Here is a 144,179-nt window from a genome sequence, read left to right on the forward strand (position 1 = left end):
AACACCCTGCTTCCTGCCATTGGACAGATATACACAAAGACACACACACACATCAAACTGTCTCGTGCCAGTAAGCACATATACACGGAAACATTACACACACACACACACACACAGACAAACACACACACATGCGCACACACACACACACACACACACACTCACTCAAATCTCCTTGACCACCCTGTCTCCTGTCATCAAACAGATATACATGGAGATATACACACACACAAAACCTTCCACGAAATTTATAGCTGAGGGAGCGGCAGTTACGATGCGATTAGGCAAAATTTAGGAAGTATAGGATGGTGAAGGAACCGGCAGGGGATGGGCACATTAGAAATGTGAAGCTTATTCAAGGAAAAGCTCCTGAGTGTCCTACATAATTATGTACCTGTCAGGCAGGGAGGAAGCTGTAGAGCGTGGGAGCCGTGGTTTACAAAGGAAGTGGAATCTCTGGTCAAGAGGAAGAGGGAGGCTTATGTTAGGATGGGATGTGAAGGCTCAGTTAGGGCACTTGAGGGTTACAAGGTAGCCAGGAAAGACCTAAAGAGAGAGCTCAGAAGAGCCAGGAGGAGACATGAGAAGTTGTTGGCGGATAGGATCAGGGTAAACAATAAGGCTTTCTATAGGTATTTAAGGAATAAAAGAATGACAAGAGTAAGATTAGGGACAATCAAGGATATTAATGGGAAGTTGTTTGAGGAGTCGGAGGAGTTAGAGGAAGCACCAAATGAATATTTTTCGACAGTATTCAATCTAGAAAATGACAATGTTGTCGAGGAGAATACTGAGATACAGGCTACTAGACTAGGTTGGATTGAGGTTCACAAGGAAGAGGTATTAGAAATCCTGCAGAGTTTGAAAATAGATAAGTCCACTGGGCCAGATGGGATTTAGCTTGGGATCCTCTGGGAATCCAGGGAGGAGGTTGCCGAGCCTTTGGCATTGATCTTTCAATCTTCATTGTCTACAGGAATAGTGCCAGAAGACTGGAGGATAGCAAATGTGATTCCCCTGTTCAAGCAGGGGAGTAGAGACAACTCTGGTAATTATAGACCAGTGAGCCTTACTTCAGTTGTTGGTAAAGTGTTGGAAAAGTTTATAAGAGATAGGATTTACAATCATCTAGAAAATAATAATTTGATAATGGATAGTCAGCACGGTCTTGTGAAGGTTATGTCGTGCCTCACAAACCATATTGAGTTCTTTGAGAAGGTGACCAAACAGGTAGATGAGAGTAAACCGGTTGATGTGGTGTATATGGATATCAGCAACGGATTTGATAAGGTTCCCCACAGTCGGCTATTGTTCAAAATTTGGAGGAATGGGATTGTGGGAGATATAGCATTTTGGATCAGTAATTGTCTTGCTGAAAGAAGACAGAGGGTGGTGGTTGATGGGAAATGTTCATCCTGGAGTCCAGTTAGTAGTGATGTGCCGCAAGGGTCGGTGTTAGGTCCACTGCTGTTCATCATTTTTATAAACGACCTGGATGAGTGAGTAGAAGGGTGGGTTAGTAAATTCGCAGACAACACTAAGGTCGGTGGAGTTGTGGATAGTGACGAAAGATGTTGTATGTTACAGAGAGATATAGATAAGATGCAGAGCTGCGCTGAGAGGTGGCAAATGGAGTTTAATGTGGACAAGTGTGAGGTGATGCACTTTGATCAGAGGAACAGGAATTCAAAGTACTGGCCTTATGATAAGATTCTTGGTAGTGTAGATGAGCAAAGAGATCTCGGTGTCAAGGTACACAGATCCTTGAAAGTTGCCACCCAGGTTGACTGTGTTGTTAAGAAGACATTAATATAGGGATCGAGTTCTGGAACCATGAGGTTATGCTACATCTGTACAAAAGTCTGGTGTGGTCGCACTTGGAGAATTGTGTACAGTTCTGGTCACCGCATTATAAGAAGTATGTGAAAGCTTTGGAAAGGGTGCAGAAGAGATTTACTAGGGTCTTGCCTGGTATGGAGACAAGGTCTTCCGAGGAAAGTCTGAGGGACTTGAGGCTGTTTTCGTTGGAGAGAAGAAGTTTGACATGTGACTCAATAGAGACATATAAGATAATCAGAGGGTTAGATAGGGTGGACAGGGAGAGCCTTTTTCCAAGTACGGTGACGTCGAACACGAGGGGCATAGCTTTAAATTGAGACGTGACAGATATAGGACAGATATCAGACGTAGTTTCTTTACTCAGAGAGTAGTAAGGGTATGGAATGCTTTGCCTGCAACAGTAGTTAATTCGCTAACTTTAAGTACATTTAAGTCGTCATTGGACAAGCAGATGGACGTACATGGAATCGTGTAGGTTAGATGAGCTTCAGATTGGTATGACAGGTCAACGCAACATTGAGGGCCGAAGGGCCTGTACTGCGCTGTAATGATCTATGTTCTATGTTCTATGAGCACCCTGCTTACTGACCTTAAACGGATATACGCAATAACGCACATGCATACACAACCCTCCACCACCACCTTGTCTCCTGCCAGTAAGCGCATCGATACAGGAATACAGACACTATACTCTCCACCACCATCTGTCTCCTGCCTTTAAGCAGTTATATACACAAACACATACGCACACACATCCCTCGATCACCACCCCGTTTCCTGCTGATTATCAGATATACACAGAAACACACACACACAACCCTCCACCACCACACTCTCTCCAGCCCTTAAAACAGATATACACACAAACACGCACACATCCCTCTACCATCACCCTGACTCCTGCCCTTAAACAGATATACACAGAAACACACATACATACAGTACGCTCCACCGCCACCCTGTTTCCTGCAATTAAACAGATATACACATAAATACACACACACACAACTTTCGACCACCACCAGTCTGTCTCCTGTCATTAAGCAGATATATACAGAAAAACACACACATAGTTTGAAGATATTAGGAGGAAGGTGTAAAGGAGATGTCAGAAGTAGTTTTTTTTAAATATACAGAGTGCTGTGAATGCATGGAATGCGTGACCAGTGGTTGTGGTAGAAGCAGAGTTATCGAGGACATTTAAGCGACTTCTCGACTTGCACATGGATAGCAGTGAGTTGAGGGGTGTGTAGGTTGTTACTATATTTACATTAGGATTGAATCTCCGCACAACATCGTGGGTGAAAGGGTTTGTTCTGTGCTGTACCTTCTATGTTCTATGTTCTTTGACAAGGGTGAGTCGATCTCTGACTACTTAATGCCAACTGTAAAAGATGTTTAAAGACGTCATTGAGTTGCAAAGGTGTCAGCACTATAAGTATGTTTTGGTCATTGTCGATTTCTTTTCCTTGATGGGTTGAAGCTTACCCCACTTCCAATGTTAGTGCTAAAACTGTTGCAAATATTTTACTCAAGGAGATTATTACCTGCTTTGGTATTGGATTTTGTCTACCTTCTGACAATGCCCCCCACCCCCATTTTATTGGAGATATAAATGAGGAATTATGCTCTCATTTTGGGATCCACCACCAACTGTTTTGTGCTTATTTCCCACAAGCTGCAGGGTTCGTGGAGCATGGTGACCAGAGTCTGAAAAGTAAACTTGCCAAATGGACTTCTGATACAGGTCTTTCCTGGGTTAGGGTGGTGCCGCTGGTATTGTTCCACCTACAATATACTCCTGTGGGGAAACCTCGCTTGACCTTTTCAAGCGCTCACACTCTGTATGATCTGAATGATAAAATGCACTGTATCTGATCCGCAGGACGCACTGCAGAAATTATCCCATCCCAGCAGACTGAGCTGCCTCCATTGATCGAGCTGTCTCTATTGGTAGAGTATCATACAGTTACAGAGAATATCCTGTGATGACATCCTCGAAGGTACTTGCTACAAAAAAGCTGAACACTGTGATCAGCGCTAACACAGAGGCCCAGCGGGCCCATAAACCAGAAATCAATGGATAAAGAGATTTTTCTTTTTCGAAGACTCTGATTCAGACCATCATCTTTAACACTTTTTTTTAAGATTAGATTAGATTACTTACCGTGTGGAAACAGGCCCTTCGGCCCAACAAGCCCACACCGCCCCGCCGAAGCGCAACCCACCCATACACCTCCATCTAACCCTTAACTAACACTGCGGGCAATTTAGCATGGCCAATTCACCTGATCTGCACATCTTTGGACTGTCCCACTAACTTTCTGGGGAGAAAATGGATGTGGGCGAGCGGACAGACTCAGCTGGTTCCAACCTTTACACCCATGGTCTGTGTGATAACAAAAGCCGAAACCTGGAATTGTTTATCTTGCTTCTGAAAAACAGGTGAGTAAATTTTGAAGGTCATAGATATTTCTTCCTGGTGTTCATGAAATGATCTAGAGCAGAGTACGGTTCCCTGAGTATGGTCTGACTTCTGGGTTATGGACTGTGATATTCTGCTCACATGATCTGAACACATACCAAGTAATGACTCAGTCACAAGATCTGCTGAATCGGATTCCGTGAAGAACAGAAGCCGATGTAATGAAAAGAGCCATAAGAATGGGAATGCAGCAACTTATTTTCCAGACTCGAGGAGAGTTCATAGTGCTGTTTCCAGGGGTCAATATCTGTACAAGTAGACTGAAACAGCTTTGGGTGTTATTGTACTACATCTTTTGTATAATGGTGCAAAAGCATGGAACTTTTGTGTAGAGGGGATAACTTCAAAATCCTCAATGAGGCAAAACACACAAATGAGGTAAACAACAAAGTAACCACATAATTTGGTGTTACATCATGGGGGGAACTTCCCTGCTCAAATTTTGCTCAAAATCGCGCTCTGTCTAATTCCTAAGACTGAGAATCGAACAGTGAATGGTCTATGTCAATAAAAACTACTCTGATCTCACAACTTCAGCATTTCATACTCACCCCCTTATGTATGTCTGGCAATAGCAATTGATCCCTCACTGTGTAACTTCAGCACACGGAGAGAACAAATTATCATAAGGACAACAGTCATGTATGGGACTGGGATTTGACCCGATTCTGTTGCAACCAATCGATTCAGCTGTAATTGAAATTGCTTCCACCTTTCCTGTGTCGGCAACAAGATTGCATAGCTTAGTGGTGAGTTTTCATGCATTGAATTAGACCCAGCATCCTTTCTCACGTTGAAATATACAGCGATATAAAGACTTGATGAAAGACACGGGCAGTGTTTAATGGACTTTAAAGATGTTCGGAATGATGCGGCCATGATGCCATGTCATTAGAAACGATGGAAATGAGGTTTACTTGGAGATAAAGCCACTAGAAACGAAAAGAAGTGGTTTAATGGGATGGTGGCATAGATAAGGAATAATGCGGGAGAAATCAGGAAAGACTTAATTGTATCCGAAAAGAGGTTATCCAGCTGATATGAAGTTGTTAAGAGTAAATACGAGGGAAATTTCCTCGTTTAGGTGAGTGGAAACTAGAGGTTAGAACTTCAAACCCATCGGGGCACAATCAAGAAATTTAGAGTAGGCATTTTTTATTCTGACAGTTATTGAATTCGGAGATGAATTTTCGGAAATATAATCATTTTAGGAGCTTATTCAAGAATATTTGAAAAGCGTGTGCAGGCAGACAAGAAGTGAATTAGATAAATTAAATTAGATTACTTGCAGTTTGAAAACAGGTCCTTCGGCCCAACAAGTCCACACTGACCTGCCGAAGCACAATCCACCCAGACCCATTCCGCTACATGCACCCCTGCTCCTAACACTACGGGCAATTTAACACAGCGAATTCACCTAACCGGCACATTTTTGGACTGTGGGAGGATACCGGAGCATCCAGAGGAAACCCACGCAGACACAGGGAGAATTAAACAGTGGCAGTGATTCTGGGCTGCCTGGATGGGGATGAAAAATGGAAACATTATCGAATTGGTTAACATTCATAGGAAAGAAATTGCATAACATCTGCAACTGAAAATGTTAAGGATGAGAAGAGCTGGTGGAGTTGGAAGGTGCAGCAACTCATTCAACATGAAATATTATATACTGTAAATGCACTGAGCTGTTTGGTTTAGCTCTACATTAAATGGAAGTCGGTTAGCTCAGTCCACTGACTAACTGGTTTATGAGAAAAGTGAGATCAACAGCGTGGGATAAATTTTCGCACTTTCTCAAGTTTCCACAAGGATCATCATCTCCCCCACTCACCTGATCTGTAATACTGTGGTGCCTCTAGTGAGCAACATTTGGCCTGTCGATGTAAAACATCATTATCGTTGCCATCTGTTGGCTTGAACATTTGGTCATAATCAACCGAAAGGGGAGTGAGTCTCCGCTTGAAAAATCCTGCGTCAAGACTCAACCTTATTCCAGATGGACCCTTTGTTCCTCCCTACAGCAAAACTACTTGCCCAGATCCTTTACCAAGTTTACTGACAACAGGCAAACTCAACAAAGAGATAAATCTAATACTTTCGATTGATTGAATGAGCTGTGCAGCTTGCAGGAAATTGAATGATATGAAACGATTTATACAGACTTTCCCAGGATGTATTCCAGTGCTGGGTCAGCAATTTGAGGAAAGTTATTAAGCTGAAACTTATCCTCTGTTTCTCTATCAACAGATGGATATTCACTGGGGGAATATTTGCAGATATTCTGTTAATAATTGGCATGTTTAACAAAGGCAAATCTTTTCCCCACGTCAGAAACTGGACTTTTCAAATAAGTGCTACTTTACTCAACATTGTTTTCAACTGCGCTTCAGTCTGATGTTTCAATAATCCCTGGTCAATGTCAGTAACAGCATCTTTAGATAAGCATTGAACATAAAACCTTGGCATGTTATGCACCTTTGAGTATTCGGCTCTGACCAATTGCGCGACTGTTGCCGCAGACAGCGAAACTGTCACGTGACCTACACGTACCTGGAGAAGTTTAACTCAACTGCTCTAGTTCTGCTGTGATGATTAGATTCCCTACAGTATGGAAACAGACCCTTCGGACCCAAAAGTCCACATCAACCCTCCGAAGAGTAACGCAACCAGAACCATTTCCCCTCTGACAAATGCACCAACTCACCTGACCTGCACAATCTTTGGACTGTGGGAGGAAACTGGAACACCCGGAGAAAACCCATGCAGACACGGGGAGAATGTGCAAACTCGACACAAACAGTCCACCGAGGCTGGAATTGAAATTTGGACCCTGTTGAGGCTGCAGTACTAACCACTGAACCACAACACTGTGGGAGCTTTGGTGGTGATGTGCTGCCCACTGGTACCTCAGTCACTCACCCTGCTTCATTTCCCTGAACCGTCGTGTTCTGAAATTAAACCTAAGGCAGACAAGGTGAAACTGACATGAATCTGTGATTATTGAAGCATCAGGTTCACGAAAAGGATACAAAAGGGACACAAAAAATGTGAAAAATAGACTACATCGAAAAATGGGTTTCCACTGGTTCCTGCGTTGTTTACAAACAATGTTACATTACCGCTGTCGCAGGGCTTTTCATTCGATCAGCTTCAATCGGCACAGAATTCGAATCAACGAAACATCACCAACTTCCTTCTGAAAGTTCATACAGGTAACATGAACCATATTGCATTCATTTAAATCTTCACCATTCCTACATCCAAGAACACGTTGCACAGTTTGCATGAACATTGAAGATGTTAGAATGTTATGCAATAACAAAAATTCAATTACAGTTTAAATCATAAAGTAGGTAGAATGCACAGAAAGACTCAGCATGTCAGAAATTCATGTGACCAGAACTGCAGCCTAGCAGAGTGGAAATCTGTCCCTGAATCCCAATATCCACACGTTTGCTTGCTCCATGTACCCAGTTGGAAACCTGTGTGGAGGAGCATGCAGTCTGACAGAGCGCCTGAGAGAATCCTTCACTGTCTGATCGAAAGCAACAATAGCAGCTGTCTGTTCTGGCTATGAGAGCGGTGGGGTAAAGGGGAGCACCTTGATATTCCGTAGTGTCGATTCACATTGCCCCCATCATGTTAATTTTGAAAACCCTCTGTAAGAAACAGCACAGAAAGAGAGGAACAGTAGGAGGCTTGTCCAAACACGTGTCCTACTATCCGTTTGATATCATCATGGCTGACCAAACACGTCAATGTCTTTACCCAGCTCATCCACAACAACCTGTCACACAACGGGATAAAGACATTTAAGCAATCGACAATTTCTGTGCAACTTTGAGAGGGAAATGTGTTTACAGACAGTGGGTTTCTGAACGAAGTTTGCAGGTTTTGCGGGTGAGCATCTGATTTCGGTCCGATCATGACTCCGTAAAAACTCACAACCAAGAAGGCAAGGAATTTCCTCTAGTCAGTAGCAGGGACGAGAACTCCAGACGACAGGAATTGGCGATGAATCAGCACAACAATCAATGATTCAGCTGAAAACTGAACTAACCTCCAATTCTGGTGAGGTTCAACCCACAAACTTTGAATAGCAAAGGTACCAAATTTGTAGCAATCTGACACGCTTTTTATTGGGCCACAGAGCTGCAGTCGCCACAATTTTACTGCACCCAAAGTTGTGGTTGTTGGAGAAAATGTCAACAATCACCAGGAGATGCGGGGAATTTTTCAAGGAGTAAACCTTTTATTTGCAAACAAAAACAGTGACATTCAGAAAACAAATGCTTGAATCGCCCCGAACCTCAGGGTCCATGGCATAGAATCATACAGTCATTGATATATGCAGCATGGAAACAGAACCTGCTGTCTAACTTGTCCATGCCGAGCAGATATCCCAACCCAATCTAGTCCCACCTACCAGCAACTGGCCCATATTCCTCCAAACCCTTCCTATTCACATGCCTCTTAAATGTTGCAATTGTACCAGCCTCCACCACATCATCATTCCATTCACGTACCACCCACTGTGTGAAAAAGTTGTCCCTTGGGTCTCTTTTTTAATCATTCCCCTCTCAAACTAAAACTATGCCCTCTCGTCCAGAACTCCCCGATCCAGGGAAAAGACTTTTTTCTATTTATAATGTCCATGCTCCTCATAATTTTGTAAACCGCAATAAGGTCACCCCCTCAGCCTTCGATGCTCAAGGGATAACAGCCCCAGCCTGTTCAGCCTCTTCCTATACCTCAAAGTCCAACCCTGGAAACATTCTTGTAAATCTTTCTGAACCCTTCCAAGTTTCATAACATCTTTCCAATAGGAAGGAGACCAGAATTGCTTGCAATATTCCAACAGTGGTCTAACCAATGTCCTGTACAGCCGCAACATGACCTCCCAACTCCTGTACTCAACACACTGACCAAAAAAGGAAAGCATACCAAACGTTCTTCACTATCTTATCTACCTACTACGAACCTGCACTCCAAGGTCTCTTTGTTCAGCAACACACCCTCGGACCTTACCATTATGTGTATCAGTGCCGCTTTCCCAAAGTGCAGCACCTAGCATGTATGTGATTTTAGATTAGATTACTTATAGTGTGGAAACAGGCCCTTCGGCCCAACAAGCCCACACCGCCCCACCGAAGCAGAACCCACCCATACTCCCTACATTTACCCCTTACCTAGCACTACTGACAATTTAGCATGGCCAATTCACCTGGCCTGCACATCTTTGGACTGTGGGAGGAAACCAGAGCACCCGGAGGAAACCCACATGGACATGGGGAGAACGTGCAAACTCCACACAGTCAGTCGCCTGAGGTGGGAATTGAACCCAGAACTCTGGCGCTGTGAGGCAGCAGTGCTGACCACTGTGCCACCATGCCACGCACTATTTTAATTCCATCACTTCTTACCCTTTCTTTAATCATGTTTTTTAGCTTATCAAAATGCCCAACTGTGTTAGTCAGAATTACCTCACTCCAGCTATACAATAAACCAATAATGTTAGTTCCCATTATCGTTCTACTTCTGCCACTATGGTTTTTCATAATTCTACTTAATATTATTCGACGGTCACTATTACGTATTCTACAGCCACCTGTGCTACAATGAACTTCCATCCCAGACTAACCTGTCATGATTAGATACTTATCTACTCTATCTATCACAATGTTTCCCTGTTCCAAGCTGACTCTACGAACTACTGATTAGATATTTAATGTCATATTTTTCCGTCTACAAGCGTATCAAGCAGGCTGACTTAACTATCAATTAATTATTTAAAGTCATGTCCTTAGTATGTATTGCCAGGACTTGTCCCAAACTGCCATGATGATATTGAGTAGGCGAGGCTGACTTTACTGATTGTTATTATCTCAGCCTGCCATTGTAACCTGTCAGCCCAGTCTGACTCTGCTTATTGGTGTAAGAACATCCCACTATTCTTATTCCATCCTGTCACACTGGCTCCATCCTGCCCCAGTAACCTTTTGACGAGTGTAACTTTCCGCAGACCCCTTGTAATAGATCGCCAGTAGTTTTCGTGCCTTTACCCTTCCCATGCTTTCATGCTCTGTATTTTCTGTACAGTGTTCGGTTCTTTCATCAGACATCTGTTTAGCTTTACCCCACTTTCCAGTACCTGATCCTTATCCATGTATGCTCTAGCTTCTCAAGTTTTCAGCTAAATACTCCTGAAATGTTTTGCTGACTCATACCTTTACGAACGTTCAAACAGTGAATTCCAAATAAACAACACTCTAAGAGTGTAAACGCTCTTCCGAAATCTCGTCTGAGCACCCTCTCCCTTGTGTTTAACGGAGATCCCTGGTTGTTAACTCTTCCCATAAGAAGTTTGTTCCTATCACACATACCGATCCCCTTAATGTGCACCTTAATCACTTCCTCACTCAGCCTTCTTCGCTCCCAGAAAAAGAGCCTGAGCAGAGCTCGTCTGTCTTCGGCAAGGCGATAATGTCGTGCTGGAAAGGTAAAGCAGGTCAGGCAGCATCCGAGGAGCGGGAGAATCGACGTTTCTGGCATAAGTCTTTCAACAGGACTGAGTGTTGTGGGTGTGGGCTGGGAGATAAATGGGAGGGGGTTGGAGTTGGGTGCAAGGTAGCTGGGAAAGCGAATGGTGGTTCGAGGCAGGGGAAGAGGTGATATGTCAGAGGGGGAGAGAGGTGTGGGTCCGGAGGGCGGTGCTGAGTTTGATGCTTCAGACTGTAATAATGTGTAGCGAGGGGTAATGTGGAAGCCATTGAAATCCACATTTGTCCCATGTGGTTGCAGGGTCTTAAGGCAGAATATGAGGCGTTTATCTTCCAGGCGTCAGGTGGTAACGATTTGGTGGTGGCTTATGCCCAAAATGTCGATTGTCCTGTTCTGCAATTCACATGACAGGATAGATGTGAATAACAAAGGCTAAAAACAGGACAAAGACTTACAGATACAAAGTTAATGGAATTAGACACAGTGCATACAGAAACCATTTGGCCAGTTGAGTCTGCACTGTGCCATGGAAGAGATTCACACTCCCCCACTCTATATTTCTAAATCCGCAATTATGATCCACCTATAAAAATGGAAATTGTTCCAAAAGCTCAGCGAGTCAGGGAGCTCAGTGGAGAGAAGTTACAGTTAACATTGCGAATTAAAAACAGTTCCGAGGAAGGGTCTGTTGACCTGAAACGGTCATTCTGTTTTCCTCCAGCTGCAATTCTGACTTTTGACTCTGATTTACACTTACAGTCCATTTAGATTTCCTTTGCCATTGACCTGAATTGCACACCTTTGCATTGTGGGAAGGAATCAGAGCAGCCAGAGGAAACTTACACGAGAGAGAGAGCATGAGAGTGCGAATTCCACACAGTCAGTCAAACAATTCTGGAATCGATGCGGGTTTCTGGCGTGGAAATGTGCAATTCTACCCACTGATCCCTCCCAATATGCAAGCATTCATCCTGGAAGCGAATTGAACCGGATCTCACGCAGCGACATGCAGTGGTACTATTCAGAAATTTTATGCGAAAAGAAGCCTATTTGGTATTACTGGATATTAACATTCGCTTAACTATCCGAACACTTCATAAAATCACTTGGCCTATAGCCTCGTCTGTCTTGGCATCTTAGAATTCACATCTGAATACTTCTGAAAGTTATGAGGATTTCTGCATCTCCAACCTTTGTATGCACTGTGTTCCATATTTCAACCAATTGCTGTTTCAAAGCATTTGTCTGCGCATTCACTCAAATCTTTCCTCTTGTATACTTAAGTCTATGCCACCTTCCCTTCCCCCCGTGATCGATCTCACCATCAAAGAGAAACGTTGATTTCAGTCTACACCATCCACATTCCTGATTATTTTGTACATCTCAATCATGTCTCCTCTCTACTTCCTCTGCTTTAAGAAAAACATCTCCAGACTATCCAATTTCTCTTTATAATTGAAACTCTTCTGCCCAGACAATATCCTGGTAAATCGCTCCTGCATCATTTCCAGTGCTATCATATCCGTGGTATCATGCGAATTGCAGAATTGCACACAATAGACTAGATAGAGCCAAATGAGCAAGTGAAATAAATGATGTAGAAGTCCATAGAAAGAGGTACTTCCAAATAAATTTTCTTTTCCTCACTGCTACCCTGTGTCCTTTTGCTGAGCCTGATGTTCCAATAATCTATGGTCCTTGTTGTAAAAGCTGCGACATTAGAAATGATCTCACAAACACGGTATTGAAATGGATTGATTGGTTTGAAAGTGGGGACATGGTTCTTATATGATGGTACAGAGGCACATGAAATGCCAAAGCTGGGAGTGTTCCTGGTCAAACGCGGGGAGGAAGGGCATATTTGTCTCCGTTTATTAGATTATTAAGATACAACAGCAGCATTAACCCGCACTGCAGATTGGCTCAGCTGAAGCGTGCTGGAGTCTTAAGCAAGAGTTCGATTAATTGAAAGCATTCTCTGAAATTTTCCTTAACAATGCGCTGTTTTGTTACTTTGACAGTAAGAGCTGTTTTTGATCACATCGTCTCCAAATCAGCCTTTTGCTCCTAGTAAACATTCCAATCCAGCATACATCACTTTCATTCCGACACAGCCGCATATCATATTCGAATTCCCTCTGTGATAGTGAATTTACAGGCCAAGAACAGACCCTTTGGACGTCGAAGCCTGAGCTGATCCACTGTCGAAACCTATCACTAAATTCCAAATCAATTCCTTCTGCACCCCATCTACTCATGCATCTGTCCAGATGCACCTGAAATGGATCTACCATGTTTTCCTCTTCTACCTCTGCTGGCAACACTACCCAAGTACCTACCACCCTCTTAAACTTTTCACCTCTCATCTTGAACGTGTGACATCCCATTATTGAATCCCTCACCTTGGGAAAAAGCTTCTCTCTCTCTACCCTGGCTATACCCTTCATGATTTTGTAAATGTCAATCAGGTCCCCCTCAATCTCGTTTTCGTTAATGAAAACAAACATTATCTATTCAACCTCTGTTCAGAACTAACACCTTCCATCCCAGGCAATATCCTCAGAAACTTTCTCTGCACTCTTTCATAAACGTGCACATCGTTTTGGTAATTTGGTGACCAGAACAGTACACAGCATTCTAAATGCGGTTGAAACAAAATCTTGTCCAATTTTAGCAAGCCAGCTCTTATACTAAATGCCCCGTCCAGTGAAGGCAAGCACTCCATGTGCCTTCTTATCCACTCAATCCACCTGTGCAGCTACATTCAGGGTACAAAGTATCTGAACTCCCAATCGCTCTGCTCTTCCGTTTACAGTATATTTGGCCTGAGAATTAGACTTCCCAAAATGCATCACCTCAGATTTGCTTGGATTCAACTCCATCTGCCAATTATCCGCTCAACTCTCCTGTCTATCTATATTCTCCTTCATTCTTTGACACTCCCCTATGATATCTGCTACTCCACCAACCTTCGTTTCATGTGCAAATGTAATGGCGATATTTGGGCCAGCAACCCTTGGAGAATGGAGCATGGCAGCTGGTAGTAATTAGATTTGATGAATAAAATCTGGAATATAAACCCGCTCAGAGGAACAGTGACAAAAAGGTTTACTTTGTTGACAACCCATTCATTCATTTCCCTTCAAAAGTGAAATCTGCCGTCCTGAACGAGACCTGCCAATATATGACTCCAACCACACAATAGTATGGTTCATCCATAAATTCCCTCTGCCTCAGGTCAAGGAGAGTTAAGGGTGAAAAACAAGTGCTGTTCAGATTATGATGGTCACACTCCGTGGGAGAATAAGGAAGGATAAAAAAGATACATGGATGACGGGGATAATTGGGAGTCATCTCAGCTTGGACTAAAATTCAACTGCTTATCTAAACTAAACAGACACAAGGTTACCCACGCCGCAATGAAGTCAGGTCCATGTGGGCAGGGTCTTCAGGAAGGAATTCAATTACCCGCTGAAGTGTAAACTCACTTGCTCAGTCACAACTTGGACAGGTTATTCATCACTCCCACATGTGAGAAGGAATCAGTCAGGTGATCAACCTGCAGAGTCACCATCAGGTTTACAAATGACAGCAAGGGCGCGATTCTGATGTTATTTCAGGTATTTATCCCATCCAAAAATGAACCATGTTTGGATGCCTGTTTCCAGTGGAGTACCACTGTTTCCTGATGTAGATCGATAATTCAAACTTAGTTGTAGGAGTCATGGTTTAGAAGTTTACAGAAGATACAACAATTGGTTGTATAGTTGACTATGATGAATAATTTCAGGGACCGCAGGGATGTAACAATCAGGTAGAAAGGAAAAATGGCGAATGTAACTGAATCCAGACCAATAAGTGGGAATGAATTTGGGGAGTTGAAACAATAACAGTGGGGATTCTGAGTGGTGTACCGGAACAAAGAGATCTTGGAGTGGACATTCACAGATCTCTGAAGATTGTTGGACAGGGAGATCAATTGATTGAGAAGGTTTTTGGATATTTTCTATTGTTGACCACAGGCTGAGGATGATATTCGATCTTTAGCAAGCGCCAGTTTAGGAAACAACCAAAGGAATGAGCACAAGTCTGGTCAATGCAATAGTCAATTTTTTAAAAATTGTATGATAAAAGGTGGAGGGCTGAAGTATAACTCTTTGACCATCAAGGCCGCTTCATCACTCAATGAATTTACCACTGACTCCTCTCCAAGTCATGCTGATATGTTCCTTGGAGGGTAATTTGCAAACGGTGACATTTCAGTGCATCTTCAACCTTGTATTATAGTCGGTAAAGTTTTTGAACATTGAAGCTTCTGTCAACAAAACCTGGATGACATACTGCAGTGAATCTTCGAGGTGGTGCACTATGCTGCAATTGTGCCTTAGCAATTAAGGGAATAAATATTCAGGTATTGAAGAATGTGCAGTTAAGTGACTGCATTGTCGTGGATGGTGTCCAGTTCCTTCAGTGGTATAGAAGCAGCAGCCACCAAGGGAAATGAGAGAGTTCTGTTAAAAATCTAATTTGTGCGTTGCGGACAACGTAGGCTTCACGGAGATGAGAATTGAGTTAATAATCAAACAAAATCCACCGACGGACATGTTATTGTTGTCAACTTCTTCATATGGGCGGTCAGGTTCCATTTCTCCTAAATACTCCCTCCCAGGACGATTACACGGAGGAATTAAGTTACAATGAAGCCATTGAATTTCAATCGAATATGATTAGATTCTCATTTGTCAGAGTTATCATTGCTGCATTTGGTCCTTTTGTGGATCAATCCGATTTCAATCGCTTTCTGATTTCAAGTTCCAATTCCCATCTGCTCCTGAACTTTCAACCCGTTTCCTCACCGAAATTTCTCCACCTGTCATATAACTTCGTAAGGACGCTGTAAGAGCCAGCAGAGATTTACAAAATGTTGCTAACTCTGTATAAAATGGAGCTTCGTGGAATGATTGGTTAGGCTGGGATTATTCTCCTTGAAACAAAGGCGGTGGAGGAGAGCTCTATAATCACATAATAACAATTATAAACGTTCAATATTCACTGGATCTTGACAGGATAGTTGTAGGCAGGTGGCTTGCCCTATGGTGTGAGGAGAGCACCAATCGAAATGAACACAGAATTAGGTATTGCCTATTTATTTCAGAAATGATGAATAATTTCTTTGCTCAGGGGCCAGAAAGTCTGTGGCATTTTTGTGGCACCCACTGTTGAGGTTGAGTTGTTGGGTATTTTCAAACTGTGCCAGATAGTTAATCAGAAAGATGATGGAACTTTGTCGAGGTAAGTGAGCAGAATCGAGTTGAAGATTATCAGATCAACCATGAGTTTATTGAATGTTGGGGCAGACTCGATGGGCTGAGTGGCATACTTCCACTTTGTTTAACATTTGGACTAATGCCTTATTTTATTCATAAGCTCAGAATTGTGAGGGGATGAGCTGAAGTGATAGGAAATATTTATGAAACAGATCAGACAGATCAGGAACAAGGCTCATAAACTCAGGAAGAAGAAATGTGCTGAGGCCGGGGTGCAACAAATGACACTCGGACAGCACAGGTGGCTGTGTCCAGAAGCTGTGATTGCTGAAGAAAGTTGGTGGACCTTATACAGTTGGCAACTCAGTGATCACGCTGGATGATGGATCGTTGTATGATTCACACACAGCAGAAAGTTGTGGAAGAATGAAAGGTTCATTCCATTGGAGAAGCTTTCTGCAGTTCCGATTCCGAGTGACTGTTTGAAATACTGATCAAAACATTGTGTGAAGTGTTAGGTTAAAATACTCATGAACAACCCCACTGGATGAACTTGTGCTCCCAATCTCTTGTTATCTGTTTCTCTTTCTTTCGATGTAACTTCACAGAAAGACAAGATGGAATGTGGGGCAGAAAGAAAAATGCGTTCTTTCTTATTACAACAATTTAATGCACAATTGAATAGAATGACTGCTCTCGCTCTTCATTTCGACTTTAATGTGGTACCGATTGCTCGTCAATCTCCCGTGCAGCGAAGGGCAAGAACAAGATTCTTGACCCAGTGTGACGTGCAAAGGAAAACTGCTGGAGCGGTTTGTGAAGTTAGCAACCAGAGTGTGACTCGAATCCGTGAATGTGGAGCACAACAGTATAATAACCCACCACCATACTCGCTCGGTCTCCTCAGCACATTTTGTAAAGCAGTGACATGTGACCTCATCAGGTTACATGCAGTGAACGTCATGGATGAGAAATTTCCAGAGCGGAATCGAATCCACACCATTCTGTTTCTGCTTTCACTAGAATTATAATGACAGCAAATTCCAATAAATAGCCATGCTGGTCAGAATGAATAGCTGTCATTGATACATTCTGAGTCTGAACTGTGTCAGAATCAAACAGAGAACAAGACTTTTACGTCATATTCTCACCTTCATTTGACTCATAATTTCTTCAGTGACTTCCTCTCTCACGTGAAGAAGCAGCCATGGAGAGGTAAATAAAGGCGATGTTGTGGTTCAATGGCCTTTCTGATATGGCGAACCTGAATTGGATTAAATCGCAAGAAACGCTGTTTGCTCGTTTCATTTTTATTTTGCTGCAACCTGACAATGTTCATTGTAATATCGGAAGTGAATTAGATTTATCTCATTGGAACGATTAATGTTGTATTCAAATTTGCTCCGACTTTATTTCAGCTTAAGGAGAATACTTCTTAGAAAAGCAAAGGGTTAAAGTGCAGTTTTGTTGCTCGTTACTTTGGCAGATTTCACCGAGTATTAAATGGACCAAACATCATGGTGTTTGTCCTCACATCTTGAACGCATGTGATTAAAGCACAAAGTCGATCTCCAAGCAACTGGTCACTTCCTATTCATTATGCAATATCTTCCCAACGCAATAAAAAAAATCCGCTCAGTTCCATTTACAATGCTTAAAGTGGAATATTATGCCAAATCTATCTAAACTTAGAGTTTTGGAATCGAATCTTATTCAGCTGCACATCTTCACGAAATGTCTTTACATTTAAAGTCAACCAACTTAGACATTGTTTCCCGCAACTTCCGACCGACTACACCCCCAGCTCTGCATCTTTACCGAGCCACACGCTGTCTCTCTTCTTGTGAAATTTATTCCTTGTATGTCACCAAATGTGCCATTTCAAATATTTTGAAAAACAGATTCTCCGAGTGACAGCGATTCTGTTCTCATCATTTCTTTGTCCTTCAAAGGTTTTATTCAAAGTATTTGAATGCCTGACATCTAGAAGTTTAATTACTTGTAAGAGGGAATTTTCCACCCATTTACTCTGTCCAAGCATTTCATAACTGGAAAAAAACCCACTAAGTCTTCCTTGGTTCAGCGATAATTGTTCTCAATTTTGCAAGAAGACAAGTGAATAAAATCTCATCCTCAGTCCACCCCGTCAGCATCTTCTCTAATGGCTTTACACCCCAGTAAACACCAACAGTATCCTCTCCGATAGAATCACAGAATCCTACAGTGCAGAAAGGGCATTTCACTCAATCGAGCTGGTGTCGACTCTCTGAAGGTCATCTCACCCAGACCAAGCTCCCCTCCCTATTCCCGTATATTTCACCTGAGGAAGAGGGAGCCCTCCCCCTTATGATTTCAAATAAACCTGTTGGACTATTAGCTGTCGGCCAGTGACGTCTGAACCTGTCCCCACGTTACCCATGGCTAATTCACCTAACTTACTTAATTCACTTCCTGGACAGGAGACGACAATTGAACTTTGTCAATCAACCTAACCGTCCCACTGAACAGCAGTGCAAATTACTGAGACAACGTTCCATCATAGTGAACAACTGCTGTATCTTTTTAAAATGGCTTTATACCCTGGTAACAGCCTCATCAAAACAAAAGAACCCAAATTCAATGTATCGAAATGCTACCCTGTCCTTTACAATCTAATTCGTGCTGCGGGAAATGTTTCTGCACTCATATTTGAATGCGTTTATGTTGTTTCTTACTCAGCTTCCTGCTTCTAGTAAATAATTCAATCCAGAACAAGTCTGTCAAGTGCTTTTCATTCCAACACAGTCACAAGGTGTAGTTTGCAGAAGTCACGTGTTTGGCCGTTCACTTACACTCTGCCTCCCTGAGAGCTGTAGTCCTCCCCACCTTTATTCAGGCAGCACTGTCCTTCGTGTGATATGCCCCATCGAGAATGGAAGGACAGGTATCCATACCCGCCCTTGGGAATGGAGTGACAATTTTAAAACGTTTACACTGTCCCCAGCGAAAAATTGAGCCCTGTGACAGGCGGGGACACTAACCATTATACTACAGAGGACAAGAGTGTCAAAGGAGGCCCTTCAACCAAATGTGGCCACACTTGTCAAAAACAACTGCCTAATGAACTGAATCCCATTTTAGAAAGTTTACCTCACAGCCTTATATGTCTTGGCATCAAAAGTTCACATCTGAATATTTATTCAGGTTGTAAGGGTTTCTGCCACTCTGAAAAATGCAGACAGTGTATTCCAAATTCCAACCTTCCACTGGCTGATAAAGCTTTTTCGCACATCTTCTCAAAGTTTTCTGTCTTTCTCCTTAAGTCTCTGGCCCTGACTGATCGATCCCTCTATCAGTGGGAAACTCGTTCAGTGAACCCTGTCCATACCCTAACCAAATCATGTCTCCTCTACATCTCCTTTACACTGCGACAAACACTCCACTCTGTCCTGTCTTTCTTCACAACTGAAACTCTTCAGTCCAAACAATATCCCGGGAAATATCTCCTGCAATTCTCTCAGTGTGATCACATCCCTGCTATAATATGACTTGCAAAACTGCACACAACACTCTTGCTTGAGCCTAATGAGCATTTGTTTCAAAATTTCAGTATTAGTATGAGGGCGATTCTGGCTAAGCAGAATGTATTACCCATTCCGAATTGCCCAGAGGACAGTTGAGACTCAACCATATTGCTATGAGTCTGAAGTCACATGCAGACCAGACCAAGTAAGGATAGCAAATTCAATCCCGAAATGACATCAGTGAAACAGATTTTGTTTTCAACAATTGTCAATGGATCTATAGTAGTCATTAGATTCTTCCTTGCAGATATTTTTTGAATCCAAATTTGACGATCATGACATGGTGGGATTCAAGCCCGAGTACCCAGACTATTACCTCGGTCTCTGGATTATCAGTCCTATGAAATTATCACAAGACCAACGCAGAAAGCAATAAAAGCTAATCTTTTCCATTGAAATGTCTTTTCACCAAAACTGCCCTGGGTATCTTCCATGAGCCTGACGCTACAATTGTATCTGGCCTATGTCAGTAAAAGCTGCTACATGGGGATTGATTTCACAACCACGGTATCCAAATGGATCGATTTGTTTGGAGGTCCCGATGGTGGTATTGGGGCACGTTCACCCAACAACAGTAACCACAGCAGCAGCACAGACAGAACAGTATGAATGTAAAGAGAGTGATAGATTGGGCATTGCCTCAGAGAAATGAGGGGACGGACGGAAAGGAGGTTTAATGATCGTGGGAAGGACCGGAATCTCTGACAACGGGTGCGTTTGAATTCTGATATATGAAACGCAGAGATGCGAGAGAGCGAAACTTGAAGGTAAAACAATTAATTTATTAACGTGTGTCACAAAAAGGACAACGGAGAGAACACTTAGTGCCGTGATTTGGTTTCAAATCGAGGTTGCTGTGGTCACAATGCAAAATACCGACAACCACGATCACAGTAACCACAGAACAGGATGCTTGCAAGCAGCAATATGTATACTAGCAGAGGAAATGTTCGGAAGAACAGCAAATGTACAATATCAGTCCTCAGCGAACAGTGACAGACATGTGGGAACTGAAAATGGCCTGAATCTTTCAGTTGGATGTCCTCAGAGGCTGTGGAGATCCCTTTAATGAGAATGTTGAAAACTGAGATTGATAGATTTTGACAAAACATCAAAGACTCAGGGGACAGTACAGGATATTGTTGAAATGTATGCTTCAATAGCATTTTAGCATAACATCGGCGACTTCACCAGCTTCCTAAAGTTGTAATCAGTGTTGCAGATAATCTCACACAATCCCAGTTCCCAGCCTCGGAATCAGAGAAACTGCAGCACAGCCGCCCAGATCCAAACGGAAGTGGGATGGGAATGAGTGCGCGGAGTTACTCTCTCGCTCCAGTGATGCAATAGGTGAGCGTGCAGTCCTTTTATGATGGTATAGAGATGGAAGAAATTCCTAGATTGAGAATGCTCCTGATCAAGGGAATGGTTTTTCCCCGTTTATATTCTCATAGGGATCTACAGTGCATCTTGCTAAGACAGCTGAGTGGCAGAACTGGAGCGTGTTGAGCCCTTAACTTTGCAGTGGTGGGTTTAAAAGATGATTTTGCTATTTGGATCTGTGTTTCCGACACTGGCGGTGGCAGCTGCATTTTCTTGCATCAGCTCAGTATCAGTTTCTTCCACACAGTCAAGACTTCAAACTGGAGAAGGTGGTGTTGGGGTGATATCTTAAACTAGTCATCCTTGGGGGTTGGGACACGGAAATGGGTGATGTTTAAGTTCGACGAATAAAACCTGGAATGCAAGCCTGACGACAGGAACAGAGATCATGACTTTAATTTCCTGCAATCCCATTCATTCATGTTCCTTATGTAGGACATCTACAATCTTCACCCAGTCCTGCCTACGAGAGACTCCAGGACCAGAAAAAAACATGAGCTGACCCTTAATTCAGAAATCCCCGTCATGTGGGGAAGCAGGCTAGTCGGCCCTTCCAGTCCACATGGTCCATCCGAAGCGCATCCCACCAGACCCCACGGCTATTCCCTGTTCCATAAGCCTGCATTTCCCATTGTTGATCCCTGTAACTGGCACATCTTTGGTCAGAGGGAGAAATAAAAACACAAACACACAGAGAATGTGCAGACTGCCCACAGACAGACACCCGAGGCTGGGATCACAGCCGGGTTTGTAGTATAGCCAGACAGCAACGAACGAGGGGCGAAGAATAAATGTTGTCCAGACCAGTCATACTCACACCCTGTGGGTGAATGAGAAATAATGAAAACACATTCACAACATGGAAAACGGAATTTGTACCTGTGTGGACACAATTTGAAAGGATCACAACCACAGAAATCCATCACTTCCTCAGCAAGTTAATTGCGCATGTAAAACACCTTCTCTCGAAAAATGCCTCACATGTCTTTTTTTTAAAATCTCTCTCCATCTTGAACATATGCCCTCTCGTCTTGAAATTCCCCTCCTGGGAAAAGGCCGCTATCGTCAACTCTAACTTCCCTCTCATAAACTTCTGTCAGGTCGCCGCTCAAACCCCGAACCTGGAGTGAAAACAGTCGCAACGAGGAGAACGTGAGAACTGCAGATAAGAGATCAGAATCGAGATTGTTGTGCTGGGAAAGCACAGCAGGTCAGGCAGCATTTGAGGAGCTTGAGAATCGATGTTTCGGGCAAGAGCCTGATGAGTGACACTTGCGCGAAAAGTTGATTCTCCTGCTCCTCAGATGCTGCCTTACCTGTTGTGGTTTTCCAGCACCCCGATATCAAATCTTAAAATAGTCTCAGCCTATCCAGCTTTTCATTAGAACTCAAACATTCCATACACGGCAATATGCGTGTATACCTTTTCTGAACCTGCACCAGCTGAATAATATCATTCCTACAACTGGGCTACCAGAACTGGACATAATATTCCAGAAGAGGCCTCATCAATGTCCTGAAAAACTTAAACCACGTCCCAACTAGTGTATACAAAAGACTAAGCAATGAAGGGAAGTAAGTTAAATGTCTTTGAACCATCCTGTCTGTATGTGATGCAAACTACATGGAATTATGTACCTGCATTCCTAGCTTCCGTGTTCTCCAACACGACGTAAAGCCCTACTCTTTTTGCTGTACCAAAATGGAATACCTTCCACTTATCCAGATTGAACTCCATGTCACATTTTTTTTCAGTCCAACGACTCATTGGATGAAGATCCTTTTGAATCTTAGATAATCTTCCTCATTGTCGACAATACTGATGTCGCCTGCAAACCGACGCAGCATGCCTGCAGTGAGTTCCACTGTTTTCTCATATAGATCAATGATTCATATTTACTTGTACTGGCCGTTATTTAGCAGTGTGCAGATCATGCAACAGTTAATCATGCAGTTAACCATGAGGAAGAAAGTCGCAGACTGCAGGAAGATATCAAACAATTGGAAATAAAAATGGTGAAAGCAATTTATTCCAGGGAAGTGGGTGAAAGTGAAGTAAAATCAAACTTCAAACCAGCCGCCCTCGCTCCAGTTGTGGCACTCAGTTATCTCAGCAAGATGCACTGTCGATTGCTATGTTATTATAAAAGGAAACAAATTTTGCCTTTTGCCCCGCCTTTGACCAGGAGCACTCCCAACCTCTGAATTGCTTGCGCCTCTCAACCGTCATAGAAATGCCATGCATTCACCGGTTGTGTTACTTGAGCCATTGAGTATCTATGCGACCTCATTCCCATCCCGATTTCAAATTGGATCTTCGTGACTGCGCCACTCAGCTCCTCTTATTCTAGGGCTGGGAATTGGGACTCTGTGGCAGCAGTGGTTACTGACTTCTGTGGGAAGCTGGTGAAAGAGCCGATGTTAAACTGCATTGCTATTGCAGCATACATTCCAACAAAAGCTACACTGTCTCCGGAGTCTTTGATGTTTTAGAGAAATCAATTTATCTCAGCCTTCAGCATATTAATGATGGAATCACCACAGCCACTTGGGGCACTGAAGTTAAACGGTCAGCTCATTCTGAGTTCCCGCATATCTGCCACTGTTCGCTAAGCATTGATATTGTGCATTTGGTGCTCTGCCTAACATTTCCTATGCTACTGTACTTATTACTACTACGTTGCGTGCTCATCTGTGGGGTGCAATGATCGTATAGTGGTTAGTATTCTGCGTTGTGGCAGCAGCAACCTGAGTTCGAATCCGAGTCACAGCAGAAATTGCTCTATTTGTTCCAGTCTTTTGTGAAACACAAAGGAATCAGTTACTTTAACATGGTAATTCTCTCCAAAGTGATGACTGTTTTCCTTCAAGTTCTGCTCGCTCACATTTCTGTGCATCTGAATTCAAATCCACCCGTTCTCAGAGGTTTCTTCCCTCCTACGATCACGAACCAAACTTTCCATCCCAAACCCTCATTTCATTAATTTAGGGATGCCAGTGTTGGACTATGGAGTACAAAGTTAAAAATCACCCAATACCAGGTTAAGATCTTACAGGTTTAATTGAAGCACTAGTTTTCGGAGCGCTGCTCTTTCATCATGTGTTTGTGGAGTCATTTCCTATTTCATTAAGGCACTGCAGATTCTAACACTGACTCTCACGTTGATACTGATCAGTCTGTGTGGCTGCAGTCACTGTTGCTGGGTGAACGTGCCACAACCCACCACCGGGACCTACAGACCATTTAATCCATTTGGTTACCACTGTTGTGAGATCAATACTCATGTAGCAGCTTTTACTGATATGGACCAGATATTATTGTGGGGTGGGGTGGGGTGTGTTCGGGGTGCGGTCAAGCTCAGGAAAATGGCACAGGACAGTATTGGGGAAAAGCGACTTCACTGGATAAGATCAGTTTCACTGCTTTTCGACAATGGCCGAGCGCTATTACCACTGGCCACTGTACTGTTTATTCAGACACCACGGACTCGGGTTTGACTCTGACCATGCTAGGTGGTAGAATTTGGATTCAGTAAATATCTGGAAACACGAATCTAATAACTCCTGTAAATCTATAGCCAACTGTTGAAAAAAACAAAACCGTCTGACGTCATTTAAGGAATGAAACAGCCATTCTTACCTGTTCGGGCCTCCATGTGACTCCAGACTTACTACAATATGGTTGAATCTCAACTACCCGCTGTGCAATTAGGGAAAGTAATAAATACTGCCGAGCCAGCGACGCCCTCATACTGTAACAGAATCGTTAAAAAAAATGTTCATTCGGTTCCAGCTAGCTTACTGTGTGCAGTCCTGCAACTCACAGAAGAGCATGGATGTGATCACACTGGGAATAATGCAGGAGTGATTTACTGGGATATTGTCTGGGCTGAAGAGTTTCAGTTCTGAGGAGAGATTGGACAAACTGGGGTTGTTTGTCGCCGAGCAGAGGAGATTGGAGAAGACATGACTGAGATGTACAAAATAATGAGGGATATGGATAGGATAGACTGAAAGAAGCGTTTCTTATTGATGGAGGGATCGAACACTGGGGCCAAGAGATTTCGGGAAAAGGCAGAAAAGTTTGAATAGATTTTCGGAAAGGGTCAGAGAGGCGGAAATCCTTCTAACCTGAAAAAAAAGAGATGTGAATTTGTGATGGTAAAACATATAAGACTATGTGCTAAATCATGAAAAACTTGATTCAGGTCGTTAAGCAGTTGTGTTGGACAAGTGTGGCCATAACAGGCTGAAGGGTCTCCTTCGATGTTGTTGTCCTCCACAGTATCGTCGTTAGTGTCCCCGCCTGTCATTGTGCTCAATTCTCCGCTGGGGGCATCGTAAAGGTTTGAAACCTGTCGCTCTGTTCACCAATGAAGGTTATTAATGCTTGGCCTTCCATTCTCGATGGGACATGTCACAGGAAGGACAGTGCTGTCTGAATCAGCTGGGGAAGGACTGCAGCTCCTGGGGAGAGAGAGTGTCAGTGAAAGTGCAAACACGTAACTTCAGCCAACTGCACATTGTGTTTGTGTTGCAATGAAAACCATTACATAGAGTTGTTCCTGACTGATGTGTTTAATTAAAGCAGGAATCTGAGGAAGCAAACAGAGTAAACTCATTCATACCTGAGTGCAGAAACATTTCCAGCAGAACTACTGAGGTTATACAGCGTAGAACCGCGTTTGGATGCATTGAATTCGGGTTGGTGGGCGCAGCTTGCTTTCACTGGGCGGAGTTACCAGTGTGTAAAGCCATTACACATGATACAGATAGTGTTCAATGAGATGGTACGTTTGCTCAGTGGTTCTCACTGCTGTTAAGTCTGTAGGTTAGGTGGATTGGCCATGTTAAACTGCGCTGATGTGTACATGGAGTGAATTCAGTAAGTTAAGTTATGTAGCCATGGTTAACGCAGTGATAAGGTCAGCAGTCACACGATGTCAGATTTTATTCCAGCAGTTTATTTGAAATCACAAGCCAGAAACCTGCGGGGATAGAGACGAGAGCTAGGTCTGGTTGAGATGCTGTTCAGAGTGCCCCTACAGACTCGATTGGCTTAATTGTACTTTCTGCATTGGAGGGAATCTGTGATTCTATCAGAGAGGACACTGCCAGCGTTTACTGGGCCGCTAAGACATTAGAGACGATGCTGATGGCGTTTAGTGGGGATGGAGTTTTATATATTTGTGTTTTGGAAAATTTGAAACTAAAGCAAGGAAAACCGAATGGAAGTTTTCCAGAGTATTTGAGGTTTGGAGAGAGTAAATAGGTGGTAAATTCACTCTTTCAAGTTCATAAATTTCTGCAAGTCAAGATTTCAAAACCATCGATGTAGGACAAATAAATGATGGGAGCAGAATTTCTGTCACTCAGACAATCCGTTTCCAAAATATTTGGAAAGGCACATTTAGAGACACAGAAGCAGTGAGTTTCACCAGGAGAGAGACAGCCTGTGGCCAGGTAAAAGTGTAAAGGAGGGTGTAGGGGGTAGAAGGTGCGAGGAAACAATGTCTAATTTGGACGACTTCAGATGCAAAGAAATATCGGAAACGAATGCTGCTAAGTAAGATTCACTAAAAAACCTCAGAGTTTTGAAAGATTTCTATTAATATTCCACATGAAGCATTATAAATGGAACTGAGCAGATTTGGTATATTGTCAAGGAAAGCTATTCCATAATGAATAGGAAGTGACCCGTCTCTTAGAGATCGATTTCCTGCTTTAATCCCATGCCTTAAAGATGGGAGGACGATCGCCATGATGTTGGATTCATTTGATATGCACTGAAATCTGCCAAAGTAACTGAGCATCAAAACTGCCATCTTGTTTTGTAGTTCAACCTTCTGTTTTTCTCATGAGTATTTTCTTTAAGCTGAAATAAATTCGGAGCAAAATTGAATGCAACATTTAACGTTCCAATCATATAAATCCAATTCACTTCCGATCATTGGAATGAACAGAGTGAAGTTGCAGCAAAATTAATAAAATGAAACGAACAAAACTGCATTTCCGGGAATTTTACCCAGTTCAGGTTCAGCGATATGAGAAAGACCATCGAACTAAAACATCACCTTCACTTCTCTCTCCGTATATACTTCTTCACGTGAGAGAGAAACTGCCTGAAGAAATTATGCGTCAAGACGAAATGTGCGTGTGAATGTGACGGGAATTTCATGTTTTCTGGTTCATTCTGAGACAGTTCCGACTCGGAATAAATCAAGGACAAGGTATTCCTTCCAAGGACGACGTCATTTCCTTGGATTTTGCTTGGATCCAGACGCTGTTTCCTAGATAGCAAGATATTAGAAAGCCAAGTGACGTTGTTTACTGAGACATAAAATTATCAGAAAAGATACAACCGGTTTCATCGGGATGATAGAAAGAATGAAGGAGTTTATTCACGAGATTCGGAAATGCTGGAGCAAAAACACGCAAATTTGATTAAAACAAATGAGATTTTCACATAACGCGAGGTTTGAATGAGTAAATTGGGGAAAGTCCCTCTTTCGAGTGAATCAAGAACTTTCATCAGAGCTTCAAAACCATTAGTGAATGATTAAGAAAAGTTTGGATGAGAGTTTCTTCCACTCAATAGAGTTATTTCAATCGTGAACGGCTTTACAGAAATAAAACGTATAAGCTGACTTCAGAGTGTTTTAAAAGATACACGAACAAACGTACAAGGAGAGAATTTACCATTGAGTGAAAGTCAGTTTGGTTGCGTAACAATTTCGAATTTGTTGACTTCAGATACAAAGACATTTGATGAACACGTACAACTGAATAAGACTGAGTATAACAAGTTCATGGATTGGTAAGCTGTGGCGTATTATTCAAGATGAATCTCTGTAAATGGAGCTCATGTCCTAAAATAACTGCAGACGGAAGTTATATCCTAATGAGTAGGAATTGAATCGTCACTTGGCGAGGCAACACCTACTTTAAAGATTTGACCACATTCACATGATGTTATGTATATTTCGTACATTCTTAACTCCACCCAAGAAATCCGCCAAGAAGACTGGGTCCTTTTGTATTATTAACCCTCTGTACTTCTCTGCAGCACGCCACTTAAGATAAAATATGCTCAGACCAAAATTCAGTTCGATACAATATTCAAACGGTCCTATGTGATTTCTTTTTTTTATTATTGCAATAACCTATGTGAGTTTGCAACAAACTCTATAACATGAAACCAGTTCAACATCTATTTTCCCAGAATTTAAAGCAGTGCACATGGGAAACGTTATCCATCTGCTGAAAAATCACCTTTGGCTCTTTCTCCACCTACGTTTCTTCAAGTTTAGATACTTGCAGTATGTTTGTAGATCAAGTAGTCATTATCCAGAAAATGTCGTTTCTCAAGCCACAAACACGGGTATTTTCCCATAAACTTGGCTTTGCTCAATATCACCTTCTGTCTGTATCCCTCAACACGACGACAAATTGAAGCTGCTCCATGTGAGACTCAAACTTAAAACTTCGGCACAGCACAGCCAACTATACTGGAACAGAGATACCGTGCACTGGTCACCTTCAGCACAGGAGCAACACATTAATGCTTACCTCCACATTCCTGGTTTTACTTTAACGTTTGGGAATCTGACTTTCTCTGATTCTGTGGCTAGTAACGGGGATTATATGATCATCTTCACCAGTGGTTCTGTCCCCGCGTGAGGACAGTGGTGAGGTACTCATTGTAAAGATGGGTAGATTGATGAAATGTACAATTTCATATTTTGCCTTCAATAAACCATGAGCTTTTTATTTTGTTTTGCATCTGTAGAAATTTTAAAATCCTCATCTTAACAGACTCAATGACAGATCTCCATTGTGTCTCTGGCATCAAATTCCAAAGTGTAACCCCCCCCCCCCCCCACCCCGAATTCTTCCACCGCAGTCCGCTGTTTGGGAAGTGTTCCTGTTGTGGGATATGCACTTCCCCGTGTGTCACCTGCTGCTCCCAGTATGCGCTCTGGCACTGCACTCATTTTCCTTCTGACACTTGCTCACTGTGTTGCTGTGATCATACAGTGACTTGGTGTCGCACAGCCCAGGAAAATGATACAGATCAAGGTTTTTGCATTGTTGAGTTCAATTGTCAGTTTAGCCTTATTTTGGATTTTGAAATTGTCTGTTCTGTACAAAAGTGCGTGTCAAAAACATCTGAGTGGAAGTTAGGTGTTCCGAATAATGACATTGAGCACTATGCACTCTCCTCCAGTCTGGAAAACAATTCCTCACAGGCAATTTAATAGACAATACACAGCAGGTGCAGGAGTAGGCCATTCTGCCATTCGAGCCAGCACCACCATTCATTATGATCATGGCTGAACATCCTCAATCTGTATCCTGTTCCTGCCTTAGTCCCATAACCCTTGATTCCACTATCCTTAAGAGCTCTATCCAACGCTTTATTGAAAGAAAACCTCCTGCTGTCTCGGGTTCTTCATTCCGTTGACTTCATATCTTCACAGAATTCAACAGACCTTGTTACATATTCATTTCCTCATTTTTGTTCAGATCACTGTGTGCAGAGTTTGACAATGGGAGTGCACTTGCCTCAAAACCCAGAGATCAGACCATAGTCTTGGAACTGTACTGTGTTATTTATCATTTCACCAACACCAGGGAGAAATATCTGCTGCTCTGCATAATTTACGCAATTCAATTATTCATAAGTTCATCAGCAACCTAGTGTCAGTGACGAGATGACCGCGAGGTTAAGGCAATGGACTGCTCGTCCATTGTGCTCTGCACACGTGGGTTCAAATCCCGCTGTCATTGACTGTTCTCCAAAGACCACAGCTATTGAATTGAAATCGGGACTCCAATGGTCAGTTTATATGTATCAATGCTATTACAAAATCTCAAAGCATAGTTTGAGCCTGTTGACTAAACTGCATTGAAATCTAGGTTGCATTGGGATAATGAAAAAGAGCGTGATTGTATTTTTCATGTCAAGTTGCTGTGAACGTTTTTTTGTATGAAAGACATCCAGGAAAATCAAATAACGAGAGCTGCGAAGTGAATGTTTATGCAAAGGGATTCTTAATGAATGTTTTGTCAGATGAAATCTGGAGGAGGTTGAGTCGAAGTAATTCATCCTGGTGAGAAGACCACAGCGAGACAACACAAAATAATGGAGATACTTCAAAAGGGGCAGGGCGTGGGTGTAGGGGCATTGAGAACTGGCTGTAAATGCACAGTGGAGAATTGCCGCTGTGGGTGCCGTGCATGGGCACGGAGAGACTTACACATTGGTCTCGCCCTCGCCTCTTGCTCTCGCCATTGATGAATGCTGATCATAAGGCACAGATAAACACAAGATGTGGGAAGCAAGCTCCCTCTCGTTATGCACACACTGGATGCATCACATTGAACTATGAACAACTGGAGAAATCAGCATGTTAACTGTGGATCAATAACCGCAGATTCATGCAACATAAACATGAAAAATGATTTAAAATGTAGGGTGTTGTTTTGCTCGCTGAGCTGTAGCTTTGATATCCAGACGTTTCTTTACTTGGCTAGGTAACATCATCATCAGTGGCGACCTCCAAGTGAAGCGAAGCTGTTGTCTCCTGCTTTCTATTTATATTTTTGTCCTCGATTGGGTTCCTGGGGTTTGTGGTGATGTTATTTCCTGTTCGTTTTCTGAGGGGTTGATAGATGGCATCTCGATCTAAGTGTTTGTTTATGGCATTGTTGTTGGAGTGCCAGGCCTCTAGGGATTCTCTGGCGTGTCTTTGCTTAGCCTGTTCCAGGATAGATGTGTTGTCCCAGTCGAAATAGTGATATTTTTAATCCGTATGTAGGACTACGAAGGAGTCTTGTCTTTTTGTGGCTAGCTGGTGTTCGTGTATCCTGGTGGCTAACTTTCTTCCTGTTTGTCTTACGTAGTGTTCGTGGCAGTGCTTGCATGGAACTTTGTAGATGACGTTGGTTTTGTCCACGGGTTGAAGTGTGTCTTTTAAGTTTGTTAGTTTTTGTTTGAGAGTGTTGGTGGGTTTGTGTACTACTAGGATTCCGAGGGGTCTTAGTAGTCTGGCTGTCATTTCTGAAACTTCTTTGATGTATGGTATGGTGGTTAGGGTTTCTGACTGTGTTTGGTCTGCTTGTCGTGATTTGTTCTTGAGGAATCTGCGGACTGTATTTTTTGAGTATCTATTCTTCTCGAATACGTTGAATAAGTGGTTCTCCTCTGTTTTTCGAAGTTCGTCTGTGCTGCAGTGTGTGGTGGCTCATTGGAATAGTGTTCTGATACAGCTTCGTTTGTATGTGTTGGGATGGTTGCTGGTGGAGTTAAGTATTTGATCAGTGTTTGTCGGTTTTCTGTATACGCAGGTTTGTAGTTCTCCGTTGTCCTTTCTTTCTACTGTGACGTCCAAGAATGCGAGGTTGTTTCTGGTTTCTTCCTCCTTGGTGAACTTCTTGCCTGTGAGGGTGTTGTTGATGATGTTAAATGTCGTTACTATTTTGTTTTGTGATGACAAAGGTGTCATCTACATAGCGGACCCAGATTTTTGGTTTGATTGTTGGTAGGGCTGTTTGTTCTAGTCTTTGCATTACCGCCTCTGCTATGAATCCTGATACCGGAGATCTCATGGGTGTGCCATTGGTTTGTTTGTAGATATATTGTTGAAAATGAAGTCGGTGGTGAGGTACAGGTCCACGAGCTTCATTATGTTTTCGTTGGTAATGTGATTGATGGTTGTTGTTGCGTCTGTGATGGTCTCTTCTAAAAGTGTGGTAAGTGTTTCCTTTGCCAGGTTGATGTTGATGGAGGTGAACAGTGCTGTTATGTCGAATGAGATCATTGCTTCTTCTTCCTCTATTTTGGTTTTTTTGATGATTTTTAGGAATTCCTGGGTGGAGTGGATGGAGTGCTGTGACTCTTCTATGCGGCATTTCAGTCTTGCGTGTAGTTCTTTGGCCCGTCTGTAAGTTAGTGTTCCGGGTAAAGAGACTATGGGTCTGAGGGGGGGCTCCTCGTTTATGGATTTTTGGTAGTCCGTTTCGACGTGGCAACACATTGATCCTGGGACAATCTAAGCAAAGACATGCCAGAGAATTCCCAGAGGCCTGGCACTCCAACCACAACGCCATAAACAAACACATAGATCTAAATGCCATCAACCTCGCAGAAAAAGAACAGGAAATGACATCACCACAAACCCCAGGAACCCCATCCAGGAGAAAGATATAAATAGAAAGCAAGAGACAACAGCTTCGCTTTACTTGGAGGTCGCCACTGATGATGTTACGGAGCCAGATAATGAAACGTCTGGATATCAAACCTACAGCTCAGTGAACAAACCTAAACCTTAAACCTTAACCTGAGCTACAAACCTTCATAAACCTTGCGATTTAAAGTGTCTTTATACGCATATCATTAATAGACTTTTCGTTATAATACCCATCTGGTTGAAAGAAGAAGACACCACATTTCAAGATGGATGACAACGTTACCAATTTTGTTTTGACATTGAGATCTATTTGATCATTTTACACAGTGAACAAGTTCATTTTAAATAATGCAAACCACATTCTCTCACCTGGAATAAAAGTGTGATTTCAATATAAACATTGTCCTTGCTAAGTCGCAGTTACTCAACATGAAAAATAGGATGTAATTTTTATTAAGCTTACATCAATTAGCACCATTATCTTACTTCGGCTTGACTGCAGTATGCACATGCTAACTATGGTTTAAGAAAGAATGACTTTTGGAAATAATGATTCGGTGGTGACTAAAAATAATATTAGGTTCTCATGATGCAGATATTCCACCAATGGCTCCAGTGGTAGAAATGTTCAGTGGGCAGTATTTCTATGATGGTATAGAAGTATGTGAGCTGCCAGGGATGGGAGCTCCCACTTCATCTGGAGCAGCGTCTTTTGACGTGGACCAGGGAGCATTGTGACATCAGGCTGGGAGTTCGAACCACACCTGGAGCAGCTTCTGTTGACATGGAGCAGCAGGGAGCATTGGCACATCCGAATGCAAGATCCATCCTCATTTGGAGCAGCTTCAGTTAGCATGGAGCAGGGAGCTTTGCGAGATCCATCTGGGAGCTCCACTCTCACCTGGATCAGCTTTTAATGACATGTAGCGTCAGGGAGCATTGGGACATCAGAGTGATAGATCCAACCTCAACTGGACTTCTATTGACATGGAGGAGGGAACATTGGGACATCAGACTGGGAGCTCCAACCTCACAAGGACCAGCGTTTAAGGACATGTAGCAGCTGGGAGCATTGGGACATCAGAGTGGGAGATCCAAATTCAAGTAGAGCCGCTTCTATTGACATGGAGCAGCAAGGAGCATTGGAACGTCAGGTTGGGAGCTCCAACATCACCTGGCAAAGCTTGTATTTACATGGAAGAGGAGGGAGGATTGGGACATTAGGCTGGGGGAAAAGATATTCAACTATTTTAATCTGAAGTAAAATATGTTTCAACACCTCAGATGTTAATTGATTTACGAAGAATCTTTCCCGGGAAAATAATTAACTCTTTAGATAGTAAAGACAAGTCCTGAAAATATTCAACTCAGGAAAACGCATTGGTACAGAGAGAAATGGGAGTGATGTTTCATGTCTTTGACTTTTCTTTTCTGGCCGACTCTGCACTGGATTACATTACCGGAAGGACATTTTCATTCATTTCCTGCAAATACGGACAGGTCATTAACGTAATCTGAATCTGAAAATTAATGGGAATATGCGATGTTATGATTAGGCTGGAGTTTACCTCAAATTATGGTGAAAACGCAGCAAAGTCAGTTGCAATTTCCAAGATCAGCAGTGACCTCATTGATTGGCTGATCAGATTGTGAATGGTCGTTTTTTGAGGACAATTTGAAGTGAATCAATGATGGTGATTATCTTTGCTCTTTGTTCACCTTGTGACTGTTACTGTTATTGCTCGTGTCCTTGTTAACACCACAGCTCTGTAGCGTGTAAAATCTCAGCTGTGCATCTGGCCAGTGGTACAACCATTCGTATAGCTGGCTACGGATCAGGCGGTTGTCAGTTCGACTTTTACTTTGCGCAAGCGCACTGTGGAGATTCATCACACATCCAACCTAATCATTTTTGTTATGCTGAGGTGGGTAATATTTGAAATTTTCATCTTCATGAGCGAAAATTCTTTCACTGTCTTCGATCAGTTAAACATTGCCAAATACTATCAGAGTAAAAATCACACAGCACCAGATGGTATCGAACAGAGTTATTTGGAAGCACCAGTGTTCCATGCACTGCTTCGTCATCAGGTGTTTGTCAACTGTTGGAATCTAAAATTTCTTTGTGTGATTATTAAATGTATCCACCCCAGTCCAACACCAACACCTCCAAGTCATGGGTACCGTCGACACCACGAACGGTCGGTTAAAGTCCAGATGATTTTCCAAAAGATCGCGCATATTGACACACGCACCAAGTTTCTGCAGAAAAACACCCACTTGATGAAGGAGCGGCTCTCCGAAAGCTCGTGCTTCCAAATAAACCTGCTGGACTCTGCCCTGATATTGTTTAATTTTTAACTTTGTCTATTCAACTCAAACACTGGCACTTCCATATCATAGACAACATCAGCCATGTCCCACCGTTGTCAGAGAAGGCAATCCTGGAATAGCCCAATACATTGCACATAGGTACGTTTCATTTTCAGAAACCACCGCAGTCAATCGCTGCAGCTCCTATGTATCAAAAGGCAGAAAAGAAATAGCTGAGACTCAGTTTTGACAATATTTTGAAACTCTTTGGGAAGTGGAATCAGAGGAGAATGGAGGATTAACTGTCCGACTGTGCACAGAGAGGGAAGGCACTTTTCCCTTCTTTGATGAGCTGGGGTATTGACTGATCTAAGGCATGAAACAGATTCCTGGTAGAGCTGCTCTCGCTGCATCAGGAACAAGAGGTCCTGATTTCCTGAACGGTAATGAAACCCAGGCCACTCAGTTAAAGCGCTGAATACTAACCACTAGATCACCAGGGGTGATGGCAGAAGCAGTTGCACCGTTTCTTCATAACACAGTTTTTGGAATTATATCACTGCAGATATGTTTCCCCTCAAAAGCGATTGAATTATCGAGTGTTTACAGCACAGAAATGGGCCCCTTCACCTCATTTCCCAGCACTTGGTCTGTAACCTTGTGAACTCTGACGTTTCACCTGAATGCTAATTTCTCTGGAACGTTTTAATCTCGTAAAACACAATAAATGGGATTAAAGTTTGAGATGGCAACTGAACCCCATTTTTACCCATAGACTGAAGCACGCAGACACATTTCCCCAAGTGTGACGCAGGCCTCGGGAGAAAACAAGGAGAATGTAAGATTTCACCGACTTGTCTGATGTTGTCCCATTTCAGAGTTCAACACCAATGTCTGGTTACAGCAAAGAAAGGAAGCATTCAGCCCCGCCAATCCCAGTGTTCCTTGCCCATTGTTTCCCCATCACTCTGTAGTTTATACTGCCTCACCTCGTTCTTGCTGCCAAACTTGATCACTGCTCACTCCCGCTATTTCCTGTCCTGCTGAACGGTTTGCCTCAAGGTCTTGGAATGAAAAACAGGAATGGCCTATTTGAAGCACTTTTCTAGTTTACAAGGACAGTGTCATCGCCACTGAGCAAGCACATTGCCAGCTCAGAGAGAAGGTCTCATCCTTTAGAAACTGAAATGCAAAGATGATTGGATAGCCTCAGTATTGTAAACCAACCAACAAGACCGGAATAGGGCCGAGGGGATCACGCAGAGAAGGATGGGAGAATAGAATGGCGAATCTCATGATGTCCAGGGTGATGTTAACAGAAATCTTCCCTGGTAGTATAGTGATGAGGATTCAGTGATTTCACTGTCATGGCTTGTTAAAGGTTAACCTTTACAGGAATCAATATGAAATGCTGCCTGATATTTCGAAGCAGAATGATGTTGTGCAGCAGACAGAATCGTTTCACTGCATGACAAAATAGGAGAGCTCAGAAGAGCCAGGAGGAGACATGAGAGCCATGAGGAGACATTAGAAGTTGTTGGCGGATTGGATCTGGGTTAACCCTAAGGCTTTCCATAGGTATGTCAGGAATAAAAGCATGACGAGAGTTAAATGAGGGCCAATCAAGAAAAATGGTGGGAAGTTGTATGTGGAGTCAGAGAAGACATGGGTAACACTAAATAAATATTTTTCGACAGTGTTCACGATATAAAATGAAACTATTGGCTAGGAAGATACAGAGATACTTGCATCTAGATTCGAAGATATTGAGGTTCACAAGGAAGAGGTATTAGAAATACTGCAGAGTGTGAAAATAGACAGGTCCTCTGGGCCAGATGGGATCTATCCTAGGATCTTGTGGGAAGCAAGGAAGGGGATTGCCGAGCCTGTGCCATTGATCTAGATACCATCATTGTCTACAGGAATAGTGCCTGAGTACTGGATGATTGCAAATGTGGTTCCCTTGTTCAAGAAGGGTAGTAGAGACAACCCTGGTATATACAGACCAGTAAGTCTCACTTCACTTGTTGGTAAAGCTTTGGAAAAGGTTATCAGAGATAGGATTTATAATCATCTAGAAAATAATAATCTGATCAGGGACAGTCAGCACGGTTTTGTAAAGGGTAGGCCGTGCTTAACGAATCTTATGAGTTTTTTGACAAAGTGACCAAACAGGTGGATGAGAGTAAATAGGTTGATTTGCTGTATATGGAATACAGCAAGGTGTTCGATAAGGTTCCCCCAGTAGGCTATTATACAAAATGCGGAGGAATGGGATTGTGGGAGACATAGCAGTTTGAATCAGTAATTGTCTCGCTGAAAGAAAACAGAGTGTTGTAGTTGATGCAATATGTTCATCTTGGTGTCCAGTCACTAGCGGCTTTCCGCAAGGGTCGATGTTGGGTCCACTGCTATTCGTCATTTTTATAAATGATCTGGATGAGGGCTTAGAAGGGTGGGTTAGTAAATTTGCGGACAACACTATGGTCGATAGAGTTGTGGATCGTGACGAAAGATGTAGTAGGTTGCAAATAGACATAGATAGGATGCAGAGCTGGGCTGAGAGGTGGCAAATGGAGTTTAATGTGGACAAGTGTGAGGTGATACACTTTGGACGGAGTAATCAGAATGCAAAGTACTGGGCTAATGGTAAGATTCTTGGGAGTGCAGATGAGCAGAGAGATCTCGGTGTCAATGTACACAGATCCCTGAAAGTTGCCACCCAGATTGACAGGGTTGTTAAGAAGGAAAACAGTGTTTTGGCCTTTATTAATAGAGGGATTGAGTTCTGGAATCAGAAGGTTATACTGCAGCTGTACAAAGATCTGGTACGGCCACATTTGAAGTATTGTGAACAGTTCTGGTCACCGCATTATAAGAAGAATGTTGACGCTTTGGAAAGGGTGCAGAGGGGATTTTCTAGCATGTTGCCTGGTATGGAAGGAATGCATTACGAGGAAAGACTGAGGGCCTTGAGGCTGTCCTCGTTGGAGAGAGGTGACTTAATGGAGACATACAAGATAATCAGAGGTTTAGATAGGGTGGACAGGGAGAGTCTTTTTCCAAGTATGGGGACGGCAAGCACGAGGACCACAACTTTAAAGTGAGGGGAGATAGGTATAAGACAGATGTCAGAGGTAGTTTCTTTACTCAGAGAGTAGTTAGGGCATGGAATGCTTTGCCTGCAACCGTGGTAGATTCGCCAAGATTAAGTGCATTTAAGTCGTCATGGGAGAGGCATATGGACGTACATGGAATAGTGTAGATGGGATGGGCTTCAGATTAGAATGACAGGGCGGCGCAACATCGAGGGCCGAAGGGCCTGTACTGCGCTGTAATGGTCTATGTTCTATATGCTACAGTTCCCCATCAGCAATGTCATCGGCAATTGCCTGACATTCAATCAGTTTCAAACAAGAACGGAGGGGGCGTCAGGAAAACGGAAGGGGAATAGTGGTTTGTGAGAGTTAACTACATGCCCCGTGGAGCCAGGTTCAACGTAGATACTGAATATCGGTTTTCCTGTTTACCTTGGTATACTGATCACTACGGAGCAATTACCCAATATTGTCTGCCCTTTGTGTGTGGTTTTTTTGGACATTTCACCTCGGTTCAGTGCTCTGGGGGCCCACACTTTTTTAAAATTTGGCACGTTTTACTCAGGTCGGTTTTGCAGCTTCATATTAAGGCCAACAATTTTAGGAACAGACAGACATCATTCAGACCATCAAGTCTACTCCTCTATTAAATGGTTTCATATCTGATCTGATAACCTTGAACTGCACTTTCTTGCCTTTCCCCATAACGCTTGATGTCTTTTCTGTTTGAAGATCTGCCGATCTCAGCCTCATTACACCTAATGACACTTCCTCAACAGCCTTCTGCTAAAAGAAAGTCCACTGATGCAGAACTGTCTGAGAGAATAAATGCTTCTTCATCTCTATATCAATTGTGAGATCCGCATTCTAATACAAAGTTAAAAATCGCACAACACCAGGTCACAGTCCAACAGGTTTAATGGAAGCAATATCGTTTGGAGAGCTGCTCCTTCATCAGGTGGCTGTGGAGTACACAGTGGTAAGGTACAGAATTTATAGCGAAAGGTTACAGTGTAATGTCACTGAAATTATACATTGGAAAAATACCTTGATTGCTTGTTAAGTTTTCCATCTGTTAGAATGACTATGTTTGGTTCATTTCTTTCTTATGTAAATCGAAAAACTTTCTTTTAACAGTTACATTCTCAGGTGGACTTTACCAATTAGTGTCAGCACAGATAATATGTTGAAGGTGTTAGTCCCTGTGTGCTGCGTCCATGCCATAATGTTTAGACTGACGCTAATCTAAAAAAAAACAAACGCTGCAGGCAAGAATGCCTTAAGACATGGTACATTGGTGAAGCTGAACGGAGGCTACAACAAGGGAATGGGCGCTACGCATTAATCAACAGACAGGTGTGCCCCTTCTCAGTTGGAGAGCACTTCAGTGATCCAGGACATTCGACCTCGGATCTTCGGGTGACAATCCTCCAAGGCGGTCTTCGGAACAGGCAGCAGCTAAAAGTGCCCCCACAAAGACAGATAGCTAAATTCGGTACCCATGGTCATTGGGTTCATGTCACAGGACAGGTGATCCCATTGCCCTATCTACAAACAGTGACCCTCCTACACACACACGCACACACACACGCACACACACGTCTGCGGGGTGAATTTGTACTTGCAGATTTACATTGTACTTTGCTCAAAAACTGCATGGATCCATGTATGTCTCTGGGAACTCATTTTTATTATCTAGAATCAGTCTAAACATTATGGAACAGACAGCAGCACGGGGGTGGAGGTGGGGGGGGGGGGCGCAGACACCAGTTGTTAAACTTCACCTGAGAATTAAACATTAAACTAAAAAGGTTTTGCACTTTTCATGTGAAAGAAGTGAAGCTAACATTGCCATTGTAACAGATTGGAGACTTAGCAAACAATCAAGCCATTTTTCAATGTACAATTTCAGTTACATCACACTGTAAACATATGCTATAAATTCTGTGTCTTACAACTGTGTACTCCACAATCACCTGATGAATGAGCAGTGGTCCAAAAACTAGTACTTCCAATTAAACCTGTTGGACTATAACCTGGTGTTGTGTGATTTTCAAATTTGCATACCCCAGTCCAACTGATTTCAGCGCTTCTTCGCATTTGATTTCATCTCCGATATGCAATTCTCACTGACTCTGATAGAACTGCTAATTTTGCTGTTTTGTGATGTCAGGAAATCATGTTCAATTTAAGATTTCCATAAGGAACAACAAATTTTTTTCCCTGACTGGAAATCAACATTGGGAAATAGCAGTGAGACAGCTGAATTTCAGCACGTTCGCACCAAGGATGACATATACAATGCTTGGAACTTTTCTTGATGACTTTGTTTTTGCCTATTTTGTTCAGTTGAAAAATGACAGTTATTGAGTTTTTAAAAGCATGGCGAATGGTCCTTCAGCCTATTGCATCATCATCAGTTATCAAACATCTGGCTTGTAAACACAGTTTCCAGCACGTGACTCATCGACTGGTGTGTTCGAAAATTTCAAGTCTTAGTTAAATTGTTATTCAATTTCTTAAGGGCTTGAGTGGAACAAAAAGCATCTCTGTGAACTAACTTTTCAAAAAGACAAACTCTTTCTCGGGGCCATTTGTCAGTTTTCCTCAAGATGCTGCGGAAAATGTTTCTGTACTCACATCTGAATTGGTTTACCCTGTTTCTTCCTCAGCTTCCTTCTTCGATCTATTAAATGGTTCAGATTCCAGTACAGACACAAGGTGCAGGTTGCGGAAGTCACGTGCTTGTACTTTTATTGACACTCTGTCTCGCCGGGAGCTGCAGACCTTCCCCACACTGATTCAGACAGCACTGTCCTTCCTGTGACATTGCCCATGGAGAATGGAAGGACAGGCATTAATAACCCGCACTTGGAAACCGAGCGACAGTTTTAAAACATTTCCAGTGCCCCAGCCAGGAATTGAGCTCCTAACTCCCGCATAACATACGGCGACACGAACCACTATACCAGCAAGGACAACAGTTTCAAAGGAGACACTTCAGCATTTTGTGGTTGCATTTGTCAAAAGCAACTGCTTAATGACCCGAATGGTTTAGCCCATAGCCTTACCTTCTCGAAGATGCCTTGGCAGAACATATTCTCATCTGCATTTTCCTTCAGGTTATAAGGGTTGCTGCCTCTCTTACACTTACAGACTGTGTGTTCCAAATTCCAACACCCGCCGGCCTAAACCGCTTTTCTCCACATCTACTTTAATCTTTCTGTCTCTCTCCTTAAATTTCTGCCCCCCTGTGATCGTTCTTTCCATCGATGGGAAGCGCTTCTTTCAGTCTACCTTATCTATACCCCTCACAAACTCCTCTGGTCGGTGACAAACAGCCCAAGTTGGTCCTGTCTCCCTTCATGACTGAAACTCTTCAGCCTCGACACTATCCGAGTGAATCTCTCCTAGAACTTTCCCAGTGCGATCTCATCCCTGGACAATTCTAGCACTGAGCCGAATGAACATATTTCCATTCTGTAATAGCATCGGGGGTGGCTCTGCAGCATTTATTGCCTTCCGGTTTGGAGTCACGTGGACGCCACACCAGATAAGGACAGTAGTGTCAGTGAAACAGATGGGTTTTTCAGACAACGTATTCTTAATTCTAGGCATTTATTGCATTCACATACTATCATCGTCGTGGTGTGGTGGGAATCCAACCCGTGTCCACAGAACATTACCTGGCTTTGCTGTGTTAACAAACCAGCGATAATCCCACTAGGCTATCGCAGAAAGCCCTCCTGGGGGATCTTTTCCAATAGAGTCTCTTTTCCCCAATTATTCCTTATGCCCTTTTATTGAACCTCACGCTCCAATAATCTCTGGTCCATGTCAGTAAAAGCTGCTAAAAGAGAATTGATCTCACAGCCACGATATCCAAACGGATAGAATGATTTGAAGGTGCCAATGAAGAGATTGGGGCAACAGTGAGTGCAACGGCACAGACTGGATGGTACCAACGTGAAAATGTATGTTAGATTGTGCAATGCCTCAGTCAAATGGGATGAGAGACTTAAAAGGGTGCGAGGGAGAGACATCTTCGAGAACTTTTGGGTTTAAATCCTGGTATTTGAAACGCAGAACAACAAAATTCGATGGAAAAGAAATCATCACCTCGCAGAATATTATCTTGTAAAAAACGATTAATTTCTTACCATGTTTCACCAAAAGTAAAGCTTTGAGAGAACTGACCGCTATGGTGTGGATTAGAGCCGAGGTCGCTGCAATCACAACGCAGAATGCGAACTACTAAACGTATGGTGCAGTGGAAGGTTGCAGCAGTCCACAGACCACGCTTGCAAACTGCAACCAATATGGTAGCAGAGGAAATGTCAGGAAGAATGTACAATATCAGGACTTAGCGACAGGCATGTGGGAACGTAAAATGAACCGAATCTTTAACTTTCGCATCCCCAGAGACTGTGGAGGTTCCATGAATGAGAGTACAGGAGAATGGGATTAATGAAACTCTCCAAACTTTTGGGAGAGTGCAGAATATTGTTGAAACGTATGCTTCAATAGCATTATATTTGAACATTGGCTACTTCATCACTTTGCCCACACAAGGCAGGACCAACTGCTACAGGCAATCACACATAATCCCAGTTCCAGATCCGGAATCCGAGAAACTGTGTGAAGCAGCCAAGAAGATCCAATTGGAAACTGGGATGGAATGACAGGAGAGAGACGCATGTATTTCCGAGGTTGGTCCTGGTCAAAAGCGGGGTGGAAGGGAATACTTGCCCCCATTTATAATATTATGATCATAAACAGTACATGTTGCTGAGACAGCCGATTGGCGCATCCAAAGCATGTGGAGACTTTAACTTTGGGGTGGCAATGTACGAAATTTCATTTTCCTGTTTGGATCAGTGGTTTTGACATTGGCATCGGCTTTTGTTCGCATCAACTCAGAATCAGCTTCTTGTTCCCAATAAATACTGCAACCTGGAGAAGGTGGTGTTGTGGTTATATAATAAACGAGTCATCCTTGGGGACTCACACACGGAACTGGTAATGTTAAAGTTCGACGAATAAAACCTGGAATGGAAGCCTGACCTCAGGAACAGACACATGCCTTTGTTATCCTTCAATCCCATTCATGCATGTCACTTATACAGGGGATGCTACCATCTTTACCCAATCCTACCTACTTGTGTCTCCAGGACCTGAACGAAATAGCTGACCCTTCATCCGAGAATGACGACCCTGTGGGAAAGCAGGCCATTCGGCCCTTCCAGTCGACACCATCTCTCTGAAGAACATCCTAGCAGACCCACATTCCATAACTGTTCCGTTCCTCTTCATTTCCCATGGCTGACCCCAGTAACCTTCACACCTTCAGTCTGTGGGAGGAAACTCACACAAGCAAAGAGTGAATGTGCAAACTGCACACGGTCACACGAGACTGGGATCGAATCCATGTCTCTCGAGCAGCGAGGCAGCAGCGAATCAGGATGAACAACAAATGCTGTCCTGACCAGCGACATCCCCACCCTGTGGATATATCAAGCAGAATAAAAAACACATTCACAACATGGACAACGGGACTTGCGTCTGCGTGGACATGATTTCAACCAATCGTTCATCCTGGGTAGATACAAGGACACCGATATCACAGAGAAACCAACGCAATGCGGGATTCAATTACCTGCTGAAGTGGAAACTCATCGACTCAGTCAAACTGGAGACAGACAGTTCAACAGTCCCGTGTATGGGAAGGGCTCAATGAGCAGAAGAACCTCCAGAGTAACCAGCAAGATTACATATCCCAAAAGGAGATCAACTAAACTGTCAACCCTGCTGTTAATCCCAACCAACTGCCAGTTTCATAGTGTCAAAGTCATAGGCTCACGCAGCATGAAAACAGGCCTTTCACTCCTACCAGCTCATACTGAACATAATGCCAAACTAAACGAGTCGCATCTGACGGCTCCTGTAATTGCTGAGGGTTAGTAATGCCCTTGTGATATTATTACTGCATTGTTAATATGAATGTCCAGATATAATTCTGTGGACACTGGTTCAAACCCTGGCATGGCAGATGCTGGAATTTTATTTAAATAAATACCTAGAGTCTAATGATGATGTTGAATCAGTAGATCTGATTCACTAATGCCTGAAAGGGAAGGAAACTGCCTTACCTATCTGGTGTCTGGCTGGTGTGTGACTCCAGATCCATAATATCGTGGTTGATTCTGAACTTCCTTCTGGGCAATAAGTAGTGTACTAGGCATGTATGAATAGCTTTTTTTAATCCCACTGAAACTTTCCAATTCATTTATCGATCCAAATATCCTGTAAATATTGTAAATGTACTTTCATTCATCACTGCCTCAGAAAGTGAATTGCACACATAAACCATCCTCTGTTAAAAAAAAGCCTCTCATCTCTTATTTTAAATCCCTCTTATCACTTTAAACATTTACCCTCTCGTCTTGAAGTCCCCCCTCCTTGGAGAAAAGACAGTTACAGTTAACTCGAGCCGAACTCTCAATAATTTATAAATTTCCATCAGGTCGCCTTTCAAACTCCAGTGCTCGAGTGAAAGTAGTCTCAGCCTATCCAACCTTTCGTTATAACACAAACCTTCCCCACTCGCCATACGCTGGTATTCCTGTTCTAAACCTACTCCAGCTGAATAATTTCCTTGCTATTACTGGGCGGCAAGAACTGGACACAGTATTCCAGAAGACGCAACACCCAATGTCCGATTCAACTTCAACAGAACGTACCAACTCCTACGCTCAAAGGACTGAGCAACGAAGGCAAGATGACATTTTTTTTAACCATTCTGTCTATATATGAAGTAAACTAAAATTAATTATGTACTTGCATTCCTGGCCTCCGTGTTCCATAACACGATGCGACGCCCGATCATTAATTGTATAAGCCCTACTCTTATTTGATGTAGCAAAACGCAATATCTTCCATTTATTCAGATTGAACTTCATGTGACATTTTTCAGCCCAAAGACGCAATGGATTAAGATCCTTCTGGAATCTTAGATCACCTTCTTCACAGTCTCCTATTCTGCTGTCCTCTGCAAGCTTATGAACCATGGCTTCGATGAGTTCTATTGTTTTCTCATATAGGTCAACGATTTTTAATTATTTGTTGTGGCCATCATTTAGCAGTTTGAAAATCAGGTAACAATTAGTCATGTCGTTAACCACGAGGAAGAAAGCCATAGACTGCAGGGAGATTGGAAACAATTGGCAAGAAAATGTGCTGAAAGGAATTCAATCCAGTGAAGTGAGTGATAATGAATTTGAGGACGCACAATGAGAACAGTGTGAATACTGAGAGGTTTAAAGTAATAAAAGAGAAATTGGAGTAGACATTCACGAATGTTTGAAGGTGATTGGACAAGGGATCAAGTGGTCTCGAGGGGTTGGAGATACTTTCTGTTCTTGACCGCAGTTGGGAATATAAGAGCAGGGAAATGATGCTGAAACTTTAGCAACAGCCTATTCAAGATCAATGGACAGGGGAATCAGAATAACGGAAGTGCGTACTGCAGGTGCAGGAAATCAGAATCAAGATTAGAGTGGTGCTGAAGAAGCACAGCAGGTCAGGCAGCATCCGAGTTGCAGAAAAAAATAACCTTTCGGGCAAACGCCCTTCATCAGGAATAAAGCTGGGAGCCTCGAGGGTGGAGAGATAAACGGGAGGACTGGGTCTGGGAAAAATTTAGCTGAGAGTGCAAGAGGTGGATAGAGATGGGGTTAAAGGTGATAGATCGGAGAAGAGGGTGGAGCGGATAGGTCGAAAGGAAGATAGACAAGTGGGACAGGTCAGTAGGATGGTGCCAAGATAGAAATTTGGAACTCGGATAAGGTGGCCGTGGGGAGATGAGGAATCTGGTGAAGACCACGTTGATGCCCTGGGGTTGAGGGTCCCGAGGTGGAAGATCTGGCGTCTGGTGGTGAGGGAATGGTGTGGAGGAGACCCAGGAACTGCATGTCCTTGGGAGAGTCGGGGGACGTGGTAATTGATGTTTTTGGTCATGGGGCGTTGGAGTTGAATGTTGCGGGTTCCCTGGAAATGTTCTCTGAAGCGCTCTCCGAGAATGTGTCTGTTGGCCCCAATGTAGAGGAGACCGCATCGCGAGTAACAGATGCAATAAATGACATGTGTGGAAGTGCACACGGACATTTGATGGATATGGAAGGCTCATTGGAGCCTTGGAAGGATGTAAGAGGGAAGATGTGGGTGCATGTTTTGCAATTCCTGTGGTGGCAGGGGAAGGTGCCGTGAGGGGAGGGTGGGTCATTGGAGGGCCTGGACTTGACTAGGTAGTCGTGGAGGAAAGAGTCTTTGTCAAAAGTGGATAGGGGTGGGGAGGGAAATATAAATTTCCCTGTCACTGCAGGAAGTGCAAAACCTGCACCCACATCTACCTCCTCACCTCTGTCCAAGGCTCAAATGGAGGCTTCCACATCCATCAAAGTTTCTCCTGCACTTTCACACATGCCATTTCTTGTATACATTCCGCCCGATGCGGTCTCCTCTAAGTTGGAGAGAGGAGATGTGTTCTCACACAAGACTTCAGAGAATATCTCCAGGATACCCACAAGAAATAACCCCAGTGCCCCATGGCCAAACATTTCAACTCCTCCTCCCACTCTCCCGAGGACATGAAGGTCCTGGGCCTCCTGTATCGCCACTGCCTCACGACCCGATGCCTGGAGGAAGAAAGCCTCATCATCTGCCTCGGGACCGTTCAACCCCATGGCATCAATTTGGACTTCACTCGTTGCCTCATTTCCCCTCCCCCTACCTTACCCCAGTTCCCACCTTCCAGCTCAACACTGTCCGCCTGACTTGTCCCACCTGTGCATCTTCATTCCCACCTATCCAGTCCACCTTCTTCTCTGCCATATCATGTTCACCCCCCACCTGCATTCACCTACAGCACTCTCCGCTACCTTCTCCCCAGCCCCACCCCCTTCCCATTTATCTATCCATCCCATGTGATCCCAGTCTCATTCCTGATGAATAGCTTTTGCCTGAAACGTCCATTTTTCCTGCTCCTCAGATGCCGCCGGACCTGCTGTGCTTCTCCAACACCACTCTAATCTGAAGGGGAGTCAGTTGATTGAGAGGGTTTTCGGATATTTTCTATTGTTGACCACAGGCTGTGGATGATAGCAGAACTTTAGTAACCACCAGTTTAGGGAACAGCTAAAGGACTGAGCACAAGTCTGGTCACCGCATAAATCAACATTTTTCTTAAAATTGTAAGATAAAAGATGGAAGGCTGAAGTATGCAACTTTGCCCATCAAGACCGTTTCACCAATGAGTTTCTCACTGATTCCTTTCCAAGTCAGGTTGCTATGGGCCTTGGAGGGTAACTTGAAAATGTTGGCGTTTCGTTGCATCTTCCAACCTTGTCCTTATAGTCAGTATCGCTGTTGAGCTTTGAAGGTTGTCAAAAATGCCCGAATGACTTATTCCAGTGCATCTTATAGTTGGTGCACTCTGCTGTAATTGCGCCTTAGCGGTGAAAGAAATGAATATTGCAGGTGTTGGAGAGGATACACTCAAGTGACTGCATTGTCGTGGACTGTGTCCAGTTCCTTAAGTGTTATTGAAGTTATATCCATCTAGGCAAATGGAGAGAGTTATATTCCATGTCTCATTTGTGGCTTGCAAACGATGTAGGATTCACAGAACAATGAGTTGAGTTTATAACCAAAAAATGTCTCAAGAACATGTTATTGTTGTCAAAGTGTTTATGTAGCCAGTTTCTATAAGTTTTTTCCCCCGAAATAACAGCTCTGTGGACACTTACACGGGGTAATTTGTTTACAGTAAAGTTATTGAATGTTAATGAGATAAGATTAGATTCGCATTTGTCAGCGTGATCATTACTCTATTTCGTCCTTGTGTGGACCAATCTGATTCCAGTCGCTGTTTGATTTCAAGATCCAATTCCCGTCTGTGCTTGAAATTTCAACCGTTTCTTCGCATAAATGTCTCCACCTGCCTTAATAATATGTAAGGACGCTGCAGGGGACAGCAGAGATTAATGAACATGTTGTCAACACTGGAGAAAATGTAGCTTCGTGGAATGATTGGTTAGGCTGGGATTATTCTCCTTGAAACAAAGGAGAGGGAGGGGAGCTCTATAATCACATAATAACATTTATAAACGTTCAATATTCATGGGATCTTGATAGGGTAGTTATGGGCAGGTGGTTCACCCTTTGGTATGAGGAGAGCATCAGGGGACATGAACTCAGAATTAGATATTGCCTATTTAATTCAGAAATGAGGAGTAATTTCTTTGCTCAGGGGCCACTGGATCGGTGGAACTCCTTGCCGAAATTGTTGTTAAGGCTGCGTTGTTGGTATTTTTAAACTGTGCCAGACAGATATTTAACCAGAAAGATGATGAAGCTTTGTCGAGACAATGCTGGAGAATGGAGTTGAGGATTATCAGATCAGCCATGAGTTCGTTGAATGGTGGAGCAGACTCGATGGGCTGAATGGCCGGTTTCCAATCCTACATCATTTGGTCTAACGTCTTATTTTATTGATACCTTTAGAATTCTGAGGGGATGGAATGAAGTAATAGAAAAGGTTTCTCAAACTGATCAGACAGATCAGGAACAAAGCTCATAAGTTCATGAACAGGAAATGTGCTGTGGCCTGGATACAACAAATGGCACTGGGCACACCGCAGATGGGTATGTGCAGATGTTGTGATTGCTAAAGAAAATTGGTGGATCTAATATTGTTGCCAACTTGGTGATCACGCTGGATGATGGATCGCGGTATGATTCACACAGCAAAAGGTTGTGAAAGAATGAAAGATTCGTTTCATTGGAAAGGTTTTCTGCGGTTCCAATTCAATTGACTGTTAAAAATACTGATCAGAACTTTGTGTGGAGTGTTACATTAAAATTCACTATCCCACTGGATAAACTATTGCACCCGATCTCTCCTTATTTGTTACCCTTTCATTCGATGTAAATTCATAGAAAGTCAAGATGGAATGAAAGGAGAAAAGAAGCGTTTGCACTCCTTTTCATTATCCCAATGTAATTTACAACAGAATCAAATTGCTTTACTTCGACTTTGATGAGGTATCGATTTATTACAAATCTCCGGTGCAATGAAGGGCAAGAGCAAGATTCTCCACGTTAAATGTTGCATTCAATTTTGCTCCGAATTTATTTCAGCTTAAAGAAAATACTCATGAGAAAAAACAGAAGGTTGTACTACAAAACAAGATGGCAGTTTTGATGCTCAGTAACTTTGGCAGATTTCAATGGGTATCAAATGAATCCAACATCATGGCGATCGTCCTCCCATCTTTAAGGCATGGGATTAAAGCAGGAACTCGATCTCCAAGAGACCGTTCACTTCCTATTCATTATGGAATAGCTGTGTCTTGACAATAGACAAAATCTGCTCAGTTCCATTTATAATGCTTCATGTGGAATATTAATAGAAATCTTTCAAAACTATGAGTTTTCTTTTTGCTGAATCTTACTCAGCTGCAGACGTTTCCGATATTTCTTTGCATCTGAAGTCGTCCAAATTAGATATTGTTTCCTCGCACCATCTACCCCCGACACCGTCCTTTACACTTTTACCTGGCCACAGGCTGTCTCTCTCCTGGTGAAACTCGCTGCTTCTGTGTCTCTAAATGTGCCTTTCCAAATATTTTGGAAACGGATTGTCTGAATGACAAAAAATCTGCTCCCATTATTTCTTTGTCCTACATCTATGGTTTTGAAATCTTGACTTTCAGAAATTTATGAACTTGAAAGAGTGAATTTGCCACATATTTACTCTCTCCAAACCTCAAATACTCTGGAAAACTTCCATTCTGTTTTTCTTGGTTTAGTTTCGAATTTTCCAAAACACAAATAAATAAAACTCCATCCCCACTAAATGCCGTCAGCATCGTCTCCAATGTCTTAGCAGCCCAGTAAACGCTGACAGTGTCCTCTCTGATAGAATCTCCGATTCCCTCCAATGCAGAAAGTACAGTTCAGACAATCGAGTCTGTAGGGAGACTCTGAACAGCATCTCAACCAGACCTAGCTCTCGTCTCTATCCCCGCAGGCCTCTGGCTTGTGATTTCAACTAAACCTGCTGGAATAAAACCTGGCATCGTGTGACTGCTGACCTTATTACCGCGTTACCCATGGCTAATTCACTTAACTTACTGAATTCACTCCCTGGACACATCAGCGCAATTTAACATGGCAAATTCACCTGACCTATAGAGTTAAGAGCAGTGCGAACCACTGAACAAATGTACCATCACATTGAACACTATCTGTATCATTTACACACTGGCAACTCCGCCCAGTGAAAGCAAGCTGCGCCCACCAACCCGAATTCAATGCATCCAAAAGCGGTTCTCCGCTGTACAACCTCAGTAGTTCTGCTGGAAATGTCTCTGCGCTCAGATCTGAATGAGTTTATTCTGTTTTCTTCCTCAGATTCCTGCTTTAAATAAACATATCAGTCAGGAACGACTCTATATAATGGTTTTCATTGCAAAACAAACACAATGTGCTGAAGTTACGTGTTTGCACTTTCACTGACACTGTCTCACCGGGAGCTGCAGTCCTTCCCCACTCTGATTCAGACAGCACAGTCCTTCCTGTGACATGTCCCATCGAGAATGGAAGGCCAGCCATTAATAACCTTCACTGGGGAACAGAGCGACAGGTTTAAAACATTTACGATGCCCCCAGCGGGGGATTGAACCCTGTGACAGGCGGGACACTAACCACGATACTGTGGAGGACAACAACATCGAAGGAGACCGTTCAGCCTGTTGTGGCCGCACTTGTCAAACACAACTGCTTAACGACCTGAATCAAGTTCCATCGTTTAGCCTATAATCTTACATGTTTTGGCATCGCAAATTAACATCTCAATTTTTTTTAAGGTGAGAATGATTTCCGCCTCTCTGACCCTTTCCGCAAATCTACTCTAACCTTTCTGCCTTTTCCCGAAATCTCTTGGCCCCAGTGTTCCATCCCTCCATCAATAACAAAGGCTTCTTTCAGTCTATCCCATCCATATCCCTCAGCATTTAGTACATCTCAGTCATGTCTTCTCCAATCTCCTCCGCTCGGCGACAAACAACCCCAGTCTGTCCAATCTCTCCTCACAACTGAAACTTTTCAGCCCAGACAATATCCCAGTGAATCTCTACTGCAACGTTCCCAGTGCGATCACATCCATGCAGTACTCTGAATTGCAGAACTGCACACAGTAATCTAGCTAGGGCCGAATGAACTATTTTTTCCTGTTCTGTTACAGTATGAGGGCGTCGCTGTCTCGGCAGTATTGATTGCTATCCCTAATTGCACAGCGGGCAGTTGAGACTCAACCATATTGTAGTGAGTGTGGAGTGACATGGAGGCCCGAGCAGGTAAGAATGACAGTTTCATTCCTTAAATGGCGTCAGATGGATTTGTTTTTTCTCAACAATTGAACATGGATATATAGGAGTTATAAGATTCGTAATTCCGGATATTTATTGAATCCCAATTCTACCACCGAGCATGGTCGGAGTCAAACCCAGGTCCCAGGTGTCTGAATTAATAGTTCAGTGTTCAGTGGTAATAGCGCTTGGCCATTGCAGAAAAGCAGTGAAACTGATCTTATCCAATTAAGTCGCTTTTCCCCGATACTGTTTTGTGCCAATTTTCTGAGCTTGACCCCCCGCAATAATATCTGGTCCACATCAGTAAAAGCTGCTACATGAGCATTGAACTCACAACAGTGGTAACCAAATGGATCAAATGGTCTGCAGGTCCCGATGGTGGGGTTGGAGCACGTTCACCCAGCAACAGTGACTGCAGCCATACAGACTGATCGGTATCAACGTGAGAGTCTGTATTAGATTCTGCAGTGCCTTAATGAAATAGGAAATGACTCCTCAAACACATGATGAAAGAGCTGCGCTCCGAAAGCTAGTGCTTCCATTAAACCTGTAAGACCATAACCTGGTTTTGGGTCATTTTTAACTTTGTACTCCACAGTCCAACACCAGCATCTCCAAATTAATGAAATGGGTATGGGATGGAAAGTTCGGTTCGTGATCGTAGGAGGGAAGAAATCTCTGAGAACGGGTGGACTTGAATTCTGACATATGAAACACAGAGATGTGAGCGAGCAGAGCTTGAAGGAAAAAAAACAATCACCTTGGAGAAAATCAAAACTTTAAAACAACTGATTCCTTTGTGTTTCACAAAAGACTGGGACACACAGAGCTGTTACTGCCGTGACTCGGATTCGAACCGAGGTTGCTGCGGCCACAACGCAGAATACTAACCACTATACGATCACGGCAACCCACAGACGAACACACAGAGCTCACGCAATAAGTACAATATCATAAGAAATGTTAGGCAGAGCACCAAATCCACAATATCAGTGCTTAGCGAACAGTGGCAGATATGTGGGAACTCAGAATGGGCTGACCGTTTAATATCGGTTCACCCAGTGGCTGTGGTGATTCCATCATTAATGTGTTGAAGGCTGAGATAAATAGATTTCTCCAAAACATCAAAGACTCCGGGGACATCAATGTGGACTTCAACAGTTTCCTCATTTCCCCTTCCCCCACCTCACCCCATTTCCAAACTTCCAGCTCAGCACTGTCCCCATGACTTGTCCTGACTTGTCCTACCTGCCTATCATCTATTCCACCTATCCATTCCACCCTTCCCCCCGACCTATCACCTTCATCCCCTCCCCCACTTAACTATTGTACTCTATGCTACTTTCTCCCCACCCCCTCCCTCCTCTCACTGATCTCTCCACCCTTCAGGCTCTCTGCCTGAATTCTTGATGACGAGCTTTTGCCCGAAACGTCGATTTTACTGCTCCTCGGATGCTGCCTGAACTGCTGTGCTCTTCCAGCACCACTAATCCAGAATCTAATTTCCAGCATCTGCAGTCATTGTTTTTACCAAGCTTTTGTTGAAATGTATGCTTCAATAGCAATGCAGTTTAACATCGGTGACTTCTCGAGTTTCCCCACACAAGGCAGTAACCACTGCTGCCACATTGTCCCAGTTCCCTGCCCCAGAATCAGAGGAACTGAGTGGCGCAGTCGCGAATAACCAACTTGAAATCAAGATGGGAATGAGGTCGCAGAGATACTCGATGGCTCAAGAGAGGCAACCGGAGAATGCAAGGTATTTCTATGATGGTTTAGAGGCGCAAGCAATTCCAAGATTGGGAGTGCTCCTGGTCAAAAGCGGGGCAGAAGGGAAAATCTGTTCCCGTTTATAATAACAGCGATCTACAGTGCATCTTGCTGAGACAGCTGAGTGCCACAACTGGAGCGTGAGCAGCTGGTTTGAAGTTTAAATTTGCTTCATTATCACCCACTTCCGTGGAATGAATTGCTTTCACCATTTTTATTTCCAATTGTTTTATATCTCCCTGTAGTCTGCAGCTTTCTTTCTCATGGTTAATTGCATGACTAACTGTTCTATGATCTGCACACTGCTAAATCACGGCAACTACAAGTAAATATGAAACATTGATCTATATGAGAAAACAGTGGAACTCACTGCAGACATGCTTCATAGGTTTGCAGGTGACACCAGAATTGTAGACAGTGAGGAAGATGATCTAAATTTCAAAAGGATCTTAATCCAATGAGTCGTTGGACTGAAAAATGTAACATGGAGTTCAATCTGGATAAATGGAAGGTATTGCATTTTGGTACAACAAAAAGAGTATGGCTTTGCGGATGTTGGAGAACAGGGAAGCTCGGAGTGCAGGTACATAATTCCTTGTAATTTGCATTACCAACAGACAAGATGGTTCAAAGGCATTTAACATACGTCCCTTCATTGCTCAGTCCTTTGTGTATAGTAGTTGGGACGTTATGTTGAAGTTTTGCAGGACATTGTTGAGGCGTCTTCTGGAATTTTATGTCCAGTTCTGGTCGCCCAGTTGTGGGAATGATATTATTCAGCTTGAATAGGTCCACAAAAGGTGTGCACGCTTGTTGCTAGTGGACGTTTTGAGTTATAATGAAAGGCTTGATAGGCTGAGACTATTTTCAGATTCGAGATTGGGGTGCTGGAAAACCACATCAGGTAAGGCAGCATCCGAGGAGCGGGAGAATATTTTTTTTTCGCGCAAGTGTCGTTCATCAGGCTCTTTCCCGAAACGTCGATTCTCCTGCTCCTCAAATGCTGCCTGATCTGCTGTGCTTTCCCAGCACAACACTCTCGACTCTGATCTCTCATCTGCAGTTCTCACTTTCTCCTAGTTGAGACTGTTTTCACTCTCGGTTAGGGGTTTGAACGGCGACCTGACAGAAGTTTATGAATTATTGAGAGACAAGTTTAGAGTTAATGATAGCTGCCTTTTCCCAGGAGGGGGATTTCAAGACGAGAGGGCATATGTTTAAGATGAAAAGAGATTTTAAAAAAAAAGACGTGCGGCATTTTTATAGGGAAGGTGTTTAACGTGTGTAATTAACTTGCTGAGGAAGTAATGGATGAGCGTACGTTTGCAACATTTAATGGGCAATTGATTCCAAACATGAATGGGAAAGTGGGATTTTTAAAATAAATGTATTCATGCCGAGTACGTCAGTTATTTCCCAGAGGACACTTAAGAGTCAACCACGGTATTATCCATCTGGAGTCTCCTGTGAGACAGAGCAGATGAATATGGCAGTTTGCTTCCCGAACTGGCATGAGTGAATCAGATGGGATTTTCCACACAACTGATTCAGGTCATCAAGAGACTCTTCAATTCCAGGTGCGTATTGAATTCAAACTCCACCATCTGTCATGCCAGGACTTGAATTCTTTGTGCCCAAAATATTACCTGTTTTTTTGGATTAACAACACAGTAATAAAACTACAAGGGCATTATAACCACTTAACGGGTACAGGAGGAGGCAGATGTGACAAGGTTAGTTTGGCAGTATGTACAGCATGGATTGTTTGGACTGACGGGCCTGTTTTCATGCTGTATGACTCTATGATTGACGCTATGGAGCAAATAGCTGTTTGGGATTAACAGCAGCATTGATAGCATAGATTAGATTACTTACAGTGTGGAAACAGGCCCTTCGGCCCAACAAGTCCACACACTGCCCCGCCGAAGCGTAACCCACCAATACCCCTACATCTACATCTACCCCTTACCTAACACTACGGGCAATTTAGCATGGCCAATTCACCTGATCTGCACATCTTTGGACTGTGGGAGGAAACCGGAGCACCCGGAGGAAACCCACGCAGACACGGGGAGAACGTGCAAACTCCACACAGTCAGTCGCCTGAGGCGGGAATTGAACCCGGGTCTCCGGCGCTGTGAGGCAGCAGTGCTAACCACTGTGCCACCGTGCCGCCCATAATCGAACAACTGATAGGATATGTAGTCCTGCTGGCGTCTCGGAGTTTGTTTTGCTCAGTGATCCCTTCCCACACATGGGAGTGGTGAACGGTCTCTCCCCAGTGTTACTGATTAAATGAGTTTCCATTTCTGTGGTTAATTGAATCTCTTCCAGAAGTTCCCACATTGCCCTGCTTTTTCTGTGGTATCATCGTCTTTTTTTTTCTACCCAGGGTGAACGATCCTTTCAAATTGTGTCCACACAGATACAAATCCCGTTTTCCATGTTGTTAAGGTGTTTTCATTGTTTCTCATTAACCCACAGGGTGTGAGTATCACTGGTCAGGACAACATTTATTCTTCGCCCCTCGTTCGTTGCTGTCTGGCTGCACCACAAACCCGGGTGCGATCCCAGCCTCGGGTGTCTGTCTGTGGGCAGTCTGCACATTCTCTGTGTGTTTGTGTTTTTATTTCTCCCTCTGACTTAAGATGTGCCAGTTACAGGGATCAACAATGGAAAATGCAGGCTTATGGGACAGGGAGTACCGTGGGGTCTGGTGTGATGCGCTTCGGATGAATGTGTGGACTGGAAGGGCCGACAAGTCTGCTTCCCTCACAGTGGGGATTCTTGGATTAAGGGTCAGCTAATGTTTTTTTTTCTGGTCCTGGAGTCTCTCGTAGGCAGGACTGGGTGAAGATGGTAGAATCCCCTGCATAAGGGACATGGATGAATGAGATTGCAGCAAATTAAAGTCATGATCTCTGTTCCTGAGGTCAGGCTTGCATTTCAGGTTTTATTCGTCGAACTTAAACATCACCCTTTCCGTGTTCCAACCCCCAAGGATGACGAGTTTAAAATATTACCCCAACACCACCTTCTCCAGGTTGAAATCTTGACTGTGTGGAAGAAACTGATACTGAGCTAATGCAAGCAAATGTAGCTGCCACCACCAGTGTTGGAAACACAGATCCAAATAGAAAAATCATCTTTTAAACCCACCACTGCAAAGTTCAGGGCTGAACACGCTCCACTTGTGCCACTCAGCTGTCTTAGCAAGATGCACTGGAAATCGCTATGAGACTATAAACGGGAACAACCGTTCCCTTGAGCAGGAGCACACTCAACCAAGGAATTTCTTGCGCCTCTATACCATCGTAGAAGTACAGCACGCTCACCTATTGCATCACTGGAACCAGAGAGTAACTCCGCGCACACATTCCCATCCCCATTTCCGGTTGGATCTGGGCGGCTGTGCCGATGTTAAGCTAAAATGCTATTGAAGCAAACATTTCAACAATACCCTGTATGGCCCCTCGAGTCTTGGATGTTTTGTCGAAATCGATCAATCTCAGTTTTCAACATTCTCATTCAAGGGATCTCCACAGCCTCTGAGGACATCCAGCTGATAGATTCAGCTCATTCTCAGTTCCCACATGTCTGTCACTGTTCGCTGAGTACTGATATTGTACATTTGCTGTTCTTCCGAACATTTCCTCTGCTAGTGTACTTATTTCTGCTTGCAAGCATCCTGTTCTGTGGTTACTGTGATCGTGGTTGTCGGTATCTTGCATTGTGACCACAGCAACCTCGATTTGAAACCAAATCACGGCACTAAGTGTTCTCTCCGTTGTCCTTTTTGTGACACACGTTAATAAATTAATTGTTTTACCTTCAAGTTCCGCTCTCTCGCATCTCTGCGTTTCATATATCAGAATTCAAACGCACCCGTTGTCAGAGATTCCGGTCCTTCCCACGATCATTAAACCTCCTGACCGTCCCTCCCCCCATTTCTCTGAGGCAATGCACAATCTATCACTCTCTTTCACATTCATACTGTTCTCTCTGTGCTGCTGCTGTGGTTACTGTTGTTGGGTGAACGTGCCCCAATCCCACCATCGGGAGCTTCAAACAAGTCGATCCATTTGGATACCGGGGTTGTGAAGTCAATCTCCATGTAGCAGCTTTTACTGACATAGGCCAGATACAATTGTAGCGTCAGGCTCATGGAAAATACCCAGGGCAGTTTTGGTGAAAAGACATTTCATTGGAAAAGATCAGCTTTTATGGCTTTCTGCGTTGGTCTTGTGATAATTTCATAGGACTGATAATCCAGAGACCGAGGTAATAGTCTGGGTACTCGGGCTTGAATCCCACCATGTCATGATCGTCAAATTTGGATTCAAAAAATATCTGCAAGGAAGAATCTAATGACTACTATAGATCCATTGACAATTGTTGAAAACAAAATCTGTTTCACTGATGTCATTTCGGGATTGAATTTGCTATCCTTACTTGGTCTGGGCTGCATGTGACTTCAGACTCATAACAATATGGTTGAGTCTCAACTGTCCTCTGGGCAATTCGGAATGGGTAATACATTCTGCTTAGCCAGAATCGCCCTCACACTAATCCAGAAATTTTGAAACAAATGCTCATTAAGCTCAAGCAGGAGTGTTGTGTGCAGTTTTGCAAGTCACATTATAGCAGGGATGTGATCACACTGAGAAAATTGCAGGAGATATTTCCCGGGATATTGTTTGGGCTGAAGAGTTTCAGTTGTGAAGAAAGACAGGACAGAGTGGAGTGTTTGTCGCAGTGTAAAGGAGATGTAGACAAGACATGATTGAGTTAGGGTATGGACAGGGTTGACTGAACGAGTTTCCCATTGATGGAGGGATCGATTAGCAGGGGCCAGAGACTTAAGGAGAAAGACAGAAAGCTTTGAGAAGATGTGCGGAAAAGCTTTATCAGCCAGTGGGTGGTTGGAATTTGGAATACACTGTCTGCATATTTCAGAGCGGCAGAAACCCTTATAACCTGAATAAATATTCAGATATGAACTTTTGAAGCCAAGACATTTAAGGCAGTGGGGTAAGCATTGTGAAATGGGATTCAGTTAATTAGGCAGTTGTTTTTGACAAGTGTGGCCACATTTGAAGGGCCTCCTTTGACACTCTTGTCCTCAGTAGTATAATGGTTAGCTGCCCCGCCTCTCACAGGGCTCAATTTTCTGCTGGGGACAGTGTAAACGTTTTAAAACTGTCGCTCCATTCCCAAGTGCGGGTATTGATACTTGTCGTTCCATTCTCGATGGGGCATGTTACAGGAAGGACAGTGCTGCCTGAATTAGTGTGAGAAAGGGCTGCAAGTCTCAGGGAGGCAGAGTGTCAGTGAACAGCCAAACACGTGACTTCTGCAAACTTCACCTTGTGACTGCGTTGGAATGAAGAACGTTTGACAGACTTGTTCCGGATTGAAGTGTTTACTAGAAGCAGGAAGCCGAGGAAGAAACAACATAAACGCATTCAAATATGAGTGCAGAAACATTTCCCGCAGCACGAATGAAATTGTAAAGGACAGATTAGCGTTTCAATACATTGAATTTGGGTTCATTTGTTTTGATGAGGCTGTAACCAGGGTATAAAGCCATTAAAAATGATACAGCATTTGCTCAGTATGATGGAACATTGTCTCAGTAATTCGCACTGCTATTCAGTGTGACGGTTAGGTTGATTGGCAAAGTTAAATTGACCTCTCGTGTCCAGGACTGAATTAAGTAAGTTAGGTGAATTAGCCACGGGGAAGGTGGGGATAAGGTCAGAAGTCACAGGACGTCAGGTTATACTCCAACAGGTTTATTTGAAATCATAAGGGGGAGGGATTCCCCTTCTTCAGGTGAAATATCAGGAAATAGCGAGGGGAGCTGGATCTGGGTGAGATGCTCTTCAGAGAGTCGACACTGGCTCGATTGACTGAAATGCTCTTTCTGCACTGTCGTATTCCATGATTCTATGAATTGATAATGACGCTATTTACTAGGGTTAGCCATTAGAGAAGATGCTGATGGAGCTGTACTGAGGATGAGATTTTATTCACTTGTCTTCTTGAAAAATTGAGAACCATTATCCCTGAACCAAGGAAGACTTAATTGGATTTATTCAGCTTATGAAATGTTTGGACAGAGTAAATAGGTGGAAAATTCCCTCTTTCAAGTCAGTAAACATCGAGATGTCAGGCATTCAAAGCCTTTAATAAAAACCTTTGAAGGACAAAGAAATGATGAGAAATGAATCGCTGTCACTCCGAGAATCTGTTTTTCAAAATATTTGGAAAGGCACATTTGGTGACATACAAGGAATAAATTTCACAAGGAGAGAGACAGCGTGTGGCTAGGTGAAGGTGTAGGGTTGGGGTGTAGTCGGTCAGAAGTTGCAGGGAAACAATGTCTAAGTTGGTTGTCTTTAAATGTAAAGAAATTTCTTTCATGTGTGCAACTGAATAAGATTCGGTTCCAAAACTCTGCATTTTGAAAGATTTGGCATAATATTCCACCTAAAGCATTGTAAATGGAACTGAGTGGAATTTTATTTATTGTGAACGGAACATAATGCATAGGAAGTGACCAGTTGCTTGGAGATCGACTTCCTGCTTTCATCACATGCGTTAAGGATGTGAGAACAAACACCATGATGTTTGATCCATTTAATACTCAGTGAAATCTGCCAAAGCAACGAGCAACAAAACTGGTGGGTTTTCTTTTGCGCTTTAACCCTTTGTTTTTCTAAGCAGTATTTTCCTTAAGCTGAAATAAAGTCAGAGCAAATTTGAATACAACATTAATCGTTCCAATGAGATATATCTAATTAACTTCTGATAATTACAACGAACATTGTGAGAATTCAGCAAAATTAAAATGAAATGAACAAATCAGCATTTCTTGCGATTTAATCCAATTCATGTTCAGCCATATGAGAAAGGCCATTGAGCGACAACATCGCCTTTATTTCACTCACCATGGCTGCTTCTTCACCTGAGAGAGAAAGTGACTGAAGTAATTATGAGTCAAATGTAAGTGTAAATATGACGGAAAATTCTTGTCCTGTTTCATTCTGACACAGTTCTGACTCAATGTATTAATGACAGCTATTCATTCTGATCAGCATGGCTATTTATTGGAATTTGCTGTTATTATAATTCTCGTGAAAGCAGTAACACAATGGTGTGGATTCGACTCCGCTCTGGAACTTTCTCATCCATGACTTTCAGCACATGTAACCTGATGAGGTCACATGTCACCCCACGACAAAATGTGCAGAGGAGACTGTGAGATTACGGTGCTGGGTTATTATACCGCTGTACTCCACATTCATGGGTTCGAGTCACACTCTGGTTGCTAACTTTACGCACCGCGGTTTTCCTTTGCACCTCCCACGTCTGGTATACACTGGATCGAGAATCTTGTTCTTGCCCTTCACTGCAAAGGAGATTCACAAATAATCGACACCACATGAATGTCGAAATGAAGAGTAAGAGCAGTCATTCTATTCAATTGTAGATGAAATTGGTGTAATGAGAAGGAAAGCATTTTTCTTTCCGCCCGACATTCCATCGTGTCTTTCTATGATTATACATCGAAACAAAGAGAAAAAAATAACAAGAGATCGGGAGCACAAGTTTATCCAGTGGGGTTGTTCATGAGTATTTTAACCTGATACTTCACACAAAAATCTGATCAGTATTTCAAACAGTCACTCGGAATTGGAACCGCAGAAAATTTCTCCAATGAAACGAACCTTTCATTCTTTCACAAATTTCTGCTGTGTGTGAATCATACAACGATCCATCATCCAGCGTGATCACTGACGTTGCCAACTATATAAGATCGAGCAACTTCCTTCAGCAATCACAGCTTCTGTACACAGCCACCTGTGCTGTGCCCAGTATCATTTGTTGCCCCCAGGTCGCAGCACATTTTTTCTTCCTGAGTTTATGAGCTTTGTTCCTGATCTGTCTGATCTGTTTAATAAACCTTTTCTGTCACTTCATCCCATCCCCTCACACTTCTGAACTTATGAATAAAATAAGGCGTTAGACGAAAAGTTAAACCAAATGGAAGTATGCTATTCAGCCCAAGGAGTCTGCCCCACCATTCAACGAACTCATGGATGATCTGATTTGGAGATGCCAGTGTTGGACTGGGGTGTTCAAAGTTAAAAATCACACAACACCAGGTTATAGTCCAACAGGTTTAATTGGAAGCACTAGCTTTCGGAGCGATGCTCCTTCATCAGGTGATAGTCACCTGACTATCACCTGATGAAGGAGCGTCGCTCGGAAAGCTCGTGTGCTTCCAATTAAACCTGTTGGACTATAACCTGGTGTTGTGTGATTTTTAACATAGTTGCTCTGCTAGTCTTGAATCCCTTTCTGCTCACTTAGCTCGACAAAGTTTCATCATCTTTCTGATTAACTATCTGGCACAGTTTGAAAATACCCAACCACACAGTCTCAACAGCGGTTATTGGAAATTGCCACAGATTCTTTGACCCCTGAACAAAGGAATTACTCCTCAGTTCTGAATTGAATGGGCAATATCTAATTCTGAGATTATGACCTCTGGTGCTCTCCTCAGAGCACAGAGCAAGCCACCTGCCCGTATCTACCCTGTCAAGGTCCCATTTATAATTGTTATTATGTGATTATAAAGTTCCCCTCCTCGTCCTTTGTTTGAAGGAGAATAATCCCAGCCTCACCAATCATTTCACGAAGTTCTACTGTATACAGAGTTAGCAACATGTTAGTAAGTCTGTGCTGTACCTTACATATTATTAAGACAGGTGGAGAAATTTCGGCGAGGAAACGGGTTGATATTTCAGGCGCCGACGGGAATTGGAACTTGAAATCAGAAAGTGATTAGAATTGGATTGACCCACAGGACCAAATACAGCGAAGATAACTCTGACAAATGAGAATCTAATCATATTTGATTGACATTCAATGGCTTCAATGTAACTGAATTCCTCCGTGTAATCGTCCTGGAAGCTAGTATTTAGGAGAAATGGAACCTGACCGCCCATATAAAGAAGTTGAAGACAAAAACCTGTCCGTGGGTCGACTTTGTTTGATTATTAACTCAACTCTTGTCTCCGTGAAGCCTACATCGTCTGCAACACACAAATTAGATGTTGAACAGAACTCTCTCCATTTGCCGAGGGGCGTGTAGCTTCAATACCACTGAAGGAACTGGGCACCCTCCACGACAATGCAGTCACTGAACTGTATATTGTTCAACACCTGAATATTTCATCCATTAACTGCTAAGGCACAATTGTAGCAGAGTGCACCACATAGAAGATTCACTGGAGTAAGTCATCTAGGCTTTATTGACAGAACCTTCAAAGCTCAAATGTTGTACTGACTATAAGGACAAGGTTGAAGATGCACTGAACCTTCACCATTTGCAAATTACCCTCTAAGGTACATACCAGCATGACCTGGAGAGGAATGAGTGGTAAATTCATTGAGTGGTGCAGTAGTTTGATGGGCAAAGATTGATACTTCAGCCCTCTATCTTTCATCTTTCAATGTTTAAAAATGTAGATTATTGCATGGACCAGACTTGTGCTCGTTCCTTTAGTTGTTTCCTAAACTGGCAGTTGCTAAAGATCGAATATCATCCACAGTCTGTGGTCAACAGCAGAAAATATCCAAAAAACATCCCTAACAACTTATCTCCCTGTCTAACATTCTTCAGGGATCTGTGAATGTCCACTCCAAGATCTCGTTGTTCCTGTACACCACTCAGAATCCTCACTGTTATTGTTACAACTCCCCAAATTCACTACCACTCATTGGTCTGGATTCAATTCCATTCACTATTTTTCCTTTCCACCTGATGGATACATCCCTGCGGCCCCTGACATTACCCATCATAGTCAACTGCACGACTATGTATCATCAGTAAACGTCTAAATCATTACTCCCAAAAAACAGTTTGAATGATTGATCTACATCAGGAAACAGTGGTACTTCACTGGGAACAAGCATCCAAACATGGTTCCTTGCTGCATGGGATGAACAACTGCCATGTTCCAATCTCCAAGGGTTGCTAGCCCAGTATCTCACCACTACATTTGCAGATGACACAAAGATTGGTGGAGTAGCCAGAAAACAGAGGGGACTGTCAAAGAATGAAGGGGAATATAGATAAACAGAAGAGTTGAGCGGAGAAGTGGTAAATGGCGTTCCATCCAAGCAAATGTGAGGTGATGATTTTGGGAAGTCAAATTCCAGAGCCAGGTATACGATAAACGGAAGAGCCTTGGGTAAACTTGATGATAAGAAAGATCTGGGAGTTCAGTTCCTTTGTACCCTGAAGGTGACTACACAGGTGGATAGAGTGGTCAAGAAGGCATATGGCATGCTTGCCTTCACCGGATAGGGCATTGAGTATAAGAGGAGGCAAGTCCTGCTAAAATTGTACAAGAGTTTGGTTCGGCCGCGTTTAGAATACTCTGTACCGTTCTGGTCGCCAAATTACCAAAATTATTTGGACGTTTAGGAGAGAATGCGGAGAAGGTTTACGCAGATGTCGCCAGGTATGGAGGATGCAAGCTCTGAAGAGAGGTTGAGTAGGTTACTTCTGTTTCATTAGAAAAAACGAGATTGAGGGGACCTGATTGAGGTCTACAATATCATGAAGGGTGAGAGAGATAAGCACAGACAGAATGGATAGAGATAAGCTTTTTCCCAAGATGAAGGATTCAATAATGAGGGGTCAAGCATTCAATGAGAGAGTTGAAACGTTTAAGGGAGATAGACATGGAAATTATTTTACACAGAGGGTGGTAGGTGCTGGAATGCATTGCCAGCAGAGGTAGTAGAGGCAGACATGGTAGATTCATTTCAGGTGCGCCTGGACAGATGCACAAGTAAGTGAGGAGCAGAGGGATATGGATGCTTAGAAATTGGACGACATGTTTAGATAGTTTATTTGGATTGGCTCAGGCTTGGCCGTCCAAAGGGCCTATTGCTGGGCTGCACATTTTCTGTATTCTTTGTTATTCTTTGTTCACTACACGACCAACTGTGCGTTACAGGTGAAGTATTGTTACTTCTGCAATCATAATTACTTATGCAAGGTAAATGAATTCACAGCAGTGCACAATTGTTTCAATCAAGAGCTGAGTCCACAAGAATGATACCTATGTGAAGGAAATATATAATTGTTTTCATATTAGCTAAAATGTGCAAACAAGAATGAAAGGTGCCTGCAAACAATGGTGGATGGTACAGACAAATAGTTAAGGTGCTGTGAGGATATAGGTTAAGCCAGACATGCTTGTACAAGCAGTAGTTACAAGCATTTGTTTCCCATTTCTGCAAAAACAGAAAACAAACCCCAATTAAAAAGTCGTAAGATTCAATATGTTTGGGGAAAGGGAGGAAATGTCATAAGTGGGTGAAATAGATCGCAGAGAATGAGGATATACCTAACAGTTGACCACAGCCAGGATGTGGTGAAAAGGCCAAGTAAAACCTGTACTTTGTTATGCACAACGCCGGATAAGGCAAGAGAGAAGCAATAGTAATGGGCACCGGGTTTGGAGTAGTGACTCCTATGTACTTGCTAAACTCTGCGTGTCTATTTCAGGCACCACGATTGCAAGCATATAATAAACATACTGATTGCTTCAGATCTTGTCTCGCACTGAGATTATTGAAGTTTCTCACAACTGGGGGATTGTCCGGGATATTCTTCCATCCCCGGGAGGAGTGGCTGGCCCTGGACACTGGGAAGATGCCCACCATTCACAATTGAGGAGCAGTTTCTGGTCCCGGTTTTGTCCGCTCCCTTGGGCGACTGGTACGAATCCCACAAGAGAGATATCTGAATCAGACAGTGAAAGGAGGTCGATAAAAAACTTGAGAAAAAAAGGGCCAGGCAACTCTGTGCACAGACAACGTCAGAAAACTGACTTTTAAGTATTGCCTTGGTGGCCGGGAAAAGGGGTATTTAATTGCTGAGGGACTGGTGAGGGCCCCGAGAAATGGGGGGTAGACAGAGTAAGTCGAACTGTCACGGAGTAAAGGAAGAAAACGTCCCTGGTAACATTCCTCCTGAAAGTCCGTTGGGGAGGATGTTGCGGGAATGGACAAGTAAGACTTGTACAAGGGAAAAAGATAAAAAGAAAATGATTAAATATTTTTGTTTAGTATGGACCAAAGAACCAATTCTTCATCCGGCTGTCTTCTGGCCAAAGTATATTCGGATGACGATTGTGTATTTCAGAATTTAGATTTGCATGCGAATAAAAAACAAACTTTTAGTCAAGAGGAGGCGGACTATGTGTCCTGTTGGAAGGGCAGTTTGGGAATGATGGTAGTAAAGACAAAGGATTCCCCCTCTGCCCCACCCAGTCCCTGGGATCCATTTGCCTGCTTGCACTCTCCCCCTCCCCGCCCCCCCACGTACCATAAAATCAGATGAGGTGAAAATGGGGGAGGAGGAGAGACAGACCGACAGGGACAGGTAATGGATGACCCTCAAGAGGAGGACGAAGGGGCGGTGGACGGGGATGTTGTTTTTCCCGACCCTCAATCCTCAGCAAAAGAAAGGGAAGATAAAGTAGATGTAAAGAAGGCCTCTGGAGTATCTGAACCAAAGCCTAAGGGGGAAAAACAAAAGCAAAAAAAAGGGGAAGAACGGGAGGTACCAATAGGGTACAAAGAGGTTGGGTTTGTAAGTGCCCCCTTCACCAGTGGGGAGGTCAGAACGTTTAAAAAGGAGATGAAGGTCCTGGTTGAGTATCCGGTCAGGTTGCCTGAAAAAATTGATCAATTCTTGGGGCCCTGTCTGTATACGTGGACTGAGTTAATGTCTATTTTGAATATACTATTTACTGGGGAAGAAAGGGGACTTTGCCAGGAGCAGCCATTAAAATATGGGACAGGGAACTTCCCATTGGGGATGGGGATACTGGACAGGAAGAGACGGAGTTTCCCCTCAGAGACACCCAGTGGGAAAATAAAAACCCAGAGCATAGGGAAGAAACGAGGGAATTGAAAGACCTGATGCTAAAAGGTATAAGAGTGTCAGTTCCGAAGTCACAGAATTTGAATAAAGCCTTTGAAGTTACAGAGGAGAAAGATGAGACTCCCTTAGCTTTCTTACAAAGATTAAGAGACTCAATGCAGAAATACTCTGGAATGAATCCTGAGGACCCAGTGGGTCTTTTCAAAGTACATTTTGTGACAAAGGTATGGCCAGACACAGAGAAAGACACTGAAGATAGAAGGGAGGAGCGAAACACCATTAGATGAATTGTTAAGAGAGGCACAGAAAGTGTAGATTGGATAAATTACATTTTCTATAATCAACAGAAATTTATAAATTATACAAGTGATGCAGTTGAAGGAATATCAGAACAGCTTGATGTGACAAGTAGGATGGCATGGGAAAACAGAATGGCCCTTGGTATGATTTTAGCAGAAAAACTCTGTGTGTGTGTGATGTCATGAGGAAGCTGTTGCAACTTTATTCCTAATAACACTACACCTGCTGGTTAAATTACTCGGGCATTAAGGGGATTGACTGCCTTAGCAGAGTAACTGGCTGAGAGTTCAGGAGTAGACACATCTCTCACGGGATGGATTGAATCATGGTTTGGAAAATGGAAGGGGGTGGTGGTTTCCATCCTTACTTCCCTGATAGCAATAGTCGGGGTATTGGTAGCCATTGGCTGTTGTATCATGCCCTGTATACGAGGACTTACCCAAAGACTGATTGAGACAGCTTTAATAAAACAAATGCCCCGAAAAGGCAATCAGGCAGAGGAACTTTGTCGATTAAATAATGAGGGATGAGTGAGACCAAGATGGATGAAATCTCCGGAATGATGCTTGTGAATTTTGGGGGCAATGCTTAAAAGAAAAGTGCAGAAGATAACAAATGGTAATTAAAGAAAAAGGGGGAAATTGTAGGATCTAGGTAAAGCAGTGTTACTTCTGCAATCATAATTATTTATGCAAGGTAAATGCACTCACACCAGTGTATAATTGTTTCAACCAAGAGCTGAATCAACAAGAATGAAAATTATGTGGAGGAAATATATAATTGTTTTAGTATTAGCTAAAATGTGCATACAAGAATGAAACGTGCCTGCAAACAATGGTAGATATTACAGACAACGAGATAAGGTGCTGGTGGGATGTAGGTTAAGCCAAATATGCTTGTACAAGCAGTAGTTATAAGCATCTGTTGCCCACTTTTGCAAAAACACAAAAGCAAACCCCAATTAAATGGTCATAAGGATCAATATGGTTGGGAAAAGGGAGGAAATGTCACAAGTGATGGATTTAGATAGAGGTGATGGAGGATATACTTAACAGTGGGCCGCAGCAGGATCCGGTGAAATGGCGAAATAAAACTTGTACATTGTTATGCACAAGGCCGGATAAGGCAAGCGAGAAACAATAGTAATGGGCACCCGATTTGGAGTAGTGAATCCTATACAAGATATGTATTTGCTAAACACTGTGTGCCTTATTCCAGGCACCACGCTTGCAAGCGTCCAATAAACATACTGATTGCTTCAGATCTGGTCTTGGACTGAAATTATTGAAGTGAGTGAGCTGTGTTTCTCACACTCTGTAATTTAACTTTACTGTGCTTTCTATTCACTCAAGTTCTCATATTAAATGCTCCTCGTTTTCTTCTTAACTTTGAGACAAATCTCAAAATTCCAGGCACAATAAAAGCGATATGAATTATAAATTATTATCTGGGCAAGAGAACCAATAAACAGCTATATTGACCTCTTGAACATCCGAGATATTTGAATGAAAAAGCAATGCCTTTCAAAAAAATCTTTGGATGTCTGTATCCTTTTTCAATTCATTAATCCTGCAAATAGCTTATAATTGTCAATTGATCTCTCTTAATGAGTATCTAATCAATGTCATTGCAAACCACCGAAAAAATTGAAACTTTTATTTGTTAAAATGAAAAGATTCATTCTCAATTCGTTATTAAAACAATAAGTGAACCATATTTTACCTGTCCACTAAGGTCAAGTGACCTATCGCCCATAATTGAACATTCTAAATATTCCTACAGCTGGAGAAATCGGAGCTAAAAAGGCCAAACTAAATCAAACATTAGACAAAATAATCAGGTCTAGAAAACTGTGGAAAGCCCAGTCAAAGAGGTCACAAAGGTTCGAGAGATCCAATCACAACCAGCCCGAGAGTTGTGCTTTGGAGAGTTTGAAGCAGACTTCCTGGCACCTTGACTTGCATCCAATGTCTGAGCGTTATACACCTCGCTTGAAAATTATGACAAGTGAAGGGTGTTTTGTACGAAACCCATTGAATGCTTAGAATCCAGAATTTTGGTAAAATGTTGTGAAACATTTCCCTGATCATGGGAATCAGCTCAACATTATTGAAGTCAAAGTACTCCTAATGGTCTTCAAGACCACCTAATTACTGTTCGGTGAAAAACACTTTGTACGTGTCTAATTGTTCTCAGGTTTAATTATCACAGCAAACATCACAGTCTCACCAGATCCAAAGATATGTAAGAGAAACCTTATTATAATTTAAACACTAGATCTTTTCCAGACCCATGATGACACCTTATTTCTTCTGACTGAGGATACTACGAGTAACATTTATCGAGATGAAGCTAGTCCTGAATATAGGATTTTTTTTCTGATAGATTTCCAATCCAAAACTTATGATAACAATGTAATTGTGGCTCATTCATTGTCAACAGATTCCCATTAAACGTATTTATCTGTTTATTCAGAGACACTATTGAAACAAATACGTTGATAAATGCTGTTGACTGTATGTTTCTGTGAAAATAAACCTTCCTTATTGACTTATTTTCTTTATAATTCTGACTCAAATGTCTAAATATTGATGATATGAAAAATTGCATGAATTAAATACAATGCAGAATTTGTTCTTGTTATATATTGTATTTCTCCAGAAGAAAAGTAGAGAAACCAAGTATAGAAATCTTGAAGATCTGAGAATTTTGAATGACAAACCATTTCTGATCAACATCCACTGAATGTCTAATGTCTTTCCATATCATCATGCCAGAATTTGCAGTCTCAGCTGACAGATTAAGAAATATCTAGTCAACATCAAAGCAAATCCATTTAGCAATATTGAATCATTTACTTTGCCAAAGTTCTAAAATTAATTATCAATTCATTGTCATTCCAAAAATCACACAGCAATTCAGTTTAGGTTTTGTAACAAACATCGTCAAATTCACATTTTAATTTATTCCAGTATTTCTTAGTGTTAATATTTAAAAAAAGGATAGTAGTTCCCTTATTCCAGGATAACACAAACACAACCTAATTAATGATTCCCTATCCAACACTCAAAGATAATATCTGGTCCCTTCTCATTTGAATGTTCACAGAAATTATTGGATTAATATTCGTCCTTACATATTGAGACGTCTGATTATTTTACACTCCAACAAATGCTGTTCATTTTTACACATGACGGGCAGCTATATGAGATTTCTAATCATTTTTAAGTTTGCTATGAAATGTTTCTAAGATTAATTGTTGCTTATATCTAATATTTAAGAATTGATCAATTCCAGTATATCCAGCTTTAAGTGTGAAATTAAGGCTCAGTAACGTAAACGTATTGCATTGTACAGAAACCAATGATAGCGAATGGTGATTTTTATTTCAATACTTGAATCTTAGTTAATTTGCTGTCCTGGGCATGGCTTGCCCCAACCTGGAATAGAATGGTCCATATTGGCTCATACAAAATGCCTGACAATCAAAAACAGGCAGCCTACCTTAGAACTAAAATACAAGGTGTCAGGGGATGATAAACTAGACTAACATTCTGTTCCAGCCTTAAATTAAAAGAAAGCACACTACCAATTGACCTACTCCAACGCCAGGACAACAGCATTCCAGACATTTCTTAATAAGGGCATGCCGACATGCAGACAAATGACCAATCCTGATCTTCATAAATGAAAGGATTATTGTCGCAGGAAATGAATACACAGCAGCTGCAGGGTGCAGCCCAGTTACCTCACTAAGCAGCTATCATGACAACAGAAGAGTTCATTTGTCAGATATAGTTATTATTTTACAGTTACTCAGAATATTAAACAAAGGTTCTAATTACAGATTCTTGAGTATAATAGGGGAAATTTGCAACATAAGTTTGATACATGTAACCAATGCCTACTAAAAACATTATAGAAAAGCATTTAGACTGAGATTTGAAGTTAGCTAGTTTTAGGAATTAACTTCACGGTATGATGTTGACTGCCCATTAATTATAAAGTCCTGACAGAAAGAGTAGCTGTATAATTTTGCACAATATAACGAACTTTATAACATAAGTCATATTACTAATCTTATGGCAAGTAAGCTAAAATTAACTGTCTTTTCTATTTGTTTGTACATATATAATTAAGACAGTGAACAATATGAGGAGTAATTGGCTTTCATAAAATAAAATATGATGAATAGCAGAATTCAAAATGTCCCAACTGATAAGGTATCCTGAGAGGCGCGAGGGAGTTCAGGAATAACTTTGGAATCTAAGTTAATAAGATGCATAGAAAGATCCCAATAGGAATCTGGGGATGTCCATTAGAATGCCCATCTGCGATTATGTATTTCAATTGGGTGGCTGGATGAGGAGAGAAGGGCTGTAACCACATTGCATGTGGCCTTTGTGATGCAGAAAGTGCATAAAAATGCTGCTTTTTTACTGTGCATGTTACAGTGTGTTATGGATCTCCCTTCCGAGATTGGCCTCGGGGGATGATCCCTTCATTAACTAGTTGCTGCATGAGTAAACATCTTCCACATGCCTGAGCTCAGCCTGCCTCCTGAGTCCTCATTCTCTGTCAGGGAAAGCACTTCTACACTATGATGACATTTCAATTCAATACAAACTTTTATTGTGTGTGAAATGATTACATTCAGAGTGATTTAATTTTCATGATAAAATTGCTTTACATTTACTTTGTTTGGTGTACAAGAAAACGTTTTGATTATATCCATTTGTTCTTTTGTTCAACCAACACTAAGTTTTAAATTATTGTAAAGACTACAATGGGGGAAACGGGAACGAGTCTTCAGCTCAAATGTCATATGAAATGACTGTTTCCTTTTTTCAAACAATGTGCCCTCCAAAATGATTTTTATTTTCATTATAAGAAAAAATTGCTTGGACAATTGTTGACAATTTTCCTTTTCCTCCCATATTAGGTGTCAGTGAACAATAATCACAAAATTATGAGAATTCCTTTCTGTATCAAATGTCAGTGACTCTATATTTTGTTCACAATAATAGTCACTTTTATGGCCTAATTCTTTTCCTCCTAATTCTGAAATAAATATCGAAGCATTTATTGTGGTAAAAATTACATCAACAAAATTGGCATGACTCTTCAAGAAAACCATTGGAAGCATATAAATCTTGCATTGCCTGCATTTTTAAATAAAATCATTTTTTTTCAATTGTTGCTGAATGATTTTTTTACATCATACAGCTAAGTGTTATGCTTTAATTTTCAGTTTCTTAATCTTAATGAATATCCAATCAACATCAAATCAAAGTGTTTTCAAAATATTAAGTCAATTTATCTGTCAGGATTCTAAAATCAATTTATCAATTACAATAATTGCACAGAAATTTAACATAGACTTTGTAAAAATGCAGTTTTTTAAAAAATTTCATTCATTATTTTTTATTAATACCAATATGTTCAGGCCCATACACATACCAAACGACCAATAATATCCCTTGCAAAATTCTTTGTAAATGTCTGATTTTTGCTCAGGTGAAATATAACAATTATCTCAGCTTTTGAAATTCAGAGAGCTCCAATTGCTTTTCCCTGCAATATTACTCTTCATTTCTACATATTACTCAGTCTAATATCAAGATGGGATATCTCATTATTCTCAAATTCACGAATATGATTTTTAAAATCCGTTTGTTGCTAATATATCTTATATCTAATAATTGTGCAATCCAGTAAGGGCTACAAATGTGGAATTATGCTTCAGTACAATAAATACTGCAAGGTCATTACAAAGTACAATCTCTCAATCATTGTGAAAATTGTATTTATTTTAAACTTGCAAACATTTTTTAAATGATTTGATTATAATTTATTTCGATGCTGACACTTACTGTATATACAATCACAATATCAGTAGATTATTTGGAGGTATCATCGTCCATTCCAATAATCACAGTATCTGCTATATTCTTTCTTCTGGTCACTCATAGCAAAATGTATCTAATTCCACTCAATCAATATGCCTCAGAAAATATTTGAGAATGTTGTGGTCATAAAGCTGAAATATACAAAGTCACGATAGTCATTAATTTTCTCTTGTTCTGTAGATCTTAGTTAAAACAACACAGAATTTTATGTTCCAGTGCTATAAATATGAGAAAAGATCACTTACATATCAGTAAAGTAAACAAATGTCACTTGCTATTATTTATCAATTAATAATTATTGGTCAGTTTATGAATTGTGTGAGATTTAATTTTAGTTTTCCAGTCATCTATTTACATTGAATGTGATATTGAAATGGTGAGAAAATATCAGGGTTTGTTCATTTGAAAGTTCAATTTGCATATCTCTCACTTATCCCGTTGATTGCATGATGGTTTAAGAACGTTTCACTCAGCAATCCTCGAAAAAATCAAAAACTGTCTGATTTTAAATCAGATCATTTGCACCCAATTATCACTTTGTTCTTAATTCATACAAATACCTCAATTTTATCGAACCCAATGTTAACACTATACAATACACACAAAGCAACACAAAGACTTCCATCGCCATCTGATTATTTTTCAGTAGAATAACCTGAGTAAGTACCTTATTGCTCCTGAAACCAATGACAACAGTAAACATTTGTTTACTATTCCATGCAACAAGTGCAATTGATATCTTCTATTTCAGTTCAGTAGTTAAAGATGATTTATGTTGCTTAAAACAATGCTTCTACTTTATTACGGATATTGACTGTAATACAATCATGCAAACAACAAACGTTTGTCATTCTAAAAATCTTTAAGTTTACTTATTTTAAATTTGTTTGCAAGAGATATTTCAAATTACAACCATTGTTGTTGCATAATTCAGCAATCCTAAATTTGAATTTGGGAAAGTCTTCATTTTTGCAAAACGGAAGTAGTTTTCAGTTTATATAACACATTAAATAACAGTTTTTTTTTCCAAATCACGCGCTCTGCAAAATGATTATTGGTTTCATTTAATTGTAAGAAAATAACTGTTTTGAACATGTCGATTCTTTTTGTCTTTTCTATACCAACACTATTCATCACTGTACAATAATGAACAATTATGATAATTCCTTTATGTACCAAATGTCATTGACTGCATCATTTGTTCACTTTCATGCTCACTTTCATTATCTATTAACTTGCTTCCAAATTCTAACACAAATGTCTGAACTCTGATCATAACATTAATCATCTAAATTAAAATAATATGTCTGTATGATGAAACCATTTGATAGAAATTCATATTTCTTGTGTTACCTTCATTTTTTAGCAATGAAAGAAAAAAAGTTTCCATAATCATTGAATGGCTCATTTTTTCTTCAATTCATAAAGCTAGTTACTATATTTAATTCCACAATTTACCAATTTTAATAAATATCCTATCAACATAACAGCAAAGTGTTTTTGATATAATGAATCATTTTAATTGCTCATATAACAACATTATCAAGTCATTGTCATAATAATAATTGCACAATTGTTTGAGAAAATCTTTTGAACAAGTAAAGTGAGATTCACATTTTAATTTGACCAATTGTTTCTAAGTACCAACACTGCAATATGAAACTTTATTTTCAGGTCAAGTTTCCCACAATGGATCCAATGACTTCTCATCCAACATTAATTGTGAATGCCTAATGTTTGCTTATTTGAATGATCTCCGTAACCACAGACTTTAAATTCACAAACCTGCAATTACTTTTCATTGCAATAATTCCAGTTTGTTTGCACATATTCCTCAGTCACATAGCAAAACGAGATTTCTCATTGTTTCTAAATTCATTTGTCGAATTTTATAATTCAGTTGTTGCTCAAACCTAAACATTATTCAATCCAGTACATGCTATGAATGTGGAATTATGGTTCTTTACATGAATAACTATTGTAAGGTGCAATCTCTCAATCATTGTTAATATTAATTCTTATTTTACCTGCGGAAACATAGCTGAATTCATTTAAATATATTTCACTTTGATGCGAACATTTACTATATTTCTAACCATAATAAGATTTAAGTATTTTTCATGACACAATATCATGTAAAATTCCTGCGTTTTGTTAAGTCAAATGAAAAAGAATTAACATTTCTATTTGGTTTCATTAGCAATGACAATGCATTTTGCATTTTTCGAAGTTGAGCATTTTTGCAAAGAAGGGATATTGCCTTCAGCTGAATAATAACATTGAATGACTAATTCACAGAATCTGCTGTTTATTCTCTTCGAGTTCCCAAGCAACCAAATTAATTAATTCTGCTGGTTCTAAATTCCTGGAAAGTATTTGATATTGTTCCAAATTCTTTGATTGATTTTATTGATTTTTTTAATTGGAAAAAGCTAATTCAAACATTTCAGGCACATCAATTTCTATTCTGCAGTGTTACAAAGATGAAAAGCAAGTAAATTTAATCATCAGTGAAATAAACAAATGTCAATTTCCATTATTCTAAGTTAGCTAATTCCCAAATTTTTAATTAAACAATGCAATTCACGTAAATATTGTTGTGCCCGTTGATCACATTAATTTTCTCATTATTGTACATTAATGCTTTGTCAGGGGTTTTTATTTTTTGTTTTCCATTCACCTATTCATATTGAATGCAAGATTGATATGCTTTGGCAACATCAGAGAGTGTTCATTTGAAATTTGACTTTGCACGTCTCTCACTTAACTCACTTCTTGCATGGGGTTGGGCATTGAGAACAGAGGATCAGTGGTTAGTACGCCTGTCTTACAGTGTTATGCACTTGGGTTTGATTCCATCCTCGGCCACATGTTTGCGTGGAGTTTGCATGTTCTGGTTTTCTCCCACAATCCAAAGATATGCAGGTTAGGTACATTGGCCATGCTAAGCTGCACATTCTGTTCAGGGATGTGTAGGTTAGGTACATTAGTCAGGGGTAAATGTCCAGTAATCTGAGAGCAGAATGGTGCTGAGTGGATTATTCTTTGGAACGTCAGTGTAGACTTGTTGGGCCAAATGGCCTGTTTCCACACAGTAGGGATTCCATATAATTAGAATTGTGTTTTGCTAAACAAAACTGACAATTTTTTGAAATGTTGCATTTAAAACTTATCTTTAACTGTCACTTGTCAATCTTGTAAAATATCTCACTGTTACTGAAATCAATGTTCAAACAAAACACTGCACATAAAGCCACACAAAGATCTTCACGACCATCTAATTACTGTTCAGTGGAATAATCACAGTAAAATTTTATTGTTACTGAGATCAATCCCCACTATCACAGTAAGGATCTGGTTATCATTCCCTTCAATAAATGTAGTAGTTGTCCTCTGGTATTTCAGTTCAGTCGTTATACACCATACTGGTTGTTCAAAGCATGGTTATTCTTTATTATGAATGGCCAAGGGTTCTAACGGCAAGAGATGTTGTTCGACCTGATTTGTTGCATGTTCTCAAACAAGTTTTCACGATAAATATTGTAAAAAAATTTGCATTTATTTGGTCTTGTTCAACTGCTGATGCTAACATTTTCAGTTCATGTTCATTAAGCATATTTGGAGAAAGTGAGGAAAGCTGTGGTGTTGGAAAAGTGCAGGCACATTCAAAGAGCAGGATTATTCAGTGTATCGAAAAGATTCCTGATGAAGGACTTATGCCCAAAACGTCGATTCTGCTTCTCCTTGAATGCTGCCTGACCTGCTGTGCTTTACCGGCACAATGCTCGTGCCATTAGAAATATTTGACTGAATATTCAGAGACAATACTAAAAGTTACCTCTGTCAATTTAATTTACTGTGCTTTCTATTCACTGAAGTTTTCATGTTAATTGCACCTCTTTTTCTTCTTAAATCTGATACAAATTTTAAAATACAGAACACATTAAAATTCACATGAATTATAAATTTACATTCTCGACAACAAAACCAATGGAAGGCGTGAAAGAATGCTTGAACAGCCTACACATTTGAATGAAAAAGCAATTCCTTCTAAAAAATGTTTCCACGTCTGTATCTTTTTCTCAATTCAATAATCCTGCAAGTAGTTTATAATTGTCAGTTGATCTTTCTGAATGAGTACCTAATCAATGTCAATGTAACAGCTGAAACATTAACAACAGATGGATAACTGGATGTTAAAGACCTTATTTGAAGCCAACAAATGTTTGGTCTTTACTAGAATTCCACCAGAAAACATTCTTGAATCATAATAAAAGAAGTGAGATATGTGAGAGATGTGCAAACCTTATTTTTAAATGAACAAACTCCAATATTTTCAAAGCATTTCAATCTTACGGTCAAAATGAACAGGTGAATGGGAAAATAAAAACAAGTTTCTGACAATTCATAAACTGAACAACAGTTACAAATTCACTTTCATCAAAGGACAGAGTAATATTTAGATGAATCACAACATTTAGTTACAAAGTAGATAATCAGCTGACTGACAAGTAATAGGTGGTAGCATTCGTTAGTTTACTGAAGAAGATATCAACTTTATTTCAAATTTATAGCACAAGAGAATAATGTTTAAAGTGTTTCAATTGTTTGGACTTGCCCCTTTGCAACAAAAAAAGATCAATCTCATTACTTAGACATCGTAATCTTTAATTCTGCAGCATTTTCAAATACTCTCCAGGAACTTATAAGCAACAGAATTAGATACAGGTATCCCCACTATCCGAAAGTCGAGCGTTATTATGAAACCTTACATAAACTGAAAAGGGGTAAATCGAAGAAGCATTAATTTATATGGGAAACACCTCCCCTTTTTTCGTAAAAGTGAAAATCCTCTTCAGATTTATTTCAGTTAGAGAAAACAGGGACAGATGTAAGTCTTTTGTAAAAGCAAAGTGGCTAAAACGAATTTTCCAACACATATTTCTTGGTAACCTGACTCAAATAAGTATCAGATTTTGTGATTATTGATATAATAGATAAAAGCAGATCTAATGTTGGATTGAAAAGCAGTTCAATCTGTGCTTAGGTACTCTCTAATCTCCATTCAGATAGCTCTTGATATATTTGTGTTGAAGGTGTGATTTGAAACCTTCCCTCGGGTCTAGTAATAGAGACACTGCCACAGCTCCACAGGCTCCTTTCATAATGTTCCCACTCAGGACGGTCAGAACTGCAATATTATGTTTAATGTGGTTACACAAATGAAAACTAATCAGCTGTTTATTGTAGTAATTCGATTGGGAATTAATTCGTTGGTTTCTGTGTGTAATGGACTGGAAATTAAACAATATTTTACAATAACAATAGAATAAATGAATGATAGTCTTAAATAAAGAGGAATCTCATGGCAATTCTTTGAAAGACAAATTGACAAAACTGCATGATCATTGTACTTTAATTTTAAATATACATCAGTCATTCAATGTGAATATTCAGCTGACGACAAGTTCCCTTCCTTTCAACAATGTACAACTTCCACAATTTCAAAATGAACAGTCATTGATAAAGGAAGGAACAAGGAGATGTTAATTCTATTTTCTTCACATAAACGTGTGATTAATTTAAGTAAGTTTCATATATGTAAAAAGGAAACTCTTATTGTTGTCCTAAATGCAATAAATGTTAGCATGAAGTGAAATATAATCAAATGAATTCAACTGTGTTTTCTCAGTTAAAATACCGTTCAATATTCAAAGTAGTCGAGTGATTGTACACTGCAATATCTTTACAGTAATTCAGTGCTGAGACATAATTCCACATTTATACGCATCATAGTGAAGCAAACTTGTGCCAGGAGTCTGAGCAGGTTGGTGAGGTCTTTAATGAGTACTTTGCTTCTGTATTCACGAGTGAGTGGGACCTTTTTCCTTGTGAGGACAACATGAAACAGGCTGATATGGTCGAACAGGTTGATGTAAAGACAGAGAATGTGCTGAAAACATTTAAAAATAATGGGGATAGATACGTCCCCTGGGCCATAGTTTGTTATGAGAAGGGAGGCAAGTGATTGCTGTGTTTTGGCAATGATCTTTGCATCCTCACTGTCCACTGGAGTCATAACAGATGATTGGAGGGTGGGAAACGTTATTCCCTTATTCAAGAAAGGAAATTGAGATAATCCTGGGAATGATTGATGAGTCAGTCTTACATCAGTTGTGGGCAAATATATGGAGAGAATTCAGAGAGACAGGATTATGATTCTTTGGAAAAGCTTAGATTGATTAGAGATAGTCAGCATGGCTTTGTGAGTGGCAGGTTATGCCTCACAAGGCTCATTGAATTATTTGATGTTGTGGCAAACACATTGGTGAGGACAGAGTAGTGGGTGTGGTGTATAAGGATTTTAGCAAGGTGTTTGATAAGGTACCCCATGGTAGGCTCATTTAGAAAGTAATGAGGCATGGGATATAGGGAAACCTGCCTGGTTAGATAATAAATTGGCTGACCCATAGAAGACAGGGTGAGATTGCATAGATAGTTTTCAGCTTGGAGCACGGTGACCAATGGTGTTCTGAAGGAATTAGTTCTGGGATCTCTCCTCTTCGTGATTTTTACAAATGACTTGGATGAGGAAGTGGAAGGGTGTGTTCGGAAGTTTGCCAATGACACGAGGGTTGCTGGAGTTGTGGATAGTGTGGAAGGCTTTTGTACGTTGCTGGAGGACATTGACTATGCAGAACTGGGCTGAGAAGTGGCAGATGGAGTTCAACCTGGGAAAATGTGAAGTTATTCATTTTCGAATTTCAAATTTGAATGCAAATTTTCAGATTATTTGCAGGATTTTTGACAATGTGGAGGAACAGAGGGATCGTGGGGTGCACGTCCATACATCCCTCATAGCTGACATCCAAGGTGATAGGGTTATTATGACGGTGCATAGGGTGTTGGCTTTCATTAGTGGCGAGATTGAGTTTAATAGCCACGAGGTTATGCTGCAGCTCCGTGGATCCCTGATGAGACTACACTTGGAATATTGTGTTCTGTTCTGATCACCTCATAAGACATAGGATGCGGAAGCTTTAGAGAAGGTGCAGATGATATTTATCAAGATGTTGCCTGGACTGGAAGGCATGTCTCATGAATAAAGATTGACAGAGCTGGGGCTTTGGTCATTGCAATGAAAGAGGATGATAGTTTACTTGATAGCTTTGTGTAAGATGATGAGAGGCATAGATAGAGTGGATAATGAAAGACGTTTCCCCACAAAGTGGCATAATTTTAAGATGAATGGGGGAAGTTGTGGGGAGATGTCAGAGATAGTTTCTTTATAGATAGTGGTGAGTGTGTGGAATGCACTGCCAGTGGTGGTAGTACGTTCAGATTCATCAGGGACATCTAAGCGACTCTTGGATAGGCACATGGATGATAGTAAATGAAGGGCATGTTGGTTAGTTTGATCTTAGAGTATGATAAAAGGTCTGAACTACATCGTGGCCAAAGGGCTGTGCTGTACTGTTCTATAGTCTATGGATTGAAATGAACAATTATTATATATTAGCAACATAGAGATTTTCAAAATTCTACTGGCATACTTAAGAATAATGATAAATTTCATCTTGCTATTTGACTGTGCTATCTGCAAAAAATGAACAGGAATTGTTGCAGGGAAAAGTAAATAGGATTTTCTAAATTTATAAGGCTGGGATTACACAGATCATTCAAATGAGCAAAAGTCATATTTTGAACAGTGCGCATTGCATCAGAAATAATGGATTCTTTTGTAGGTGTGTTGATTGGAAATAAAATGGAGTTTTATATTACTATATAGGTACTATGGAAGATTGGATTAAATTCAAATATAAACATCACTGTAGTTGTTAGCAAAACTAAACTAAAGCATACTATAATTATTGTCGTACAAATGCCTTAACAATTACTGTTAGAATCCTGAAAAAAGGATATATTGTACCAATTTTCAAACAATCAATAAATTAAATTGTAAACCTCAGTATACTTGTTACCCAGACCAATTATTCTGCAATTGTTGTAATTGTAATGACGTTATAACTAATGCTAAAACCTAAACAGATAAATTGTTTCAATACTTTGTCAGCATGTTGCTCTGAAATTGATTGGATATTTATTAAGATCGGTAAACTGAGGGACAAAATATAATAGCTCACTTGATAGAATTGAAGGAAAAAATGAGACAGTGTTTATTGAACACAATGGATTTTGTTTAAAAATGCAGTTGATGCAAGAATAATATATTTTCCTCGATTGGTTTTCTAATAGAGACATGTTTTTTAAAAAAAAAATTGTCATGATTGTCAGAGTCTGCAAAGGGGAGAGTGAGAGAGAATGAAATTCTAAAAAAACAAAAAGGAAAGGAATTGGCGAGCAGAGGATCTCCAACTGTACTGTCTCACCCTGCCAACATCTTCTTGGGTGAGCTGGAACGCAGACAAGTCAAGCAACAAGCCGACACAGTCATACGCACAGAATCATAGCTTACAATGTCCTAGACACCATCGTCACCATCCCTGTATGTCCTGTCCCACCGGCAGGACATGGATGTCACTGAAATACTGGAACATGCAGGGTAATGGACTAAGATGTGCAGAATGTGATCAATGTGATTTATTTGACATTTCTCCAGAAATTTAAACTCCAGTCCAAATTGAAAAGTTACTAGCGTCATCAGACTTGAACTACAAATGCCAGAAAAAAAATTATCAGAAAATGACAGCACACTTGGCCAATCCTGGGTAAGTGTTGGCTGAAATACAACTCCCCAGGCGTTACAGCTTTTTTACTCATCATTGAGAGCAAAGATTTCAGACTGAACTCTGCCCTCTATGCTTTTATAATCTGTTTTTTAACATATTCCTTTGGCAGCTGCACACCTTATTTCCTTGTTTCTTTCCCAGCTCTAACTCCATTCTCCATGGCCTTGAGGGACGACCATTTCTGCTGTTGAACCTCTCCTGCCTTCCCCCGTGTGACAGACTGTCTTTGTGTCCTTGTCTCACCCCCACCTTGCTCACAACCTCTTACATTTCTGATGGTTCCGAGACCTCTGTAACTTTCACTGCGCCCCCTGGGTCAGTGGCGTGAGTTTTGAATTCTCTTCCTCCTAAGAAAATCAGAACTTTTTCCGGTTGCAGTGTCCCCCAGATTTTATTTTGAAAAGCAGAGCATTTGTGTCAGAGTCTAGTATTTGTGAGCCATCTTCCACAATTCTCAGCATTTGTATGTAATTTGTGACCTTCCCACAGATGTGTAACGTCACTGGATTGGCCATGCTAACATGGTCGCAGTGTGCAATTTAGGTGGGTTGGGCTAGCCATGGTTAATGTGGGGTTATGCGGGTAGGGTGGGTGAGCAGGTCATTGCAGACTCGATGGGCAGAATAAACTCTTTCTGCACCCACGGGATTCTGTGATTCTAACTAGTTTTGATTGTTGTTCATTCAACTCAGATACATATGATTCCTTTATGATTCTGTGGGTGCTCACTCACTCATTTCCTTCAGTTTTACATCAATTTCACACTGTATGTGAGGGTGGGAATGGATTTGTAAATATAAATACTCCAATCAAAACCCCTCACAGGTCAGGAACTGTTTCTGCTACTTTCATCACTCACAAGGAAGAGGAAAATAAAGGTTCAGTCACAAATCTCACAGGAACATAGCGATTATAATCACCAGGAAAGGCTGAACAGGTCGAAACGCTTTTCACAAGAAAAGAGGAGCCTCAGAGACAGCCTGGTACAAACAGAAAGCATTGTGTCTGTGTTTTCAGAGTTTTGAGGTTGAAATCTTTGGGTTGGAAGCATGTTTCATTGCCCCAGATCATCAAAGGTGATATCTAAATGTGCATCTTCCTTTCTATCTGTCTGAGTTAACAATCAGTTGGACAGGTCAATGTCTGAGTGTCTTACCAAATCCCTGATTGAAACTGTCTCCGCCCACAAACTCAGCTGCCTCACCACTCACTAGGCCATGGAGAAACTCTGCCGTTACAATGAGAACTGTCTTTGCTGTCACCGCTCCTCATGCTTCCGCTTAATCCCCACTTCCCTTCATTAAATCCCAGCTACCTCTAGTCCACCCATGTGGACATGTTGAAGAGCATGACAGGAGATTGGATTGAAACCAAGAGTTCAATAGCCTGATAGAAATAGGAAGAAGGAAATAAAAGGTGATTGTGGATCCTAGGGGATACAGACTCCAGGATTAGTCTTTGTGGGCATTCCTGCAGTAATACACGACAGTATTCCATGATGAGAGTTAAACCCGGGTGGCAGGAGAGGGAGCCACTGGGCATTAGTAAGTTTATTTCAAACACAGGAGGTTTGTTCAGTCAGTAACAATGTGTTCGACATGGAGGTGAATTGAGCAGTGATGGGAAATGTTACCACAAGCTGACAATGGAAAACTTTCCTTGGAACAGGAGGAGGCCATTCAGCCCCTCGACTTTGCTCTGCCATTCATGATGATCATAGCTGATGTGTGACATAACGTACAATTTTCAAAACCCTCTAATTTCATCAATAAACTCCTCTGCAACAGACAAGATGAGAATTGGAAAACTAAACATCTGCACATGCTGGGAAAAACTGAAAAAAATAAAAGAAATTGCTGGAAAAATTCAGCAGATCTGGCAGCATTTGTGGAGAGTGAACCTTTCAGGACCAGTGACAAGTCAGGTGACCAGCCGCAGCTGACCATTCTGCCTGTTCTGGAACACTCTCTGGAACAAGTTCTGGTGTGAGATTGTCAATGATAACTGAGAGAAATAGGAGGACGGGCTCAATCAGAATAAGGAATTCACTTCACCCGAACAGTGGGACACTCACCGACACAGTCACACTGCAGAGAGGCATTTCACCTGCCCCACGTATGAGAAGGGATTTACTCGACCTCACAATCTACTGAGGCAGATCTCATTCAGATGCTCAGTGAAGAGAAGGGATTCAGTTATTCATCCCACCCCCTGAGACTCCAGCGTGTTCACACTGGGTAGGAGCTGTTCACCCCTCTGTGTGACAAGAGATTTGCTGCGTCTTCAACACGATTGAGAGCCCAGTGAGTGCTCACAGGGAAGTGGTCATCCCCCTGCTCCATGTGGACTGCAGGACTCTGATTCTGATGTTACTGTCCATCAGAGTCAGGAGTGGACCTTGTACATGATGACACTGTTGGAGTATTGATGTTGTTGTTAACCACATTAACTGGGCTGGAGGTGACTGAACTTACATTGCCACTTTCTGAACCTCAGGATGTCTCTCTGGGCAGTAAGTCCCCACAAACAGCAATGTGACAATGAGCAGGGATCATCTGTTTTGATTTAAATTGTGATTGTAGCACAGCTGCTTCACAGCATCAGGTACAAAGTTGGAGTCCAGCCTTGTCCAACGGCCTGTGTGGAGTTCCCACATTCTCTCCATGATAGTGTGGGTCCCCTCCAGGTGTTCTGGTTTCCTCCCACAGTCCAAAGATGTGCAGGTTAGGTGGATCAGTCGTGCTAAATTGTCCACAGGATCCAGAATTGTACAGACTAGGTGGATCAGCCATGGGAAATGCAGTGTTACAGTGATGGAGTGCTCTGGGCGTGATGTTCTTCGGATGGTCGGTGGGGTTTGATGGGCCAATGCTCTCCTCCCACACTGTAGGGATTTTATTCTATGATTGAGGATAAAGGCTACACAGCAGGGTGTCCTTGGAGAAGGAGCATGTGGTGTGCATCAATGCTCTCGATGCCTTTAGATAGAAGTGGGCACCGCAGGGGATATAGTGCTTTATCTCCATCGCTGCCCCCTCCCCACAACTCTACTTTGATTTAGTCCCTTCTCATTCTGACACTTGTAATGGTTTGCTTGGCCCGAAATGGGCTTTGTTTGGAAATATTCAATTGGTTACACAAATGGTTGACTGCTGGTGATTATATGTCTAGATTAGAGTGGTGTTGGAAAAGCACAGCAGGTCAGGCAAGATCTGAGGAGCCGGAAAATCAACATTTCAGCAAAAGGCCTTTTCCAGCATCCCTCTAATCTAGGCTCTTGTTTCCAGCATCTGCAGTCCTCACATTTGCACTGCTGGTGATTATATGTTAACCAAAAGCAAAATGGCGTACTGATGATTTTGATGGTGGGTAGATTGCTGTGCTCACATTTCTGGGTCGGAGAAATGGGGAAAAAGAATGCTTCACAGCTAACAGAACGAGAACTGAAAAGCAGTTAAATCAAACCAAAGGTTCAGACAGGGAGGGAATATTTCCCTGGAGTTTGAGTAGCTGGAAAGTGATTGTGTCCAGGAATAGACAGGATTTTGTTTTACAAGGGTTGAAAGTTTTAAAACTGTTATATTCAGACAGTTTACGTTATTTTCTTTAATTTTATTTGCTGTGCAAAATAACTTTTACAACATTTTAAAACCAAAATTTACAAACCTTTTGTGAAAGATAAATGTTAAATAAAATCCATCAAACCATCCCTCACTGAAAACTGTTGTGGAAGTGCAATCTCCTGGAGAATCCCTGCGAACTCCTTCCTGCCCAGGCTCCATGACTATATACAGACCTGGGGGAATAGCAGCAGGAGGAGACCATTCAGCCTTTCAATCCTGCTCCACCATTCAATGGGAAACAGCTGACCATCCAGCTCAGTCTCCTGCTGTGTTCCAATCCCTTTTCATGACTTTACCTTGAAGAACTATATCTAAGTCCTCCTTTGGCTTCACTGCCTTTTGTTCCAGTGATGTTGCTGTGTTACTGTGTGGGTGTAGGCAGGGGTAATGTGATGGTGCTACCTCCTGGAGGATGCACTCAGCGTCCCTCATCATCCTGCAGGAACATCAACTGGGGTTCAGCAACTAGAGATAGAAACCATTTCCAGGATATGGGCATCACTGGCTCAGCCAGCATTTATTCCCCATCTCTAGTTACCCTTGAGAAGATGGTAGGGAGCTGCTGTCTTGTACAATTCACAGTCCATTTGGTGCAGAGAGATCGAAAATGCTGCGATGAGAGTGTTGCAGGATTTTGGCTGAGTGATTCTCTGTCTTTGCTTCTTCAAATGCTGGTTAACTTAATCATGATCTGCACATGACTTTGAGATTTCAGTCTGCAAATCTTCACCATCTAGCACCCTGTATAAAGGAATATGTACATGTTAGAAATTCAGAGCAGACAATTCTACTTACTCTTTTTCCCTTTCTTCCCTCAAAGCTGTAACCCTCCAGCCCACTTACTCTCTCCCACCATTCTGACTCTGCTATCCCCTAATGTACACCCTCCCCATTCCCATGGAGTTACTGATAAACAGATCCATGCCACCACTTCCCGTCCCTGGTTAGACTCTGCACCCTTTCTGGGTTCACTTCCTTTCCCTTCAGTTGCTGCAAGTGAATAATGTAACAGCAGAATGAAACAAAAGGAAAGAAAGGGAGGTGGCAGATCCTGGACAGAAGAGGAACCTTCAATCTGGGAGAATGGATCAGATCCTTCTTCGTTCCCCATTAGTTGATTCCGACCATAACAATGAATTGGGGATGGAGAGTGGTCCTCCATGGATGTAGTGATACTTTGACCCCCTCCCCCAACAGATCAATACTATGAGTAAATACGTTCCTCCTCCAGCCAATCACAGTGTGAAAAACTTTCCGCAAAGCATATTTACCCAAAGCACATGCTCCAAAACCCGCACACATTTTGTACATGTACAGTGCCGTGTTTCCCCACACACGTGTGGTCCCTGCCTCAGGAATTGTGGGAGTTGTAGTCCCCATGACGCCATTGGAGCCCTGTCTCTGGAAAGTCAACGAAAAGTGTAGACTGGAGGGTGTTGTGTATCTGATCCCCATTCAGACACACATAACATTTGGATTGTCACTGGGTTTTATTGAAACATCTGCTTCCACAACCTGATTTTCTGATGTAAGGAATATAGATTCAGCCAACTGGGGTGTGGCGAGAATAATAGGAGCAGGAGATTTTAAGCAGAGGTGACTCAATGGTTAGCATTGCTGACTCACAGCGTCAGAGACCTGGATTTGGTTACAGCCTTAGGCAACTGTGTGGAGTTTACACGTGCTCCCTGCGTCACTGCGGGTTTCCTCTGGGTGCTCGAGTTTCACCCCACAGTCCAAAGATGTGCAGGTTAAGTGGATTGGCTATGCGAAATTCCCAGTGCCCATACCTGTGCAGGTTAAGCCATTAACCATGGGAAATACAGGGAATGGGTGAATGTGAATGGGATGCTCATGATAGGGTTGGCGTGGACTCCATGGACGATTACCCTATTTCTGCACGGTAGGGCTCCTATTCCATTCTCATATAGAAGAATGTACCTATCTCAATGTGCTGTGTATCTGTGGAATTCCCTATTCAAAATGCGGTAGATGCTAGGACAATGAGCAAATTTACTGAAGAAATACAGATGTTGAATTTGCAATGAATTGAAGGGTAAGAGAGAGCAGGCAGGAAAATCCAGCTGAGACCGAGGTGAGCTCAATCAGCATGGTATTAAATGGTGGAGCTGCATTGCCTCTCCTGTGCCCAGTGCTTATCTTCTTGCGGTAATAACGGAAAAGCTGAATCCAAAACTCACCACCTTCACCAAAGGAGATTTTTGGAAAAAGCAGGATAGTCAGGTGGATTAGCGTTTCAAACTTCGAAAGTAAGGAAGCATGTGGGAGAAAATGATTTTTCAATTTTAAACTGAGGTGAGTTAGACCGGTTATAGTCCAACTTATTTAATTGGATCATGATGAAGGAGCAACGCTCCGAAATCCAGTGTGCTTCCAATTAAACCTGAGGGACTATAACCTGGTGTTGTGAGATTTTTAACTTTGTACACCCCAGTCCAACACCGGCATCTCCAGATCATGTAAACTGAGGGGAGACAGTGATTTATGGTTTTAGACTGTTCAGTACATTCACACCGTCCAGAATACTCTGTTTTGAACATCTATCCTGTACTTTATTACAAAGCCAAGGTCTCTGACAATGAAAACCAAAACATCCAGGTAACATGGCCTCACCTCGTAATCTGATAAAAGACTTGTGATAAATCTGGTTGAATTTAGAATACAGTTGGAAAGCGGGAAGATTAAATCCAATCCCAAGATCCTGTGTTTAAACAAAGGAGACTACAATAGGATGAGGCAGGAGTTGGCTAATGTAGACTGGAAGCAAAGACTTTAGGGTGGGACAGTTGACAGACAGTGGAGGAATATCAAATAATCTTTCAAACTGCTCAGCAAAATTATATATCAGTGAAAAGGGAGGACTGTAGGAAATGGAATAATCTGCCGTGGGTGGATAAGGAAATAAGGGAGTCTATCAAACTGAAATAGAAAGCATTCAAATTGGCAAAGACCAAGAAGAAACTAGGAGATTAGAAAAACTTTAAAGATCAACAGAAAGCTGGATGGGATTGGGGGAGAAAAGTGATGAGTAGCTATCCCCAGGGCTGGAATAGCAGTTTACACTGTTAGAGGGGAACCTATTATTTGGGGAACATATGGCCTCTGTAATTGTTGAAGCACTTAACTGTTACCATAGAGATAATCCTGATCAAGTGCAAAATCTCAGCACACTCCAAAAGCTTGTACTTCCAAATAAACCTGTTGGACTATAACTTGGTGATGTGTGGCTTTTAACTTTGCCCACCCCACTCCAACACCAGTTCTTCCACATCAGAATCCTGATAGACAGCCCCACGGAAACTGAAGTGCCTGTCAGATACCTGACTGAGCCACAGGGCCGTGAGGGAGGGGTATGTGGTTTAACCACAAAGTGCTGAGCTGAACTCGACTTTTTTAACTGCCATTGCCATGGAGATAATATTGAGAGACAGCGTCCATTCAAAACACAAACCACAAAGGTATAAGAATGGGAGCGGCACATCGGACAGGCGGGGAGTTACCTGATGCTGCCTGGAGGTGTTCTGCATGTACACTATCCAGGTAACTGCCATGTCTCATCAATAAAGACTCAAAGAAGACCTCTCAGAGTTCTGTGCCCAGTTATTCCTATCCAGCAGGGTTCAGGAATATGAGTACACAGCAGTCAGTCTTCACAGTGGAGGATACGAAGAACATGCCAGTAATTGATAAGGAGACTGAGGAAGGTGAAGACCAAGGAACAACCATTATCACGAAAGTGTTAGAGCTGGGCAAGCTAATGGAGCTAAAGGTAGACATGTCTCTTTGCCAGGATGGAATACATCCCAGGGTACTACCAGAGGTGGCGGGAGAAATAGAAAATATATTTGGAGTCAGAGTCCTACAGCAGAGACAGGGCCTTTGGCCCAATCTGGCCCATGCCGGCCAATATGTCCATCCACGCGAACCCATTTCCCTGCACTTGGCCCATCTGCATCTGACCCTTTGCTATCCATGTATTTGTCCAAATGTCTTTTACATGTTGTTAATGTACCCACCTCAACCACTTCCACTGGCAGCTCAGTCCATATACATACCACCTTCTATGTAAAACAGTTGCCCCTCAGGTTCCCTTTCATAATTTCTCCTCTCACCTTAAACTGATGCCCTCTACTCCTTGATTTCCTGGGAAAAAGACTGAGTGCATTCACCTTACCCAAGCCTGTCACAATATTATACACTGCCAGAAATAGATCTCCCCTCTGTTTCCTCTGCTCTAAACAAAAAAGAATCCTCGCTTGTCCAACCTCTCCCTCTAACTCAGACCCCTGAGCCCATTTCTTCTGCACCTTATCCAGTTGAATAACCGAAATCTTCACTGCATTCATCACATTTCCAGTGTCTCCCCACGGCGCTGGAACAGACGTGACATCGCCAACGGATTACAAGCCATGATCGAAAATTAACCCCATTACAACAATCCCGTTTTCATTGTATTTTCCATGGTGCAGGTATCCTTCTGTCTTTCTGGTTGCATGGTTAATTAAAAACTTGTCCTCATACAAAACAAATCTGTAACTTCATTATTCCTGGGAAATGTGACATGTATTTTCAGACTTTTAAAAACAAATGAAAGCTCTCTCCACATTCACCACGCTGACATGGACTTGGCTGTGTCTCAGTAATTTTTCCAGTCACATTGACACTTGAAATATTCGCCCACGGACAGAATACACACCTTTCTTTCCACATGAAAAGGCCAATGATATTCAGATCGGCACGGATTAAGTAACTGTCAAAACTGAACATGAAGTTCAATCTGAATTTCTCATTCACAAATCTGCCCTTTCAGTACCCTACAACAGAGAAAACAAGTCACCACCATTAACACAGGATGGAAATTCATAAGACAATTATAGTATTAAATTGTAGTTTCTTTGTTCCCCCAAAGCTTTAATTCTCAGTCTCACAATTTCTCCCTTCTGTGAACTGAAATCCAAACCAATCTCCTCACCCCTTTCCTCCACACCCAGTTCTAATGCTCTCTCCTCTCGTTGAATTCAGCTTCTTAGCTCCTGCCTGCAGACTAAGGACCAAAACAAAGGTGTGGCACGATGGCACTGCTGCCCCACAGCGTCCGTGTGGAATTTGCATGTTCTCTCCGTGTCTGCGTGGGTTTTCTCCGGGTGCGCCGGTTTTCTCCCACAATCCAAAGATGCATTGGTCAGGTGAATCGGCTAGGCTAAATTGCCCATAGTGTTATGTGCATTAGTCAGAGGGAAATGGGTCTGGGTGGGCTACACTTCCGAGGGTCGGTGTGGACTGGCTGGGCCGAAGGGCATGTTTCCACACTGCAGGAAGTCTAATCTAATCAAATCAATGAATCTGACTCGGAGTCTCCTGGGTGTTGGTGAATCCTCCCCCCACCTCCCAAGGTTTCCTAGTCAGACCAACATTGATTTTTTTTTTCCAATCTGGAACCTCTTATTTATTTCCTCCACACCAACCCTCTGATAAGAACCATCCTGCACACACTGGACAAATCACATCTGGTTGAACTAAAATGAACCAAATTAGAACTTTAATTGCAGGCCTACCTTTGTTCCTTTCCATAACATTCCTGAATCTTCACCTGAGTTCTGATAACTTTCTGCAAAATGCTCCCCCCACCGATACGCCGACCACTTGTCACGATACCAGGGCAGGGACCAGTCCCCTGGGTCCTGTTCTCAGAGGGAGGAAGGGAGGGAGCAGCCAATGACAGAATAATCCCACACATCCACAGCCTCCCTCCCTGGCACTGACCCATACTGCACATACGCCAACAATTGGCCAGCACTGCGCCCGTGCACAGGTCTCCCCTCCTACAGAGCATGCTCCAGATCACACAGGTGCCTGGGTGATTGACAGCAGCTGTGCCCAATAGAGTGGAGGGGGAGGGGCTGCAGGACTGGAACAATGGGATTGTAAACAATGAATGAATGTGGAGGACACTGGGGGATGGACAGGTCAGTGAGGGACAGGAGCAGTGCAGCAGCAGGAGGGGATCCTGGACAAACTGAGCAATGGGAGAGTCTGACAGGAGAGAAACTACAGGAAGGGTCTGTTTGGAGACTCAGGCAGGGACAGCTGGGAGACAGTATGGCCTGGTGGCTTGGGCATGATTTCCAATCAGCCTCTTCAAAGCCGCTGTTACCAAACTCTGAACCCGATTCTCTTGGTCCAGAGGTAAGGACACTACCGCCATTTCTTGGTGGGCTAGTGGAAAGAAGGGAAGATTTTCTCAATCTCACTCACATGGAAACTCCATGAGCTCCTCCCACTTACTGTCTACGGTGGGAATGGAGGAGACAGAGCAACTGGAAGGGGGTTAGGGATATAGGGACTGCCTTTCAAAAGGAACTCATCTGTGTTGGTGTTATTAACAAGACTCAGTACACAGTCACCAACACAAAGTTGGTGTATGTGAAATTTATCCAGAATATTAACACCCATAACTGGGTGACGCAGACCCCAATGTACAGAGTTAAGTCCGGGATATTAATAACGGCTTTGTGTGTGAGAAATCACGTCTCATGAACTTGATTCAATTTTTTTGAAGTAATAACAAAGAGGATTGATGACGGCAAAGCGGTAGAAATAATCTACATGGACTTCAGTAAGGCATTCAACAAGGTTCCCCATGGGAGACTGGTTAGCAAGGTTAGATCTCATGGAATACAGAGACAACTAGCCATTTGGATACAAAACTTGTTCAAAGGGAGAAGACAGAGGGTGGTGGTGGAAGGTTGCTTTTCAGATTGGAGACCTGTGACCAGTGGGATGTCACAATGTATCGGTGCTGGATCCTGAAATGTTCATAATTTATATAAATGATTTGGATGTGAATATAGGAAGTAATGTTCGTAAGATGACCCCAAAATTGGAGGTGTAGTGGACAGTGAACAGGATTACCTCAGATTATAATGGGATCTTGATCAGATGGTTGAATGTGCTGAGGACTGGCAGATGGAGTTTAATTTAGATAAATGTGAGGTGCTGCATTTTGGAAAAGCAAATATTAGCAGGGTGAATACACTTAATGATAAGGTCCTCGGGATTGCTGCTGAGAAAGAGACTTTGGAGTACAGGTTCATAGCTCCTTGAAATGCAGAATCACAGGTAGATAGGATAGTTAAGAAGGTGTTTAGTATATTTTCCTTTATTGGTCAGAGCACTGAGTATAGGAGGTGGGAAGTCATATTGCGGCTGTACAGGGCCTTGGTTAGGTCATGCTTGGAATATTGCATGCAATTCTGATCTCTTTCCTATCAAAACAATATTGTGAAACTTGAAAGGGGTCAGCAAAGTATTACAAGCATGTTGCTAGGGTTGGAGGATTTGAACCAAAGGGAGCGGATGAATACACTGTTTTCCCTGGAGCGTCAGATGCTGATGGGTGACCTTATAGAGGTTTATCAAATCAGTAGGGGCATGGATAGGGAAAATACACAAGATCTTTTCCCTGCGGTGGGGAGGAGGCATGATGGGGGATGGGAGACAGAGGGGAGACACCGAGAGGGGGAGGGTGACCGTTATTTTGTAGATTACAACACAACCCTGTTCCTGTTCTCTCCCTATCCCCTTCAATCCCTCTGAAGGGCTCAGAACAAGTGTACAGTCCCTGGAAAGTAGAGCTTCAGGGTGATCAAGTGCTGAAGGTCAGCTACCTGACCTGCTGTGCTTTTCCAGCGCCACACTTTAACACAAGCTGGAAGAACAACACCTCATTTTCTACTTGGACATCCTGAACACCTCTATCAAATTCAATAATTTTAGGCCCTGAACTCTCCAATGTCCTAGCGCCCTAGCCTCTTAACCCACACACCAGTCCTTGTTATCATAGAGCATGCCATTACACACTACCTATGGTTCGCCACTAACAGTCCTCATAAACAGCTATTCACCCTCCCCCAGCCAGTTCGTTATCCACTCCGTTGTCCAACTGCTCCCATCTCTTTCTTTGGACTCTATCCCCACCTATCATGTACTCCTTAACCCCTACCTTCTGCATAAAAAGTGACATTTCTTTTCAGTCACATCGGCTCTGAGGAAGGCTCAGCGAATCCAAAATGTTAATTCTGATTTCTCTTCTCAGATGCTGCCAGACCTGCTGAGCTTTTCCAGTACCTTTTGGTTATTGTGAGATTTACAGCATCCGCAGCTCTTTTGGTTCTAATTTACCAGGAATTTCTAATTCAGGTCTAGCCACCTAAAACCGTGTGTTTATCAACACTCCCAGTCCATACAAACTCAATTTCTCTCCCAATCTCTGCTGTCTCTCTCATTCCCTTCACACTCACGGAGTACACCCGCACCATAGTGACAGTGCACCTGCACAGTTTATGGTCACATGTTGGCCCACTGGACCCACCCCTCATTCACTCCCATTGTCTGGAGGATCACATCAACTCTCCTATTGGTCTGAAGCTGCCATCAATCTCACCGGCCCCATTGTGACACGAGTTGTGCGCTCCTCCCAGGAGTATTGGAGGCTGAAGGGTGACCTTATAGAGGTTTATCAAATCATGAGGGGCATGGATAGGATAAATAGACAAGGTCCTTGCCCTGGGGTGGGGGAGTCCAGAACTAGCGGGCATAGGTTCAATGTGCGAGGGGAAATATATAAAAGGGATCAGAGGGTCAACTTTTTTCACAGCAGGTGGTGTGTGTATGGAATCTTCTGTCAGGGGAAGTGGTGGAAGTTGGTAAAACTAGACCATTTGGCATCTGGATGGGTGTATGTATTGGAAGGGTGTAGTGGGATGTGTGCCAAGTGTTGGCAAATGGGACGAGATTAAGTTCGGATATCTGGTCAGCATGGACTAGTTTGACCAAAAGGGCTGTTTTCATGCTGTATATCTCTATGGCTCTGCACTGGCATGAGCTTCAACATTCAGTGAAAGGGGGCAGTATCACAGAGTAGAGGGACTGGGGGCTATTCAGCCCATTGGGGCTGTACTCTCTCTCTCTGGAGATGGTGCCAGTCTGTCCCAACTCACCTCCCATTTGCCTGTAAGAAATCTGCTCCTAGTTGAAATCACTGCTTAACTTTCTGAGTTCCAAGGAGAATTATCCGACCTTCTGCTAACTCTCCACATAGAGAAACGTATCTTATTTTAATGTTTCAGTGTTATCGAGATGTACAGCACAGAAACCAACTGTTTGGTCCAACTTGTCCATGCCGATCAGATATTCTAAATTAATCTCGTCCCATTTGACAACACTTGGCCCATAACCTTCTAAACCTTTCCTAATCACTTACCCAATCTTTTAAATGTTGCCTTTTAAATGTTGCAATTGTTCCAGCCACCACACTTTCTCTGGCAGCTCATTCCATACACATAGCACGTTCAGCTTGAAAACAATGCCCCTCAGATCCCTTATAAATTGTTTTCCTCACTCCTTAAGCCTGTGCCCCATAGATTTGGACACACCTAACCTGTGAATAAGATCCTGGTTGATCACCCTATCCATGTCCCTCACAATTGTATCAACCACTGAGGTCATCTGTCAGCATCCGATGCTCCAGGGAAAACAGCCCCAGCCTATTCAGCCCATCCCTATATAGCTGAAACCCTCAACCCTAGTAACATCTTTGCACATCTTTTCTGAACCCTTTCAAGTTTCACAATATCATTCCGATAGCGGGGAAACCAGGACTGAAAGCAAAATTAAAGAAGTGGCTGAATCAATGTGCTGAACAGCCACAAAACGCCGTCACAACTCGTGTACTCAATCCACTAACCAGTAAAGACAAGGATACTAAACGCCTTCTTCACTACCCTGCCTATCTATGACTCCACTTTCAGGAACTATGAACCTGCACTCCAAGATCTTTGTTCAGCAACGCTCCTCAGGACCTTTCCATTAAGTGTATTAGTCCTGCCCTGATTTGATTTTCCAAAATGGAGCATCTCACATTTTTCTGAATTAAACTCCATCTGCCACTCCAAAGCCCATTTGTTTGAAGTCCCATTGTAATCTGAGGTAACCTTCTTCCCTGTTCACTGCACCTCCAATTTTGGTATCTATGTAAAGTCACTGACCATGCCTCCTATATTCACATAGAAAACATTTACATAAATGAAGAAAAGCAGTGGACCCAGAAACGATCCTTACAGCATATTGCTCATAGAACATAGAACATTAAAACACAGTACAGGCTCTTCGGCCCTCAATGTCGCGCCGACCTGTCATACCAATCTGAAGCCCATTTAACCAACACTATTCCATGTACGTCCATTTGCTTGTCCAATAACGACTTAAATGTACTTAAAGTTGGTGAATCTACTACCGTTGCAGGCAAAGCATTCCATACACGGACTACTCTCTGAGTAAAGAAATTACCTCTGACATCTGTCCTATATCTATCACCCCTCAATTTAAAGCTATATCTCCTCGTGCTCGCCGTCACCATTCTTGGAAAAAGGCTCTCCCTGTCCACCCTATCTAACCATCTGATTATCTTGTATGTCTCTATTAAGTAACGTATCAACCTTCTTCTCTAACGAAAACAGCCTCAAGTCCCTCAGCCTTTCCTTGTAAGACCTTCCCACCATACCAGGCAACATCCTAGTAAATCTCCTCTGCACCCTTTCAAAGCTTCCACATCCTCCTTATAATGTGGGGAACAGAACTGTACACAATACCGTGCAGCCTCACTAGAGTTTTGTACAGCTGTAGCATAACATCATGGTTCCGGATTTCGATCCCCCTGTTAATAACAGCTAAAACCCTGTATGCCTTCTAAACAACCCCGTCAACCTGGTGGCAACTTTCAAGGAAATGTGTACCTGGACACTGAGATCTCTCTGCTCATCTACACTACCAAGAATCATACCATTAGCCCAGTACTTTGCATTCCAGTTACTCTGACCAAAGTGAATCACCTCACACTTGTCCGCATTAAACTCCATTTGCCACCTCTCAGCCCAGTTCTGCAGCTTATCTAAGTCTCTCTGTAACGTACAACATCCTTCGTCACTATCCACAACTCCACCAACCTTCGTGTTGTCTGCAAATTTACTAATCCATCCTTCTACGCCCTCATCCAGGTAGTTTATGAAAATGACGAACAACAGTGGACCCAACGCCGACCCTTGCGGTACACTACTGGCAACTGGACTCCAGGATGAACGTTTCCCATCAATCACCACTGTCTGCTTTCAGCGAGCCAATTACTGATCCAAACTGCTTTATCTCCCACCATCCCATCCTTCCGCATTTTGTACAATAGTCTACTGTGGGGAACCTTATCGAACGCGTTGCTGAAATCCATATACACCACATCAACCGGTTTACTCTCACCTATCTGTTTGGTCACCTTCTCAAAGAACTCAATAAGGTTTGTGAGGCACGACCTACCCTTCACAAAACCGTGCTGACTATCCCTAATCAAATTATTCTTTTCTGGATCATATCTCTTATAACCTTTTCCAACACTTTACCAACAACTGATGTAAGGCTCACTAGTCTATAATTACCAGGGTTGTCTCTACTCCCCTTCTTGAACAGGGGAACCACATGTGCTATCCTCCAGTCTTCTGGCACTATTCCTGTAGACAATGATGATTTAAAGATCAATGCCAAGGCTCGGCAATCTCTACCTTGGCTTCCCAGAGGATCCTGGGATAAGTTCACTGGGCCAAATGGGTTTTATCTATTTTCACACTCTGCAAGATTTCTAATACCTCTTCCTCATGAGCCTTAATCCCACCTAGTCTAGTAGCCTGTATCTCAGTAATCTCAACAACATTGTCATTTTCTAAAGGGAATACTGTTGAAAAATATTCATTTAGTGCTTCCCCTATCTCCTCTGACTCTACACACAACTCCCCACTACTATCCTTGATTGGCCCTAATCTTATTCGTCATTCTTTAAATACCTATAGAAAGCCTTAGGGTTTACCCTGTTTCTATCCGCCAACAATTTCTCATGTGTCCTCCTGGCACTTCTGAGCTCTTTCTTTAGGACTTTGCTGGCTATTTTGTAACCCTCAAGCGCCCTAACAGACGCTTCACATCTCATCCTAACATAAGCCGCCTTCTTCCTTTTGAAGAGAAATTCCATTTCCTTTGTAAACCACAGCTCCTGCACTCTACAGCTTCCGCCCTGCCTGACAGGTATATACTTATCTCGGACAAATAGGACCTTTTTCTTGATCTTTGAGGGTCCCTATTCTCTGCCTGGTTACTCGTTTATCCTTAGTGTATTTCTGGAATCTCTGGATTCTCTGGGAACCTATTTCCCAAAGCTCTCTCATGTCCCGTTTTTGCTCTCCTGGTTTCCCTCGAGGAGACTCCGACTGCCCCTATACTCCTCCAGGAATTTACACAAACCCAGCTGTCTGCACCTGCCGTATCGCTCCTTCATTTTCTTGACGAGACTCTCAATTTCTCTCGACAGGCAGCATTCCCTACACTACCTATTAAGGCCTTAACAGGAACATACTGTCTGTGTACTCTCGTTGTTGCAGGCCTATGGACGCAATGGCAGATGAGGACAAAGAAGCAATCATTCTCAGTAAAGAGGTGGTGTTGGGAAAGATAACAGCCGAAAGGTAGATGGGTCTCCTAGCCGTGATGGAGTGCATCCCAGGGGACGTTAACAGATGGCAGTGGGTAAATAGCAAATGCACTCGTGATAATTCACTAAAATTTGCTGGACTCTGGGACAGATCTGACAGATTGGCAAGCTACAAAATGATGCGAATATTTTAAAATGGACCTGTTAGCATAACTTCTTTGGTGGGGAAAATGCCCGATCTCTTAAGGAAGAAATAGTGAGCTATGTGGATAGAAATTATCTCATTGAGCAGACACAGCATCGATTCATGAAAGGTAGACTTCACTAAGATGAGTGGTAGAGCAATGTGTGCCGAGGCCACTGTAAGTCTGCACAGGGATACAGATAGGCTATGTGAGTGGGTAAGGATCTGGCAGATGAAGGACAAGATTGGGAAACGTGAAGTCATCCATTTTGGTCAGACTAACAGCAAACTGATGATGAAATGGTGAAAACTTGCAGCATGCTGCTGTGCAGAGGGAGCTGGGTGTCCTTATGCACGAATCACAGCAAGTTGGTTTTCAGGTACAGCAGGTAATTAAGACAGTGAAGGGAATATTGTCCTTCATTGCTAGAGGGATGGTTATGCTGCAGCTGTACAGGGTGCTGGGGAGGCTACACCTGGAGTACTGTGTACAGGTTTGGTCCCCTTACATTAGCAAAGATGTACTGACACAGGAGGGAGTGTAGAGGAGGGTCACTAGTTTCAGTCAGGATTTCAGAGGGTTGGCGTATGCAGAGAGATTGAGGAAACTGGTAGTATGCTCATTGGAATTTCGAAATATGGGAGGTTGGATGGGAAAAAAAATAAAATTATGAACGGAGTAGATAAGATAGAAGCAGGGAGGTGATTTCCGCTAGGGGTCGCTTAAACTAGGGAGCAGAGCATCAAAATAAGGGGGTATCAGATTTAGGACTGAGTTCAGGATGGACTTCTTCAGCTAAATCTGTGAATCTGTGGAATTTGCTGCTGAGTGCAGCAGTTTAGGTTATCGACTTGACTATCGTTAGGTCAAAAGGTAGATTTGTGAACAGGAAAGGAATTAAGGGTTATGGTGAGAGAACAGGAAAGTGGAGCAGAGGCCATGAAAAGATCAGCCCTGATCTTATTAAATGGAAGAGCAGGCTTGAGGGGCCATGTAGCCTACTCCTGCTCCTCTTTATGTTCTTATGTTCCCACTTTCCAGCCTGGGAATAGCAAAGGAATACCTTGTACTGTCTTGTACTGTCAAAATTCGCCTTTGTCCAATTTAGAACACCATTTAGATCTGGTCTATTATTTTCTGTAACTATTTTAAAACTAGTAGAATTATCAAAGAACCCTGACAGCGTGGAAGTAGGCCATTCAGCTCATCACAACCACACGGACCCTCAGAGACTCCTACCTTACCACTGCATTCCCCATGGCTAATCCACCTAGCGTGCACATCCCTGAACAATATGGGCAATTCAGCCTGGAATATCCACACAACCTGCATATCTTTAGATAATGGGAGGAAACCAGAGCAAATAGACGAAACCCACGCAGATAGTAACAACAAGGTGATGATCCCTTTCTTATTTCCCAGTTCCACCAAAATAACTTCACTGGACGTACTCCCAGGAATATCCTCCCTCAGCACAACTGTAATGCTACCTCTAAACAAAAAGGCCACTCCGCCTCCTCTCATGTCCCCCTTTCTATCCTTCCTCTTGCATCGATACCCTGGAACATTACACTGCCAGTCCTACCCATCTCTGAGCAACGTTTCTGTAATACTCATGATATCCCAGTGCCACATTCAAAACCATACCCTGAGCCCATCTGCCTTCCCTGTCAGGCCTCTTGCATTGAAGTAAATGCAGTGTAACTTGTCAGTTCCACCTGGTTCTGTGCCTTGCCCTTGCCTGTCTTGACTGTCTGACTTCTGAACTGTACCAGCCTCAGACTTACCTCTTTTCTCACTATCTCTTTGGGTTTACCCTCACTGGATTAATGCCACCTGAGTAGCACGAGCAAATCTCCCTGCCTGGATATTAGACACTTTCTAATTCAGGTACAATCCATCCTTCTTATGCAGGTCAACTCTACTCCAGAGGAGCTTACGATGATCAAAAGATGTGAATCCTTCTGCCCTACACCAGCTCCATAGCCAATCATTCATCTCCTCCATCCTGCTATTCCTACTCTCACTAGCATGTAGCACCAGAAGTAATGCAGATATTATGGTCGAGGACCTACTTTTTTATATTCCAGGCTAATTTGCTATATTCTCTCATCAGGACTTCATCTCTTCCCCTTCCTATGTCATTGGTACCAATGTACAATGACCTCTCACTGGTCATTCTTCCCTTTGAGAATATTCTGCTACCTGTCCTAAACATCCTTGATCCTGGCACCAGGGAGGTACCACCCCATTCTGATGTCTGTCAGCTACAGAAAGGGCAGTCTGTGCCCAACTACAGAGTCCCTTATCATCCTTGAGCGTTTGGAATCTGATATACCTCTCATTATAGTCGAGCCAGTCTCAGTAGCAGTAACTTGGCTGTCAGTGCAAAATTCCCCTGAGAGTCTATGACCACCTACATTATCCATAATAGTATACTTGTTTCAGATGGGGATAGCCACAGGAGACTCCTTCTCTACCTACCTCCCTCTCCTACCTTTCCGAGAGGTAACCCATCTACCTGACTGTATCGGCAGTTTTTCGGCCTGAAACTGCCACCTATCACACATCCTGACTTTTGTAAATTCTTCATTACCATTAAGCACCGCTCCATCTGATCCATGTGATCCAAGAGGATTTGCATCACTTCCTGTAGGCTATCCTCAGGATCATTCAAACTCCCCCTACTCTCCTCCAGGAAGTGCACATCACTGTACGAATGGCCATCTCTGCACCTTAATCTGTAGACCCAGAAAAAGGCAGAGTCTTACAGCTTTACAAAAGACTACTCTCGAATACATTAGTACCTGTATTTTACATTTAAAACATTCAACCAAAAGATCATAACAGAGGCACTTAAACTAGTAAACACTCACCCTACTGAATGTTGCAGATTTGAAAAAGTAAAACAGAGTAAGATTTACCTTTGAAGAGACTGAAACCCACTGAGCTGATCCCCGGCTGTGAGTCACAGACATACAGCATGGAAACAGACCCTTCAGTCAAACTCGTCCATACCGACCAGTTTTCCGAACCTAATCTCGTCCCATTTGCCAGCACTTGGTCAATATCCCTCTAAACCCTTCCTATTCATATACTCATCCAGATGCCGAATAAATGTTGCAATTGTACCAGCCTTCACAACTCCCTCTGGCAGCTCATTCCATAAACACAACACCGTCGCATGAAAAAGTTGCCCCTTAGGTCCCTTTTATATCTTTTCCCTCACGCTAAATCTATACCCTCCAGTTCTAGACTCCCCCACTCCAGTGAAAATCCCTTGTCTATCTATCTGATCCATGCTCATGATTTTATAAACCTCTGAGATCACTCCTCAGCCTCTGACGCTCCAGGGAAAACAGCCCCAGCCTGTACAGCCTATCCCTATATCTCAAATTCTCCAACCCTAGCAACATCCTTATAAATCTTTTGTGAACCTTTCAAGTTACACAACATCTTTGTGATAGGTGGAGAACAGAATTGCGCACAATATTGCAAGAGTGGCCAAACCAATGTCCTGAACAGCCGCAACATGACCTCCCAACTCTCTTAGTCAATACTCTGACTAATCAACGAAATCATACCAAACACCTTCACTATCCTATCTACTTGCGCCTTTACTTTCAAGGAGCTATGAACCTGCACAACAAGGTCTCTTTGTTCAGCAACACTCCCCAGGACCTGACCATGATGTGTATCAGTCCTACTAAGCTTTGCTTTTCCAAAATGCAGCACCTCGCACTGATCTGAATTGAACTCCATCTGCCACTCCTCAGCCCATTTGCCTATTTGATCAAAATCCCATTGAAATCTGAGGTAACCTTCTTCACTGTCCTCTACACCTCCAAGTTTGGTGCCATCTACAAACTTACTATCTATACCTCCCGTGTTCACATCTAATTCATTTATATAAATGATGAGAAGTAGTGGACCCAGCACGATCCTTGTGGCACTCCACTAGTCACAGGCCTCCAGTCTGAAAAATAATCATCCATCACCACCACCCTCTGTCTTCTGCCTTTGAGCCAGTTCTATATCCAAATGGCTACTTCCGTGAGATCTAACCTTGATAACCAGTCTCCCATGGGGAACCTTGTCGAACACCTTACTGAAGTCCATATAGATCGCATCTACTACTCTTCTCTCATCAATCCTCTTTGTTACTTCTTAAAAACCAGATCGAGTATGTGACACATGATTTCCCATGCAGAAAGTTATGCTGACTATCCCTAATCAGTCTGTGCTTTTCCAAATACACGCAAATCCTGTCGCTCAGGGCTCCCTCCAACACCTAGTCTAGCACAGCATCTGTAGTTCCTGGGCTTGTCCAAACTGCCTTCGTTAAATAGTAGCGCCGTATTAACCAACCCGCAGTCTTCTGGCACCTCAGCTGTGACTATCAATAATACAAAAATCTCAGCAAGAGGCCCAGAAATCACTTCCCTCGCTTCCCACAGAATTTTAGGGTACAACTGATCAAAGCCTGGGGATTGATCCATCCTTTATGCGTTTCCAGACATCCCGTACTCTGTAGTATGGACATTTTTCAAGATGTCACCATTTATTTCCCCACATTCTACATCTCCCGTGTCCTTCTCCACAGTAAATACTGATGCAAAATATTGCATCTTGATAAAACAAACGAGGGCAGGACTTACACTAATTAAAAGTAAGGCTTTGAGTAGTGATATGGAACAAAGAGACTGAGAGGTACAGGTCTTCTTAGTCTGTGTCACATGTAGACAGGGTGGTTAAGAAGGTGGTTAGCACACTTATCTCCATTGCTCAGACCTCTGAGTACCAGAGTTGGGAATTTAGGTTGAGGCTGTACAGGATGCTGGGGAGGCCTCTTCTAGAATACTGTGTCCAGTTCTGGTTGTGCTGTGATAGGAAGGATATTATTAAATTGGAGCGGATTCGGAAGAGACTAACCGGGATGTTGCCATGAATGGAGGGATTGTGTCACAAGGAGAAGCTGGATAGGCTGGGATGCTTTTTCACTACAGCGTAGGAGGTTGAGGGATGACCTTAAAGGATTATAAAACCATGAAGCGTGTAGATAAGGGGGAGGGGGGGATTCAAGACCTGGGTGCATACAATTTGAAAATAGAGGAGAAAGGTTTAAAAAATAAATTGGTGATTTATTTTTACCTTTACATGTGTGAAGTGAACTCCCAGAAAAAGAGGCAGCTGTGAATACAATTACAATGTTTAAAAGACATTTAGACAAGTCCATAAATAGGAAATATTTGGATGAATGTGGACCAAGCGGAGGCAGGTGCGATTAGATTAGTTGGGAATTATGGTCAACACGGACTGGTTTAACCACAGGGTCTGTCTCTGTTCTGTATCATTTTAGGACTCAAACTCTCGCTATCTCTGAATTCCTCCATGCTCACAACTCCCCAGATCACTGTCACCTCATCCAGACTAAACTCTTCCTTATCTCTAGAAATCCTCTCTCGCCTCAGAACCATCACTATCTGTGGTATCACAAGCATCTCTGTAACATCCTCCAATTGCCTCCCATCTCATCACCCACCCTCACGATCTCTAATCTTGACAACCCCCACAAATCTGTCCTTCTCCACAGTAAACACTGATGCCCCTTGTTTAGTATCCCCCCCAACAACTCCATCTCCTGTGTCTTCACACAGAGGCTGCCTTGCTGATCTTTGAGGTGGCCTATTCTCTCTCTAGTGACCCATTTGCTCTTAATGTATTTGTAAAAACCCTTTCCCTATTCGCCAAAGCGGTCTCCTGTCCCCTTTTTGCCTTCCTGATTTTCCCCTCTTTCCCCTCTGTCCTTAAACTGATGCCCTCTAGTCTGTGATTGCCAAACCCTGGGAAAAAAGACTGAGTACATTCATTCGGTCCATGCCTGTCATGATCTTATACACTTCTGTCAGATCCCCCTCAACCTCATACAGGCTAAAGTAAAATATCCCAGCTTGTCCAAACTCTCCCTATAACTCAGACTATTGAGACAGTAACATCCTTGTATATGTCTTCAGCCGTCTTTCCAATTTAATAACACACTTCCTATAGCAAATTGAAAGGAAAACTGAACATTACGCTACCAGTATGGCCTCACCAGCATCCTATTAACTGTAACGTAATTCCCTGATTTCGATACTCAGTGATATGCACTGCTGAAGGCCAGTGTGTCAAAAGCTTTCGTCATTGTCCTGTCTACCTGTGAATCAACTTTCAGAGAACCATGCACCTGTAACATCTCTGTAACATTCTTGCCTCTATACTCGAAGGATGTTTGTGATTTTTGGATTGGAATAAATGCAAAATATTACATCTTGGTAAAACAAACGAAGGCTGGACTTAGACTGATTAAAAGTTGGGCCTCGGATAGTGATATGGAACAAAGAGACCGAGGGGTTTAGATCTTTGAACTATGTGTCACATGCAGACAGGGTGGTTCAGAAGGGGTTTAGCACATTTGCCTTCATTGCTCAGATCTTTGAATATAGGCGTTGGGACATTATGTTGAGGTTGTACAGGATGTTGGGGAGGCCTCTTCTGGAATACTGTGCCCAGTTCTGCTTGTGCTGTTATAGGAAGGATATTATTAAATCGGAGCAGGTTCAGAAGAGATTTACCAGGATGGTGATGGGAACGGAGGGATTGAATTATAAGCAGAGTCTGGATAGGTTGGGTCCTTTTTCACTGGAGCACAGGAGGCTGAGGGGTGAACTTATTAGAGGTTTATAAAATCCTGAAGAGTTTTGGTAATGTGAACAGCAGGTGCCCTTTCCAGGAGGGGTTGCGATTCAAGATTGGGGACATCCTTTTCTCAAATTAAAAAGTAAGGCTTTAAAAAGAAGTTCCGATGTTATTTTTTGTTTTTGCACAAGAGTGGTTCACATGTGGAATAAACTTGCAGAGGACGTGGTAGATGTGAATGCAATTACAATTTCAGGGTGGCACAGTGGCTCAACGGTTAGCACTGCTACCTCTCAACACCAGGGACACAGGCTCAATTCCTGTATTGGGTGACTATCCATGTGGAGTTTGCATATTCTTCCCCATGACAGTGTGGGTTCCTCCAGGTGCTGCCGTTTCCTCCCACAATCCACAGATGTACAGGGGAGGTGACCTGACCGTGCTCAATTGCCCATAGTGTTCAGGAATGATTGGGTTGAGTGAATTAGTCGGGGTAAATGTAGAGCAAAAGGGTAGGGGAATGGGATTCTAATAGGAAAAAAACATTTGGACCCGTATATCAACAGGGAATGCTAGGATGGACTTGGACCAAGTGGAGGCAGGTGCGATTAGTTCAGTTCGAATTTATGGTCGACACGGATTGGTTGGACCACATGTTCTGTGTCGATGCTGTGTAACTTTATGACTCATTACCTCTGTAAATTCCTCTATGTTTGGAACTCTCCCTATCAGTGCCATCTCATCCAGCCTTACAAACATTCCTCATCTCTATAATTCCACTCCAGCCTCAAAATTCAAAAACCTCTATCACAAATATCTCTATCTCTGTAACATCCTCCATCCTCACAATCCTTTCCAACTTGCATCTCCTCCAGCTTCATTATCCTCCCCCTGTCTAATCCCCTCCAGTCTCTCAAAGCTCTGCTATATGTGCCTTTCTTTATTTCCAGCTTTCAGGATGCCCAATGTTTATTTCTCACTTGATGATTGCCCTTTACAATTCCTGCGCTGAGCTTCTGAATTTCCTCTTAAATCTCTGCGTCTCACTTTCCTCCCAAGAAAATCGACCAATCATGTGTCATCTATTCTCGTATCACCGTTTCTGATCTGATGTCCAATGGAGCCTGTCATATTCCTATAATAAACATCTCAGCGGTCTACAGAACAGAAAAACGCTCTGGTGGTCCATCGAATCTGAGAGAAAGAAAACTACGACTGAAAACTACCACCATACTATTATCCTCCTCTATTTTCCAGTACATGTGGAAAAGTGTCATCTATCATGGCATAGCAAGTGCACACTAAATACATCTCAAATGATTTCGGGATTTGTGTCTCCCACCCTCACAGACAGTGAGGTTTAGTGCAAGTGTTGCTCGATGATGACATCACCCACAGGAACACAGAGCAGCTGGGTCTGTGCAAACCAGAGGTCGCCCACACATTGGGAAGGATGGCAGGGTCCCTGAGAGGGGGCACAGGAGAGTTACCAGGATGGTTCAAGGAATGGGGGATTTTAGTTGCAGGGACATGGGTGTTGTTAATACATATCAAGAATATCCATCTACAATAGATGGACTCTTGTTCTCAACCTCTCCCCTTGCCTGGGCTGTGGTAACCTTCAGGTTAAACCACCACCAGACATCTCTCCCTAATGAGAGAGCAGCCCTATGGTCTGGTAGGACAATGCTGACTTTACCTTTTACACAGTGATGCCACTGTGCATCGGAGGTGGAGAGAGGGAATGCTGAAGGTGGTGGATGGGACACCACTCAGGCACAGTGCTTTGTCCTGGAGGATGTTCGCTTTCTTTAATACTGTTGAGGGCTGCACTGATGAAGGCAAGTGGAGAATGTTCCAACATGATCCTGATGTGTACCTTATAGAGAGCAAACAGACACTGGGGAATCAGGGGTTTGGGGAAACTGAGGTGTTCTCGTTGTAGCAAAGGAAATTGAGGGGAGCTGAGAGACAAGTGCTTACAAAACATATACAACAGGATGTTAAACCTTGCACTCATCAACTCATCATAAAAGGATTACTGGACACATATTTAAGATTTTGGGGAGATCTATTGACAGGACGGTTTGATTCAAAGGAGAATTTTTATGCAGAAAATGGAATTGAGCTGGAACAAAATACTCACACACAGTGCAAATATCCAGGTCCTGAGGTCCTGATGAATGGAGTAATTCAATCAGAGTTTGGCATTACAGTTACTGAGATTGCCATCTGAATATCCACCTGTAGTATCCTGTAATACAAATTTATAAAATCTGTCACTGTCAGTTCAGGTTAGAAACTCACACCATCCCCTCCTCCTGGTCCAGGATGACTGTACATATTACCCCTTGTGGAGGTCAGTAGTCAGTTCAGGGGGAAATCTGTGTGGGTTTCTATGATTTTCCAACTTGGGACTTCATGTGACTGAACAGGGCAGATCTTTGACACATGGGACAGAATGTTCCAAGAGTCAGTGAGATTTGGAGAGCAGGATTTCCTTCCTTTTCTTTCCTTCCGTTCTGCCGCTGTGCCTCATCAATAAGACATGGGGGGGGGGGGGTGAAAGGCTCATGCAGCTCGATGGGCAAGTTGTCTCCATTCTGACCAAAGGGCAGCAAGATCCTCCCAGTCATTCCAAAGAGTCTCTCTGAAGACAGCAACTCAGCATGCTTCCCACTGCCTGGTGCTCCCTGGAAAGGTTTAGAAGAATGAGGGGGGAGTCTCCTAGAAAATGTAGAACAGTAAAATTCCAAAAGGATTATAAACAGTTTACAGAGATGGATTCGGAGAAGTGGACAAGTTGGTAAATGGAGCATAACTTGGGATAATGTGAAGTTGTTCATTTTGGAGGAGGTAATAAAAGAACAGAGGACTATTTAAATGGTGGAAACTGTAGAAAGCTGCAACACAAAAGGGACCCAGGGGGTAACTGTGCAGGAAACACAGAAAGCTAGCACACAGTTACAACAGGTCATCAGGAAGGGGAATGGAATATTATTCCTGATTTCAGGGGATTTGCAGTATAAGAGTTTGGAGTATATACCTGAGAGCCACTTTATATATGCGAGTGAGACCACATATGGAGTAATGAGAGAAATTTTGGTCCCTTTATTTAAGGAAATACATCACTTCATCGGAAGCATTCAGAGAAGATTTACTGGGATGATCCCTGGTTTGCAGGGACTATCTTTTAAGAAAAGGCTGAAGAAGTTGGGACTGGACTCATTGGATTTGGGGGAGAATGAGAGGCGATCTTATTGAAACATAGGCTTATTAAGGGGTATGTCAGGGTAAATACTGAGAGGATGTGTCCCATCATGAGGGAACCTAGAACCAGATTCTGGGTCAGTTGCAGAATTAAGGGTTCTGTTTTAGATTTGTCAACTTTAATGCAACACAGACATGGGTAAGGGGTTTCAGTAGCAATGGAGCTGGGGTGAGGTGGAGAAAAGCAACATTTTAGAGATTGGAGTTCCAGGTGTTTGCAATTGTGTAGATGTCTGATCAGAAGGTTACCTTGGGGTCAGAACATGAGAGCAATATTGTTAAGTTCTGCCTCAGGCATTTCCCAGTGAGAGGGAGGGGCTGAGCAGTAAGGGAAGGGAATTTGTAATAGCAACTGAAGGCAATGGGTTTAACCATTGCAGTGTTTCAGTGGAGGAAATTGCAGCCAATCGAGTGGTAAGCAGTTTGATGAATGAGTAACAGAGGAGCAATGGAGAGGGATGATAGGGAGAGAGAGCTGGGCATCGTCAGTGTACATGGGAAACCGATACGATGTCACCTCCTGGCAGTATGTAGGTGAGATACAGGAGGGGACAAAGATAGATCCTGGATGGACACCACATATGAGGAATTCAGAAAGGAAAGGGAGTATGGAGATGGAGCAGGATTTTCCAACAACCTTGAGGTCAAGTATTAGTTCTTAGCAGAATTGGAGAGAAGGACATAACCAGAAAAGACAGACAGGACAACGAACAATATTTGTGAATTGGGGAGGGGGAGTGATGAGGAGGGGCCCGACTCCAAAACTGCTATTTCTACATCAGTGACATCACCCAACTCCACCCTAGTCTCAGCTCATTTACTGAAATACTCGTCCATCCTTGTGTTATCTCCAGACTACGTTATCCAAACACAGTCCTGGCCAGCCTCCCACATTCAACTTACATATAATCTCAAGAGTATCGAAAACCCTCCTGCCCGAGTGCTCACTTGTACCAAAACTTGTTGATTCATCAAAAGGCTCCTTCCAAGCAACAATTTAAAATTCTCACCCTTGATGTAATTCCTGGCTGTGAACATCCCTGTCTCCCTGAACCACACAACCTGAGAGACCTCGACAACTCATTTTCTTTCAGACTCCCAAAGATGCATTTATGTATTGCTTCACCAGTCTGGCTGTTTCGACACGGTCAAGGGAACAAAGTCTGGAATTCGCACCCTGACCCTCTCAGACTTGCTTTCCTCCTTTAATCTATTCCTGAAAACCTGCTTATTTGGCAATACTTTTGATCACCTGACCTAATATCCCCATCTGTGGCCTTATGTCAGAAATTCTCAATTTCTGTGAAATTATAAAAATGATAAAAATACAAACCGTTGTTGATTTGCACACACATTGTCAACTCTTCACTGTCACTGAGTGAATAATCTGTAACATCTCTTACCCAAGTCACCACACCAACTGCAGCTGTACAAGGAAGTCAAACATCACCCTCTCCACAGGCAATGGGGCTTTGGCATTAATCACTGGTGTCTGTGGAGAGAGAAACACATAGTTGATATTTCAGGGAGTGCTAAATGCATTACAGGAAGTGAGAATGTTGCAGAATTTGATGGTCAGAAATGGAAGGAAAATGCACTCTTTTGTTGAAAAAAAGATTTATTCACTGGCAAAGATACTGTGGAAAATTTAGTCCGTTGAGAGAGCAGCACATTGTCAGGGGTTGGGCAGCAGAGGAAAATTAACTTACAAAAGGTCTGTGAAAGTAACAGTAAAACACTAAACAAGCCAAACAGCCTGTGCCCAAAGACTTTAACTCCCCTTCCCGCTCCACCAAAGATATGCAGGTCCTGGGCCACCTCCACCGCCAAATCCCAGGCATCTGATGCCTGGATGAAGAACGCCTCATCATCTGTGTTCAGATCCTCCAATCACATGGGATCAATGTGGAATTCACCAGTTTCCTCATTTCCACTCCACCCACCTTATCCCAGATCCAGCCTTCCAACTCGGCACTGCCCTTTTGACCTGTCCTACGTTTCCAACTTCCTTCCCACCAATCGGCTGCTGCCTGACCTGCTGTGCTTTTCTAGCATCACACTCTTTGACATTGAAAACATCCTGACTCTGACACTGTGTAAATCCTGCCCTATCACTCCCTGCCAAGGAAGGCTGTGCATGCGTCCCCCTACAGCTTGCCCCTCTCAAAGTTGGCAGCCACACACATGTCCCGTGGATCACTGCCCCCAATAAAGATGGCGGCGATCACTCACACCTTTCACCATTTGAAGCATTTTCCCGTTTGCCACAAACACAGGCCTGGGATTTTCAAATTTGTGTTTTCCGATGTGCACTAAGTTCTGTAAAACGTCTCAGCCCGTTCCATTAAAATTTCCTTCTCTTCCTGATCAATATGTCTTTCCTGAACCATGCCCTGCACCTTCACACATTTCCAATGCCTTGATCACAACATCACAGTGCTGCCAGTGAAGCTTATCACGTGGTATCACTTTATTCCTGATGAAGGGCTTTTGCCCGAAACGTCGATTTTGCTGCTCCTTGGATGCTGCCTGAACTGCTGTGCTCTTCCAGCACCACTAATCGAGAGGCTTATCACGTGGTTGAGTGTAGCCACGCCCCTCATTCACTCAGACCAACCGGCACTACCTTGTCTTTCAGCCCCGTCCCCATCCTTTTATTGGTCCTGCACTGAGATCAATCACCAGAGGCCCTTTGTGGGCTGGAGCATGCTCAGTGCTTCCTGCTTTTGCTGCTGTTTATCAGGTATAAGAGAGAGAGTGTTCATTCCTGTTTCTCCTAATGTCAGACATTAACAACAACGACCTGCATTGTATGGAGCCTTTCACACTGACAAATCTCCTAAAGTGCTTCACGAATGCTGGAAATGTTGATTAAAGAGAACAACTTTAAGATACATCTTTGAGGAGTATAGAGGGGGTTGGGAAGGATATTTAAGAGATTTTTAGATCAGACAAACCGTCTAAAGAGCAACCCAACCAGACCAATTCCCCTACATCTAACACGACGGGCAATTTAGCATGGCCAATTCACCAACCTGTACATTTTTGGACTGTGGGAGGAAACCGGAGCACCCGGAGGAAACCCACGCAGACACTGGGAGAATGTGCAAACTCGACACAGACAGTTGCCTGAGGTGGGAATAGAACCCGGGTATCTGGCGCTGTGAGGCAGCAGTGCTAACCACAATGCCACCGTGCCGCCCATCTGCAACTCTGTCCTCTGCAGCTCCAATCATGGAGTGATGTCTGTGGAGAACAGCTTACGACGGAGACAGTTAGTGGCTAACCGTAGTTTAGCAACCCCATGTCCTAGCCCCCCTACCCCACACACCAGTCCTTGTTCTCACAGCCTGTCATTACACACTACCTATGGTTAGCCACTAACAGCTAGTAGCCCTCCCCCAGCTAGATCGTTATCCACTCCTTTATCCAACCCTTCTTCTCGCTCTATTCCCACCTATCCTTTAATCCTTACATCCTCCCCTAAACCCTTCCCTCTGCATATAAACCAACATTTTTTTCTCTCAGTATCAGTTCTGAGGAAGGGACACCGGATCTGAAATGTTAACTCTGATTTCTCATCACAGATACTGCCAGACCTGCTGAGCTTTTCCAGAACCTCCTGGTTGTTGTTTCTGATTTACATCTTCCACAGTTCTTTTGGTTTTAATTTCCCGGGAGTTTGTAATTCAGGTCCAACAGCCTCTGTCCCAGTCTCTGCTGTCTCTCCCAACCCCACCCAGTGACACGGCACCTGCACAGCTCATGGACCTGTGTCATCTTGCTGGCCACACCCCTCATTCACTCCCATTGGCTGCAGGACCACACAGACTCTCCTCCCATTGGTCTGGAGCTGCCGTCAATCAGCCGGGCCCCATTGTGATGAGAGTGGAGGGCTAATCCCTCTCTCTGCCCTGGGATGAGCTTCATCATTCACAGTGAATGGGGCAGTACCACAGAGCACAGGGCCTGGGGGCTATTCAGCCCATTGGGGCTGTACTCTCTCCCTCTGGAGATGCTGCAAATCTGTCCCAAATCCCCTCCTATTTGCCCACAGCCCCCCAAATCTTTCCTTAAAAATTAAAATTCCAAGTCTCTTTCAGAATACCTGCTGAATCTGTGTCATTCAGACTGTTCCAGATGCTTAGAACTTACTGAGTACAATAATGTTCACATTTTCACTTTGTATTATTTGACAATTACTTGAAAGTAGTTACTAAAAGTTATGACAGTGTTAACAATTCCTCTCTCTCCTCAAATTCAAGACCTTGGAACCAAATCTGCACCAGGTCAAAATCACTGCTTCACCTTCTCAGCTCCAAGGACAATTATCTGTGCTTCAGCTTGCTCTCCACAAAAGAGGAATGCATCTTAGTTTATTAATGTCATAGACATATACAGCACAGAAACAGAACTTCGGTCCAATTCATCCATGCCAACTAGGAATCCTAAACTACTGGAGTCCCATTTGCCAGCTATTGGCCTGTATCCATCAAAACCCTTCCTGTTCACGTACCCAATCGGATGCCTTTTAAATGTTGTGATTTTATCAGCCTCCACTACTTCATCTGGCAGCTCATTCCATACACACACCACACTCAGCTTGCAAACGTTGCCCTTAGATTCCTTTTAATCGTTGCCCTCTCAACCATGTGCTCCAGTTTTGGACCCATCTAACCTCAGGAAAAAGAACCCCGTCTGCTCACCTTATCCATGCCCCTCGCGATTTTATAAATCTCCATGAAGTCACCTCTCAGTCTTGGACTCTCCAGGGAAATTAACCCCAACCTATTCAGCCTCTCCCTGTAGCCCAAATCCTCCAAACCTGGCAACGTTTTTGTAAATCTTGTCCGAACCTTTTCACGTTTCACAACATCCTTCCCAGAACAGGGAAAATCAAACTGAAAACAGAATTCGAGAAGTGGCTTAATCAATGTATTTTAAATGTTGTAATTGTACTCTCCTTCCCTTGGCAGCTCACTCCAAACATGCACTGCCCTCAAACTGTCCAACTCTGGCAAAGTCCTTGCAAACATTTTCTGAAATGTTTCAAGTTTCACAACATCATTCCTGGAACAGGGAGATTGGAACTGAAAACAGAATTCCAGAAGAGCCTTAATCAATGTCCTGTACAGCAACAACATGACGGAGAGCATAACAAACGCTGCATTCACTCCCTTACCTACCTGTGACTCTACTTTCAAGGAACTATGAACCTGCACTCCAAGGTCTCTTTGTTCAGCAACACTTCCCAGGACCTTACCAGTAAGTGTATAGGTCCTGCCCTGATTTGTCTTTCCAAAATCCAACAGCTAACATTTATCTCAATTGAACTCTATCTGCCATTCCTTGCTCCACTGGCCCATCTGATCAAGATCCTGTTGTATTCTGAACTAACCTTCTTCGCTGTCCACTACACCTCCAATTTTGGTGTCTTGTGTAAAGCTACTAACCATATCTCATATATTCACATCCAAGTCATTTATATAAGGACCCAATAATTGATCCTTGTAGCACACTGCTGCTCACAGTCCTCCAGTCCACAAAGCAAATCTCCATCATCACCCTCTGTCTCCTACCATCAAGCCAGTTTCGTACCCAAATGGCTTGTTCCCCTTCATTCCATGTTATGTAACCCTGCTAACCAGTCTGCTTTGTGGAACCTTGTCAAATGTCCATATAAACAACGTTAACAGCCTGGTTTAATCAATTTTCTTTGTCACTTCAAAACATTCAGTCAAGTTAGTGAGACACTATTGTGCACGTACAAAGCCACATTGAGAACAGTCAATGATTATTCCTTACTTTTCCAGATAGATGGATATCCTGTCCCTCAGAATCCTTTCCAACAACTTGCCTGCCACTGACTTCAGGCTCACTATTTTCTTGTTCCATGGCCTCTCCTTACCACCTTTTTAAAATAATGGCACCTCATCTGTCGCTATCAATGATACAAATACCTCAGGAGAGGCCCAACAATCACTTCCCTAGATTTCCAGAAAGTTCCGGGATACATCTGATCAGGTCCCAGGGCTTTATTCAACTTGATGCGATTCAAGACATCCAGTAACACCTCCACTGTAACATGGATACTTTTCAAGTTCTCTCTGTTTATTTCTCCAAACTCTCGAGCTTCCATATCTTTCTCCAGTAAAAATGACGTGAAATATTTCCATATCTTTCCCACCCCTGGTGGTTCCATAGACAGCCTCGTTAATCTTTAAGGGGTCCTATTCTCTGGTCCAGTTAATCTTTTGTCTGTGATATATTTGTTTGATCTCTTTGGATTCTACTTAAACCATTTCCTGAAGCTATTTCATGTCAAACAGCATCAGCAGCAAGCAACAGAGCTAAACGATCCCACAACCAATAGATCAGATCGGAGCTCTGCAGTTCTGCCACACCCAGTTGTGAACGGTGATGGACAATTAAACAACTCACTGGAGGAAACATCACAGATATCCCCACCCTTACTGGTGAAGGGGTCTCACACGCCCACGCACCAGATAAGATGACAGCATTTGCAGCAATCTTCAGCCAGAAGTGCAAAGTGGGATGATCCATCTCAGCCTTCTCCAGTGATTTCCAACATCACAGATGTGAGTTTTAAGCCAGTTTGATTCAGTGTGAATAACATCAAGAAATGGTTAAGTAGTGCAAAGGCTACGGGCCCTACCAATATTCTGGCAATAATACTGATGGTTTGAGCTCCAGAACTTGCCACCCACCAAGCTAAGGACCGCTCCAGCCCTGGCATCTAGCGACAATGTGGAACCTTGCCCAGGGATGTTCAGCACAAAAACACAGGGCAATGCAACCCAAGCAATTTCCATGTATCAGTCCACACTCGATCAGCAGTAAAGTGATGGAAGATGTCATCAAAAGGGGTATCAAGCAGCATCTGCACAGCAATAGCCAGCTGAGTGACACTCATTTTAGGCTCCACCAGGGTCACTCAGCTCCCGATTGTGTTACGGCCCTGATTCACAACCTGACAACCAGCTGAATCCCAGAGGTGAGGTGAGGGTGACAGCCCAGTCCCACTCCAAGATCACTATTTCTAGCTGATTCTACCCTTGTCTCAGCTCATATACTGTCATCCACCTTGTGTTATCTCCAGACGTCAGTATCCAAACACACTCCTGGCCAGCTTCCCACATTCAATCTCCCTGTAATCTTAAGAAAAACTAAATCTCTGCTGCCCAAGTACTCCCTCGTACCAAAACTTGTTGATCCATCACAAGGCTCCTATTCATAATCAACAACATAGAGCCACAGAGATGTACAGAATGGAATCAGACCCTTCAATCCAACCCGTCCATGCCAACCAGATATTCCAACCCAATTCCGTCCCACCTGCCAGCATCCGGCCCACATCCCTCAATTTAAAATTCTGACCCTTGATTTAATTCCTGATTGTGATCATCCCTAGCTTGCCGCATCAGACCTCCGTGAAGACCTCGACAACCCATTCTGTTCGAGACTCCCAATGATCTATTAATTCATTACTTCACCTGTGTGGCTGCTTTTACAGTTGCCAAAGCATCATTTTCTGAAATTCGCAGCCAAAACCTCACAGGTCTGCTTTCCTCCTTTAAGACATTCCTCAAAGCCTGCTTATTTGGCAATGCTTTTGGTCACCTGACCTAATACCATCAGTCTCTGACCTTATGTCTAAAGTTCCCAATAATATTTTTGTGAAATTATAAGCATGATGATAAAACTACAAACTGTTCTTGATTTGGACATTACCTTCAAATCATCACTGTTGCTGTAATGAATACTCTGTAATATCTCTTACCTAACCACATTGTGGGAGTACCTTCACCACACAAACTGCAGCTGTACAAGAAAGTCAAACATCACCCTCTCCACAAGCAACAGGACTTTGGCATTAATCACTGGTATCTGTGGAAGGAGAAACACAGTTGATGTTTCAGGCAGTGCAAAACAGATTACAGGGAATGAAAATGGTGCAGAATTTGATAGTCCGAAATGGAAGGAAAATACACTTGCTTATTGGAAAAAAGAATTCTTGAGTGTCAAAGATTTTCCAGAAAGAAAATTAATAAGCAGCACATGGTCAGGGGCTGGGCGGCAGAGAAAAATTAACTTACAAAAATGTCTGTAAAAGTAATCGTAAAATACGAAACAGACCAAAAATACACCCATTGTTTGATACTGAGCAAGCTAGATATTGACAAAGTGCTCATAAGGGAGCCCAGAGATGAAGTAGAGCTGTAGAAGCTGTTATGATCCCACAGTCATAGAGACGTATTGCACCGACACAGACCCTTCGGTTTAACTCATCCATGCCAACCCGGTATCCGAACCGAGTCTATTCCCATTTGCCAGCACTTGGCCCATATCCCTGTAAACGCTTCCTAATCATATCATGTGTCTATTTAGATGCCTTCAACAAGTTTTAATTGTACTAGCCTCCACCACTTCCTCTGGCAGCTCATTCCACCCACTGCATGAAAGAGTTGTTCTTTAGCCCCCTTTGAATTTTTGCCCCGTTAACCCTAAAGCAATGTCCTCTACTTTTGGACACCACTACTCCAGGGAAAACACCTTGTTCATTTACCTTGTTCATGCTCCTCATGATTGTATAAATCTCCATAACATCACCGCTCAGCCTATGGCACTCCAGGAAAAACAGCCCCAGCCTTTTATGCCTCATCCTGTAGCTCAAATCCTCCAACCCTAACAACATCCTTGTAAGTCTTTTTTGAAACCTTTCAAGTTTCACAGCACCCTTCTGATAGGAGGCAGGCCAGAATTGCACACAATATTCCAAAAGTGGCCTAATGAATGTCCTGTACAGCAACATGACCTCCCACATCCTATATTCAATGCTCTAGCCAATAAAGGAAAATACACTGAACACCTTCTTCATCATCCTATCTACCTGCAACTTGACTTGGAAGTACTGTGAACCTGCAGTCCAAGGTCTCTTTGTTCTGCAAACGTCTCCAGGGCCTTTCCATTCAGTGCATAAGTCCTGGGCTGAAAAACGTATTGCTGGAAAAGCACAGCAGGTCAGGTAGCATCCAAAGATCGGGATAATCGACATTTCGGGCATGAGCCATTCTTCAGGAATCCTGAAGAAGGGCTCATGCCCGCAATGTCGATTCTCCTGATCTTTAGATGCTGCTTGACCTGCTGTGATTTTCCAGCAACACATTTTTGAGCTCTGATCTCCAGCATCTGCAGTCTTCACTTTCCCCTAGAGTATAAGTCCTGCCTTGACTTGCTTTTCCAAAATGCAGCACCTCACATTAATCTAAATTAATCCATATCTGATCAATATTTCACTGTAACCTGAGGTAACCTTCTTCCCTATGCACAATACCTCCAATTTTGATTGACCTGCAAACTCAGTTACAATAGCAAGTCCTTTAAATGAATGACGAAACAAATCCAGAAATAAACATTCATTACTCTGAGTTTGAATGTACTCTGTGTAAATCCTGCCCAATGACTCTGTACCAGAGAAAGGCTGCACATGCGCCTGGCTGCACCTTGCCCCCTACAAAGATGGCGGCTGCGCACGTGTCCAGTGAATCGTTGCCCCGAATAAAGATGGCGGTGCTCACTCAGGCCTGCAGCCGCGCTGAGGCAATTTCCCTTTTACTACAAACACGGGACTGGGAAGTTCAAATTTGTGTTTTCCGACGTGCACAACATGCTTGTAAAACCTCTCCCCTCATAGCAATACAGTTTTTCTCCCGTTTCCCTCTGTTTATTTGTTTCTTTCCTTACCGTATCCTTTCGCTCCATAACTTCCGGAAAATTCATCACAGCGACTCCCCGCTGCGCGCGAGGGTAACCACGTGGTTTAGTCTAGTTCTGCCCCTAGTTCACTTTGATTGGTTGGAGGACCAACCTCCCCTGGTCCTCCAGTTCCGCCCACCGTCCTTTCATTGGTCCGGTGCTGACATCAATCACCCCTGGTCCCTTTGTTGGCTGGAGCATGCACTGTGCGTCCTGCTTTCGCTGATATGTTGGGTCATGTGATGGAGAGTTTACTGAGGGGAAGGATCCCTTTGTGTGAGCTCTGCAGTAGATTTCCTTTATTCATGGAGGGAATTCCCTTCCTACTCATGACTGTATAGCTGTGATTGATGAGTCAATGCCATCTGAACCAGTACATAAACACACCATTTTCACAACATCTGAGATCTTTAGCACATTGTATCACACTCTTCTTTGGAGATAAAAAAAGCATGAAATGGAGCCTCAAGGAATCAGAACAGGAATAGGGCATTCATTCCCTTCGGCTTGTTCCCCCATTCTATCAGATCATGGCTGGGCCAACCCAGACCTCAACACCTCTTTTATGCTTGATCCGCATATCCCTCAACTGCTCAATATTTCAAAAATCTATCTGGCCTCTTTTAGAATAATTTGAGACAGAATCATAAATTCCCTACTGTGTGGAAACAGGCCCTTCAGCCCAACAAGTCACACTGACCCTCATGACTAACCCAACCAGATCCATTCCCCTTCCACATTTAACTTTCACAAATTTTTGGGCTAGAAAATTCTAGCCATTCACTGAGAGAAAAAAATTCTTTACATTTTTTACAAAATGAATGTTCCCTTATGTAATGTTTAGTTTGAGACTTCATTGGTGCTAGAAGATCGAGTCAACATCTACCCTGTCAAGCTCCTCAGAACCTTGTTTCCATAAGATCACCCCTTATATTATGTGGGTGGCACAGTGGTTAGCACTGATATCTCACAGTGCCAAAGACCTGGGTTTAATTCCTGCCTCAGGTGACTCTCTATGTGGAGTTTGCACGTTGTCTGCGTGGGTTTCCTCCGGGTGCTCCGGTATCCTCCCACAATCCAAAAAAAGTGCAGGTTAGGTGAATTGGCAATGCTAAATTGCCTGTAGTGTTAGGTGAAGGGGTGAATGTTGGGGAATGGATCTGGGTGGGTTGTGCTTCGTCAGATCGGTGTGGACTTGTTGGGCCAAAGTGCCTGTTTCCACACTGTATGTAATCTGTTTGTCGAGATTCTATTGAATAATGACCTAACCTGTTTAGCTATTCTTGATAGGTCAACCTTTTCATCCTTGAAGCGGCTAGCTGAATTTTTTTTGAATTGTCTCCAATACTGGTTTATCCCTTATTAAATATGGGAACTAACATTGTGTACAGTACTCCAAGTGAGGTCTCAGCAACAGCCAGTGTGGTTAACCAATCCTCACTCCATGCAAATAGGTTACCCCTGACACAGTGAGCTCCTGTATTATGCAATTAACTTTGCTGTAGCACCTTATCATATGCATTTTTTAAAACCCAAATACAGAACATCATTGGATTGCCCTTTATCAGCCCTGCTTGTTATCTCCTAAATGAACTGTTGCAAATTTGTCATAGTGTCTCTTTCACAAAACCCAGTCTACAATGTTAAATGATAAGCTTTTCTAAATGTCCTGCTATTTATTACTTTAATATTCGACTCTGCCATATTACAAACACAGACATTAAACTAACTATAGTTTCCTGATTTCTGTCTCCCTTCCCTTCTTGAACAGGTGCATCAATCCACTGGATTTTTCCTGTATCCCCTGATTCTGGAATATTCCAATTGATGCCTTGAATATCTCTGCAGTCAGTTGCCCTAAAAGTGTTTGATCCAGGCCATTAGGTCCTGTCTGCCATTAGTCCTATTAGTTGGTCAATACTTTGTCCCCTGTGACAAAACTGTTATAACATTTTTCTACTCATGATTAACTTGCTTATTTGCTACCTTTAGGATGATAACGGTATCCTCCTTCATGAAGATCAATGTAAAATATAGGTTTAAATTATCTGCTGTTTCCTTGTACCCATGATCAATTCCACAGTCAGAACCTCCAAGGGTTCGATGCTGACGTTAGATACTCAATTTTTATATACCTGTACAACTCTTGTCATTCATTTTTGTTTCTTGTCAATTTAATTACATGATCAGTTTTCTCCCTTTTTAGTCATCCGCGGCTATGTCATTCTTTTCCTTGTGGGTACTGCTCTTGACTGCCTTTGTTACCCACGGGCGGTTCACCTTTCTCTTCGCGTTCTCCTTTTTGCTTCAAATTAACTTTTGCTAAGAATTATGTAAAACAAATCTCATCATATTACAGTGACTGAGGATGTGATTTTTTTACACATTGGATGCCTTAATGTTCTCATTGGGTTTTGCTGTTTCAAAGAAGATCTGAGATCAGCTGCAAAGGAAGTGACAGCTGATTCGCTGTTAATTTCCAAAATTAATTTGAATACTTGCAAAAAGAAATTGTTTGTATTATTGTGAAAGCAGGGATCTAGCCAAATACCTATTTTAAAAAGGTAGCACAGTTGTGATGGGTTGAAGAGGGGCCTCCGATTTCAAAAGCACAATGTGATCCAAGTTGTCTTCTAATCTGTGCTGTACTAATTCTTTCTGATTGAGATGACTGGGTTGGCATGTGCGCAGGTTGTAGCAGGATCTCTGACTGCCACAAACCGATCTGGGGGAACAGCTCCTGTGTCAGTGACAGTGCTGTTGGACTAATAGAGGCAACAACATTCAGACTTCACGAAGCAACTGCGAACCAGGGCTGCAAACCCACAATTCAAAGAACTGCAGGTTAGGTGAATTGGTTATGCTAAATTGCCATAGTGTCCAGCGATGCACAGTTTCGGTGCATGAATCAGGGGTAAACATTGAGGAATAGGTTTGGTTGGGATACTCTTTGCAGGGTTGGTGTGGATTTGTTGGGCTGAAGGGCGTGTTTCCACAACGTAGGGATTCCTTGCTATGAGTAATTTTGGGGATCTAACAGAATCCTGGAATTCAGAGGGTTCACTGTTAGTTAAAATAGTATTGTACACTCAGCTAACATTACCTTCTGAAGCAGTTTGAGGTCGACTGCTCTGTGCAATTTTACAGAACAGATGCTCTGGAACCAATCAGGGAACAGCTATTTTAGACCTGATAATATGATTGATTAATGAGCTCAATGTAAAAGACCCTTTTGGTAAGATGCAATGCAGCATGATAGAATCTAGCTTTAGGGTGAAGAATTTGGTTCTTCAACTAGTATCTAAACTTAAAGGCAGTGACAAGGGGATAAGGTAGTAGTTCGCTAAACTGGAATGGGACTATAGATAGAATGTTAAAGCAGAAGAATATATTCAGTTATTTTATTATTCTCAACAATATATATTAACTTGTCAAAGAAATGCACGATGAACAGTGGTGCATAGCTGAGGGAATTATGAGGGACATCAAATTGAAAGAAAAGATGTACAAAACTGCAAAGATGATGGTAGACAAGAAAGTTTAAAAATTTCAAACTATCGAAGGATGAACAAAACAACAGATGGAAGATATTTTGTCCCTTGTCAGAGAGACTGTTGTAACATCTTTGCTCCCATTTAATACCTTGCTTATTTCCCAGCATTAGGATGGTAACAGCATCTTCCGGATTAGTAAAATAATTGGGCAAATTAACCCACCAGTCACTCAGTCTAAAACACAGTGCTCTTGTGATTCTGTGGTAGTGTCTCCAACTTTGAGCCAGAAGGCCTGGAACTGTCCCACCTCCAGAGGTGTCATAATGCATTGAAATAGTTTGATTGGGAAAGCAATACTGAGACAAACTTCAGTAATTGAATGGACAATCTTGATGGTCTCTGAAAAATCCAAACTTTACTGATTTGTATCCTCACCTGAGGCCTGATCTCAATTAATCTGCCTCATTTAAATGGAATTGCCTTTTCTTGTGTTGAATATAATTGAAGTTTGCCCTGTCTGCATGCCCCCTTGTGCAAAACATGTTGCAATCTGTCAAAGAATAAGATTGAAAACTCAGAGCAGCTGATAACCTGTTCAAGGGCTTAAACCAGTGGCCTTTTCCACTGGGACAGTAGGCGCTACAAAATTGATCCCATTTCCCATTAAACTGAGACAGGTGGTGGTGAGCTTCCTGGAATGTCTTTCACTGAAACATTTTTGAATTAAAATAAATTACTTTGGTTGCGGTGCAATTGAATTTAGAGATTTAGTGGGGAGTATCGACTGTCATTTCTTCATTTCATCGCAGAAGGAATGAGAGCAGCCCAACGCCAGCCGAAACTGCCAGATATTAAAATGCGTAACTCCACCTCATTAGCCAGTCTGACTGAGTCATACAGACTCAAACATCATGACTGGAGGTGGGCTTTTTGTGTTCACTGTGGATGCTTTTACAGAGTTCAAAATTAATGCAGAACATATTTCTTGAGAACTGAAAACAACAAATAATGAATATCACAGGAGGGAGCTGATGGCCGAGTGGTATTACTGCGAGGTAAAAACATTGACTGCAGATGCTGAAAACCAAATACTAGATTAGTGGTGCTGGAAGAGCACAGCAGTTCAGGCAGCATCCAACGAGCAGCGAAATCGACATTTCGGACAAATGCTCTTCATCGGGAATAAAGGCAGTGAACCTGAAGCGTGGAGAGATAAACTAGAGGAGGGTGGGGGTGGGGAGAGAGTAGCACAGAGTACAATGGGTGAGTGGGAGAGGAGATGAAGGTGATAGGTCAAGGAGGAGGGGATGGAGTGGTTAGGTGGAAAAGAAGATAGGCAGGTAGGACAAGTCCGGGCAAGTCAAGGGGACAGTTACTGAGCTAGAAGTTTAGAACTAAGGTGAGGTGGGGGAAGGGGAAATGAGGAAACTGTTGAAGTTCACATTGATGCCCTGGGGTTGAAGTGTTCCAAGGCGGAAGATGAGGCGTTCTTCCTCCAGGCGTCTGGTGGTGAGGGAGCGGCGGTGAAGGAGGCCCAGGACCTCAATGTCCTCAGCAGAGTGGGAGGGGGAGTTGAAATGTTGGGCCACGGGGCGGTTTGGTTGATTGGTGTGGGTGTCCTGGAGATGTTCCCTAAACTGCTCTGCTAGGAGGCGCCCAGTCTCCCCAATGTAGAGGAGACCGCATCGGGAGCAACGGATACAATAAATGATATTAGTGGATGTGCAAGTAAAACTTTCATGGATGTGGAAGGCTCCTTTAAGGCCTTGGATAGAGGTGAGGGAGGAGTTGTGGGCACAGATTTTACAGTTCCTGCGGTAGCAGGGGTAAGTGCCAGGATTGGAGGGTGGGTTGATTGGGGGCGTGGACCTGACGAGGTAGTTGCAGAGGGAACGGTTTTTGCGGAAAGGGGTGGGGAGGGAAATATATCCCTGGTAGTGGGGTCTGTTTGGAGGTGGCAGAAATGTCGGTGGATGATTTGGTTTATGCGAAGGTTGTTAGGGTCGAAGGTGAGCACCAGGGGCGTTCTGTCCTTGTTACGGTTGGAGGGGTGGGGTCTGAGGGCAGAGGTGCGGGATGTGGATGCGATGCATTGGAGGGCATCTTTAACCACGTGGGAAGGGAAATTGCGGTCTCTAAAGAAGGAGGCCATCTGGTGTGTTCTGTGGTGGAACTGGTCCTCCTGGGAACAGATTCGGCGGAGGCGGAGGAATTGGGAATACGGGATGGCATTTTTGCAAGAGGTAGGGTGGGAAGAGGTGTAATCCAGGTAGCTGTGGGAGTCGGTGGGTTTGTAAAAAATGTCAGTGTCAAGTCGGTCGTCATTAATGGAGATGGAGAGGTCCAGGAAGGGGAGAGAGGTGTCAGAGATGGTCCAGGTAACTTTAATTTCAGGGTGGAATGTGTTGGTGAAGTTGATGAATTGCTCAACCTCCTCGCGGGAGCACAAGGTGGCGCCAATGCAGTCATCAATGTAGCGGAGGAAGAGGTGGGGAGTGGTGCCGGTGTAATTACGGAAGATCAACTGCTCTACGTAGCCAACAAAGAGACAGGCATAGTTGGAACCCATACGTGTGCCCATGGCTACCTCTTTGGTCTGGAGGAAGTGGGAGGATTCAAAGGAGAAATTGTTAAGGATGAGGACCAATTCAGCCAAACGAATGAGAGTATCGGTTGAAGGTTACTGTTGGGGACGTCTGGAGAGGAACAAACAGAGGGCTTGGAGGCCCAAGTCATGGCGGATGGAGGTGCACAGGGATTGGATATCCATGGTTAAGATAAGGCGTTGGGGGCCAGGAAAACGGAAGTCTTTGAGATGGTGTAGGGCGTGGGTGGTGTCTCGAACGTATGTGAGGAGTTCCTGGACTGGAGGGATAGGATAGTGTCGAGGTAGGTAGAGATGAGTTCAGTGGGGCAGGAGCATGCTGAGACAATGAGTCGGCCAGGGTGGTCAGGCTTGTGGATCTTGGGAAGGAGGTAGAACCAGGCAGTGCAGAGTTCCCGGACTATGAAGTTGGAAGCTGTGGGTGTGATATGTCCTGAGGTGATGAGGTTCTGTATGGTCTGGGAGTGGGGACACTGCTGGGCAAGGAACAGCTATATTCGAGGCTTCAATCCCACTATCTTGTGAGGACATTTCTTTCCCCTCTGATGTATGGTCCTCACTGAGACAACCCAGGTGGTCCCAGGTATCAATCTTGACCCATGCTGTATTAGTGATCCCTGTAATATCCTCCATTCCCGATCATCTTTCCTCTGTTTGGAATCTCTTCTAGTCCCCACAATGCTCTCTATCTCTGTCAGGTTCTCCAATCCCTAACAACATAATCCCTATACATCTCCAGTAGAAACTAAATTCCTTCATCCTGGTTAACCCCGAGAGTCCTGTTTATCCCTGTAAGCCCCTCCTACCAATACTGCCCTCCATGTAAATGTATTTGCCTTTAACCTCTCCATCCTTTCCTGTCTGGGTAAACGTCTCCAGCTCCTCCAAGTCTTCCTTGTCTGTGAAAAATTATTCACTCCATTGAGCTGTCCCGATCTGTGTAATCCCTTCCAGATCTAAATACCTCCCTGTCTTTGAAACTATGTCAGGCTCCTACCTGAGAATCTCACTATCCGTGTAATCTCCCAAGGAACCCCTGACTTCAGGAACCCCTCCACCTGATAACATCCTCCATGTCTGTAGAAACCTTCCAGTTCAACCGTCCCTATCATGGAACTTTGTCTCTATAATCCTAATGATGATGATAAACTCTTCCTCTCTAAAGCGCACTCAATCTCTGTAAACTCTGCTGGTCCCTGCTCCCCTCCTTGTGCATGTAATCTGCTTCAGTCACTACATATCTTTATATCTTTAACGTCCTCCCCATGTGACTACACTATTTATTTCCGTTACCTTCATGAGCTTCCGTAATTCTCACCGACTCTCACCATGTCCCATCCCTATATCCCTCCGTTTTTCTGAAAAGTCCTCCTGATTCATAAAACCCTCCCTAAATTTGTCTCCTGTTCCAGCCTCCACATCTCTCCCTGGAGCAGTCAAAGCTGCTCCAATAACCTCAAAGCCTCCTGGTGTTTCTAACTCCCTTTAGTTGTGAAACTCTCCCCATGTCTGTAATATATCCTGCAGTGTCAAAAGCTCTCCCTATATTTGTATGGTCCTCCAATCCCTACAATTGCCCCTGTTTTTGTAACATTATCCTGCACCTTGAAACCTCCTGATTGCCGAACCTTCTTCAGGCTCTGCACTTTCTCTATTTCTGCTACTTTCTCCTGCTCTTAGAACACTCACTCTCTGTATGATCCCCTGCAGTCTCTGTAGCCATCCGTATCTCAAACCACAAGCTGCCTCCACAACCTTCCCCACACCTTTTCCTGCTTCCAGTCCCTTCAGCACCTTCTATAACTGCAAACTGCCCGTTTGCCAAGGCTACTCCAGTTCCTACAATGTCTGTCAGAATCTGATGCCCACACTCTCTCTAATCTGCAAGTGTCTCTGTAATCTGTTAATATCTGCAGCCACCACTACTGTCCGTAACTTTCTTCGGTCTTCCAGTCCCATTAAGCTTCCCATTCTTGCATTAACTAAAGCCTGTGTATCTTAGTACTGCCTAAAAACGTGCATGTCTATGTAAACTGTTCCAACCCCTCACTATCTCCATAAACACCTGCTACCCCTAAATCCATCTCTATTTGTATTCCCTCTTCTAGTCCTGTCAAAACCCCCAATCTATGGAGCCCATTTGATCTTCCCTTGTTGGGTAATCTCTTGAAGTTCCAGGTGATTTCCCAATTTTAGCAGTTTCCCCAATCTTTATGACTCTCCAATTCCGATCAGACTCACTTTCAATGCCAGTTTATCTAGTATCAAAACCTACCTATAATCTGCTTATTCTTCTCCAATTCTTAGAAATTAATCTCTTTACATTTCACCCTAGTTCTCCCCCAACCCTCCCAACCACAGGAACCTCTTTCAGTTTGAGCAACCCTCCCCATCTGTGTCATTGTCTCTAACCCAGTAACCTGGCATTCTCCATTGCCTTCCTATCTATGAGCCTTCAGAACCTAGAAGCCTTCGAATATCTGTAAACATCTTCCGTCACTACAACCTTCCATACCTCTCTCAGGACTCTTCTCTTGGAAACACCCCCTGTCTGTCCCTCTCAGTCTGCCTGCCTCACCCTACACCCATCCCAATCCCTATCTCCAGAATTAAATCCAGCTCCCTCTATCTCTGTAAATTCCTCAAATCCCCAAACACCTTTGTCCCGCTGACATTCTTGATCAGATGTACTCTGTTTAACTCTAACATCCTTGTGTCCCTGTAAGCCTCCCTATCTCTGTAACCTTTATCCATCTGTTCAAACCCCCACTACTGAGGAATGACTCCCTGTATTCGCCATAAGGGAGAAGGAAAGACAGTGAACAGATATGATGGAACTGTCATTCCGGAGATGTAGCTGCAGAATCACCATCGCTGGGAAGGGAATATTGAAGGGTTGTTGGGATCTATACAAAAAGGCAACAAGTTGTGAAGAAAGGATGAGGTTAATGCATTAATGAGACAGTCATATGGATCTGAAGATCAAATGTTGGAGTCTGTTTGGGTGGAGCAAGCAGCAACAACCGTTAGCAGGAATTATTTTATGGGCACCAGAAAATGATGGTAATGTCAAGATGGTTATGATCAGGACACTGAATATACTTGGAGCAAGGGCAGTATAGTTACTGTGGCTGACGGTGGTCTCCATCCCGACTGGATAACTAATGAATATCAGGGCTATAATGGATGGAATCCTGGATTGATTACGAGATGGTTTTCTCTAACATCATATCAAGGAGCCATCAACAAAATTGTCTATTGTAGATCAAATACTGTGTAATAATAAATATCTAAAAATCCTAATCTAAAGGTGTTTTTTTTGAGCAGAGACCCACAATGTTGTAATGTAGATGCTCAGTTTGAGCTAGGACCATGAGAAGTAGGAGTGAAATTAGACCATTTGGCCCATTGAGGATGCTCTGCCTTTCAATCTGATCATGGCTGACCTGATACTCTTCAACTCTACTTTCCTGCCTTTTCCCCAAGCCCTTGTTTCCCTGATTCATTAACATCTGACCATCTCTGCTGTAAATATTCTTAATGACCCAGCCTCGACAGCCCCCTCCAGTCAGGAATTCCCACAGAGTCACTACCCTCTGAGTGAAGACATTCCTCCTCATCTCCATCTTAAATAGGTGAGCCCTTGATGGGATTTTAGGGTCTCTGGTTCCAGATTCTCACACAACTGAAACGAAGGGAAATGACAAAGATAATTATTGGAGGTGAAATGAAAATTGGTGGAGATGGGGTTAATGAACAAGAATGTCCAAGGTTGCAGAGCTTTACAGATCAGTTGGAAAGATGTGCAGAGAAATGGCAAATTGAGTTTAATCTGGACAAGTGTGAGGTGATGTCAGATTCAAGCGGAAATTAAGGACACTGAGGGAAGTTGATAAATAGAAAGATCTTGGTGCAAGACATTAACTCCCTGAAAATGACAACAGAAGTGTTTCAGACAGGAAAGAAAACAAATAGAACACTGGCCTTCATCGGTCACAGCGTTGGGTATAGTGGTTGGCATCTGATGTTGTAATTGTATTAAACTTCTGCTTGGCCACATTTGCAGTACTGTGTGCTGTTCTCATCTCCACACAATAGGAATTATGGGGAGACTTTGGAGAGGGTACAAAAGGTGTTTATCAGCACGTTGCCTGTGTTAGGGTTTTCATGGTGTGTTAGGTGTAAGAGGAAATTAAACAAAGTTGGATTGTTTTGCGAGAGTATCAGAGGCTGACAGGAGACCAGGTACAGAGGACGTTTAAACGAGATGTGTATGACAAGTTTTTTTTAATATAGAGAGTGGAGGTTACCGAGGGATGTCGTAGCAACAGAATGTGAATAAAGTTTCAAAGTGGCATTTTGACAGAAACATGAACAAGGATACGGGATATGGACCATGTGCAGGCAGATGGTATGTGTTAGAATAGCATCTTGCACAGCACAGCCATGGTAGGCCAAAGGGCCTGTTGCTGTGCTCTACTGTTCTATTTTCTAACTTCACAGCATCTGCCCGATCAGAGACCCTCAGAATCTTGGATGGTTCATTCCATTTCTCTCTCATTATCTAAACTTCAATGGGTTCAACCTCAATCTACTTCACCTATTCTCACTAGAAAATCCCTCCATTCCCAGGATCAGCCGAGTGACCCTTCTCTGACCTGCCTCCAATGCGACAGTATCTTTCCTTCGGGCACTCAAACTGTTCATAATATTCTAGGTATTGTCTGACTTGAACCATGCCTAATTTTAGCTAGATCTGCCTATTTTTAGACTCCATTCCCTTTGTAATAAATGCCAGCATTTGATTTGACTTCTCTATTACCTGCTGACCTTGGAAGCTAACCTTTTTAGATTGATGAACAAGAACTCCCATAACCCTTTCTCCTGCCAGTCTGAAACCAAATAGTGTTAGCCTGACATTAAGTCGGGAGCATATTAAAATTGTTCGAAAGGATATTTTAAAATAAAATAACTGGCCACTTAGAAACACATTTTATAAAAAAGACTTTGTTTTTGAGCCTGTTGGATTTAATTGGTTTGTGTGAATATAAATGGCTGAATTGAATGGGTATAGAAGGGGTGTAGTGGTACAGGGGAAATGGTGTCTTTGAATTATCAGAAGCCTTTACACAAATTTCAATAAGGGCTAATGAGTAACTTGGTAGAGAATAGGGCCTCTGAAATATGAATAAGTTCGCCTATGTGTGGAACCAGAGGAGGTGGGTGAGATATTAGACAAAATATTGTTGTCAGTATTTACTGTGGCGAAAGACATGGAAGTTAGGGAAAATGGGGAAGTAAATAGTGATGTCTTAGAAAGAATCCTCAACAGAGAAGAGAAAGTGCTGGAATCTTAAAACAAATAAAGTTAGATCAATCCTCAGTAGCTCATTAGGTGCATCCTAGAATATTGTGGAAATCTAGGGAAGAAATTGCACTGCCCCTAATAGAAATATTTATATTATCAACAGATGCAGTGCGGTGCCGGAAGACTGGAGGGAGGATAATGCTGTTCCATCACTCAAGAGCTGCAGGGAAAAGCCAGGAAATTACAGCCCAGTGAGCCCAGTGGTAGGGAAGTTGTTGGAGGAGATTATGAGAAAACGGTACCACATATATTAACAAAGGCAAGGGCTGATTAGAGATAGTCAGCATGGCTTTGTGAGTGGAAAACCGTGTTTCACAAATCGGATTCACTCTTTGAGGAGGTAGACAAGAGATCGATGAAGGCAGACCAGTGAACATTGTCCACATGGACAGCAAAGCATTTAACATTGTTCGAAGGGATTTCGAACATCTTGTCAAGAGGAAGAAGGAAGCTTATTTTAGGTTGAGGAAGCAAGGGTCAGAAAGCTTTTTCGAGGGTAACATAGAGCAGAACGATGGCTCAGTGGTTAGCACTGCGACCTCATAGCACCACGGACTCCATTTTGATTCCAGCCTCAGGCGACTGTCTGTGTGGAGTTTGCACATTCTTCACGTGTCTGCGTGGGTTTCCTCCAGGTGCTCCGGTTTCCCCCCACATCCCAAGGATGTGCATGTCAGGTGACTCAGCCAAGATAAATTACCCATAGTATTCACGGATGTGTAGGTGTGGCGCATTAGTCAGGGCAATTGGGGAGTAATAGGGTGGGGGAATGAGTCTGGGTGGGATACTGTTTGCAGGGTTGATATGGAGGTGTTGGACCAAATGGCCTGTTTCTATACTGTAGGGATTCTCGAAAGTACCAGGAAGGAACTTAGGAGTGGACTTAGGACAGCTAGAAGGAGACATGAAAAATCATTGTTGGGAAGGATTAAGGAAAACCGTAAGGCAGTCTCCACTTAAGTGAGGAACAAGAGGATGGCCAGAGTGAGAGTAGGGCCTGTCAGGGATAATGGAGGGAACTAGTGCCTGAAGTCGGAGGAGGTTGGGAAGGACCTCAATGAATCCTATGCCTCAGTATTCACTGCTGAGAGGGACATTTGTGAGGACAGCCTGAAACAGGCTGATATACGTGAACAGATTGATGTTAAGAATGAGGATATGCTGAGAATTTTGTAAAAGATAAGGATAGATAAGTCCGCTGAACCAGATTGGATGTGCCCAAAGTTACTGCACGAAGCGAGGGAAGTGATTGTTGCACTTTGGCGATGACCTTTGCACCCTCACTGTTCACTAGAGTCGGACCAGATGATTAGAGAGTTGCAAATTTTATTCCCTTGTTGAGGAAATGGAATCCTGGGAAATACAGACCTGTCAGTCTTATGTCTGTGGTGTGCAGATTATTGGAGAGGACTCCGAGACAGGATTTATAATTCCTTGGCAAACCATAGTTTGATTACAGATAGTCAGCATGGCTTTGTAAGGGGCTGATCATGCCGTATAAATCTTATTGAAACTTTTGAGAATGTGACAAAATACCTTTTAGGCTCAATTCAGAAAGTACAGAGACATGGGTTGCCGGGAAACCTCTCTTTCTGGACATGGAATTAATGGCCCCCAGAAGACAGGTGATTACAGATGAAAAGCATTCATCCTCGAGCTCAGTGACCAGTGTTGTTCTGCAGGGAGAGGTGCGAGGACCTCTGCTCTTTGTGAGTTTATGAATGACTTGGATGTGTGAGTGGAAGAGTGAGTTAGTAAGTTTGCCAATGACACAAGCGTTGGTGGAGTGGTGAATAGTGTGGAGGACTGTTGTTGTTTGCAACGGGGCAATGACAGGATGCAGAGCTGGGCTGACAAGTGGCAGATGGAAGTCAATCTGGAAAAGTGTGAAGTCATTCATTTTGAAAGATTGAATTTGAATACAGAATGCAATGTTAAAGGCAGGATCTTTGGCATTGTGGAGGAACAGAAGGATCTTGGGTAACAGGTCCAGAGATCCCTCAAAGTTTGCCACCCAAGATGATAGGCTTGTTAAGAAGGAATATATTGTGTTGGATTTCATTAGCTGGGGGATCGAGTTTTAAAGCTGCGAGGTTATGCTGTAGCTCTATAGAGCCCTGTCTGGACCCCACTGGTAATATTGTGTTCAGTTCTGGTCTCTTCATTACAGGATGGATGTGGAAGCTTTAGAGAGGGTAAAGAGGAGATTTACCAGGATGCTGACTGTACTGGAGGGCATGTCTTATGAAGAAAGGTTGAGGGAGCTAAGGCTTTTCTCATTGGAGTGAAGACGTGTGAGGATGACTTGGCAGAAGTGAACCAGATGATGAGAGGCACAGAAAGAGTGAATAGTGAGAGACATTTTTTTTACCCTGACATAAATAGCTATTACAAGGGGGTGTAATTTTAAGGTGATTAGCGAGTATTTAAGGGGAGATTTCAGAGGTAGGTTCGTTACATACAGAGTGGTGGGCGAGTGGAATGCACTGCCAGAGGTGGCAGTAAAGTTAGACGCATTAGGGACATTAAATATATTTCTGGATAGGCACATGGATAATAAAATGAAGGGTGTGTAGGTTAGTTTGATCTTACGTTTGGATAAAATATTGGCATGGCATCATGACCGAAGGGTCTGGTGCTGCACTGTCCTGTGTTCTTTGCTCCATATGGTAAAGTGGGTAATGAGCTCAGATCAATGTAAAAGGATATGGCATTCAGGAGGAGTGAGGGAACTGGATACAAAACTGGGCTTGATGGTAGGAGACAGAGGGTGATGAGAGACATATTGTTTTTCTGACTGGATGCATGTGACCAGCGATGCAGTGGGTGCCCTGTTGTTTGTCATTTGGACTAATGGTTTGGATGGGAATATTGGTATCCTGGAAAGTAAGATTTTGTTTTTGAGTTATACTGAAATTGGTGGTAAAGTGGACAGTGAAGAAGGTTATCTGTGATTCTACAGGATGAACAGTACTGCTGGGATAGTGGGCTGAAGAATAGCAGATGGAGTTTAATTAGATAAATGTGAAGTGTGCCATTTTGGTAAAACAAGTCAGGGTGGGACTTGTACAGTTAATGCTTGGGCCCTGGGTGGTGTGGTCAATCAGAGACCCAGGGATGTAGGTACACAGTTCTTTGAAAGTCGTGTCACAGGTAGACAGGCTGGTGAAGCAGGCGTTTGGGATGGTTACCCTCATTGGTTAGAGCATTGAGAGTCGGAGTTGGGATGTCATGTTGAATCTGTACAAAACATCGGTGAGGCCTCCATAAAACCATTGTTGATCAGTAGGAAGAACTCACCTGGTTCACTTACCTGCTTTAGGGAAGGCCACCTGACATTCTAACCTGGTCTGGCCTACATGTGACTCCAGACCCACAGAAATATGGCTGACTCTGAGCTACCCTCTATGTAATTACCAGTGGGGGCAAAAAATGTAGTCCAGGCAGTGACACGCACATCCCATGAATAAATAACTAAAAATACACATGGCGCTCCCTACCTCTGCAAACCCCTCCAGCTGCAGCAATCCGTACTGACTTTGTAACAACGTTCAGGCCCTGACCACTCTCTGTAACACTCTCACCACCTCCATCCCCTTCATCTCTCCCTATTCCTTTTGTGACAATAAACCCTGACAATGGTACCCCTTCCATCTGACCTCCTCCTGCTAGCATACACTTTGTAATTCCTTTAAAACGTACTCCTAAACACTCCCTTACTGCAGAATTTTAAGTAATATTTGGTGATCTTCTCAGCCTGATAATCTAATATGATCCATTCTGTCCTGAGTGAGGGACCAGTGGGAATTTCTTGCTGAGGTTTTGTCTGTTTCAATGGAATGTCCTTTTGTTGAGTATTTTACACTGTTCCTTCAAATATTTTCCACTATTCATTTACAGACACGTGTTTCAGTCTGTTTAGCCTGTTTACCTTGGTCACTTGTCTGCTCAAACTCAAGTAATTGGCTATTTTCATTTCTAGTTGTAACTTGTCCTTTCTGCGAGTCTCTTTACAACATTATAATGCTTAAAACTGCACTTACCACAATTTCCTATAGGATCTCTTAAGGTGATATGACTCATTCACTAAGTTTCATCACACAACGGTCAATCTGAGATAGTTACGTTCCTAGCCAGTTGCCCAATGAGTTATTTAAAGCAACACTGAAAAAATATTCTTGGAACTCCTCTTCCAATATCACAGTTGTCCATCTGACTGTCCCAGGTTATGCGAAAATTGAAGTTTCCCAAAATTATCACAATGCCTTAGTTAAAAATTTCATTGAGTTCCTGTTCAATGCAGTGATGAGGAATGAAATACTGTTCGGTGGCTAAAAACTGTTCTGCTGCTTGAGTCCTTGACAAGTAGTAGCCAGAATTTACATTCAGACTGACTCTACTTCATGATCTGCGGCCAAATGCTTTCTCTGTAATGCCTTTGTTATCCATTATTGTTAGCGTTACTGATTTTGCCTGAGTTTCCACAAGATTGTGAACCATTGAATATTTATGTTTCACCTTTTGTTCGCCCTGTAACCACGTCTCCCTGGTGACTAAATCTCTTCTTATCACTGCATCACAAATCCATCTACCTTATTGATGAGAATTCGTCCATTGCAAAAACAAAGTCATATTTTACTCTTTCCCACAATTTCCTGTCACAAACCGATTCACTGATGTACAGTTTTAGTTAAACTTTGTCCCATCCTGTTCCTTTCTGCTTGTCTTCAGCCACATTCCCATGCTGTTCCGATGCTTCACCTTTTCTTTTTGGATTTGGAAAGCTCCTTTCACCTGAACCCTGTCCCTTAATCCTCTCTGTCAGTTTAAAGCCCTGTCCATAAACCTACCGACATGATTGGCCAGGATACTGCTCCCAGTACAGTTCCAGTGGGACCGTCCTAATGGACTATTTATTAAATCAGTTATGGGATGTGGGTGTCTCTGGCTAACCAGCCTTTCTTGCCCAGCCCGAGCTGCCCTTGAGCTGAGTAACTTGCTCGGCCATTTCAAAGTGTAATTGAGAGGCAAACACTTTGCTGTGGATATGTCGTGCCGACCACGTGAGGATGGGCAGATGTCCTTATCTAAAGAACAAGTGTTTGGGTTTTTTGTACATCAGCAATGGTTTCATACTTACTTATGGATTCTTACTTACTATTTTTGAAATTATTCATTTGAAATTCCACTATTTCTGTGGTGGGATTCAAATCTGTCTCCCCTGAACATTAGCTGTGGTTTGGGATACATGCTCTAGCAATAATACCACTAGGGCATCACTTCACCTGCTCACTGGTTGCTCATCCCTGAAACCAGTGCATCATGAAGCTAAACCCATGATTCTGTGATCCCAACACCTTCCAGCACTCTAGTGATATCACTCAGTATCTCTCCATGTGGTATCCCTCACTGTGTGGGTATAATTGCAGTCTCCGTCAGTGCTTCCCGCTCTTGCAGTTAGTCTAGATCCTGGGTCAACAGATTTCTACCTCCAGAAAGATACAGCAACACAGAGCAGGGATGGAGTTTGGGATTTTCCAGATCTCTGTGGGACTCAGTACCATTCTCCTTGTGTAACCCTCACTGCATCAGTCTAATGTCCCATTCTGTGTAATGTCCCATTCTGTCTATTTCCCTGTCTCCTGTAGGTACTCGGGAAGTTCCTGGCTCAATAGACTTCCCAACTGCTTGTCTGTCACCACATTGAAGATGTTTGGTCAGCCAAAGAGACAAAGGGAAGAGAGATCTGGAGCCTTCAATAAATCCTGCAGTGAGGTGAGATCACTCACAGTGCACAGAGCAGGGAGCAATGAGTGGGCTCCAAACACCGGCAAACAAGACATGACACAGATGCAGTGCTGGAGGGGGAGCATTGTACAGACACACCCCAGGCTCAATCACCACATCTACTTTAACGTACGTTGTGAGACAGCATCGGGAGTTCAGAGAAATCATTCCAGGCCTCTGCTGTCTTAGTGAGCATCAGTACAAAATAGGTTAAAGCAGGCCTCCCACAAGACGTTTGGAATGCTGCATGGGATCTTTCTCTTCTGTGTTCTCCCTCCAACACTGCACTAAGACTCAGTACCTGTAACACTGTGTCTACGGCATGGCTTGTGCACCAGTGTCTTCAATAATTTGTAACTCCTAGAACAGTTCCTGTCCCTGTAACCACCTCCATTCCCTGTACTCCCTCCACATATTTGAAAGGTACTGCATTCTGGATTACCATCCCTATTGCTGTAAATTGCTTCAGTGTCTATAACATGCTTTATTTCGGTAATCTAATCCTCTTTAACTGGATACAGAGTCATACAGCACGGAAACAGAACCTGTGGTCCAACTCCTCAATGCTGCCCAGCTTTCCGATACCGAACGAGTCTCACTTGCCTGCATTTGGCTCTTTTCTATTCTAACCTTCTCCTCTCCATGTACCTCTCCATGTTCCTGCCCAAATGTCTTTTCCATGTTGTTATTATTCTTGTTTCTCCCATGTGCCTCTGGCAGTCCATTCCGTCTATGCACCATCCTCTGTGGATAATGTTGCCCCTCAGCTCCCTCTTTAAATCTTTGCTCTCTCACCTCCCGTTTATAGCATCTAGTTTTAGACTCACTTCCCCTTGGCTATTCACCATTCTTAGGAACTGTATGGTTTTGTAAAACTTTATAAAGTCACTCCGTAGCCTCCTCTGCCCAAGAGAACTATTTAGGACAATGTTACAAATATCTCCAACGTATCTAACAAAGTGCTGGACAATGACGGCAAGTGTCCTAAATGCCACTTTCGCCACCCTGTCCATCTGTAACTGTACCCCTTGGTCTCTCACTGTTCGACAACACTGGCCAGGGCTCTCCCATTAACTGTGTCATTCATCCCTCGTTTGTCTTAACAAAATCCAAAACCTGAATTAAACTCCATCTTTCATTCCCTGGTCCACTGGCCCAGTTGGTCAGTGTATTCACTGTATACGATAACTGTACTCACTGCCCACTACACCATTAATTTGATCATCTACAAACTTACTAACAATGACTCCTATATTCTCAACCAAATTGTTTGTGTCGGTGATGTATATCAGTGGACCCAGCCCTGAACCTTCTGGCACACCGCTGGTCACAGGACTCCAGTCTGAACAACAACCCTTTCCCACCGCCCTCTGTCTCCTATTATCAAGCCAATTTTGTATCCAATTGGCTAGTTCCCCCTGATCCCATGTCAACTAATCTTACGAAACAGTATATCTTGATAAATCCTGTCAAAGACCCTGCTGACTTTAGTGTAGACAATGTATGGTCACCACTTCAACAAAAGTATCAAGTTAATGAGACCTGACTTTGTATGCACAAAGCCGTGCTGACTATCTTTAATCAATCCTTGCCTTTTCCAAATGAATGTGACTCCTGTCTGGCAGAGTCACTTCTACAACTTACCCACCATTAGGCTAATTGGTCTTTAGTTCCCTGGTTTTCTATTGCAGCCTTTCTTAAATAATAGAATTAACCCACATTCTTGTCATAGAGTCATAAAGAATGGAAACTGACCCTTCACTTGATACCCATCATAATCTCAAACTAAACTCATCCCAGCTGCCTGTTGCTGGCCCAAATCCCTCCAAAACATTCATGTTCATATACTCATGCAAATGTCTTTTAAACGTTGTAATTGTACCCACATGCACCCCTTCCTCAGGAAGTTTATTCCACACTCAAACCACCCTCTGTGTAACAATTTTCCGCCATGTCTTTTTTTTTAAAAATCTCTCTCTTCTAACTTTAAAAATGTGGTCTCTCCTCTTGAGAATCCCCCACCCTGAGGAAAAGGCACCGACCATTAAATTGGTCTATATATCTCATTTTTTTCATAAAAAGTGCTCAGCCTATCCAGCCATTTTTCAATCTCAAGCCTTCCATACCCAGCAACATCCTGGTTAATCTCGTCTGAACCCGTGCAGCTTAATAATATCCTCCCTATAACTGGGCGGTCACAACTGGATGGAGTACTGCAGAAGAGACCTCACCAGTGTCCATACAATCTCAACATGTTGTCCCAAATCCTACACTCAATGGACTGAGCAATAGTCAAACATGCCAACACTGTCTTATCCATCCTGTGATACAAACTTCAAGAAATATGTAACTGAACCTGGAGGTCTCTCTGCATTAAAACACTAACTGAGGCCCGAACATTAATTGTATAAGTTCTACCCTTGTTTGTTGTACGAAATGTATTCGTTGCATTTATTCAGACTGAATACCATCTACGGTTTTTCAGCCCATTCACCCATATTGTCAAGGTCCATTTGTAATCTGAGTAAACCTCCTTCACTGTCCACTATGCCACCCTCCAGCCTTCCAGCACCTCACACGTAGATGTCAATGGTATAAATACCTTTGCTAGGGGCTCCACCATTTCTTCCCTAGCATCCCACAATGTCCTGTGATACACTTAATGAGGTCCTAGGGCTTTCCATTCCTCTGTGTTTTAAAACCTCCAGCACTACCTCTTCCATAAATGCACTCTTTTCAAGTCACAGAGATGGATACCATGGAAACAGAGCCTTCGGTCCAACGTATTTATGCTGACCAGTAGATCTAACACATCCCTCCCATTTATCAGCATTTGGCCCATGTACCTCAAAACCCATGTTATTCATGTTCCCATCCAGATACCTTATAAATGTTGTCATAATATCAGTCTCTGTTACTTTCTCTCTCAGCTCATTCCATACACGCATCACCATATGCATGAAAAAGCTGTCACTTCAGTGCCGTTTAAACCTGTCCCCTCTAACCTTAAATCTATGCTCTCTAGTTTTGGACTCCCCAACCCCTGGGAAAAGACCTTGAATGTTTACCCAATCCATGTCCGTCATGTTTATATAAACCTCTGTCAGGTCACCCCTCAGTCTCCGATGCTCCACTGAAAATAACCCCATCTTATTCAGCAGCAACCCGGGCAACGTCTTGTAAATCTTTTATGAGCTCTTTTTAGTTTCACAACATCATTCCTATAGGAGGGAGACTGGAATTGCAGAGAACACCAATTGTGGTCTAACCTATTACTCTTGTTCCCTGAGTTCCCCAGTCTTTGTCCACAGTAAGTTCTGGAGTGAAAAATGTGTTTAGGGTCTTGGGAAATATCCTGCAGTTCCACACATGAATTGCCTCATTGATATTTAAGGGCCCCAATTTTGGCCTGAGATACTCGTTTACTTTTAATATTTTATACAATCACTTTTGGATTCTCCTTATTCTTCTCTGCCGAGGCATTTTCATGTATCTTTTCTGCATTACTGATTTCTACCCAAAGTGTATTCCTACAGTCCCTATGATTCTCAAGGATCCCCTTGATCCAGCTGGCTATACCTGACATTCGCCCCCTTTTCCATGACCAGACCCTCAATAGACAGCCAGCATTTCCAAATGCTGTCAGCATTGACCTACACAAAAAACAGGAACATGTTGGCGCTGAATGCTCAAATTATCTCACTTTTAAAATATTCTCACTTGCCAATCTTCCCTTTCCCTGCAAATACACTCCCCAGTCACCTTTTGAAAGTTCCTAGCTAATGCTATCAAGATTGGGCTGGCTCCGTTTTAAAAACTGAACTTGTGGACCAGGCCTGTCCTTTTCCAGAGCTATTTGTAAACTAGAAGAACTGTGGTCACTTTAGCAAAATGCCTTCCCACTAACACCTCAGTCCCTTTCCTGATCTTGTTTCCCAAGGAGTTGGTCAGGTTTTGTCCCTTTCTCTTTTTAGGCCGTTTACATATTGATTGGGAGTTTTCTGGAACGCAATTACCAAATTCCTCCCTTCCAAACGCTGAACACTGGCAGTCCCAGTCTAAGTTTGGAAAGTTTAAAAAAATCCCTAAAATTACAGACCTATTATTCTGATTGATATTTGAGATCTCCCGACATACTTGTTCCTCAATCTGCCACTGGTTATTCGGGGTTAGTAGGACAATTGTATCAAAGTGATGACACGTTCTTATTTCTGAGTTCCACATAGCTTCATTGGGCGATCCCACAGGAATATCCTCTCTAAGTACTGCTTTGATGATTCATGCAATCAAAACCCACCACCACGCGTCCTCTCTTGCCTCCCCTTCGATGCTTCCTGTAGCATCTCTACCTTGAAACAATGAGCTGCCAGTCCTGCCCCTCCCTCAGCTGTGTTTCTGTAATAACTATAATATCCCAGTCCCATGTTCCAATCCATGTCCTGAGTTCATCTTCCTTAGCTGTCAGGCCCCTTGCAATGAAATAAATGCAGTTTAATCATCAGTTTCCCCCCATTCCCTGTTATGTTCTTGCCTGCCTTGTCTTTTGAAATCACTCTCTTTAACGTGTGCACCAGCCTCAATCTTCGTTGTGACCTTACAACTGTTTAAGGTCCAATACCCTGCCAGACTAGTTTATATCCTCTCAAGCAGCTCTAGTAATTTACCCCATCAAGATATGGGTCTCGCTCCCGCTACCAGTTCAGGTGTCTTCCCCACCCTGTCTACCTGTGCTGACCCATTCAGAGATCAATGGACTTATCCACCAAGGTCCCTGTGTTCCTCAGTACGCCGCAAGGACTGACCATTCATTGTGTCTGTCCGTTGCTTATCATACCTCCCACAAGTTATTACCTCACATTGATCAGAAATAAGTTCTGCTCAGCTTATCATCTGATTGACATCGGACTGCAGCCTGAGACCATCCCCCTCACTGTGGACAACACCCTCACCTTTCATGGCATCTGCAAACCGACTAATGACACCTTCCGCTTTCACATCCAAGTCATTAATGTACATCATAAACAACAGTGGTTCCTGCACAGATCCCTGTGGTACACCCGCTGGTACATCCGCTAATTTTACATCCAATTTGCCAACCTGCCTTGGATCCCAATGGCTCTTTACCTTTGGATCAGCCTTCCATGACGGACCTTGTCAAAGGCCTTATTCAAGTCCATGTAACCCACATCATCTACACTGCCCTCATCAATATTCTTAGACACCACTTCAAAATCTGAATTCCTCAGACAATATCTTCCTCTACTCAATCCGTGATCACTGCCTTTTCAAATGTTGATTCATCCTCAGAATTGTTTCCAATAATGTCCCTCCCCCTGCTGTCAGACTCCCTGTTCTGTAATTACCTGGCCTACCCCTGTTGCCCTTCCTGAATAAAGGTGAAAATGCATTGCTGGAAAAGCGCAGCAGGTCAGGCAGCATCAAAGGAGCAGGAGAATCGACATTTCGGGCATCAGCCCTTCTTCCAGCATCTGCTGTCCTCACTTTCTCCTCCTTCCTAAATAAAGGAACCACATTAGCGATCCTCCAGTCATTCGGCACTTCACGTGTGGCCAGCAAAGTATTAAATATATCCACTAGGGCCCCAGCAACCTCCTCCCTTACCTCCCATAGCAGCCTGGGAACATTTCATTGGGCACTGGGAATTATCTCCAACATTACGCCAAATAAAACATTTAATATCTCCTCGTTATTGATCATACCATGTTATAGAATCTCACCAACCGAAATGAAGTCCGCAGCTACAATGTCTTTCTCCTGTGTGAATACAGATGGGAAGTATTCATTGAAGACCTCAACTACTTCATCTGGCTCCATGCACAGATTGTCACTTTGGTTTCTAACAGGCCCCACTCTTTAGCTGGGAATCCTCTTCCTCTAACTACACTCATAAAATACCTTGTGACCTTTCCTTAACAGTATTTTAATGAGGATATTTCATGGCCATTCTTTGCTACTCATTTTTAAGGACCCCTTTGCACTCTTGATACTTCTGAAGAGCTTCGCCTGTTTCCATCGTACTGTACCTCATTTATCCAGCTGACAGTATCGCTTGACCAGTATTCGCTCTTCAGGGACCACACCGGCCCTGAATTCTCACTGTATCACTTTAACATTTTTCCTCTTTCCGAATGTGAACGTAACTGCAAATAGTTCCTCCGTGTCTGTGTTTGCCAGACCCTGTCTCCTGATAGTGAGAATGCCCAGTGACAGTGATATTAGAACAATTAGGGGGCTTCCCCAAAATTGGCCTCTTCACTTCTGCATTATTCCTTTTCCAAAATGACATTGAAACCTAGTGTTATGACCACCATCGCCAAAACATTACAAAAATCCTTATGTTTGCCATCTTGTCCAGCACCTACAGCCGACTCTGTCTGTAACATCCAGCCCTTACTGACCTCCCCATCTGTGTACCTTCCTCCAGCACATGATGTCACTGTAACCTTCTCCAGTCCCCACAGCACTCCTCCATCCTGTCTTACAGCACCCCATTACCTCTAACCTTCCACCATCCATTTCACCTCCCTGTCTGTACAGAGTCCTTCAGTTCTGTAGCGTTTCCTGCCAACCCTCCCTTTGTGTAACGTTCTGAAGCCACTTGAACTGTCCCAATATCTGTAACCTTGCCCTCTCTTTCCATACCTCTCTGTCTCTGTAACAAACTCCCTTCCTTACCTTTGACCACCTCCAGTCAGTACTAGCCTTTCTAGCTCTCGAACATCCTGCAGCCACTAAAACCATTCATGTGTCTGAAACCTCCTCTCAATTGTTGTAAAAACTTTCATTCACACAACTGCCTCTGTCTATAACCTCAGCCAGTCCATAGAATCCTTGCTAACTCTGGAACCTCACCCAGTGTGCACAACTCTGAGCAGTACTAACTTCATTCAGTCTCCCCAACCGTCCCTACCTCTTATTGCCTGGAGATTCCACAGCCCTCCCTATTGCGCTAACCTCCTCCAGTCCCTCTCATGGACACCATCTGTGAAACCTTGTCCTATCCCTGACTATATATTCTTCCTTTTCCAATAAACCCTTGTGAACTTTCGAACCTGGTCTAATGTATGCAGCGCTCTGTATAATCAGACACAGGGATGGCTCAGTGGTTAACAATGCAGCCTCACTGCGCCTGGGACCTGGCTTCGATTCTAGCCTTGGGCAACTGTCTGTGTGGACTTTGCATGTTCTCCCTCCGACTGTGTGGGTTTTCCCGGGCGCTCTGGTTTCATCCCACAATCCAAACGTTGCACGATCAGTGGATTAACTATCATTAAGTGTGGTTTAGGTGAGCTAACCATGAGAAATGCAGGGTTAAAGGGATAGGTAAAGGGGTGGGTCTGGGTCAGATGCTCTTCAGAGGTTTGGAATGGACTGGTTGGGTCGAATGGCCTGGTTCCAGACTGTGGAGATTCTATTCAGATTTTTGTCCAGTCCTGCCAACCATCCCGGTCTCTTGAACCTTGCGTCATTCCAGTATTCTCTTTAAAACTGTAATATCCTCCAGTCCCTAAGACACTCCTTTCCGATGTAACCTTCTCCAGTCCTTACAAAGATTGATATATAAACCTCTTCCTGTTTTTAGCACCCTCCCTACAACTACTGCCATTTGTTACACCACTCCCAATCACTGTTCCCTCCTGAAACTCCCATGAACATTCATATCTCTGAAACACATTGGACTGTCTCAACTTCCCTTTGACAGTTACGTGCTGAGACCTGCTCTATATCAGTGAAGTAATTAAGTCTTGGCAACACTCACTGTTATAATCTCCCTCCAGCCTTACAGCACCGAGGATCTGTAGAAGGTCTTTTCAACCCGACAGCCATCTCTGTGTCTGTAATCTCCTCCACTCCCCATAATACATTCTCTCTGAGCTCCTCTGTAGTCCACTAAACACTCCCTAACACTGTCTGTATCAGTGAAACCTTCACCAAAACACAACCTTCCCTATCTGTGTAAATCCCTACACCAGTCCCTATCCCTCTAGCTCCGTCTAACAAGATAACCCTCCATGTCTGTGTATTTACCTTCAGTCCTTACAACCCTCCCTATCTGTGTAACCTTCTCCATGCATATTTGCTTCACTCTCGTCAACTGTCCCTGTCAGTGTAATCTCTTCCAGACGCAAAAACTCTCCATCTCTTTAACTTTCTCAGGCCACACAACCCTCATATCTGTAACCTACTCTTGTTGGAGAACCCTCACTATGTGAACTGCTCCAACTCTTCCACTCTCCATAAGCTCCTGCAGCTCTTACATCCCTCCCTATCTACCAAATCTCTTCCAGTCACTAAACAACAACAGTCTGGGGAGACCCGACAACTATCCCTATCAGTGTAATCCTCTCAGGTCTCGGCAGCACTTCTGATCTGTAGAACTCACTTAAATGCCTGTGACTCTCCCAATCAAGTTTCTACAAAACTCACTATCTATTTAACACTTTCCTGTCACTATCATCCCCCGTCAATATTAGCTCCTCCACTGTCTCCACCATCTACCCACCTCCATAACCTTGTCCAGCTCTTATACCCCCATCTGTGTAAACACCACCCTCCTCTACAACCTCCTCCTGTTAGTGCTGTGCTCCCTTATCTGTGAAACTGTCTCCAACCAAACTTCCTGCACCAATCTCTAAAAAATATTCCAGATTCCACATCCTCCATGTCGAAACAACCTGCAGAACCTAAGCCTTCCTATATCTATAATCATCTTCAGTCATGACTACCCTGCATATCTCTGTTTGTTCGTCCAGTCGATACAAACATCTTTATCTCTGTAATCTGCTCAGCTCCCTAAAACACTCCCTGTCTGTGATCCAGCCCTGTCCTACAAACATCGTTATCCCTGTAAACGCCTCCATCCTTCCCAAATTTCCAAACTTCATGAACCACTGACATCCCTGTAGCCCTCCACATTTCTGTAACCTCCTGTGGGTCTATGGTCCTCCCACCCTCTGAAACCACCTCCGGTCCCCACGTCCCTCCCAGTCTGGGTCCTCTGCTCCATATCAGACCATTGATATCTCTGTAAACACCTCCACTACTGAAAACTCTTCCTATTTGTGTAACCTTGTTCAGATCCCATACTCTCCAGCTTCCTGAATCCTCTTCATGCATTGCAACCAAAATCACATCTTTCTGTAGTATCCACGAGTGCTTACACCCTCCCCAACTCAGTAACCACTTGCAGCCCTAACAAACACCCAAACTGTGAAACCTCTTAATTCCCTACAGTACTCCCTCCCTCCCTCCCTCCTCAAATGCCTTGATCACCATGAAACCTCATAATTACTGAAACCTCCTTTTGAAACTGCAAACCTACTAATGTCTGCAAAATCCTCCTGTCCTGATATTCGTCCTTATTTCTGTAACCCCCGCCACCCTCCAGTGCCCCTCTGGGGAACATGGCAGAGGAGAGAAGATTTGTAAAGTCCGAGCCATGTTACGGAGGTAGAATCCTGGGAATTACAGATATAGTCTTATGTCTGTGAAGTGCAGATTATTGGAGAGGACGCTAAAGACAGGATATATGACTACTTGGAAAACCATAGTTAATTTAGAGACAGTCAGCATGGGTTTGTGAGGGGCAGGTCATGCCTCAGAAACCTTATTGAATCCTTTGAGGATATGACAGAATACGTTGATGGCTCATTCAGAAAATGAGGAGGCATGGGAAACAGGGAAATCTATCTGTCTGGATGCAGGATTGGATGGCCTAGAGAAGACAGAGTATGGCAGCAGATGGACAGTATTGAGCCTGGAGCTCAGTGACCAGTGGTGTTCTGTAACAATCAGCTCTGGGACTCTGCTCTCTGTGATATTTTGTAAATGACGTGCATGTGGAAGTTTGAGAGTGGGTTAGTAAGTTTGTCAATGAAGGTTGGTGAAGTGGTGGGTAATGTGGAGGGCTGTTGTAGGTTGCAACGGGATATTGACAGGACGCAGAGCTGGGCTAGAAGTGGCACATGGAGTTCAATCTGGAAAAGTGTGAAGTGATTCATTCTGGAAGATTGCATTTGAATGCAGAATACAGGGTAAAAGGCAGAAT

At 42.8% G+C, this 144,179-nt stretch overlaps 1 long non-coding RNA gene and 1 other non-coding gene across 8 annotated transcripts; both read right to left on the bottom strand.

Moving 5' to 3' along the window:
• Nucleotides 1-51,907: 51,907 nt before the first annotated feature.
• Nucleotides 51,908-51,979, bottom strand: trnah-gug (transfer RNA histidin (anticodon GUG)). The gene has a single exon. It is a non-coding gene; the product is annotated as a tRNA-His (tRNA).
• A 32,619-nt stretch (nt 51,980-84,598) lies between these two features.
• LOC140456913 (uncharacterized) lies at nt 84,599-116,889 on the bottom strand. 7 transcript variants are annotated; one of them, XR_011953194.1, is made up of 8 exons: nt 116,845-116,889; nt 114,881-114,987; nt 108,483-108,571; nt 105,956-106,063; nt 105,509-105,688; nt 89,976-90,101; nt 89,117-89,234; nt 84,599-85,140 (listed from the first exon to the last, which is right to left on the bottom strand). It is a non-coding gene; the product is annotated as an uncharacterized lncRNA (long non-coding RNA). The 7 variants fall into 7 exon arrangements; XR_011953196.1 differs by lacking the exon at nt 105,509-105,688; XR_011953197.1 differs by lacking the exons at nt 89,976-90,101; nt 105,509-105,688 and adding an exon at nt 99,728-99,872.
• Nucleotides 116,890-144,179: the final 27,290 nt, after the last annotated feature.

This window comes from Chiloscyllium punctatum, chromosome 31 (assembly GCF_047496795.1).
Source record: "Chiloscyllium punctatum isolate Juve2018m chromosome 31, sChiPun1.3, whole genome shotgun sequence".
In the NCBI taxonomy this organism is placed as follows: domain Eukaryota; kingdom Metazoa; phylum Chordata; class Chondrichthyes; order Orectolobiformes; family Hemiscylliidae; genus Chiloscyllium; species Chiloscyllium punctatum.